Genomic DNA, 144,179 nt, shown 5'->3' with positions numbered 1-144,179 from the left:
ATTGCTGCTGGCTGCTCCATGTTGTCCCCTCACCTGGCATAGTCTCCCAAGTCCTCATTGAACAGTTGGGTTGTGAATGGAGCTGCTACAAAAATCGCAGCTTTTTATACAAGGCAGCAGCAAATTAATCTGTTATACCAATGACCCCCTCCTAGTCATGCACTTTGCAACACCACCAAAAACTACCAGTGGAGAAACCCCCTTGTGCGTATTGCAAGAACTGCAAATTACCACTGTCATGACAGGATTCACCAAACAAACCTGACCTGTGTCACAATAATTCAACAGCTTGGTAGCTATAACAGAAATGACAACACTCTGAGCCTGCCAGCTACTTGCACTGCTGCAATACTCCTCCATATATTCTCATTGATTTGCGTGTGAAATTGTAATGACACAGCACTAAACTCACCACAGGAAGACCCAGCCGTCTGTGTATCACTTAAAGCTGATCTACAATGGTATGTCACATGTACAGCACAAGTTCCCATTGTAAGATTGTCTGGCAGCCCAATTAATAAGAATCAAAGTCTGCATTTAACCTACAAACCTTACTTGTCAGATTTCTTTCTACACTGCCACATTGCTTATGACCACCTACATAACACTTTATTCATTCCTTTAAAATGCAAGTCACATCATGTCTTCTACAGTATGTCAGTCATGCACACTTGGCTGCTCTCTCTGCAAACATTTATGGCTCATTCTGTTGCCTTGTATCCCCTTAAACTGTAGACAATACATTTATCATCAATGGTCTCACTACTTAATAAAGTTTTAGTCTTCAGTTATTTATTTTAAAGTGTATTTGTGTTATTATTTGCTGTAAAAGTAACTTATTAGTGGATTTTCATTAATCTTAGTCTTTCTTCCTGTGGTACTGACCCAAGTGGTCTGTTATTCGTTAGTGTGTTTACGTCGTACGTCCGAGCGTCACACCTCAGTAGTGTGTTTACATCTTGTGCGTGCAGTTGCAGCTGTAGTGGGTATAAAGCTAAGTACTGACAAAGTTATTTCTGCACTATTAAATAGTGCATTGTGCTGTTCATGATAAATAACAATGTAATAAACTTTTGGGAACGTTTGTATGCTGTATTTTTTAGAGTTTTTGGTGCATTGAAGTCATTTAGTAAATATCATGCTTTAGTTTTCAGCTGATGTTTCTTATTGTTTCTAACGAAATATTTCAGTAAAATTTTCATTCAGTATTTTAACTTTATTGAGATTTCCAGTGGCCGCTTGAATTTTTGGTTTTAGCTAATAATTTTGTGAAGTTCTGTTGGTATTGGTATTAGCTGTGGTGTAGTAGTATTAATACAAAAAGTTGTTTTTTTTAGTAGACAGAGAATTTTGGGACTGCTATTGTTAGTTCTAATAATAGTTCTACTGATGTAACTGAACTTAGTTATCGTAGACGTATAGTTTTTTTCAGTAACTGTAAAATTTTACCATGAGTGAGAAGTGTGGGCTGTGCTGTAGGTTTGTAAGTAGTGGATTACGGCGTGGGATTAGTTCAAAATATATTCATTGGTGTGGGGGGGGGGGATGCAGTGGGGAAGACGGGAAGCCAGAGGAAGCCAGTGGGCATTCTACCGAGATCCTCTCCTGGGAATGCTGAATCTGTAGTAGAAATAAGTTGACAGGGGAGCAGGAGCATAAGACATGTGCCCTTCAGGTGCAGTTACAATGTACAAAGGAGGAACTAGATATGTTGAGGATGGTGAAGGGTGGTGGTAAATGGGAACTGGCAGTTGGCAAGAAGGCAGCTAGTAGGAGGAGGTATTCAGACAGTTATACTTTGTGTATATGCAATAGATTTGACCAACTATCAGAGCTGAGTGAAGTGGAGCCTCTTGTAGCTGTAGATGTAGGGAACATGCATCAGTCCTCAGCAGTTAGGAGGCCTAGGTTAGTTGCAAAGTCAAACAGAAAGAAGAAGGTTCTGCTGCTAGGTAGCTCACATGATAGAGGTGTGGGCGAGCAGTTGCAGGAAGTGTTGGAGACTGAGTACCAGGTCACCAGCATTGTGAAGCCTAGTGCAGGGTTGGCTCAGGTGACTGACAGCATATGGGGAGTTATGTAGGAATTTAACAAAGGAAGATCAGGTAGTGATAGTGGGTGGAGCAGGGAACAGTCTTGATAGGGACGGGGAACATGATGTAGGTGGTGACCTGGTAAAGATAGCTACTCAAACTAGTGGCTTTAATGTGCATTTCATGCAATTGTTTCAGCCTCATCTTAATGTGGCTGTTAGGCACATTAACATAGGGCTGGAGAAGGTGCTGATGGCAGAGGGCATGGGTCACATTTCAGTGGTGCCAGTTGGGTCTATCAGCAGATCATGTTTCAATAGGCATGGCCTTCACCTCAATAGGTATGGGAAGGGGAGACTGGCAGAGCTTATAGGTGACAGTGTAGTGGGTGGTGGTGGGATCACTCATGGAAAAATTCCTGTAGTAGTTGGTGTTAGAGGTGCACCTTTGACCATTCAAAGGTTTCGTTTACCAGGATACAGATTAGCTGGCTGTTTTTCAAGGAGTTCCTTGCAGGGTCGCAGAGTGGCTACGTACATTAAAAAAAAAAAAAAAAAAAAACAGTATTCAGTTTGAGTTCGTAGACCTATCATGGCACTGTACTGAGCAGATATTTGAATGTTGTGTAGGGGCAGTTGAATTTAGTGAAAATAACTTCTAATTGTTGTTGTTTATAGGTCCCCTAACTCTGACTTTAGAGCATTTCTGCTCAAGCTAGAGGGGGGATCTTGATTCACTTTGTAGGAAGTACCAGAAATTAGTTATAGGTGGTGACTTCAATATAAATTTTGTGTATTATAGTGCTAGAAAAAGGATGTTGGTAGATCTCCAAAATTTAAATGATTTGATGCAGTTTGTGTAAAAGGGTGATTGGCCCCTCAGATCATAGTGCACAAATTTTAACACTAAAAGGCTTTTGTACTCAAGCAAATGTCACATATAATTACAAACTATGTAGGTAATGCAATCCAACAGTAATAGAGAGTTTTTTAAACCCTACCTAGGAACAAGAGTGGCAGGATGTTTATAGTTCCAATAACATAGATGATAAATATAATGCTTTCCTTAACACATTTCTCATGCTCTTTGAGAGTTGCTTTCCATTAGAGTGTTCTAAATGGGATACTAGCAGTATTAGGCAGCCTGATTGACTGACTAGTGGGATAAGAATATCATGTAAAACAAAGCGTGAATTATATCAAAGTGTTAGAAGTAGTCTCAATCAACCTGCAGTAGCCCACTATAAACAGTATTGTAAGGTGCTTAAAAGTGTTATTAGGAAGGCAAAGAGTGTGTGATATGCAAATAGAGTAGCTAATTCACAGGATAAAATTAAAACCATATGGTTAGGTGTGAACGAAGTGTCTGTTCTGCAGCAAAAGGTCGACGATATAACGTAAGCTTGCAGTAAAAATCTTTCTGTTACTGATAAATCAGATATGTGTACAGCATTTGACAATCATTTTCTGAGTATTGATGGTGAATTAAATAAAAATTTGGTTTCTCCAAGGAATCATATAACTTTCTTGGCAAATACCTATCCGAGACTGATGTCTGAAATACTCCTCTGTGATACAGACAAGGGGGAGATTGAGTCAATAATTAAATCACTGAAGACTAAGGACTCTCATGGTTATGATTTAGTGTCTAGTAGAATATTAAAGTACTGTGCTGCATATGTTAGCCCCGTATTTAGCCATATTTGTAATTTTTCCTTTAGGAATGGTCAGTTTACTGAACGATTAAAGAACTCAGTAGTAAACCTCTTTATAAAAAGGGAGAAAGGGATAATGCACACAGTTTTAGACCTCTTTCTTGCCATCAGTGTTTGCTAAATTAATTGAAAAGGCTGTATATGTAAGAACAATTCATCATTTTATATCACACGATTTGCTATCAGATGTACAGTTTGGCTTTAGAAGTCGCTTAACAACAGAAAATGCTGTATTTTCTTTTCTCTGTGAGGTACTGGATGGGTTAAACAAAAGGTTTCGAACGCTAGGCATATGTTTTGATTTAACTACGGCATTTGATGGTGTCAGTCACAAGATATTGCTCTAGAAGTTGGACCATTATGGAATACGGGGAGTAGCTCACAGTTGGTTCACCTCCTGCTTTCGCAACATACAGCTAAAGGTCATTATTCACAAAGTTGAAAATGGCTGTGATGTGGAGTCTGAAAGGGGTATGGTCAAGTGAGGGGGCGGGGGGGGGGGGGGGGGGGGGGGTGCCCCAGGGATCAGTGTTGGGGCCACTCCTGTTCCTTATTTTCATAAATGATATGCCCTCTAGCAGTATGGGTAACTAAAATATTTCTGCTTGCTAATGACATTAGCTTGGTAGTAAAGGATGTTGTGTGCAACATTGGCTGGGTTTCAAGTAGTTCAGTTTGTGACCTAAGCTCATGGCTTCTAGAAAATAAACTAATGCTAAATCACAGTAAGACACAGTTTTTGCAGCTTCTGACACACAATTCAACAAAACGTGACGTTTTAATTTCACAGAATGACCATATGATTAGTGAAACTGAAGAGTTCAAATTTCTAGGTGTTCAGATAGATAGTAAACTGTCGTGGAAAGCCCACATTCAGGATTTTGTTCAAAGACTTAATGCTGCCATTTCTATTATTCGAACGGTATCTGAACTGAGTGATCGTTTGACACAGAAATTAGTCTACTTTACTTATTTTCATTCCCTTATGTCGTATGGTATTATATTCTGGGGTAAATCTTCCCGTTCTAAAGGGATATTTTTGGCTCAGAAACGCGCAGTTGGGACAATAAGTGGTGTAAGTTCACAAACCTCTTGTCGACCCCTGTTTACGAGTCTGGGTATTTTGACATTGGTCTCTAAATATATATATTCCTTACTGCCATTTCTTGTTAACAATATTAGCTTATTCCCAAGAATAAGCATCTTTCAGTCAGTTATTACTCGGCAGTAATCGAATCTGCATTAGGATCGGACTTCCTGTTGCATCTAATTTCAATAAGGTAGCACTCGAATTCAAAAATCTTAGCAGTAATCGACGAGCTTTCAAATCGAAACTGAAGAGTTTCCCCATGGGTCACTCCTTCTATTCCGTCGAGAAGATCCTTGAAAAAGTAAGTTGATTCTTGTTCTGTTGTTGATTGCGTTTACTTAAACTTGTGGATTTGGGTTCATAAACATTTTATTTTTATCTGTTATACTTTTATGTTGTAATTTCATGTACTGACATGTTCCATGACCTTGGAGATTTGCTCCTCAATGTGGTCGTACGGAACTCGACATGTAAATAAAAATAAATAAATAAATACAGTACTCCATATTCATTCATTTTCATGCTCTAGGCATCCAGTCTACCAGAATCTATAGTACCAATGCTTTGGACTGATGGGCGACTGCTGCAGTGCAACGCTCAACATCATGATCACTTGTCATTACGCTTCCCTGTGCTGCATAAACTATTTTGCTGAAATCCACTCTTCTTGCGTGGCTATTCATTGGTTCAGTAGCTGGATCAGGTTCAGTTTCAATGCCTTGTTCAGGAAGGTTAGCTTCTGCACTGAGAGTACCTCTGGTGATTCATCTGTTCAGTACAAATGTGGCTGTGTCATGTTCAACTGGATAACTCGCATAATCATGGCTGTCAGATGGAAGGTTAGCCACATTGTGTCATGCTGTCCCATTAATCAACAACCCACTACTCCTCAGCTACATCCACCTTGTTTCTATGAGCCTTTCATGCTCACAGCAGTTCACCACTACTGCCATGTTATTGTACATGAAATAAATCCAGTTAAGTCCACTTGCTCGATATAAAGTTTAGGTTTCTCTGTGTCCCTTATATAATACTGTCATCGTATTCAGCCCGTGAATAGTTCCACTGTGCTTGTGCACACGCCAATTTGAGTCACCCAGGCTGGACGTACTGTAATCATCTCCCTCTGGCAATGCTGCAGCGTTTTTTTCTGTCACCATCACATGTCTTTCCCCTTCTTCAGAGATCAACAACATACTCACTGTTCTCACTTGTACAAACTTCTCTATGGCTCCCAATTTTAGTGCGTAGACGTGAATAGTGTAACATTTGACTTGTGTTCATGGGAACCAAACAAGTATGTACAACTGCGGCTGGTCAGCCCTCACTTCTACTAGTGCAGTATGGTAGCAAAAAGGTAAACTCTGCCAACTGGGTCTGCTGTTAATGTCAGTTCCACCAGCAGTTCTCACTGCACTTCCTGCAACCCAAAAAAATATTGCTCTGCTGATAATAGGACAGGACTCAGTTGCCCCTGCCATGCATGATAAATAGCTTCAAGAAAGCTCGCCAATATCAATTGTGTGTCCCATACACTGTCTGTTAATGATTTTCCCAGCTTTGCCACAGTTACTCTTCCATCCAACACATCCACCTGCACTTGCATGATTGCGAGATCCTGATTACTGTACGCTCTTCAAGCTTGCTAACACCATGGTATGCCAATACACCACTGACTCGCTATTCTATGAAAATTTCATCACCACCTTTACAACGCTGTCCAATTCTCTGATGCCACTCACCTGCTGTTCCAAACACAGTCTTTAAAATTCTTCCCCCAGCATCTAGACAACCCCTCTTCCGTCAGTCTATCAAATGCAACACTATCCCCACTGATTGCTGCATCTGTTCTTGTAACGGTTCATACAATTTATGCAACTTCCCACATTTCCCAAAGACTTCGCCAAGCACAAGTCTGCTCTTGGCTCCTCGCCGAAGCCCACTAAACACGTCCTCCAGCCTTCTCACTTTATTCTGGAATTGCCATGCATAAAACAATAACTCAGAATCCTTTGTTGGCTGGTAATCACCACATCCTCTCGTTTGACAAAAAGATCTTCACTCTCCAGGTGCTGATTTTGCAGTGCCCTCTTCACTCCAGTCAAATAGGTTGAACACTGCCATGACTAGCACATTTCCCATTCTTGGCCTTGGTGCACAGCAACAAGAGAACAGAGACTTTCATTGTCCTACCTCCCCATCAGAAGGCTGCTGCCACTGGTCAACACTCACATACAAAGAAAGTTAAAACAGCCCTTACTCCAACACAAAAAATTATTCATTTCACTGTACGAGGCACATTCAGAAACTATATATATATATATTTGAAAAAAGTTAATACATTGTACATTTTTGATAGACTTGTTGACTATTTTTTCACATAATCATCATCCTATTGAATGCATGTCGCGAGCTGTGGCACAAGCCTCTTTATGCCCCCTCGAGGAACTCTCCTGCTGGCTCCTTTCCCCAGTTCAGAACGTTTTTCTGCGCCTGCTTATTGGTTGAAAACTTAATTCCACTTGTGTTCGCCTTCAGAGAGGTAAAGAGATGATAATCTGAAGGCGCCAAGTAAGGGAAATATGGGGAGCAGTTCAAATCGTTCCAACCAAATGAGTCCAAGAACATCTTGGTGGCTAACACTGTATAAGGACAGGCATTGTCATGCAACAAGCACACTCCTATCACCGGCATTACCTTCCTTTCGTTTTTAATGCTCCTTTTCAGTATTTTTAGTGTCTCTCAATATCTTTGTGCACTGATTGTCACCCCATGAGACAGAAATTCAAGCAAAATGATGACTTTTTGGTCCCAAAACACCTTCAAGTCATTAAAGAAACTTTTGGGTGCTGTTGACCCGATTTTTCCTAGTTCTGCTCCATCAGCTGTTTTGGGACCCATCTTGCACACAGTTTGTTCTGTCTCAGCTAAACTCCCTACACCATTTAAGCACATTCGTTCTCTTCATAAAACCTGCGCCATAAACCGTTTTGATATGAGAAAAAATTTCAGTGGGTGTTATTACTTCTGTTAGTAGGAAGCAGGTCACAGCATGTGGCTTGCACATGGTGAGATAACTTACCAACATCTTTCATGCGACTAGACACTACAACATGAGTTCACAACTACACACTCACTCTGGTCGGGGATCCCCTCCTGCCACTTACAAGGGGAGGCCACGACGTTTGGAACGCGGATTTACTTCAAACTTCGTACACTCGTAGTACTCCATTAGGAAAACAAAATGTGTAAGCAGTAGCGCGTACTTCTCAAGCGTTATTGACATAACCGTAAGATAATTTCGGTCATCAAATATATACCTGTGCGTGGCCGTTTTTACCAGGAAGCGGCGGCAGCCGAGTGGTTAACGTTGAAGTCCCGTAATCGCTGCATCGATAGATTGAGTCCCGTTCACCAGTTTTTTTAACAGTCATTTTCTTTACTATTTATATTTGTTGTTGTTGTTGTTGTCTTCAGTCCTGAGACTGGTTTGATGCAGCTCTTCATGCTAGTCTGTTCTGTGCAAGCTTCTTCATCTCCCAGTACCTACTGCAACCTACATCCTTCTGAATCTGTTTAGTGTATTCATCTCTTGGTCTCCCTCTACGATTTTCTGCAACCTACATCCTTCTCAATCTACTTAGTGTATTCATCTCTTGGTCTCCCTCTACGATTTTTACCCTCCACGCTGCCCTCCAATGCTAAATTTGTGATCCCTTAATGCTTAAGGACATGTCCTACCAACCGATCCCTTCTTCTAGTCAAGTTGTGCCACAAACTTCTCCCCAATCCTATTCAATACCTCCTCATTAGTTACGTTACAATTCATATAATGGGAAAAATACGTGTAATAGGATGAACTTTTATTAAATTTACAATGTTATGTGGCAGTCTGCAAATTTTTACTATCACAAATAATATAATATTCATAACTATCGACTAGTAAAGGACCAAACGCATAAAGTCATACTGAAAATGTATGCTTGTCCGTGATTTGAGAAATCCCTTATACCTTGAAGGAACCCGAAACTACTTGTTACCTCCAAGTTTTGACCGGCACAGACGGCTTTCGAAAGATGTACAATTAATCGTCGCTTTCGACATTACGAGTACAATGTCAGGATGGTATTTTTCGTAAAAACATGGAAAACATGTAGTTACATGGCACCAGCTGCATTGAATAAATTCTGTTTCCGCATACGCAAGGTCCTTTGAGGTTTCCCGTGGGAAAACAAACCTCGTTAACATTTTCAAAAACCTCTCTTTCAGCCGATAATTTGGAAGCAAATCATGCATAACGTAGCATTTCCTCAAATAACGGCGCTGATAATTGATCATGCAGTATGGAGTGTATTTTAATAGCGTCTTCACGAGAAGCAATTTCTCGTTCTTTTTCGATTAAATACGAACAGTTTTGAAGACACGGACAAGCATACATTTTCAGTATCACTTTATGCGTTTGGTCGTTTACTAGTCTATAGTTATGAATATTATATTATTGTGATAATAAAAATTTGTAGACTGTCAAATAAGATTCTAAATTTAATAAAAGTTCATCTGATTGACATATTTTCCCCATTATATCAATTGTAATATACATAGTAAATAAAATGACTATATTAGAAGTAAAAAAAGTGACGAACGGAACTCGATCCAGCGTCCCAACGATTACGGGGCTTGAACGCTACCCCTTCTTCCTTTTTTTTCTTACACAATGCAACAGTTCTACAGGGTACCATTTAAACATATACAAATGACTGATAGTTAAACAAAAATATTAGAATAACATTAAATACAAAAAAACATATTCTGTCTTCTTCCTTTGTTTTTTTTTCTCAATAATCTTTATTGTACAAACTAACAGTACATATATACACACAATGCAACAGTTCTTCAAGGTACCATTTAAACATACCCAAATGATTGTTAGATAAACAAAAATATTGGGAAAATATTAAATACAAAAAAATATAATATATTCTTTTTTTTCTATGCATGAGAACGTGGACAAGGGTGTTGCATCACGTGATGGGTAGGCATGGTACACCCCAGCTTTGAGTGGGGTCAAGGAAGACGCTGCGGAGGTAACTGGCAACAGTTTGTCGGTAAGATGGTACTGGGGTGAGGCTGCAATGCGCGGTCACAACTTTGTACCAGAAGTCAAGGACTGTATGCGGACCACTCTGAAAGAAGTATTCTAAAGCCTGTCCTCGAAACCAGATGAGTGTATGGTGCTTAGCAAGAGGGTAGTGTTACCGTCGTTGGCGGGCCACGGAGGTAAAAGCCCACGATTCGTTGGATGCAGAGCCATACGTTTCGTTTGAGGGGACACGTAAGACGGTGCTCGTCGGCGTCTTCGAGCTGACAGTCAGGGCAGAGTGAGGATGTGGCCAGTGCTATGCGATAAAGTCGACTATTAGTCGGGAATTTTCCATAGTCTTAAACGTATCAGAGTGCAGACACAGACGACGGTAAAAAGGGGGCATGCACACACACCCCAAACCTTTCGCCAGTTAATGTCAGGGTGCTGTAGTACCATGGGGTCGCGAAGGTTGGACAGCATAATAATCTTTTGAACGGGGAGGACGGATGACTGGAAGATCGGCCCGAACGTAGCTGAGTTCTATGAAACAATTGGCGACGTGGTACAATAATGGAGAAACAGGTGCCACGTTGAGCGTTGGATTGAGAGAAGCTGGTAGGGGGATATCTAAGAGACTGCGTATTAAGGTCGGGACCGGCCCTTGCCAGTGCCACAACATAGTATGGAGAAAGAGTGCAGAAGATTGTGCCCGCACGTTGACGAGGCCGAGGCCACCTTTTGTAGGAGGCAGTGTTAGAGTATTGTAGTGGACTTTGAAAAGTGCCCCTGCTGACACGAAATATCCAAAGGCTGATTGGATGGGGCGACCAAGGTGTAACGGCATTGGGAGGGTCTGGGCTACGTGTACCAGTTTAGGGCGACATACATGTTGACATAGGACACACGTTGGAGTTGGTTTAAGTTACGGAGCACTTGACAGCGGACATAGTGCCGAATCGACTGCAAAAGCCGCCGGTAAGCGAGAGCCACTGTGCGGTGTGTGGAGCTCGTAAATTCGATACCCAAGTAACGAAGGGAGGCACTGACTGGGAGTGGGGTCGGCACCATAGCCGGGAGGCCGCGCCCAATGTGCATCATAGTCGATTCACGGACATTAAGAATGCTACCAGAAAGACTTCCATACTAGTGGATCCATTTGATGGCGTCATTGAGTTCCGTGGAGGAGCAGGTGGGAAAGAGGAGGTCGTCCGCATAAGCCTTGCAGTGAAAGGTGCAGTCACGTAAAGTGAGACCCTGCAGTCTAGAGGTAAGACCAGTGATGAGGGGCTCAAGTGCAACGACATATAGTAAAGTAGACATAGGGCACCCATGACGCACAGAGCGGCGTATAGGAATCGGTCCTACAAGCCTCCCATTGACTTGTACTATCGAGACCGCGGGAAGTAGCAGCCGGCGAATGGCATCGACAAAAAGTAATGGGAACCCCATACGTGTCGTCACCATGAGGAGGAATGGGTGTCGAACGCGATCAAAGGCACTCGTGAAGTCGATGGATACCAGTGCTGCGCGAAGGCGACGAACTGTCGCCAGCGCGATGAGGTCACGGCATTCTCATAGGGCTGTTTGTAAGGTGGCCTCACAACCACGTGCAGTCTGCTCCGGTGAAAGGACGGTGCGTATGCGCACTGCTAAGAGGCGTACATACATTTTATGGTCTGCATTCATCAATGTAAGGGCGTGTTTTGCAGAGGCATGAGACCCTCCCTTCGGCTTAGGCACAGGTAGAAGAATGCCAGTGATGAATTCAGGTGGAATTGGAAAGGACGGAATAAAGAGTTCCTGAATCATTTCCGTCCAGCGAGGAGGCATTAACGTGGTGAATGCCCGGTAAAACTCCACGGGGAGGCCATCTGGTTCTGGTGATTTGTTCTTGGCTCCCTTGCAGATCGCATCTACCACTTCTTCTGCGGCTATTGCATACATCATGGACGTTGACTGCTGCGGCGACGTCGACGTCGACGACGATGGTCAGATGCGGCATGGATTGTGGATGGTACTTCGTAGTGGAGGAGATCCTGTCGTCGGGAACGCACCACGACACCATGCAGTCGTGAACGTTGGAGAGAGAGGAGACGAGCTTTAGTACGCTGTCGTTCCCGATGGGTTTCAGGTGATGGAGGGAGCGCATCGAGCTCACGAAGGACGGTGTAGTGAGAATTTGTGATGTCTCGATGCCATGCTGCTGCTTCCTTGCCAAATTGCATGAAGACCTTTCTGATCGCAGGTTTGGCACATTTGAGCCACCATTGGAACGTGGATGTGTATTGTTGGAGGCGTCTTTCGCAAGACGCCCATGTAGTGGCAATACATTGTCGGCAGTGTGGATCATTAAGGAGGGAAGTATTAAGCTTCCAGTAACCTCTTCTGAGCCATACTGACTGAGGTGGCAAAACCAGGGAGTAAATGACGGCGCAATGGTCCGAAAATGCAAGGGGCCATCGTTCAGCTTGGGGACTTCGTTGCCAAGGTGGGCAGAGACATTAAACCGGTCCAGTCTGCTCGCAGAATTTACTGTATATTGGGTAAAACTGGGGGTATTTCCATGAATTTCCTCTCAAACGTCCCCTAGATGAAAATCTTCTATTAAGGTGAGCAGCGCCGGGCATGGCGAATAACCAGGCATTTGGTCCTTCGGATGGAGGACGCAGTTGAAATCGCCTCCCATTATAAAGCGATCATAGCGCCCAGAAAACAGGGGCACCACGTCACGTCCGAAAAAAGTGGACCGGTGCTGACGATTCGTGGAGCCAGACGGAGCGTAGATATTGATGACGCGCGTGTCGAAGATGGTAACAGCCATGCCCCTTCCACAGGGAAGGATTGTCGTGTCCTTGGGTGGGATTCCTTCACGTATGTAGAAAGCCACTCCACGCCCTGATTGATCACATGTGGACGTGTATGAGTCGTAGCCGCAAACCGGTGGTAGTGTGGCAACGCGTACTTCCTGAAGAAGGGCGACGTTGACGTCAGAGGCCAGAAGCATGTCACATAGAAGCTGCAGCTTGTGTGCAGTGCCGATCATGTTGATGTTCAGTGTGGCGAACCGGTACGTTTGCTTCAGTGGTGGCGGACGCGCTTCTACCATCACCAAGGGAAGTATGAGGAGGGCACCGAGAGGAAGTTCCGTCCCATCTGCTGCAGAGTCTCGCTTTTGATGTTAACAGGCAGCCTCGACCAGCGAGGGCAACTCATCCGGAGAAAGGGGCGTATCTTCCTCAACGTCGTCGGCCCATGCTCCTGCGCCGTGGGTCTGTCCAATGTCCATGGGAATTGCATCGTGGTGAGAGAGATCTAGAGCAATCGGCGAGGAGTCAGGCGTCTCAACCTGCGCGCCGATCGTTACATTGTGCGTGGCGACCTCCGTCGTGGTCCCGTCCTGCGAAACGTCTTGTTCACCGTGAAAGCTGTCCGCCGACCTCTGCGTGGAAATGTCGGCTGGTTAGGTGTCGTCTTCGTCGTCGCTGGTGGCGACACTTTGAGAGCCCGTGGGTGAACGGCAGCGGCGTTTGCGCCTACGTGGCGAGCGTTGTTTGCGCACTTGTTCCTCAGTGTCGGACGACGGCAAGGAGGAGCGTCGACCTGGTTCGAAGGCGTCGGTCGGTACAATGAAATTTTCAAATAGGTGTTGTGAAGAAGTACTGGTCTCCTCAGCGTCCGGTGCGGGAGCCTGTTCGGCGGCAAGGTTGTCAGATGGGACGACTGCACCGTCCGTAGGCGACTGGGACGGTGGGACGTGAAGATCGGAAGGACCGGGTGACGAACTGGACGGAACTGCAGACGTGGCAAGAGCCGCTGCGTAAGTGACCGGTAGGGTGCTCATCGTGGGTGTGACGGACACTTCCGACAATGGGAGCTGCGCGACACGTCTCGTTGAATGCATCCAGACCGTAGATGACCTTCTTTCCCGTAACCGGAACAGGTTCGAGGTTGGCCGTCGTACATTATAATGGTACGGCAGCCTCCGATACATAGATAGGAAGGCACGTGATTCTGCAACTCGATGCGGACCTGTCTAACACCGTTTAAAACGGGATAGGTTTGAAATTTTACCCATCGTTCGGCAACATGTTCCAGAACGTTGCCATAGCGACGGGGCGCCTCGATGACGACGTTTGCAAGTAATTCGAACGGCAGTTCGGAGATCCTTATCGTTCGTGTGCCGAGTCCTGCGTGATCGACGGTAACGGGTCCGACGTTGCCGTCGGAAGACAGAAGCGCAGTCCACGTTTTGCCTCTTGAAGCACCTTGTCGCACGCCGCATCTTTGATCATTTTGACGTAGACGGTACTGCTAACTGTGGACAAGTGGATACCAATTAGATCCGTTATTGGTATTTTAACTTCATCGCGGATAAATCGTCTACCTCCAGGGCTTTGGGTCGTGCGAAGTCGGAACAAAAGTTGGAACGTAATATCTTCTTCCGATATTTGTGCGCCATGGTGGTCTAGAAGGAAAACAGCACTTAGAGCGGCCGAAGTAAACACAAACACACGGTGAGCGCCTCGCCCGCAGCGCTCTGGCGTGTGACCGCCTCGCAGCACTGCCGCCCACTCGGCTACCGCCGCTTCATGGTAAAAACGGCCACGCACAGGTATCTATTTGACAATCGAAATTATCTTGCGATTTTCTCAATAACGCTTGAGAAGTACGCGCTACTGCTTACACATTTTGTTGTCCTAATGGAGTACTACGAGTGTACGAAGTTTGAAGTAAATCCGCGTTCCAAAAGTCGTGATCTCCCCTTGTTAGTGCTGCCAATCCAAAAAATAAATAAGTAAGTAAATAAATAAAAAAAAAGCAAAGCCCATTGTGAAGAACCTCCTGGACATGTCTTGTATTACACCCTGGCACATTGCACATTATACCGACTTGACAGAAAATCCTAGGAAGTTCTGGTCTTACGTTAAATCAGTAAGTGGCTCAAAACAGCATATCCAGACACTCCGAGATTATGATGGCTTTGAAACAGAGGATGACATGCGTAAAGCTGAAATACTAAACACCTTTTTCTAAAGCTGTTTCACAGAGGAAGACCGCACTGCAGTTCCTTCTCTAAATCCTCGCAAAACGAAAAAAATGGCTGACATCGAAATTAGTGTCCAAGGAATAGAAAATCAACTGGAATCACTCAAAAGAGGAAAGTCCACTGGACTTGACGGGATACTAATTCGATTCTACACGGAGTACGCGAAAGAACTTGCCTCCTTTCTAGCACCCGTGTACCGCAAGTCTCTAGAGGAACGGAAGGTTCCAAATGATTGGGAAAGAGCACAGGTAGTCCCAGTCTTCAAGAAGGGTCGTCGAGCAGATGCCCAAAACTATAGACCTCTATATCTCTGACGTCGACCTGTTGTAGAATATAAGAACATGTTTTTTGCTCGAGTATCACGTCGTTTTTGGAAACCCAGAATAGACTCTGTAGGAATCAACATGGATTCCGGAAACAGCGATCGTGTGAGACCCAACTCGCTTTATTTGTTCATGAGACCAAGAAAATATTAGATACAGGCTCCCAGGTAGATGCTATTTTCCTTGACTTCCGGAAGGCGTTCGATACAGTTCCGCACTGTCGCCTGATAAACAAAGTAAGAGCCTACGGAATATCAGACCAGCTGTGTGGCTGGATTGAAGAGTTGTTAGCAAACAGAACACAGCATGTTGTTATCAATGGAGAGACGTCTACAGACGTTAAAGTAACCTCTGGCGTGCTACAGGAGACCTTTGCTTTTCACAATATATATAAATGACCTAGCTGATAGTGTCGGAAGTTCCATGCGGCTTTTCGCGGATGATGCTGTAGTATACAGAGAAGTTGGAGCATTAGAAAATTGTAGCGAAATGCAGGAAGGTCTGCAGCGGCTAGGCACTTGGTGTAGGGAGTGGCAACTGACCCTTAACATAGACAAATGTAATGTATTGCGAATACATACAAAGAAGGATCCTTTACTGTATGATTACATGATAGCGGAACAAACACTGGTAGCAGTTACTTCTGTAAAATATCTGGGAGTATGCGTGCGGAACGATTTGAAGTGGAATGATCATATGAAATTAATTGTTGGTAAGGCGGGTACCAGATTGAGATTCATTGGGAGAGTCCTTAGAAAATGTAGTCCATCAACAAAGGAGGTGGCTTACAAAACACTCGTTCGTCCTATACATGAATATTGCTCATCAGTGTGGGATCAGTACCAGATCGGGTTGACAGAGGAGATAGAGAAGATCCAAAGAAGAGAGGCGCGTTTCGTCACAGGGTTGTTTGGTAACCGTAATAGCGTTACGGAGATGTTTATAAAACTCAAGTGACAGACTCTGCAAGAGAGGGGCTCTGCATCGCGGTGTAGCTTGCTCTCCAGGTTTCGAGAGGGTGCGTTTCTGAATGAGGTATCAAATATATTGCTTCCCCCTACTTATACCTCCCGAGAAGATCACAAATGTAAAATTAGAGAGATTCAAGCATGCACAGAGGCTTTCCGGCAGTCGTTCTTCCCGCGAACCATACGCGACTGGAACAGGAAAGGGAGGTAATGACAGTGGCACGTAAAGTGCCCTCAGCCACACACCGTTGGGTAGCTTGCGGAGTATAAATGTAGATGTAGATGTAGATGTACCCCAGATAATCATCAATAAACACAATAAAAATAGCTCTGTCACTTCCTCGACCGCAGCGCGAATGGCACCTACTGAACAGGTCCATCAGTACTCACATGCCATCTTCTCTACTTCTATGTCTTTGCACTTTTCTGATGCTCCTTTTTAACTACCCCAGAGATTGACTCTGGAGCACCACAGGCATCTAACATGCACTGCTGTTGACCTTGTTGGCAATTGCAGCCTAATGTTAACTGGTGTCACAGTTTCAACCACTTGTTAAGGTCTTCAGTACCTCATGATGAATTTGTTTATTTTACCCCTCTGTGTGTAAGGGCTAGGTAGCATTAATCACTGGCCTACTCTATAACATTGGAATCTCCCTGTGCGTTTCACAGCTTCCTCCTGTCTCTCCACTCTGTCTGTGCTCACCTCCTGCAATCATTTTCATACTACTCTCACCATTCTTGCTCTAATCATATCAAATTTCGATGGTATTTTCCTGATGTACCATACTTACTATGGAGGCAATCGTCTATTAATGTGGGCCTTTGAACTGCACGCAGCCACTACCAAATGAAAGATATGGGTTCCAGTCATTTGGCGTTAGTTCACATTGTAGATTAACATCCTTCAGTTCATATGATGTGCTTGCTCTATTCTACCATTTGATTGTGGGTGAAGTCGACTAGTTATCAGTTTCTTCATACATAACAAGGAACACAATTCCTTTATCAAGTCTGATGTAAAATTTGTCCCTTGATTTCTAATCACCATCTTCAGCACCTCAAACTTAAGTATCCAGTTGCTGACCATTGTCTGTGCTACTGTGACTGCTTGTTGGTTTGGCAGGGTTTGGCATAACAATCATCTCCACATACTGTTAGCTCCACGGAGTTAGCTCATGGCGGCTGCAGTGTAACACGTGTTAAGTTCGGCTCGCGAAATTTAGTCGAATTCGAAGGCGTTTCTCGCAGGTGGTGTTGTCTAGTACAAGTGGAAATCGTGTAAACAACAGTGCTCTGTGTACTAGTGCTATTTTTTTTTCTGTGCTCCGCCAATATCTGCGAGAAAATGGTAAACAGAAGAATCAACAGCAGCGCGTCCAGCAGCGGGGAAGCAGCAGGTGCGGCGGGCCTGCTCCTGGCGGAAGGTGCGGCCGCGGCTCCCGGTATAGCGGAGCTGGTTCGCTCTGAGGTAAACGCTGCGCTTCGCGATAAATACAATCTCGATCTGATAGCAGGCACCATATCAGATACTGTAACGGCAGCAGTATTGGCCAAAATGCGTGAAACTGTTGAGGCCAATACTGCCGAAATTACAGCACTAAAAAAGTCTGTGTCTGAATACGAGAAAAAGGCACGAGAGTTGGAAGTGAAACTATCTGCCGCCACAGACGAGCTAGAACAGTACCAAAGGCGAAATAGTCTACGACTGTTTGGAGTAGCAGAAACTAAAGAAGAAGACACGGACAACCTGCTTATACAGGTTGCGCGTGAAAAATTAGGCGTCGAAGTGACCAAGGCAGACATTGACAGGAGCCACCGGGTGGGACGAAAACTACCAGGTGCTACCAAACCTCGTCCAATAATAATTAAATTTGTGTCGTACCGAAAAAGGGCTGAGATCTTTACCCAGAAGAAGAAGTTAGCAAGGACAGGGATTACAATAAGGGAAGATCTGACACACGAGCGGCTAAAGATTTTAAACAGTGCCATATCCCATTTCGGTCTTCAGAATGTGTGGACTCTGGATGGCAGAGTAATCATTAAGACTGCAGCTGGAAAGAAGACAGTCACAAACATGACAGAACTAAATAGTATTAAGTGAACCTACTCGAGCCAAAAGTCAAACTTAACACCATTTGCAAATCTTAACAGTCCTATACTCAGATATAGTCTTGTAATTGTATTAACTTTTTAATTATTTGTACCTTCAACTAATTGTTCTTGTAACTGTATTAACTTTTTAATTATTTGTACCTTCAACTAATTGTTTTTGTAACTGTATTAACTTTTTACTATTTTTTTGTGTCTTTAGCTGTAGCCATTGCTTAGTTTTAGTTACTGCTAATACTTTTTCATTTTCTCAGTTTATTCTCTTCCATTCTGTAATAGTTCTATTGCAATTATTAGTCTCTCCTTTAGTTCATTAGTCAACCATCTCTTCGGTTTAAATTGTTCATAACAAAAATCACTATCAGTATCACTTTAGCAAATTTCAATTTAATTCTAGCTTCCTACGATACTCTATTAAATATTAAGCTTACTTCTCTCTGCTGGCAGCATCGGCCTCTTAAATCACTCCTCTTTCCCTTATTTCCACCCTAAGCTGTTTCAAATACTCTAATTACATTTTTCCTCTTACGACATAGGATACTCAGTGACACACAGCTGTCACCATTTTGGTCATATTCTCCCTGCACCGAATACCACTAATCCATTTTCTATACTCCCGCAACCTCAGGAAATCTCTTGCAGTCGCTTTTCTTTCGGCTCTCGCGGAGTCACAAACAGGGCGCGCAAAATCTCGGACACCCCTGTAATATGTCACTTGGCGGAAACACCGGTCAGTGCCCCTCGCGGCAGGTAGTGCCTAACAAAGGGACAAACCAGTCTGCCAACCTACTCCAGGCTGCTCAGCGGAACGCGTCCGAGGTTTTAGCAGCTCACTGCAACATTCAGTCTTTACCTGCGCATTACGAAGAACTTAGCCTCCTCTTCCACCAACTAAACTACCACGTAATCCTCTTATCCGAAACGTGGTTGAAACCACACATATCCTCTGCATCTATTCATCTCCCAGGGTACACATTTCTTAGGGCAGACAGATCAAAAAAGCGAGGTGGCGGGGTCGGCGCATATATACGAACAGATCTCAAAGCGAAAGTCTTATGTACGTCAAATCCTGCTGAAGAAAAAGAGGCTGAATTCATGTTCATTGAAATAAATATACAAAGTCGGAAATTCTTGACTGGCGTCGTGTACAAGCCGCCAAAAATAAGCTCAATGAGTTCCTTCCAGTCGGAATTACATTCACTTCAGTGTCAATACGAACATGTCATCGTAATGGGTGACTTGAACATAGACCTGCTAAGAGACACTCCCTCCGCAATAAACCTAAGAAGATTGTTTAGTTGCAATAGCATGAACATTCTTCCATTGCAACCTACACACCATACGGCGCACAGTCATACTCTTATAGACGTGATAGCAACGAAACAGACTGACAAAGTAAGAGATGTTGGTCAGTCATCGGCCCCTGGCCTCTCAGCACATGATGTAATATTCCTGGCCTACTCTGTGCAGCCCCCAAGGATCAAATCGCGTTACATAACTTGTAGGAACATGAAACGTATTGACCTTGACGCTCTAACAGCCGATTGCTCAGAAATCTCATGGCATCAAATAATCAGAGAACCTACAATCGACGGCAAAATTAATGAACTTGGTGATAAACTCACTGCCCTCTATGACAAACATGCACCTGTGCGCACAGTCCGTGTAAGAAAATCTCCTGCTCCATGGCTGACAGCTGAATTACGTCAAATGATGACTAATAGGGATGCTGCCCACAGGCGTTTCAAGGCAGATCCGAAACCCGAACGTTTTGAAGAATATAGAAAGCTACGGAACAGAGTGAAACAATGCATTCGCAATGCCAAAATCAGGCACGCTCGCTCCCTTGTATGCAGCGATCTGACACCCACGACTCTATGGAAGAATCTCCGTAGCTTGGGGGTCGGAAAGGCAAAATCGGAAACTACTTTTCATGTGTCAGCTAACGAATTAAATGAATTCTTCTCTGCACCTCTGAATACCAGCACGGCTGATAATTACCGTCCACAAGAATCTCCAAACAGGATAACTAACAACGATACCTTCCATCTAAAACATGTAACAACAAATACGGCAAGAAAAGCAATAATGAGAATCTCTTCTGATGCAATAGGCAACGACAGTATCGGTATGCCATGATTAAGAATGTTGCCGATATCTTAGTACCTGTCTTAACTGACATATTTAATTTTTCCCTCGTGAACGGAATATACCCCACTGCATGGAAAAGAAGCATAATTCGACCCATCCCTAAGGTCGAAAACCCGCAACTGCCTAGTGATTACCGACCAATTAGCATACTGCCTGCTGTTTCCAAAGCACTGGAATATATTGTTCATGACCAAATCACTGAACACTTGCATGAATTCAGTCTATATGACAAATTTCAATCTGGTTTCCGTAAACATCACAGCACAAACACTGCTCTAATTAAAGTAACTGATGACCTGAAATATGCCATCGACAATCGAAAGGCAACAATATTGACGCTACTGGACTTCAGCAAAGCTTTTGACACTGTTAACTTTGACATATTACTCAGAAAAATGCAACAGCTTAATTTCTCTGATAGTGCAATGAGATGGTTTGAAAGCTACTTAAAAGACAGACAGCAATGTGTTGTCTGCGCAAATGAAAAATCTTCCTGGAAACATGTTTCTTCGGGAGTGCCACAAGGATCAGTCTTAGCACCACTTTTGTTTTCTTTATATGTCAACGATATTTCGTCGGTTTTGTCCTCCTGTAAACATCATTTCTATGCCGACGACCTCCAGCTCTACCTAAGCGTCAGACCTGAAGACGTAAACACTGCAATCGCTCTGATGAATGATGATCTGTCTTCAGTAGTGACATGGGCGAAAAATCTGGGGCTTAAATTAAATGCAAAAAAGACGCAAGTAATCTTAATAGCCCATCAGAAATTAATAAGTTCAGATTTCCGCCAACGGCTACCTCCTATTCTGCTCGAAGGTACTCCAATACCATATCAGAAAACAGTGAAGAACTTGGGTGTAACTTTGGACGAGCATCTCAACTGGGCGGAGAATACAGTCGCAGTGTGCCGAAAGACGTCTGCTTGTCTCTATGCTCTCAAAAAGTTTCGGAACATATTCCCACAGGACTTGAAACGCCAGCTCGTGCAAGCACTCGTTCTACCGAACCTCCACTATTGTGATGTGATTCAACAAGGCATGAGTAGTGAAAACAAAAGACGGCTAGAGCTAACCATGAATGCCTGTGTGCGTTACACCTGCAACATTCGCCGATATGATCATGTTAGTGCTTCATACTCCGAGCTAGGGTGGCTGCGGCCAGACAAACTGCGTGACTACCACACTCTATGTCTACTTCACCGACTCCTCATCGCGCAAGCACCCCAGTACCTAGCTTCAGAGATTAAAAACCTGTCATGCCATCATAATCGAAACACGAGGTCACTCTTATCTGGTATCCTAACTGTGCCCACTCACAAAACAAAAACTTTTGCAAACTCCTTCTCAGTTGCCGCTGTCCGCCTCTGGAACAAACTGCCTCTTACCTTGAGGAAAATTCAATCTCCTGTGGCTTTTAAGAAGAAGTTGAAGCATTTCCTACTATCATCCGCATAAAATTCTCCACAAAATTAATGTGCAAGGCCAATCCTCTCATCTGTCAAATAGCAAAGCTAGCGTCTCGTATCTTGCTGCTGAGATGCCTTCCTCTTCATCTATCTCTATTAGCCACGCAGTCTCCTTTTCCTTTATATTTTCCTTAATTATGTTTCATCATGTCTCTCTATTCTTCTCCTCCCTTCACCATGAGTCTCCCTCATACTCCCTGGTGCCAGCACTCCTATCTTAAATCTTTCTCTTCAATAATGCATTTTTCGAGGTGTACCTTTCTAATTGTTTATCTCACTTTTTGTATTAGATGTAGTTTAACATGCCTACTGAAACATATGACTGTAAAATAAGTAGAATGCCTGGTTAGATGTAAGAGAGGGCCTGATGGCCCTAATCTTGCCAGGTTAAATAAATAAATAAATAAATAAATAAATAAATACTGATAAAAATGATATATTATTGCCAACACAAAACATTCCCCTGCTGGACTCAGGTCAAATGGTGTAACCCATCCACCCTAGTTATTTCGTATGGCTGTGATGCTTCTGTCAGTCTCTGTAAAGGTATTCATTTATGACCCAAGTCGAAGGGCACCGAATTTCCAAAATATCTGTGGGTGCATATCAATGGTGGAATATAGTACATGTCTTCTGGGGATTCTCGATATTTTTTAAAAAGATTACCTTTCTTTTACAATCTTTTATGAACGCTTGCCTGTGTCATGAAGATCTGTTTTGCTGTAAATTAAAACATGCTGGTACTATAAGTATACATTGAGACTGCCCTATCTCAGTCAGTAACACAACTGTCTTAAAAGCAAGAGAAATGAGATCGAACTAGGGTTCAAATTTACTTTGACAGAACCACAGACCCACATGCGAAACATACGCGATAAGGACCTGCCTTCAAAAATAAAAATCCTGATTTCCTAACACAAAATGTATAACCTATAACAAACTAACGTAATTTTCATTACAGCAGATAGAAATAGAAATTTAATGGACCAGGTTGTAAAATACCATATAATGTAAACAGAGAGATCATTCGTTTACTGTGAGGGTCGTTCCAATATAATGTGCCTCCTAACGTCGTTCAGGGAAACTACAGGAGATAAATAAATCACAACAGCACAGCTAAATTTCAGCCACAGACTGTCATTTTTCCACATAGTCACCACCATTCGTTATGCCCTATTGCCAATGATGAACCGCAAAATACTAACGCGAATTATTTACAGACGAATGGGAAAACTGGTAGAAGCCGACCTCGGGGAAGATCCGTTTGGATTCCGTAGAAATACTGGAACACGTGAGGCAATACTGACTTATCTTATAAGAAGCTAGATTAAGGAAAGGCAAACCTACGTTTCTAGCATTTGTAGACTTAGAGAAAGCTTTTGACAATGTTGACTGGAATACTCTCCTTCAAATTCTGAAGGTGGCATGGGTAAAATACAGGGAGCGAAAGGCTATTTACAATTTGTACAGAAACCAGATGGCAGTTATAAGAGTCGAGGGACACGAAAGGGAAGCAGTGGTTGGGAAGGGAGTGAGACACGGCTTTAGCCTCTCCCCTGTGTTACTCAATCTGTATATTGAGCAAGCAGTGAAGGAAACAAAAGGAAAATACGGAGTAGGTATTAAAATACATGGAGAAGAAATAAAAACGTTGAGGTTCGCCAATGACATTGTAATTTTGTCAGAGACAGCAAAAGACTTGGAAGAGCAGTTGAACGGAATGGATAGTGTATTGAAAGGAGGATATAAGATGAAAATCAACAAAAGCAAAACGAGGATAATGGATTGTAGTCGAATTAAGTCGGGTGATGCTGAGGGAATTAAATTAGGAAATGAGACACTTAAAGTAGTAAAGGAGTTTTGCTGTTTGGGGAGCAAAATAACTGATGATGGTCGAAGTAGAGAGGATATAAAATGTAGACTGGCAATGGCAAGGAAAGCGTTTCTCAAGAAGAGAAATTTGTTAACATCGAGTATAGATTTAAGTGTCAGGAAGTCGTTTCTCAAAGTATTTGTGTAGAGTTTAGCCATGTATGGAAGTGAAACATGGACGATAAATAGTTTGGACAAGAAGAGAATAGAAGCTTTTGAAATGTGGTGCTACAGAAGAATGCTGAAGATTAGATGGGTAGATCACATAACTAATGAGGAGGTATTGAATAGGATTGGGGAGAAGAAAAATTTGTGGCACAACTTGATTAGAAGATGGGATCTGTTGGTAGGACATGTTATGATGCATCAAGAGATCACCAATTTAGTATTGGAGGGCAGCGTGGAGGGTAAAAATCGTAGAGGGAGACCAAGAGATGAATACACTAAGCAGATTCAGAAGGATGTAGGTTGCAGTAGTTACTGGGAGATGAAGAAGCTTGCACAGGATAGAGTAGCATGGAGAGCTGTATCAAACCAGTCTCAAGACTGAAGACCACAACAACAACAACAAGTAGTTCTAAGTTCTAGGGGACTGATGACCTCAGAAGTTAAGTCCCATAGTGTTCAGAGCCATTTGAAGCAATGATGAACCGGAGCCTGCATGCCGCGCTTGTAAAAATCGGAACCAGCTGAGGCTAACTACTTCCTTACAGCTTTGACAACAGCATCTGAGTCTTGAAAATGTGCCGTGTAGTCCATCTTCCAGAGTCCCAAAGAGATGGAAAAGGTGCTAAATCGGGGCTGTACGATGGACGTCGTAAGACAATCCAGCCGAATTTTGCAATAAAAACTGTGGTTGCAAAACTGGTGTGGGGCTTGTATTATCATGTTTCAGGTGAAAGCTGATCTTCTTCTTTACCCTTACCTTGGAAATTCAGGCTTTCCGCTTAGCCAGTGTTGTCTTGTATAGTGCTGAACTGATCGTTTCTCCAGGTGCCTGGACGCCAAAAAGAACCACACCCTTGCTATCCCAGAACACTCTTCACATCATTTTGCCTGTAGATGGCTGTCTTGAATTTCTTCTTTGATGGAGAATTCGCATTTCACCCTTCTGTGGTCTGTCTTTTGGATTCCGGCTCATAGCTGGGACACCACGTGTTATCTCAGGTAACGATGCTATTCAGAAAATTGTCACCTTCAGCTTCATATTGGCCTAGCAGGTCCCAACAAATTTATATTTGAACAGTTTTTTGTTCTTCTGTGAGCATTCGCGGGACCCACGTCGCACAGACTTGGCGATAACCAAGATGTTCCAACATTGTTTCCAAGGCATTGCAGCCGATATTCAGCTTTGCACACAATTCCCCGCTCGTTATACGCCGATCAGCACGGATGAGTTGATCAAGACGCTCTTCGTTGAGAGGGATGACAGCTGTGCAAAGTTGACCGAACAGTGGCTTCTCATGCACATCCTTTTCACCACCTTGAAATTTGCATACTAATTACACCGAGCGAGGTGCCGCAGTGGTTAGCATACTGGACTCGCATTTGGGAGGACGTCGGTTCCAATCCGTCTCCAGCAATCCTGATTTAGGTTTTCCGTGATTTCCGTAAAATAGTTTCAGGCAAATGCCGGGAGGGTTCCTTTGAAAGCTCATGGCCCATTTCCTTCCCAATCCTTCCCTAATCCGAGCTTGTGCTCCTTCTCTAATGACCTCATTGTCGACGGGACGTTAAACACTAATCTCCTCCTCCTCCCCCATACTTATCTTCTCACATTGGTCACTCATATTGTGTCGTATCGATACACATTTAGTAAGTGTCAATGAATTTCAAGCGGCGCAATTTCTTCAGCAGTAAGGAATTCAATCACACATCAGTGTTTTATACGCTCGTCCATGTCAGAGTCCATTTAGGAACACTCCTTTGGTGACTCTAACTGCCACAGAGCAACGGAACCACCTTCAAATGAAAGAGGGAGCTTCACGCATTAGCACCACACCAATGACATCTGGCGCGGACATACAAAGTCACCACAAAAAAATAGGAGGCATTACTTTCGGTTGTTACGGTAATATAATTTATCAAATTTTAGTATATCAAACAGTCTTGGGAATTTTTACATTAACAAGTTACATTGTTTGCCATAAATACAAAAATGTTCCCGAGCCATGCTTACTACTACTTCTCTCTGCGGTAATAACCGTGCTCCAAAGGGTTTACAGTTTGTCTTGACAAATGTATTTCTATTAATTTCGATTATTATTTCATAACTGAATCCATAAATAAACATAGTAAACAGTGCTAGATTGCGTAATTAATAATAGAAATTTTAAGTGCGCCAAATAATTCATAATTTCAAATGTTTCTAAGAAAATAATTTTAACTGTACATTCGAGAGCTATTATTTATCGATACTTATCCATTGTGACATCGGAAAGAAAGTAGTTTCGTTTCATAAATTTTAGCTCTAAATATAGCATATTGTGTATAAAATAATATGAATGTTTTCAGAAAAACAGCTGAGATAATATTGTCCTGCCCAAAATTCGAAAAATAGTGCTGGTATCGACAACTAGGCCTACTGTTGAGGAAAAGTAATGCTAGAGGAGGATGTCCCATTACAACCTGCCTGACGGTTTCTTGACATGTCTTGCTGATGTATTACAGGAACTGGCTGAAGACACGTTCTTGAGTTCCATATTTTTTGGCTGAATATGCTTTTTCACTTTTTTCAGTGTTAGTAATATCCACCTGTGATGACGACAAACGTATGACGAATTTATCTATAGCGACTAGGAAACTGTTAGAATTCGAAAGTATGTAGGAGGACAAGTCTATTTCGCACCGGCTCTCAAATCGCACCACCACGTTTTTAGATTTACTGGTCATGCATATGCACAAAGGTGCCGACGCCATGTGGTCTGAAGGGGCCCGAGCCCCCTCAAAAATTTGTTTGGGGGGGGGGGGAGGGGCCTCCACACCCCAATAATTTAAGAAAATTATTAGTTATATCATGCTTTGTAAAATCACAAAATTATGTTGGAATTTTTTATTTTCCTTATTTGACGATAGTTACCTTTCAAAATACATTCAGTAATGAGTTAAAACAAATAATTATTGCAGTAGTAAGCAGGTTAACTGAAAACGAGTGGTGTGAATCATGTTAGTGTGCTGCGGGCACACTTAGAATTTGTCTCCGTCCGCGAACCTTCGGGTAAAGTCTGGTGCCGGCGGGCCAGCGCTGTGGCCACGGCGGCGACATCAAAAGGACTGGAACAGAAGCGCCTGGACCCCTCTGCCTTGCGTCTCCTTGACGCTTCAAGACATTATGACGCCGCAGCTATATAAAGCCCAACCTGCTGTCGCAGTCATTCAGTGTGCATAGTTTCGTTCAGTGCATGCTGCAGACGTGTTTAGTGTTCCGACTTTAGTGTGTGGTGGGCTATTTTATATGACTATATTTCATTCGTTTACTTTAGTCTCCTAGTGTATTGTTAATTAAGTTTGCTATTGACAAATTTGTTTCCGAAAAGGCGCGCTTGGAAGTTCATGATACTGCAAGTCAACCCCCAACAATTGTTGTGTAGTCAATTTCTTCGTCGTCTTCAGGCGAGAGCCGTTCACAGCCGAAACCTGGACAATCCGGTAAGGGAAGATCATTTCAGAAGTCTTGGTTGATCAAATATACATGACTAGGATATGAATGCATCTACTGAAATAGTTTTTTGCCAAACCTGCACAGAGGCAAGCGCTAAAAATCTATTACAATTTTCATAAAAAAAAGAAGATGCATCATTTCCGTAGGGTGTTGTAACTGGAAAAAGGCTTTGGAAAAATTCAGTCTTCATGAAAATACGTTTACGCATAAAGAAGGTGTTCTGAAACTAAATTCTATCACTAACCGAAGTGTGGCCTCCCCATTGAATGATCAGTTAGATAGTGATATGAAGAAAGGCTGTTTAGCTCTTGAAACAATTTTTACTACCGTGCAATTTCTATGCCGAGAAGGACTAGCAATTAGAGGGTACGAAGATTTAAACTCAAATTTTTTTCAATTGTTGGAACTCTCAAAGAATGACATACCTGAGTTTAAAGATTGGTTAGGGCGTTCGGGGTATAAGTTTTCGTCCCATGATATTCAAAAGAAGATCATTGATCTACTAGGAAAGTCTGTGTTGAGAAAGATATTGGCTTCAGTCAAGAAGACTCAACATTTTTCTATTATGGTTGGCGAAACAAGTGATTCTTCGATTCACGAACAAGTGTCAATTTGTATTCGTACTGTCGATGATTTCTTAATCATCAACGAAGACTTTATTGGCTTATATGAGACCACCAACACTGAATCAGAAACTGTGTTTAGTATTATAAAAGACGTCTTTGCTCGTGTTCATTTGTCAAGAGGACAGTGCTACGATGGTGCCTCGAATATGAGAGGTATGTTCAAAGGACTAAAAAAGTTAGTTTTGGATGTACAACCAAAAGCACGTTATGTGCACTGCTCTGCTCACAGTTTAGACTTGGAAGTTGTAGACAGTCTCCGCCATCTTACGTCTATGATGGATATTATGGCTTTAGCCAAGGATTTAATGAACATCGTAATGGGAATCCAACAAAAAGATGGGACTTTTCAAAAACATTCGCTGTGAGAGCGTCAACGACCACGCTGGTGTGCGACCCCTTTGCCCGACTCGAAGGACTATGTGAGCTTCTAGTATCTTGAGGATATTGAAAAACTTTGAAGAACTTTTAGAGTTTTTTGAAACATTTTCTGCTGAGGACAAAACAGAGGCAGGTTACAAATGTGCAAGCTACCTTGAGTCAATGTTACAATTCAATACTTATTTCTTTCTACGTCTTTATTGCCATGAAATGAATCCAGTAGAGGATGTCAATGAAAAAATTCAATGCCCTCATCTAAGTGTTGCTGATCTGGAAAAAATATATGAAGTCTTGATTTGTATATTGAATAGAAGGCGTGATAGTTTTGAGCACGTTTGGGAATTGTGTTTAAAAGAAAAATCTTCACAAGCTGATGATCCTTCACTTCCTCGGAATCGAAGTATACCAAAGAAGTATGAAAACAGTGAATCCAGTTCACCGAACACTTTCAAAACCCCAAAGGAATACTACAAAGCTATTTACATTGAAGTTTGTGAAACGGTGCAATCTTGCATTACTGAGCGGTTTGCTTCAACTTGACTCACACAGGTCATTACAGTGCTTGCTTTTAGTAAACAGAGGTGAAACAAATTTGGAAAAATCAACTAAGTTTTTCAAAAGTGACCTAGACATTGGGAGATTATTCGTCAATTAACTTTCTGTGTAAGTAATGAATGTAAAAGATAAATAAACGAATGAGAAAATAATGTGAAATATTCTTGAACCTCCTTTCAACCTGTAAGGTTGCAAGGACATTCACGAATATTTCACATCATTTTGTCATTCGTTTATTTTTTTAACTTCACAGTAAATTAATTGACGAAAAACATCAATATTGTTTCAACATAAATTGGAATAAAGATTCTTAGATAATTCAGTGATGAGGGGGGGGGGGGGAAGAGAAAAGGAACAACCGGGTTTCGAACTCGGGGCGCAAAATTCTGAAGTCGCGACGGTAGCCGCTGAGCCAGCGTTTCAATTGAATCCTTACACGCTAAAAGGTATGTACGATATAGCAACAGTGCTTGAAAACTTTGACCGTCGTTTTCTCAGAAGCTGTCGAGTGTATGCAGTTAAGCCGAGACACGTGTTCGCTAATTTTATCCCCTCTTTTACTTAGCGAAGTTTCAGCAATATCAGGGTATGACACTTGGCGGGTCCCCTCATAAGTGGGGTGCGTTGTGATTCAGTAGACAGAATGCGGCCATTTTCCTCGGCTACTCATTGACATGTTTGGAAACTTTTGCTCTTGTAGTGGAAGTTTGCATGATGAGGGTTGGTTTTCCTGATAACCATCTACTAACGGACCAGGAAATGGTTTAACTGAGCACTATGGGGCTTAACATCTGAGGTCATCAGTGCCCTAGAACTTAGAACTACTTAAACCTAACTAACGTAAGGACATCGCACATATCCATGCCCGAGGCAGGATTCGAACCTGCGACAGCAGCGGTTGCGCGATTCCAGACTGAAGCGCCAAGAACCGCTCGGCCACATCGGCCGGCTAATGGACATTGCTCCTAATTTACATTACTGTGTAGTAGACCAAGTGCAACGACTTGAACCGTGAATGTTTGTTTATTTGGATAGTCCGCTTCTTAGTTCCCATATTTCGCTATAATATTTTGCTTTGTTTCAAAACGGCAAGTTTAGCTGACGACTGCAACTTGGTGTCAGTAACAATTTAATACTTTGAAACAGTTACGTGTGGTGTACGAGGAGTGTACTCTGTTGAATGAGGAATACATTAAACATGAAAGCTGCGTCCAGTAACAATAATTAACTTTCACTTACATGACAAAACACAAGTCGGAATACTGTCAGTTCATCTCAGTACCCAGTAAAACCTAAACTGGAACGATCGCAACCATAATTTTCTACTTCTACATCTACATCCATACTCCGCAAGCCACCTGACGGTGTGTGGCGGAGTGTACCCTGAGTACCTCTATCGGTTCTCCCTTCTATTCCAGTCTCGTATTGTTCGTGGAAAGAAGGATTGTCGGTATGCTTCTGTGTGGGCTCTAATCTCTCTGATTTTATCCTCATGGTCTCTTCGCGAGATGTACCTAGGAGGGAGCAATATACTGCATGACTCTTCGGCGAAGGTATGTTCTCGAAACTTTAACAAAAGCCCGTACCAAGCTACTGAGCGTCGGTCCTGCAGAGTCTTAAATGATCGTGTAACGAAGCGCGCTGTTCTCCGTTGGATCTTGTCTATCTCTTCTATCAACCCTATCTGGTACGGATCCCACACTGCTGAGCAGTATTCAAGCAGTGGGCGAACAAGCGTACTGTAACCTACTTCCTTTGTTTTCGGATTGCATTTCCTTAGGATTCTTCCAATGAATCTCAGTCTGGCATCTGCTTTACCGACGATCAACTTTATATGATCATTCCATTTTAAATCACTCCTAATGCGTACTCCCAGATGATTTATGGAATTTACTGCTTCCACTTGCTGACCTGCCATTTTGTAGCTAAATGATAAGGAATGTCCAGTCCATATGCTCTTACTTTGTTCATTAAACGACTGTGGGGAACTGTATCGAACGCCTTGCGGAAGTCAAGAAACACGGCATCTACCTGCGAACCCGTGTCTATGGCCCTCTGAGTCTCGTGGACGAATAGCGCGAGCTAGGTTTCACACGACTGTCTTTTTCGAAACCCATGCTGATTCTTACAGAGTAGATTTCCAGTCTCCTGAAAAGTCATTATACTCGAACATAATACGTGTTCCAAAATTCTACAATTGATCGACGTTAGAGATATAGGTCTATAGTTCTGCACATCTGTTCGACGTCCCTTCTTGAAAACGGGGATGACCTGTCCTATTTTCCAATCCTTTGGAACGCTACGCTCTTCTAGAGACCTACGGTACACCGCTGCAAGAAGGGGGGCAAGTTCCTTCGCGTACTCTGTGTAAAATTGAACAGGTATCCCATCAGGTCCAGCGACCTTTCCTCTTTTGAGCGATTTTAATTGTTTCTCTATCCCTCTGTCGTCTATTTCGATATCTACCATTTTGTCATCTGTGCGACAATCTAGAGAGGGAACTACAGTGCGGTCTTCCTCTGTGAAACAGCTTTGGAAAAAGACATTTAGTATTTCGGTCTTTAGTCTGTCATCCTCTGTTTCAGTACCATTTTGGTCACAGAGTGTCTGGACATTTTGTTTTGATCCACCTACCACTTTGACATAAGACCAAGATTTCTTAGGATTTTCTGACAAGTCAATACATAGAACTTTACTTTCGAATTCATTGAACGCCTCTCGCATAGCCCTCCTCACACTACATTTCGCTTCGCGTAATTTTTGTTTGTTTGCGAGGCTTTTGTGGGGAAGGCAAACGAAAGACTGCACTTTATTGGCAGTACACTAAGAATACGCAACAGGTCTACTGAAAAACTGCCTACACTAAGTTTGTCCGTCCACTGCTATAGTATTCCTGCGCGGTATGTGATCCTTGAGAGACGTGATTGACGGTGCACGCCAAAAACGTCCAAGGAACGGTAGCACTATTTGTAATGTCACGAAATAGGTGAGAGAGGATCCCAGATTTGATATGCAGGTTGGGGTGACATTCATGAAAACAAAAGCGCTTTTCGTTGCCGCGAGATCTTTTCACGAAATTTCAATCACCAACATCTGTTCTGAATACCAAAACATTATTTCCTCGGGAACTTACACAGGAAGAAATGACCATAGTAATAATGTAACTCAGGGCTCGTAAGGAAAGATTTAAGTGGTTCTTTTTCCTGCACGCTGTTGAAGAGTGGGATGGTAGAGAAACAGTCCTAAGGTGGTTCAATGAACCCTCTGCCTGGCACGTAAGCCAGGATTGCAAAGAAATCCTGTAGATGTAGTCATGTAGATGTAACAACGAAATTATGTTGTAATTGCGACATGTGAGTTACATTTGACTTGAACATCGAAGTTGTTTGCTGTTTGTTTATGATTTGTTCATTATTTTCAGCCATAGACAAACACCTAGGTGCGTTAAATTGACTCTGAAATAAAGTGTAGTGCATGGACCAATAACAATAAATTCTTAACTATTGTTATGGTACTGCAATTACTGCCAGCGTCTTCAGAAGTGGATATCGCATACGACGTTGCTAGGATGTTTATAAGTGGATATCGCAAACGACTTCGAACAAAATTTGAATATAGCGTCGTAAAAGTTCCGTGATCAAACGCTCTGAGTTGCTGGCGAATACAGTTTATCCTCATTAGACAGTATATACTATCATTACATGTAAGGCGAAAAGGGTTTCGCCGGGTGCGGTGGCCGAGCAGTTCTAGGCGCTTCAGTCACGAACCGCGTTGCTGCTTCAGTCGCAGGTTGGATTCCAACATCCAACCTCGGTCATGGATGTATGTGATGTCCTTAGGTTAGGTAGGTTTAAGTAGTTCTAGGTCTAGGGGACTGATGACCTAAGCAGCTTGGTCGCATAGTTCTTAGAGCCATTTTATGACCTTTCGGGGAAATTTTCTTTACATAAACGGCCGTATCTTTAGATTGAGTGGACATAGGAGCTTACTTTTTTACACAACCAAGGGACCGTTTACCGCAGGAAGTGCGATATATTTCCTCCTATTATGTCCACCCGCACTCGAGGTAAACGGGTCTTAAGAGTTGGGTTTGGGTAGGCAGATAGACGGTCAAGAAATTGATACTAGTAGGGTTCCATTTTTACCAATTTAGGTGACAAAATCCTAACAACGAAAATAGCTACGACAGTTACTGAAGATGAGGGCCGCATAAATAATTCCCCCTACTCTTTATTCGAAATGTTATAGTTGCAGTCGATACATTAGAAAATTAATCATAGTTACGCTTGCGATCCAAATCACGTTCACAGGAATGCAAATAATATCCATTTGCCTATACACGTGGTAATTCAGATCCCAGTATTAATGCCACCGCGTTTTAGAAGTGCGAGCATTCCCATTTCTAGCTAGCTTAAGAAACACTTCGGCTAATCAACGTTTTCTGGCTGTGGGGAATCTAATGGAGAATTCGAAACATTGTAGAATACGTTTGGCAGCTATGTCATCGTTTATTTCCTGGGGTGGTGCAGGGATTATCCTACTAAATTTACTCTATGATAACAGTATTTTGTTATTTCGATAAACATCCCGAATGATTGCCACATAAGCTGTGACATAAAGGTAGAAAATTCATGTTGTTGAGTCCAGAAAGCTCTGTGCAACAGAAAGTGCAGGTCAGTTTGCCGTTTTCATTGAGAAATTGCCGGCTTATTCATGTCTGGGGTAATAATAGAGGGCTGTTTGCCTGGGTTGTCTGCTAGCGTAGTGAAAGGTGTTTGCTACTACAAGGGAGGTCTGGGTTGTTTTCGGTTCTAATCTCGATGGAGGCAGATAGACTATCAGTAAAGCAATTTTAAGAAATTCTCGCGCCCCCAATACGTTTTATTGCTACCTTTATTATGTACCGGCGCCCTGTGGATTTCAATATGAAACTCTTGTAGAATTTCACACTTGTTACTACCTACTTTTTCCGCCTCTGTCAATAATTGAATTGACTTAAGTGTGGCACTGTATGATTTTCAACTGAATTTCGTTATGAGTCTTGACGCATTGCTAAATTTGCACACTTTCATGGTAGGTCAGCAACTGTCATCCAGTATGACTGGTCTGAACGTTGACACAGACTGTTCCGCAGCTGAATGCGCATAATATTTTGCTAATTCGAAACGATGTGTGGTAGTTTGTCTTACTAAAACAGTTATCTTATCTCGATAAGCTGAAACTCATTTTTGTTAGTACAGTTCATACTAATTAGCGTCTCTTCTTTCATATATATCTTATATTTACGTGTTGTGTTTAACACACTAATCAGCATTAATATAGTCTTACACTTGACTGAAAACAATCTGACAAAGTTCGGATAGTTTTTCAACTTCACGCCTGTGCATAGTATGTTGGTAGCACTTCGTCGCCTTGCCTGTTATACTGTGTAGCAGACTTTAAAGCTGTGTGGATCACCATAACGAAAAGGCGAGGGGTCTCGCTCGTTTTGACCATGACTGCACAAGCCTGCGTCCGTTAGTACATGTAAGGCCAATGAAACAACACTAAGGAAAACACTCATCACGTCCTTCTCTCCTCAACGTCTGGAGGAGAGAGAAAGAAGGTATAATTGTAATCCTCCCCACCGGAAGCCGAGGAATCCTCGTTTATCTCTTTACGACGTGCCCCTGCACGCGCTGGTTGAAAACGCTGTTTCACACCACTCCGTGTAAACACACACTCTTGATTTGATATGGAAGGGTTGGGGGCACGTCAAGCTCCGATTTGATAGAGAAGCCAATGCCATTGCACTCATTGGAACTTGGGAGGCACAACAAAGAACGACCAACAGCAACATCAGATACAGAAGAGACAGGAAATGCAGTGCCGGATTCGGATGGCTCATCTTGATCATCAGGAAGAGAACCCGTAGAATCCTGTTGCTCCGCCGTCTCAGCGTGGAGGAGGAGTATTATTTCACTGGAACACTGTAAAGACTGGCCAGCAGGCAACGTCTGTTCGGAAACATCTGAACTCACGGGAACCGTCACGTCTACGGCTAAAGTGGGGGATGCAGATTCAACACACATTTCAACATCAACAGAAGCAGCTACATCATCTCTTGTAATACTGGAATCACAATTAACGTCAGTACACAACTCATTGCTACCAGAAGGTGCACCCTCTGTCAAAGCCGTATTAGAAGAACAAAACTGGAGTGGGGCGTCCTCTGAAATCTGTACCGTCCTCAGTCCGCCAGCGTTTGACTTGCGCTGCAGGAGCTGTCGTCCCCTCATGGACAGAAGCCGCACTGGGAGGCGCCGGTAACGGTGGTAATTAGCGAGGAGTAGGGGGTATGTTGCCCCTACATCTCTTGAAGCTGGAGACTGACTGACAGCCGACTGCGATGACTATGTCTGCTAACGTTAAAGAAAGACGTTTTTGATAAGACGACGTCAGAACAGTAGTACGGCACGGACAATCAGATTTGAGATGACCGCTTTCGTTACAGAGAAAACATGTTCCTTCCTGCCCTGTATATGTAACATGGATTCGGCAACCACAAACAGTTAAGTGGGAAGGAATATCCTTTTTAACGCACATGTCCACAGTCCGGATACCATTATGACACTGGAAGCGATGTTGTGCTGACCTGCGTTCCCATCGGATATGCCGTATTACTCCAAACGGAAGCAACGCTGTTTTAAGAAATGAATCGTCCACTTCACGAGCAAGGTTATAAATTCGAACCGGAGTATACTCGAGTGCCACATTTTCAAGGAGGAGTTGACTAACGGAACCATCTCGATGTGTAAACAACACTTTAGAACCAAGCCGAGAGAGAAGACGTTCTACTTGAAGGGGACCATAAAACTTCACAAAGAATGCATACAAATCAGAATCAAAGTAAGCAGTATCCACCTGATCAGGTGTAACACGGCTAACAGGAGTCAACCAATCGTGAGTTTATAAAGAGCCAGGTTGAACACGAAGTGTACTCTTGTCACAATGCCGGCCGCGGTGGCCGAGCGGTTCTAGGCGACACAGTCTGGAACCGCGCGACCGCTGCGACCGCCGGTTCGAACCCTGCCTCGGACATGGATGTGTGTGACGTCCATAGGTTAGTTAGGTTTAAGTAGTTCTAAGTCTAGGAGTCTGATGACCTCAGATGTTAAGTCCCATAGTGTTTAGAGCCATTTGAACCAAAGCCATCTTGTCAAAACTGAAATGAGCAGTAACTCGACAGACACCATGGCGCGGGCAGAAAACACTGCCGCCAAGACGAAAACGACAACAAAATCCACTACGCAACTACGATGTGACTCTGGCCGATACACCAACAAGACAGAGTAGCTTCGACACAAGCGGCGCTGCGGCACATGCGGAAGTTAACTACGACCTGCCCGTTTGACGCGCAAGGCAACAAAACATCGTAACTACAACTCACATGCTGTCAGCACCTTATTTTGTGTAATTCCATTCGGGAGTGACGCAGGTTGACTTCGTTGCTGAATGATGCGCGCATTGGAAGGTTTCCTCTATCAAACTTCACAAAATTCCTTTGCATTGTTACTTAAAAGTTTTAAATGCATTTCGATAATATTCCATTTGTGGAAAAGAATATGCGAAGTCACTAGTAATTTCAGCAAACACTGATGTAATCTATGTAAGCAGAGCTACTGTCTTGATATTTAATGATCTTTAAATTCTTAATTGCATAAAAACAACAGGCATTTTGAAAGAATATTGGCCAAAAACTCTTTTTTTGTTGATGTTATAATCATTCACAGTAACAACCAACGCTAACCATATTTCTAACAAAGGAAAATAGTCTATTATGAATTCACTTTCAACTGGATGTGTCCTGTGGCGATTCTTTAGTGACACAATCACTAAATCCAAAACTATAACCGCTCAATATGTTTAAAATAACAAATTATAGGTGTAAATAAACCACAGATATCCGAACGACAGGGCCATACCTAAATCCAAAACGTTCGGTACAGTTTTCGAAAAATCGGTGGGAGGACCATTTGGTAACAGGTCTCAGAAGCTTACTGAATAGGAAATGCGGATAAAGAACCGAAAATGACGTCACTACCGAGACTAACCTACTGCACAAATCGGTAAGCACGATGAAGAATAGGGGCCCCCTGCAAAGTGCTTGTGTGGTGTCGACAGCGTCGGCATTGCGCGCGTTGGAACAGTTGGCTGATATGCCGCATTTGACGATAGTTCGAAAGCGTCTCTTACGAACATTGAGTGTTTGTGCACTGCATTATTTTTGACTGTTTAAGAGTTGTGTGTTTGCAGAGCCTTTTAAATGCATTACATTGACAATTTTATACAAAGTGGACGTGTCTGTTGCATTATTTTGTTAACAGGTCTGTAGGATCTACTATGCGTTATTTCAGTAATTTACGAGTTATTTTCGTGTCTGTACGTCAGTATACTGCTTTATTTCGATAATTTACGAGTAGTTCGCAGGTCTGTAGGCTGCGTATTGTGACCCGACGCATGTCAGAGTGAGTGTTTTGTATCAGTGTAATAAATGAACTATGTGAACTCCATCCCAAAATAAATTGTTCCAAAATAAAGTACACTCCATCCTCTTTCCAGCAGCCCAGAAAAGGCTGAGTCCTTTTCCCGCTGTTTTTTCCCCAGGCCGTCATCTTGGATTATGTCACAGGTGGGACGACAGTACCCGCTGGTGGCAGTACTGTGTACTAGGTCTGTTGAACTCTGGACCTCATAGTGAACACACTGGATGGAGCTAATGCTTGAAACTGTTGAAATAAGGACTGCCTGAAAAATAAGGACTTACGTTCATCTTATCCAGCAGCCCAGCACAGGCTCAGTCCTTTTACCGCCAATTCCAAGGAAGAGGTGGCGGTCGGACGACTTAGGTTAGTGGAGGTATCCCAACTGACCTTTTTTCCCACTAAAATTTGAACATCACACCATGACGTCATTTCGACTTTGCCATATCTATCGCCATTATCTTGGATCCGCCATCTTGAATACATCTAGGAACGATGCAGAATGGGGTGATGCACAGGTTGTCCCATTGCTCATGTACACCTGATTAGTGTTAACTTTAACGAACATATTTTTATTTTAGTTCTCCTAATGCAACTGCACTTAAAAATAGGTTTTTGTGCTTGCTGGGAGCACTTACCTGCGTTTACAGACAAGCGACTACACAAAAAGGTGGCACCCATCGGCCCATTTACTGCAGCCAAATGTCCATCGCCTGGAGTGGTGTCACAGAGACTACCATTGTAGTAGTGACCTAATGGACCATGTCTTCAACTTCTGCTCGACGGGTACATCGACATCACAGTGAATTAAAATAAAATGTAATGCCGAAAAATTATCAGTCTTTGAAAGTCCCTTGTGTACGATAGTATTAGTACCAAACTAAGGATACATCGTGTAACAACAACCAAGCTGCTCCATTCTCAGCTAAAAATTAGTTATATAGCGTTGTTAGTGAAGACCAAAAGAGAGCTTCATTGTCTGCTCAAAATGATTTGGGAAAGTAGGATTGCTGGAAGCAAAGAACTCCCATACAGCTTGGGCTATGGTAATTTCAATGTAATAGCTTTAATCTCATCATTGTGACTTTATATAATAAGAAATTTCTTGGTTCATATGTTTGTTCCTTTATGTTTCGCTGAAAAGAAGATTTGAAATCAATATTTTCTTTTATCATTTTCAATATACAGTACGATATTTCTAATGGCACTTCATCTTAACCGAATAAGAGATCAAAATGAAGGAATTAAAAATTTTCTTGCAGTTTTTTTTATTCATTTATATAAAGCGAATATTCGTTGATCATGTTTGTACAAATGGTGCTCTCTCAGTGATGACCCACATAATCCTTTGATTTGCAATCTTCTAATTAACCTAATTTTTGGACTTATTTTGTTGCAAATTATCTTGTGTTTGTGTCTTTTTATATTCAATTATTTTTCAAATTTATGAGCTCATAGTCGATCAATAGTATGTTCTAGAGTTACAACGGGAATTTGTTGTACCGTATCTAATAATGTTTATTTATCATTCAGTACTTTGTTAATTAAGAATTGTCCTCATTTGTATATTGTGGTATTTCTTTTAGTCACGATCCGTCCTTTCCTTTGATACCTTATTGTGAAGCTTAAACTTATTCTCAGGTAATCTTGGTGTCCATTATGTACACCACTGGCCATTAAAATCGCTACTCCACGAAAATGACGTGCTACAGAAGCAAAATTTAACCGACAGGAAGAAGATGCTGTGACATGCAAATGATTAGCTTTTCAGAGCATTCACACAAGGTGGGCGCCGGTGGCGACACCTACAATGTGCTGACATGAGGAACGTTTCCAACCGATTTCTCAGACACAAACAGCAGCTGACCGGCGTTGCCTGGTGAAACGTTGTTGTGATGCCTCGTGTAAGGAGGAGAAATGCGTAACATCACGTTTCCGAATTGTAGCCTATCGCGATTGTGGTTTGTCGTATCGCGACATTGCTGCTCGCGTTAGTCGAGATCCAATGACTGTTAGCAGAATATGGAATCGGTGGGTTCAGGAGGGTAATACGAAACGCCGCGCTGGATCCCAATGGCATAGTATCAGTAGCAGTCGAGATGACAGGCATCTTATCCGCATGGCAGCCACGTCTCGATCCCTGAGTCAACCGATGGGGACGTTTGCAAGAAAACAACCATCTGCACGAACAGTTTGAAGACGTTTGCGGTAGCATGGACTATCAGCTCGGAGACTATGGCTGCGGTTACCCTGGCCGCTGCACCACAGACAGGAGCGGTGCCGGCCAGAGTGGCCATGCGGTTGTAGGCGCTACAGTCTGGAACCGAGCGACCGCTACGGTCGCAGGTTCGAATCCTGCCTGGATTCATGGATGTCTGTGATGTCCTTAGGTTAGTTAGGTTTAATCACTTCTGATGACCTCAGAAGTTAAGTCGCATAGTGCTCAGAGTCATTTTGAACAGGAGCGCCTGCGATGGTGTACTCAACGACAAACCTGGGTGCACGAATGGCAAAACGTCATTTTTTCGGATGAATCCAGGTTCTGTTGACAGCATCTCGATGTTCGCATCCGTGTTTGGCGACATAGCAGTGTACGCACATTGGAAGCTTGTATTCGTCATCACCATACTGGCGTATCACCCGCGGGATGGTACGGGATGCCATTGGTTACACGTCTCGGTCACCTCTTGTTCGCGTTGACGGCACTTTGAACAGTGGAACGTTACATTTCAGATGTGTTACGACCCGTGGCTCTACCCTTCATTCGATCCCTGCGAAACCCGGCATTTGACCAGGATAATGCACGACCGCATGTTGCAGGTCCTGTACGGGTCTTTCTGGATACAGAAAATGTTCGACTGCTGCCCTGGCCAGCACATTCTCTAGATCTCTCACCAACTGAAAACGTCTGGTCAATGGTGGACGACAAACTGGCTCGTCACAATACGCCGGTCGCTACTCTTGATGAACTGTGGTATCGTGTTGAGGCTGCATGGGCAGATGTACCTCCACACGCCTCCAAGCTCTGTTTGATTCAATGCCCAGGCGTATCAAGGCCGTTATTACTGCCAGAGGTGGTTGTTCTGGGTACTGATTTCTCAGGATCTATGCATCCAAATTGCATGAAAATGTAATCACATGTCAGATCTAGTACAATACATTTGTCCAATGAATACCCGTTTATCATCTGCATTTCTTTTTGGTGTAGCAATTTTAATGGCCAGTAGTGTGAAGCTTCCTGGCAGATTAAAACTGTGTGCCGCGCCGAGACTCGAACTCGTGACCTTTGCCTAAGCGGGCAAGTCCTCTACCAACTGAGCTACCCAAGCACGACTCACGCCCCGTCCTCACAGCTTTACTTCTGCCAGTACCTCGTCCTCGTCCTCGTCTCCTACCTTCCAAACTTTACAGAAGCTCTCCTGCAAACCTTGGCCAGTGGTGTATTTAACATTCTCTACTGATGTCTATATAGAATTCCTATTCTTGCTTCACATACTGATTGTCTTCGCTACTGTTTTATATTTATGTATGTTACTTTTTTGTGAGAGCTTATTGTAGACAAAACACTTCACTATGGTTTGCATTATAATTTGTATTTTTGTTTACAACTTCTTTGATAATCTCAGGACTCATCACTGTTGTTTTCGAGCGTTAAGCTTAAGCCATTATATCATAATTTATTTTATGCCAATGTCGTTGTTTCGTGATAAAATCTATCATAGGAAATTCTATAAACACTGCAGTTTTACAGATTTCCAACCAAATTCAGTATCTGGAGAAAACACATCAGGATAAATCTCTGCTATGTCACCACTGCATTACTACATTGTGTGACGTCATAGCAAAAGTTTTGGTGCTTCGTACCAACGATGCTACGTCTAAAACAATTAGCACACTGCTACAAAATACATATCTAGACAGCACGATGTCGTTTCTAAATCTGACTGCTGTGAGTTAGTAGATGATTTTTGCAGAATGTTTGCTTGCCCGCACATTTAGGTGAACATTATGAGTTCATTACCGTGCTGGTGGGAAGACCTAGCATAAATACTACAGACTGATATACAGAATGAATCACCTAAAGGGTGCATCGCAATTATTTCGGTAATGGTAAGTACCCGTGATGTGCGCTTTTCACAGAATGAATTGGTACTCAGGCAGGCAGACTGTAATGTTACTTAGAAAGTGTATTTTCTGTACAAACATATGCGTCCGCACATAGAGCAATGCCTATTGCATTAAAGAAATAAAAGTAGGATAAATTAGCATGTCGGTGTTGTTTGTTGCATGATTCTAGTGCGAGTCGTTTACGATTATCGCATTTGAAAAGTTTTCACAGCTAAACTTGTACAGTGCCTTTGGTAGCACACACTAAAGAACAACACAGGTGAATACACTAATTTTGCTGATTTTGACCAGTAACGAGACAACTGACCACCACACGTTGTGCTCAAAATGACCACCAGCAGCGACAATATGCATTTTCAGTCTGATATGGAAAGACTGCCACACAGATGCTAGCATTTCAGCGGAGATGACAGAGGAAGGTATGCTGTAATATTTTGTGCATTATGAGCTGTACAATAATCATGTTGGCACCATAGGTTCCTCCTAGTCTGCAGACGGAAATCTAACATCTGTGGAAGACGGATTGTTAGGAGGCTGCAATATTTTCGTGCATTCAATGTTCTGTTTATGAAAAGCAGGCCTGTGAGTTGATGATTCACTTTCCCACACCACACGTTGATACTCGGTGGGTGCTGACATTCCACTTGACGAATCTCACAGGGATTGCTAACAGACGAGTGGGGGCATGTTTCAGCCGTTTCCCTGGCGATGGTTGGTAAATGTGGCTTTGTCACTAAACAAGATACATTATACATCTTGAGTATCCTGCTTTAATCCCCATGTATAGACGTTGCCACGATTCTCATAATCGTTTCCATACAGCTCTTGATGGAGAGACATGTGATAGGGTGGAACCTACGCCGATGGTGAATGTGTAGGACACTTGCATGACTTATGCGACTTCCTCATGCGATTGCGTGCGAGCTAAAGTGCGAGTCAACTGCAACAGAAGCACGAACATTGATTTCCCTCTTTTCTGTGGTCACTTTTTTCCTACTGTTACACTGTCTACGCGTTACACTATCACTTTCACGTAACTGGTTGAGGAGGTTCATAAATAATTGCTAAGTTGGTTAACGTCTGTTGGCATATCTTGCTACATACACCACATAAGAAGATTTGCAAGATATGGTCAGAAAATCATGTGATTGGTAGTTTTGTTATCATGAATTTTACGCAGTGTTTTGGTAATACACTGAAGCGCTTAAGAAACTCGATTAGGCATGCATATTCAAATACACAGATATGTAAGCAGGCAGACTACTCCGCTGCGGTCGGCAACACCTATATAACACAACAAGTGTCTGGCGCAGTTGTTAGGTCGGTTACTGCTGCTACAATAGCAGGTTATCAAGATTTAAGTGAGTTTGAACGTGGTGTTATAGTCGGCGCTCGTACGACACAGCATCTCCAAGGGAGCGATGCAGTAGGGATTGTCCCGTACGACCATTTCACGAGTGTACCGTGGATACCAGGAATCAGGGTAAAACATCAAATTTCCGACATCGCTGCGGCAGGAAAAAGATCCTGCAAGAACGGGACAAATGACGACTGAAAAAGAATCGTTCAACGTGACAGAAGTGCAACCCTTCCGAAAATTGCTGCAGGTATCAATGCTGGACCATCATTAAGTGTCAGCGTGAGAAAAATTCAACGAAACATAATCGAAATGGGCTTTCGGACCCGAAGGCCCACTCGTGTACCCTTGATGACTGCATGACACAAAGCTTTACTCCTCGCCTGGGCCAGTCAACACCGACGTTGGACTGTTGATGACTGGAAACGTGTTGCCTGGTCGGACGAGTCTCGTTTCAAATTGTATAGAGGGGATGAACGCGTACGTGTATGGAGACAGCCTCATGAGTACATGTACCCTGCATGTCAGTGGGGGACTGTTCAAGCTGGTGGATTCTCTGTAATACTGTGGGGCGCGTGCAGTTGGAGCGATATGGGACCCCTGACACGTCTAGATGCGATTCTGACAGGTGTCACGTACGTAAGCATGCTATCTGATCGGCTGAACAAATTCATGTCGATTATGAATTCTGATGGACTTGGGCAAGTTCAGCAGAACAACGTGACACCCCACAAGTCCAGAATTTCTACAAAGTGACGTCAGGAACACTCTTCTGAGTTTAAACACACTGGCTGGCCACCAAACTCCCAACGTGCTGTTCAGAAGAGATCTCCATCCTCTCTTAATCTTACAGATTTATATACAGCCCTGAAGGATTCATGGTGCCAGTTTCCTCGAGCACTACTTCAGACATTAGGAGAGTCAGTGCCACGTCGTGTTGCGGCACTTCTCCGTGCTCGCGGGGCCCCTACTCGATATAAGGTAGGTGTAAAAGTTTCTTTGGTTCTTCAGTGTAGTTTTAATTATTTTACTTGGAAAACGATTACGTGAACTACCAAACAGTGATGCTGAAAGTTCTACAGTACAATGTCTATTGCTGGATGACTGTCTGTTCGTCATTAGCAAATCAAAATGGGAAAAAACTTCCCGAAGCCTTTTTTTGGGTACCATCAACAACATAGAAAATTCGCGTGACAGTACATCTGAGAACGCCAACAAAAGTTATACATGTCTAGAGGACCGGGTTCTCATGCTGGCAAAGATACAGAACAAATAATGCGATGTGTGTTGAGCAGACTTAGACCATTATCTATTAGAGTTTTTGTACGCGTAGGCCGAAGATCGTTCTACAATTTTGTCTACCGGGATGTAACACTAGTTTATATGTTGATGATCATGTGATCATGATGTCTTTTTGATTATGAATCCTAAAAATAACTGTTATCTCATTCATCTGAGTATTGCAGGCTATCAAATAAAATGATGTAGTTGTGTGGTGGGGCTAAACTACGTACTCACAGACTCAGAACTGAAATATTAAAAGTTTGCCCTGGTTTCGATGTCTAGGGGCTGAGATACGTAGTTGACACATTACAAGCCAAATACTGCTGAGTCTAACAGTATACCATATGAATATACGCATGAATCGAATAGTCGAAAGTTTCTATCACTCGGCAACTGCGATTTTTGAACGTAAGATAGACATTTATAACTGAAAGCTTGCAGTTAAATAAATTCTGCAGGTACTGTTTTAACAGCTTTAAATGACGAGTGCGATAGCAGGAATACCTTTGAGAATGCCCTTTATTACTGTAAAATACATATTGGTGTCAACGGTCCAGCAATTAAATAAAATATAAGTTGAATAACAGGAACAATAGATTCCTACTTCACGTAATTAGTTATGAACACCATCATAGCACGTGAGATACTCACTTCTAAAGGCATTCTACGTCTTCACTGCAGAAGCCACAGAAATCTCACAAGTGCGCAAGTCGTCACTACGAAATGTTTCTATCTCCCATGACCATGCGCAAACTACTCAACTCTCCAAGTCTTTCCCGCGACTGTGCGCCCGTAGTATCCTCTCCCGCACTGCCCAGAACTCCCGTGTCCTCTCTCAAAACGATGCTCCTCCCCCACTTCCATACAGTCTCTCCACATGTCCTTTCTGGAATGATCACTGTGGTTGGCTAGAGCGCTCCTACCCTGTCTCCAAGCCAACGCACACTCACAAACATAATCAAACACTTCCGAAGTAATGGATTTACATTTAAATAACTTGAAATTAAATAAATATTCCTATAGCCTGACTATAAATATGTATTTGAACATGTATTTTCGCCAACAAATCGAGGGTAGATTGAAGTCTCCACCAACTATAACTGTATGAATGGGGTACTTATTTGTAATGAGATTGAAATTTTCTTTGATCCGTTCAGCTATTATATCATCTGAGTCAGGGGGTCAGTAGAAAGAGCCAATTGTTATTTTGGTATGGCTGTTGAGTATAACCTCTACCCGTAGTAATTTGCAAGAATTATCTACACTCCTGGAAATGGAAAAAAGAACACATTGACACCGGTGTGTCAGACCCGCCATACTTGCTCCGGACACTGCGAGAGGGCTGTACAAGCAATGATCACACGCACGGCACAGCGGACACACCAGGAACCGCGGTGTTGGCCGTCGAATGGCGCTAGCTGAGCAGCATTTGTGCACCGCCGCCGTCAGTGTCAGCCAATTTGCCGTGGCATACGGAGCTCCATCGCAGTCTTGGTAGCATGCCGCAAGCCGCATGCCGCGACAGCGTGGACGTGAACCGTATGTGCAGTTGACGGACTTTGAGCGAGGGCGTAGAGTGGGCATGCGGGAGGCCGGGTGGACGTACCGCCGAATTGCTCAACACGTGGGGCGTGAGGTCTCCACAGTACACGCCAAGACCGTAGGATCCTACACAGTGCCGTAGGGGACCGCACCGCCACTTCCCAGCAAATTAGGGACACTGTTGCTCCTGGGGTATCGGCGAGGACCATTCGCAACCGTCTCCATGAAGCTGGGCTACGGTCCCGCACACCGTTAGGCCGTCTTCCGCTCACGCCCCAACATCGTGCAGCCCGCCTCCAGTACCGTCGCGAAGTTCGTGAATGGAGGGACGAATGGAGACGTGTCGTCTTCAGCGATGAGAGTCGCTTCTGCCTTGGTGCCAATGATGGTCGTATGCGTGTTCGGCGCCGTGCAGGTGAGCGCCACAATCAGGACTGCATACGACCGAGGCACCCAGGGCCAACACCCGGCATCATGGTGTGGGGAGCGATCTCCTACACTGGCCGTACACCTCTGGTGATCGTCGAGGGGACACTGAATAGTGCACGGTACATCCAAACCGTCATCGAACCCATCGTTCTACCATTCCTAGACCGGGAAGGGAACTTGCTGTTCCAACAGGACAATGCACGTCCGCATGTATCCCGTGCCACCCAAGGTGCTCTAGAAGGTGTAAGTCAACTACCCTGGCCAGCAAGATCTCCGGATCTGTCCCCAATTGAGCATGTTTGGGACTGGATGAAGCGTCGTCTCACGCGGTTTGCACGTCCAGCACGAACACTGGTCCAACTGAGGCGCCAGGTGGAAATGGCATGGCAAGCCGTTCCACAGGACTACATCCAGCATCTCTACGATCGTCTCCATGGGAGAATAGCAGCCTGCATTGCTGCGAAAGGTGGATATACACTGTACTAGTGCCGACATTGTGCATGCTCTGTTGCCTGTGTCTATGTGCCTGTGGTTCTGTCAGTGTGATCATGTGATGTATCTGACCCCAGGAATGTGTCAATAAAGTTTCCCCTTCCTGGGACAATGAATTCACGGTGTTCTTATTTCAATTTCCAGGAGTGTATTTCAACTTCACTACAAGATTAACTACTACAAACGAACACAAACATACCACCACCTACTTTATTTAATCTATCCTTTCTAAATACGGTTTGTGCCTCTGTAAAAATTTCTGAGAAGTTATCTCCGGCTTTAGCCAGCTTTCTGTTCCTATAACGATTTCTACCTAAGTGCTTTCTATCAACACTTGGAGCTCAGGTACTTTTCCAACACAGCTACGACAGTTTACAACTATAATACTGACTTTTTTTGGTCGATTCTTGTCATTTCTTTTGCCCTATAACCTTTGAGACTGGAGCCCTTTTTGATTTTTCCCGAGACTGTCTAACCTAAAAAATCGCCTAGTCCACGCCACGCATCCCCTGCTACCAGTGTAGCCGCTAGCTGTGTGTAGTGGACACCTGACCTATTTATCGGAACCCCAAACCACACCACCCTATGGCGCAAGTCAAGGAATCTACAGCCTACATGGTCGCAGAACCGTCTGAGCTTCTGATTCAGACCCTCCACTCGGCTCTGCACCAAAGGTCCGCAGTCGCTCCTGTCGTCGATGCTGCAGATGGTGTGCTCTGCCTTCATCTCGCTAGCAAGACTGGCAGTCTTCACGAACTCAGATAGCCGCCGGAAGCCAGAGGGAATCTCTTCCGATCCATAGCGACAGACGTCATTAGTGCCGGCATGAGACACCACCTGCATTTGGCTGCACCCTACCCTTCATGGCATCCGGAAGGACCCTCTCCACATTTTGGATGACTCCCCCCGGTACGCACACGGAGTGCACATTGGCTTTCTTCCCGTCCTTAGCTGCCATATCCCTAAGGGGCTAAATCCCTAGGGGTCTCAAAGTATGGTAGAAAACCTAAAGAGATTCTGGTCCTATGTAAAGCACACCAGTGAAAAAAAAACAAACAGCCAATACCGTCACTGCGCGATAGCGATGGAAATGTTACCGATGATGGTGCCACTAAAATGGAGTTACTAAATACTTTTTCCGTAATTCCTTCACGAAAGAAGATGAAGTAAATATTCCAGAATTCGAAACCAGAATAGCTGTTAGCGTTAGTGACATAAAAGTAGATATCTTATGTGTTGCGAAACAACTCAAATCACTTAAGAAAGGCAAGTCTTCCCGTCCAGATGGTATACCAATCAGGTTCCTTTTAGAGTAAGCAGACACAATAGCGCCTTTCTTAGCAATCATTAACAACGGCTCACTTGACGAAAGGTCTGTTCCTTAAGAATGGAAAGTAGCACAGTTCACACAAATATTCAAGAAAGGAAATAGGAGTAACCCACTGAATTACAGACCCATATCACTGACCGCTATTTGCACTAAGATTTTGGAGCATATACTGTACTCGAACATTATGAATAACCTTGAAAAAATGACTTATTGATACATAACCAACACGGATTCAGAAAATAAGCAGCTAGCTTTTTATTCCCATGAAGTAATGAGTGCTGTCGACAAGGGATCACAGATCGATTCCATATTCGTGGATTTCCGGAAGGCTTTTGATTCCGTTCCTCACAAGCGACTATTAATAAAAAAAATGGAGTATCGTCTCAGTTGTGTGACTGGATTCGTGATTTTCTCTCAGAGAGGTCACAGTTCGTAGAGGTAGACGGTAAATCATCGAGTAGAGCAGATGTGATATCTGGCGTTCCGCAATGTAGTGCCATAGGCCCTCTGCTGTTCCTGATTTACATAAATGATATAGGTGATAATCTGAGCAGCCCCCTTAGATTTTTTGCAGATGATGCTGTAATTGACCGTCTAGTAAAATCATCAGACGACCAGTTCCAATTACAAAAAAAATCTAGAGAGAATTTCCGTATGGTGTGAAAAGTGGCAATTGGCACTAAACAAAGAAAAGTGCGAGGTCACACACATGGGTACTAAAAGAAATCCGATTAATTTTGAGTATACGATAAATCGCACAAATCTAAGCTCTGCCAATTCGACTAAATATCTAGGAATTACAATTACGAGCAACTTAAATTGGAAAGACCGCATAGATAATATTGTGAGGAAGGCAAAACGAAGACTGTGCTTTGTTGGCAGAACACTTAGAAGATGCGAAGAACCTACTAAAGAGACAGCCGACACTACACTTGTCCGACCTCTGCAGGAATATTGCTGCGCGGTGTGGGATCCTTACCAGGTAGGATTGACGGAGGACATCGCAAAAGTGCAAAGAAGGGCAGCCCGTTTCGTGCTATCGCGCAGTAGGGGTGAGAGTGTCACTGATATGATAAGCGAGTTGGGGTGGCAGTCACTGAAACAAAGGCAGTTTTCTTTGCGGCAAGATCTATTTACAAAATTGCAGTCACCAACTTTCTCTTCCGAATACAAAAATATTTTGTTGACTGCCACCTACGTAGGGAGAAATGATCATCATAATAAAATAAGAGAAATCAGAGCTCGAACGGAAAGATTTAGGTGTTCCTTTTTCCCACGCGCCATTCGAGAGTGCAATGGTAGAGAAGTAGTACGAAAATTGTTCGATGAACCCTCTGCCCGGCACATAAGTTTGAATTGCAGAGTAACCATGTAGATGTAGATGTAGAAATTACAAAGAACAGAATTAAATGATTAAAAGGCCAGGCCAATAATGTTTACAAAATTTTTGTAATGGCGTCGGAGCAGCATGAATTTAGAAATAAACTTAAACTAACACAAGTTATGAACGAAACGGCATATTAAATAATTGCCTGCATTTCAGTTATGCATAAACAATATTTTGGACAAGAAAAATTTTTTTAAATGCACTTTCACTTACGTGCGATTTTGTAAGCACTTCTTCTGCTACTCACTCAGTGCTAAGGCGCCTCCTTGCACTAATTTCTGTGTCGCACTACACACGCTCACTTGGGTTTCAGCACGAAGTATTGATCAACTCACAACAGTCTTTTGACCAAGTGCCTCGCGGAAATCGTGTTTGCCTCTGAATTCCGAGCTTCCGCCTTTATCGTGACAAATCTGTATACAACTAAACCCAAAAGTAGAAACCCGAAAACAAACCATTTCCCAAATCCAACCAGGATCCTCGCTAAAGATTCCCTCCAGCGGAAAACAATACTTTAGGAACAAAGTCACAAGGCAAACGACTGAATCACACTATGGTCAAATGCCCGCAAGTTCTATTTAATTGACTTTAATCAATCCTTCCTACGTCCACGCACCAAACCTTGCGTGCACATACAGTTACAATTTTAGTACCCTTTAAATTGACCACTAAATTCTTTGCCACACTCTTATACAAAGCATAAATAAATACATATTTTACTTAAATCCACGAGGTCACTGACCTTCAACACCCTCAGTGCCAAAACTTCCCCCTCTTGCACACGTACAGTGCCACAATAAACTAACAAATTACTAATGAATCCCCAAGTAAAACATATAAAATTATCCCTCCAAAATACTACCACCAACTACAAATTAGAACAACTTTTCATTTCTCCCCTTTCGCTACATACAGCCTCAACTCCATGACGTTTCTTAGACTCAAAGATTTTCCTGAGACAGGGTATTTTAAACGGTATGCATTTGGGTGACGGCACTCTGCCACAACAAATGGTCCACAATATAACTCGAATAATTTCTAAATCTCCCCGTCCACTTCACTGGAACGCTTTTTAGGGCATACAAGCACTTTGTCCCCCACTTTGTACTTCATCGGTTTGTATCGCCCATCGTGTCGCCTTTTCCTTTCAGCGGCTAACTTTTTCATGTGGGTCTTTACCGCCCACTCTCTTTCAGCAGCCGATTCAGCTTTTCGTGGCGGGAATTCTACCGTTTCTAGGAGTAGGAACTTTGGTTTCACGCCTGTCATGACTTCCAAAAGGTGCGCACCTCGTTACGCTGTTGAGTACGTCCTCAAACGCGCTCACGTACTCCACCCACTCGGAATGACTATTGCTGGCATACGTCCTACATACTCGTCCTACTTCCCTCATATATCTCGCTGAGTGATAGACGGATATATGGATATGTTGCACACTCTGGTCGTTCACGTACGTGTTCCAGTCGTTCGAAGTAAACTGCAATACGTTGTCAGACAACAACCCTTCTGGTTTTGCAAGATTCTTGAAGAAGTCCTTCTCCAGTGTGGCGATCAGAATTTTAGTAGTCGCTTTCCGTATCACATACAGTTAAATGAACTTAGAGAACACGTCCACCACAACAAAGATATTCTTCATGCCGCCACGTCCAGTGAGTAGTGGGCAAAAATTGTCCACAGCCAGTAACTCGCCCACTTTAGTAGGTATAATGATCTGCATTTCCCCCCTGTTGCGTGGTCGTGCAGTATTTGATTTGACCTGTTGGCAACGGTCGCACGTCGCCAGCTGCGCGCGGACCCGTCTGACCAGGTTATTTACGTGGGCGTATTCCTCGATGATTTCGGTATGATCCCCCCAGGGTAGCCGAGAGTGCTAACGAGCTGTTTCCTGTACTCGGGTAGGCGCACCCGCCCCGGATCGAATCCGCCCGACGGATTAACGACGAGGGCCGGTGTGCCGGCCAACCTGGATGTGGTTTTTAGGCGGTTTGCCACATCCTGCTCGGTGAATACCGGGCTGGTTCCCATGTCCAGCCTCAGTTACACACGTCGCAGACATTTGAAACACGTCCGCACTATTTCACGATTTACACTAGACGCAGACAGTTGGGGTACATAGATTACGTCCTGGGGATACGGGGTGGCGGCAGGAACGGCATCTGGCCATCCCTAACACTAACATTGCCAAATCTGTTGTAACCACGCCGACACTGCGATCACTGTGGGACTATGGTGTAAGCGAAAGAAAGAAAGAAAGAAAGAAAGAAAGAAAGATTCCTCGATGATTTCGGTGCACTTTTCGGCCCCGTAATGTCCGTGACTTAAATGGACGTAGTCTATTAACTGTTCCACATACCTATTGGGAAATCACAGTCTCCACTTGTCCGTATCTTCATCTTCCCACCGGAATAACACTCCCTTGTGTATCTTCAAATATTCTGGTATTTTGTCGTATCCCATTCTGTCGAAATTCACCTTAATGTGTTTCAGCTCTGCGTCGTCGTTTTGTGCTCGCCACATATCTTTGCACACCGTACGAATTCCTTTCTCCCCCGCTATCCCATTCATATACAGTAGCTTAAATTCGTTCGGATCCTCCCTTCCATCGTCTTTCGACCCCACTAGTAAGCTAGACAGAGAATGGGCAACACAATTTTCTGTACGCTTGATGTAGCGGATTTCGTATTCGAATTGCTGCTTGATCATTGCCCAGGGCATTAAGCGGTCATTCAGTATCCTGCAGTCCTGCAGATAACTCACGGCCTTGTGGTCCGACAACACCGTCACTTTTCTGCTCTCTACATACATGCGAAATTTCTTAAATCCGTGCACGAACGCGAGCATCTCCTTCTCCGATATGCTGTATCCCCGGTCGTGCTTATTTAGCATGCGGCTGGAGAATGCCACACTACGGTGTTCAATGTTTCCATTGACTAGCTTTTCCTGAAATAGCTCACAACCTATTCCATAGTCCGAACTGTCCGACGCTAAACAAAAAGAGAGATTCATATCTGGATAATACAATATCTTACTATTGCAGAATTTATCTTTTATACCCTGGAATTCCGTTTCACATTCCTCGGTCCACCTCCAAGCGGCATTTTTCTTCAACAATTTGCCTAAATTCGGGCCGGCCGCGGTGGTCTCGCGGTTCTAGGCGCGCAGTCCGGAACCGCGCGACTGCTACGGTCGCAGGTTCGAATCCTGCCTCGGGCATGGATGTGTGTGATGTCCTTAGGTTAGTTAGGTTTAAGTAGTTCTTAGTTCTAGGGGACTAATGACCACAGCAGTTGAGTCCCATAGTGCTCAGAGCCATTTGAACCTAAATTCGGAATATTCATTTCTCCCTCCCCCAAGAATTTTCTGTAGAAACCGCACAAGCACAAGTATTACTTCAGTTGTTTCCTACTTTTGGGTCTATTAATCCGGAAATGGACTTTAATTTTTCGCAACTAGGTGAAATTCCTTCCGAAGTAAAGGTATGCCCCAGGAATTGAATATCTGCTCGAACACACTCACATTTTGCGAGCTATAAAGTCATTCCACCTCGTCTCTGAGCCATGATGAGTGCTTCCTCCAAAACTCGACAATGCTCATTCCACGTTTCTGTAGTGATCAATATATCATCTACGTATATCACGAGTTCGTTCATTAGACTCTCCTCCAGGACATGGCTCAACGCTCTTACAAAAACTGCCACAGAAATAGTAAGTCCGAATGGTACTACACCAAACCGGTAGCTTCGCCCTTCAAAAAGGAAAGAAGTGTATCGTCTGTTTTCCTCTGCCAAAATCACGAGGTCAGGTCGACACTGGACAGTAAATTGATATTATTAAAACTCTGCAGCAGTTCCCCCATATTGTCAGGCTGGTCTAATTCCCTTACAATTACTTTATTTATTTTCTCGCATCTAATACAGTTCTGACCGAGTCATCACGTTTTTTAACAATAGCGATAGGACTGCAGCAATCGCACCTACATTGTTCGACTATTCCCCAATCGAACATTTATTTTAATCGAACTCTGACGGTATCTCGATCAGCTCTAGGTAATACGTACGGTTTGCACTTAAAAAATTGGTTCGTGAGGTTTCACTTCTGTAGTATACTCGAAGTCGGGAACTTTACCAGGTCGATCCGAGAATACGTCCTCGTAGCGGTACAACAATCCCCACTCAACTCTTTCTTTTCCCCTTCAGATATACCATTGACTGCATCAATCACTTCCTGAGTTCTGTTATGCATATTGACTTCCTTACTCCGACCCTCAGTAACTATGGCATGAACAATCTGATTTTCACCTGTTAAGTCTTTTAAATTTTACCTGCCTTTTTACACTCTGAAATTCAAATTCTACGCATTTCCCTACACGCTTAAGCGAAGTATAACTGGCTGTACATTTACCATTTCCTTTCGTTCTAAATATTTCTCGCTCAATAAATCATTTTCTACGTCTCGTCCCTTCTCTTCCAATTCTAGCATACACACATCCTTTTCTATCCACCCCTCAATCTCATGTTCATCCCAAAATAATTCATTAAATATTTCCTTCGCCAACAAATTCATTCCTTCCCTTTTCTAAACCTCTAGCAATTTTAAACTTCTCTCGTTTCCACATATGCGGCAGAAACGACCGTAACGTTCTACCGTACTACCGCCAATCAGCCACACTAAAATCACACTCCTCCTTCATATACCAATTCGTACGAACTTCATTACACAAACTATCCCCATCCACACTATTTTCTTCAACCCTCTCTAAATTTTCTGTTAGTTCTTCTGCACCTTTCTCCGATTCACTACCCACAACATGTACAATTTTGCTGCTTTTCCCCTCCAAAATATCGACACGTTCAGCCTCAACAAAATAGCATATCAATTCACTGTTAAACACTTTACCTTTCTGAAATAATACATCGATACATAAACCATCATCACCATAAATATTCATCTCAACAACCTTATCTGCTGATACACCATTTAAATCACTACATAAATTCACATTAGAAACCTTACTTTCCTCCATCGACAAATTAACTTTATGTGAATCGTACACAACTTTATCCTCCGCCGCTACACAACACAAATTGCTGCTACCTTGTCGTACAATTTTGGAACTTCCAGACTCGCTACATTCTGTTGTGATCGGACAAAAATGAGCACACAGAGCCATTTCTACACACTTTTGATCCAGATTAACCCCCGATTCTACGAGGATGAGTCAAATGAAAACCTTAAATTTGTAATAACAAATCGAATTTTCGCGCCGTTATCCTGTAAGTTGGTAAGCGTGCTAAAAAAAAAAGGCGAGCAGAATGGCCTGTAGGTGGCAACATAGTGCAGATGCACACATACCGTCGCATTATCAGTATAAAGATGGCCGCCCCACTTGAGAATTGCACCAGGGAAGAACAGCGTTCTGTTATTCGGTTTTTGCATAGTAAAGGTGTGAAACCATTGAAATTCATCGACGAATGAAGGTTCAGTACGGTGATGCATGTTTGTCACAGCAGCAAGTCTACAAATGGAGTAGGAAGTTCACAAATGGTGTGACTTCAGTGGAAGATGCTCCTCGTCCATGTCAGACACAACGAGTTGTGACTCCACAGACCATTGCAGCAGTTGAAGCCATAGTGAAGGAAAACCGCTGAGTAACACTGAATGACATTCCTCAGCACCAAACCCTAAGAAGTTTCGAACCTAACCGTCAGCAGGGAAGATTATGCTGACTCTCTTTTGGGACAGAAAAGGCGTCATTTTGGAGAGATCTCCTAAAAAATCAACTTCGGCCTGCAATCAAATAAAAGCGACGTGGATTGCTGTCAGCAAGTGTCCTTTTGCAACATGTCAATGCAAGGCCCCACACTGCCCGTACAACAGTTGCAACAATCACAGACCTACATTTGAGTGTCTTCCTCATCCACCATACTCACTAGACCTTGGCCCAAGTGATTTCCATATGTCTGGACCACTCAAAGACGCAATGGCAGGAAGGAAGTTCCGTTCTGATGAAGAGGTACACCACGCTGTGCATGAGTGGTTGCGCGGACTACCAAAAGAATTTTTTCTAAAGGAATTTATGCACTTTGTAAGCGCTGGAGGACTTGCACTGAGCATGGTGGAGATTATGTTGAAAAGTGATGCAGCTTTGTACCACTTCTGCACAATAAATAATATTTATAAAAATATTTAATGTTTTCAACTGACTCACCCTCGTACCTTACATACATTCTCACAGTCACACTCTAACAAACGTTTTAGACCCACAAATTCATCAATAAGTTTCGTTTCCCCTTCTTTCGTGAGTAGAAACGCGTAAATTCCTTCCTCTTCCTTTAAACGAAAATCATCTACGTCTGCCGATACATTTTTAAATTCAACTGCTGGCGGGACCAATGCTAAGCCTCCCTTAGTAACATTGACGGTTTCCGCCGGAACACAGTCACCCTCACTTGCAGCTGGGGAGACCAAAGCGACGCCGCCTTCACAAACATCGACGCTTCTCGCCGACTCACAAATACTTGCTACTACATCACCTTCCTTACTGCAATTGCTACTGTTTACTAATACGTCTTCAGAACTCTCCACATAATTTGCTTTCACAAAATTCCTCTCCTCTTTAACTTCTTTTAGAACCACTGAATCTTTCCTTTCAACACTATTCACACACTCATTCATTACATATTCAGAACTTACATCATTTCCCGAAATTTATTCCCGTTATTTGTACTTAAATCTCTCACAAATCTATGCTTCCGTCGTTAGGCTTTTATTGAAAGAGGCACCTTTATTGCCTTCCTCTTTAACATACCCCATATTACATATTTGTTGTCTTTCTCCAAACGTATCAACATTTCTACCATTACCACTATCTCCAGTCCTTTTCATCGCCTGTTCAGATCGCCATCCCCGGACCTGAGAAGTGGCGAACGTCAGTTTCCCGACCGGTTGTTACCCAATTGCACTTCGCGTGAATTTCCCCGTCAAATCTACACTCTTTACTTGGGTCTTGTTCACGGAAGTTATCATTTCGGTTCGTTCTCCGATCATTCTGCTCATTCCAGCTACTATCTCCCTGAGATTTCCCTTGCTTTCTCTCATGATTATTTGGATTCCCATTTTGATAACTACCACCCGGTTTCCTCTGATGTTTTAACTTCAACCAATTCTAGAAATTCGTCCACGGAATCACATGGACTATGAACAAGATCCCAGTGCAAAGTTTCGGGTAATCGCCATTTTAACGTGGTGATTTCCACTGAATCCACAATAGATGTTTCACATGCATAAACTTGCCAAGTTCGTGCTTGAAAAAATCTCTCATCATCCCATTACTGTACCTGTAACTCGGCCCGTTTAAAAATTCATTTTGATCCTTGTCTGTTTTGCTTCGCTCCAAAATTTATTCAAAAAAACATTTTTCGAACTCTTCGTACGATTCGCACCAACTACATTTAATATTTGCCCAATACTGCGGGTCTCCCTCCAAATGCCGTTTTACATATTTTATTTTGGCTTCGTCCGACATGCCGTGAACAAAAGCATCCCTACACACGGCCAAGAATATCTTCCGTTATCTGTGTAAATTTCACAGATCTGCTGTTTGCCCAAGGGATATTTATACCTGGCATGGCCTGTTGGGAGGCTAAGAAATTTAAATCGTTATTTATCTGTTGTATTTGTTTTTTAAATTCATTTTCACTAGTGATACTCGACTCTATTTTAATCTTTAATTTTGCCCACTTCTTTCTCCCCCCCTCCGCCCCCCCCCCCTCACCTACACGATTGGCAGTGTCACTAATTGCAAAATTTATACCGCTTTTATGAGCATCTTGCGCTTTTATACAGTCGGTTACCGTGCCCCCAAGTTCCATCTATATCTTATTCATTTTTTCACCAATACCTTTTTCCACTGATTCGATTATAGATTTTACTATTACGACTTCGTCTGTAATTTTCCTCATATCCACTCAGACACATTTTAATTCATCATCAGTTGCTTTTTGAAGGTTACCCGTAATTTTTTCAACTTCCTCTTTCATAGCGGAAATTATTTCAGTTCGCATTGTCGCCATATCAGTCTGAACTGTATCGATATTATTTGCTGTTGTATTCACATTATTTCCCAATCCCTGGATCATTTGCATTAGCTGAGACATCATATCTCCCCCACACTCATTCCCCTTGCTTGAATTCCTACTAGTTACACTTTCGCGCTCTGATTTTTTACTAACCGGCTCTCTTCCGTTTTCAGAATTACACATACTAGGTGACTGTTTTATATTCGCGAGATCTATAAGTGGAGCTTCAACCTTAGGGTTAAAGACTGTCTCACTATTTGTACAGGCACTTATCTGATATGAGATGGTTCCCTCTACCGTAGTGATTCCGTCGGTTGTAATGGAAGACGACACTGAAGACTGCCCTGGTGTACTCCAAGACACTGCCGTAGTATTGCTGTCGATCTGTGTCCGCCACTGGAGAAGTCGCCTGCTGTAGTTGTAGCTGCTGCCGGTTACAGCGTGTTTCAACTGTCTCCGATACCGCTGTCCGTTAAATGCGCTAACCGCTACTGTTCTCTGCACTCTACTGATTTAGACTCTGAGCCCCCTCGCAAATTCCCTTTAACGTGATAGATTAGGACCTCTACAAATAACATGTGTTAGTTGTGAAAATAGCTGCGCAATTTCACTGTTTCCAGATACCTATTTGCGGAAAAAACCGATCTCAAACTGTGATTTGTGAGAGGTTCACTACACAGAAATATCTACTGGTTTCGCAAAGGTTTTCACATTTCGCATAGTACGCTGAATAACAGAGAGCAAAGGTATTACCACTTTGCAGGACACAAATCTCAGACGAGAAACTTCCAATTGCTTTTGCGGACTTTCAAACAAAATTAATTGGTGGTGTGGTGGCACTCAACTACGTACCCACAGACTCAGAGTTGAAATATTAAAAGTTTTGGCTGATTTTGTTCTCTAGGGGCTGGGATACGTAGTTGCCGCATTACAAGCCAAATACTGCTGAGTCTAACAATATGTCATATGGATATACACACGAATCGAATGATCGAAGGATCCTATCACTCAGCAATTGCGAATTTTGAACGTAACATAGACATTTATAAATGAAAGATTTCAATTAAATAAATTCTGCAGGTACTATTTTAACGACTTTAAATGACGAGTACGATATCAGAAGTACCTTTAAGAATGCCTTTTTTTACTGTGAAACACTTATTGGAGTCGAAGACCTAGCAATTAAATAAAGTATTAGTTGAATAACAGGAACAATAGATTCCTACTTCACGTAATTAGTTATGAACAACAACATAGCTCATGAGATATTCACTTCTAAACGCATACTACGTCTTCACTGCAGAAGCCACAGAAATCTCACAAGTGCGCAAGTCGTCACTACGAAATGTTTCTATCTCCCATGACCATGCGCAAACTACTCAACTCTCCAAGTCTTTCCCGCGACTGTGCGCCCGTAGTATCCTCTCCCGCACTGCCCAGAACTCCCCTGTCCTCTCTCAAAACGATGCTCCTCCCCCACTTCCATACAGTCTCTCCACATGTCCTTTCTGGAATGATCACTGTGGTTGGCTAGAGCGCTCCTACCCTGTCTCCAAGCCAACGCACACTCACAAACATAATCAAACACTTTCGAAGTACTGGATTTACATTTAAATAACTTGAAATTAAATAAATATTTCTATGGCTGGACCATAAACATGCTCTAACACACATTATTAAATATATAAACTAATAAAATGAACATATATCAAAGGAATAGAAGCGTAAGTAGGGCAGTAGCCTAATGTCTCTGTGCTTTCTAAAACACAGTAAATATTTGACCAATGTCTTCATGAATAGTATATATCGGATATAAACAAAGACATAGACTAATAAATATATTGATAAGAATGCTGCTACCGTTTCTTTTTCGTGTAAATGTGGAGCACTTATGGCCTGACGCAATCGATAGTAGTCGGCCACTTTGACCTCCAATAGTTCATGCACTATTCAAGTTACATGCCTGTAATTTATACCAATTTAGGTTTATACTAATAGCTTTCCAAAGACACGTCGATCGACAAAATCGGATGGGCCGTTTAGATTTTGGAAATTCGTTGCTGGGTGTTACTTGTATAATTTATCGTCAGATACTAAACTTTAATAAAGATATTGAAAATCTGATTACACCATCAGAATCGTCGTGCAAATAGTGGTAATGCACATGTTTCTTTTTGAGGTATCATGATTCATCTGGCTACTATTAATTTCTGTACGAACTGTGAAATGTCTACCATTATAGTTTCACAAAGTCCGCCATCTTTGGCACTCCACGGCATACAAATCTCATCCATCGACACAAAGTCCATTCCGCGACACAGCGTTAAGATGGAATTCCCAGTCACATGGTCGGCCTGGACCACGCGCTGGGGTACCCCTCTTGGGCCGGCTAACGTACTCACCACGCGGTCGCAGACGAGACCCGGCTTTGCGTGCGGCCCGTACGGCCACGCCAACTCCGACCTTACAATATTTTCAGGGCGACACAACTCGCTCGTTACCTCATAGTATGCACATAATCTAGAAGACTAGTTTTAATGGATTATTCGGTAATGGCAGGAGGCTATACTAGTACCTCGATATTCTATTTGAAAAAAAAAAGACAGTCAGGACCATTAATGGCTTATAAAACAGTGCCTATAGCTTTAACGCGAAAATAATTACACAAAACACCAGTACTGGTAGCTGTTTTGTACACGATCAAATGGTGGAATTCTGAATTACTCTGCCGGATGATTGAAATCAATTCGGCTGTCATATTACTTACTACTTAGAACCTAGGCTGGGAAACAAACTTTAGTATACACTAGCAGCTATGGCAGGCAGAAACTGAGCCTTCGTAGTTGTGTAGCGATTCCACCACGCTGCATTAATATCATTATGGTGTTGTAAATACGAAGCTATTCAGAAACTAAGGTCAGATCAGTCGCGAAATGCAAAAGACAATGAAAATCAAAAATGTTTTATTTGCAACGGTTTTCTACGCCTTCCAGATACATTTATACATAGTTGCCATTCCTATATAGACGCCGGAAGCTGTGACCGAGCTGTTCTAGGCGCTTCAGTCCAAAACCGCGCTGCTGCTACGGTGGCAGGTTCGAATCCTGCCTCAGGCGTGGGTGAGTGTGATGTCCTTATGATCTCAGATGTTAAGTCCCATAGTATTAGAGCCATTTGAACCTACACAGACATCTGTCGTAGCAGTGTACCCACTTTCCAATACCCTCGTCATAGAAGATACCCGCCTATGCCCTCCGCCACTTTTCTATGCTACTTTGCAGTTCGTTAGCTGTGCCAAAATGATGTCTTCATAGCCAGCGGTTTATGTGAGCGGAGATGAACAGCAGAGGGAACCAAGTGCAGGCTGCATCGTGGGTGATCAAATACTTCCCGCGGAAAACGTTGCAGAGACCCCCACATTGTCCCTGCAGTGTGCGGCCGAGAATTTTCATGAAGAAGGAACTGCATGCCATTGTAACCTACGTGAGGTTGCACGAAATGAGGCGCAACCTCGCAGGGCGCACGCATAGTTGGTGGGGGATGCTGTTCCTTTAGGCATCTTCACGTGCTCGCTACATGCTCAGAACTGAAAAGAGTGACGTGACACGATCGACAGCCATACTGAGATACTATCCACCACATCTCTGCAAAGCTTCATCGGATTTTCACTGTCCTTTCCTTTTCACGACTTGTTGTACCTTACTTTCCGAACAGATCTCATAAATACCTACGATTACTCATGGATTTTATAATTATTTGTCAGCTGTTAGCAACATTTATCCTCAAAGTCGTTCCACAGATTTCCGCAGGTGGTCGTGTATGCGCCGCCGAGTTACGACTGGTTTACTGTGGTGGGATGTCGCCTCACTGAATGCCAGATTTATGTACAGGGCACCAGGCCGGAGACAATAACGCATATATTGTGCAAAATGTTTTGCTCGTTGCTGTGGAGGGGATTAATGTGTTCACCCCCCTCTGTCTCTCTCTCTCTCTCTCTCTTTAGTTGCGTATTTTGCAGTACTGTGCTAAATCTTACACACACAGTATCCTAGGTTGCAAGCCTCATAATTTTACCATAAAGTCATTATTGCTACCAACATGACAATGAACTTGTTTCACCGCACCTCATCACTGTAAGGATGGCTTTGCAAGAGTTTGTGTGTCTATCTGTGGTATTTCTACTATGTTCCCGCCACGCTAATCTTACCAGGAAGATGGACCCACACATTTCACCCAGACGAGCGGATAGATTAACATTTTGCAAAAATCATCTAACAACTCGCAAGAATCAAATTTAGAAGCAATGTAATGCACTCTAGATGCGCATTTTGTCGTACTCTGCTAATCTTTTTTCTCATCATATCGTTGGTTGGAAGCATCAGAGTTTTTGCTATGATGACACACAATCTAGTAATATAGTGGTGAGTTAACAGGGGTTTATGTATTGTGGTGTAGTATATCCTATAATTACTGTAACTTTGGTGAGAAATCTGTAAAACGGCTACGCATATAAAATTCTCTAAGACGTTATTATTTCCACTGTATTCATTTGTAACTCACACACTACTATGACGTCACACACATACATCATACATATACACACACACAAACACACACACGCACGCGCACACACACACACACACACACACACACACACACACACACACACACACACAATAGTAATGTGATTGTCTGAGAGCCTCATGACGTCGAAGTGACTTTGGCAGCAGTGGGACTGTACTCACGTAATTGGATAAAATATCTAAAATTTGGGGAAAACACGAAAAATGTGCAAAAATATGTAAAATGTCGACGTGAAGTCGGAAGCACAGAGACAGAGATAGTGTTATTGAATAAAACACATAACATTTTGAAAAATATTTAAATTGTGTAAAATACGAAAAATTGTGGAAGCTATGAAAAAATACGTAAAATTCTGTAAAATATGCAAGAATGAGAGTACATGCATATCTTCCTGCGTGTGGTCTATGCTGGTGCCTCGAATGACATAATATTAAATTGTTATTTACCAATAGGCCTTGGGTGATATCGGTTAACGTAGTCTGTTCTTAACAAAGAGACACAGCCTGATCCTTGCCCAAGGCTGTCCAGCTCTAGAGTATACCCCACCCACTCAAGTGTCCCAGTTACAATAGATGAAGATGGGGAAGGGGTGCTTGAATCTCATTAGTTCTGGGAGTAGGAGAATGAAGGAGGAGAGGGGGAGGAGGGGCCTGGGATGGGATTCCCTTAGATCAAATCCCAGTGATTTTCTTGGGAGGAGTGAAGTGGTGAGAGACCTTGAATATTAGTAGCCCAAGTGTGTAATGTGACACTAGATAAGAAACAGGTTATACTCGTAAATGGATCATGGTCCGTACCAGCACTTGCAACCTACTTACGTAACCCATATTTCTGTAAGTAAGGTGGCTGTGACGTTGGTACAACTTGAAAGGTGCTACACTTTATGCTATAAAATGTTTGTGTTCAATGTTCCATATTTGACTGTTCTAATTACAAGTATGGGGTAACATCCTCACAGCACAGTGACCGACTATATGCTGTCTTATCAATAGTATTCAGGAACGCTCATATAATATGGAACTGAGCACCTGATGTCACGAAATGTGGTTCGACGAGTAGAAAATATCTCTTGAAGTAATTTATTGTCTGTATAGAAGCTGTAACAGTAGTATGGGTCGGTCAGGAGAGCTGAGTGACTTCGAACATGGACAAGCCATTGTACATCAGACGAGCAACATATCAGGGGCATTTAAGCACTTCTAAAGCTGCCCAAGTCGCCTATTGGCGATGTTATTGTGAAGTGGAAATGTGGAGGAACAACCACAACTAAATCAAGACCTGCCTTGGGAGCAGCATCTCGTGAGTCACAAATGGCTCAAATGGCCCTGAGCACTATGGGACTTAACATCTGAGGTCATCAGTCCCCTAGAACTTAGAACTACTTAAACCTAACTAACCTAAGGACATCACACACATCCATGCCCGAGGCAGGATCCGAACTTGCGACCGTAGCAGTCGCGTGGTTCCGGACTCAAGCGCTTTGCACCGCTCGGCTATAGCGGCCGGCCGTGAGCCATACATTTCTGTAGCCGACGCTAGGCCACGTTTTAGGGAATGTAAATAGGTGACTGGACGGTGGATAACTGGAAAAGAGTGATTTAGAGTGATGTAGGTCGTAATACCCTATGACAATCGAATGGCTGGATTTGAGTTTGCTGGATGATGTTACCTGCTATCATGTGTTACGCCGCCAGTGAAGTACAGAAGGCATACTGATACTGTATGGGACTGTTTTTCGTGGTTGGCGTGTGTTGCCTTTACAGCGCTTAATAATACTCAAAATGTACAAGGAGATGCACAAATCTTACAGCAATGTGTTCTGTGTAAAGTACAGGAATAGTTTGAAGAGAATGGTTGAATCAGCATGACAATGCTTCCTGTCGTAAAGCAGCATCTATGAGGCAATGCTTTGTGGATATTAGCAATTCTGAAACGGAAGGGCCTGCCTTGAGTTCCGACTTGAACCTAATGGAATACATTTGAGACAATCTGAAACATCGACTTCGCTCCAGATCCCAGAACCCGACTTCACTACCTTCTCTTGTTTGTACTCTTGAGGAAGAATGAGGCGCAATTCCCCCACAGACATACAGACACCTCATTGAAAGTATCCCAAGCAGAGTTGAAGTTGACATAAACGTGAAGGATTGACACATGCCGTATTAATCTCCACTAATGAGTGTCCAGATTCTTCGGAAGTAGTGTTATTAAAACACATTCACTATTTACATGAAATGTATTTGCAGTTACGAATACTAACAACAGTCAACTGTATAATGGAATGATGATAATGAAAATTTGTGCCGGGCTAATTCCGGATTTCCCCCTTTGTGTGAGCCGTCGCCGTAACCACTTTGGATATCTGTGCATACTCACAGCCAGACCCATACTTCTATATGCCGTCGTTCCTGAGTCACAGCCTGTACTCGTATACACATTATGTGATTCCCGTACGGGGGAGGGGGGGATTTTAAATGAAAGTCGCTACCCGATATTAGCGGATAAATACAATATTGCAGTGCCTATGTTGTTAAGAAAAACGATGCAGCTTTCCTTTGGACATGCGTGCATGCCCAATTTCGAATCGCTTTTCATGCTATTTTCCGTTGCAGTATTAAAGCAAGTGTGACTGGTCAGATAACTTTCATCTATCATGTTGTACTCAGTTGCGTTTGTTAATTAATATAATGAATACGAGTCAAAGGTTTGTCTATGATAGAGAGTAGTTTTTAAATTCAGTGCATCTTAGGATGTACTTGCGCTAGTAATAGAAATTTAAACAGAGCAGACACTTTACACTCTGTGTGTGGTACAGTACCACTAACATGGCCCTTCTTAGTTGGCGTTTGCGGGTGCGGATTTATTTTATTATAGTCTCTTCAGTGTGATTTTGTATTTAAAAGACGACTTCCCTTTGACGGTAACTGTGCATTCCATTACAAAGCTCAACACAGTATCCGACGAAGAACACACTGTTGACCATCTCCATTGGGGAACAAGTGGAGTGAGCTGCCAATGGAACTCTATAATTTCTCAAACGAAGCAGGACTTCAGCGCCAGATCAAAGATCTTGTAAAAAGAACTAGATTATCCAAGGACACTGCAGTTGCGGGATATTTTGAACCTTCAGCTGAACGCCATTGTGGTGGTAAGTGTATGGTTAATAGGAGCGTACTATGGTTTGTAAGGATGCAGATCGAATATTATATAATTATTGGGTATACACACAACAATCGTTAAACAAAAATTCCCAGAAAGTTACATTATGTATCTAGTGAAGGCCATAATTTCATTTTATATGAAGCTTAGAATACATAGTGTAGCACCTAATTACAATTTTAACTTTAATACAGAAATGTTAAGTCAGCACGTTAATAAATCTGATCTGTTGCTTAGTAAATAATAAAGAGATTTAAAATTAAAATAGTTTTTTATAAATCTCGTCTCAAAGTGAGGAGAAAATGTTAAATGTTATTACATATGTCTTACCAAACATCTTGCAGAATTTTGCTGGACTTTTTTTTTTACCAGTTTCTGATTGCAAAGTGCTAAAAACTTGGCTAGTGGATAAGTGTGATATAACCATGCAGTTAATAACTGAAAATATTGTTTTGCCAGCTATAGATTGATACCCTCCATAGAGAGGTAGGTATTCTTGTTGTTCAGGAATAATGGAAAGTAAAAATTTCTTTATACGCTATATGTATAGCCTTCAGAGGGAAGTCGGTATTCCTTATGTTCATGGATAACAGAAAGTGTACATCGGTTTATATGCTATAAGTCAAATCTGTAATATGGATTTTCAGTCGTAGAACTTAGGTTTTCAGCAGGAATATATCACTGACACTACATTTTTTAAATATCAGTAGCTTTTATTTCTGACAGTGACATAACACAAAACATCTCATTTTATAGTGGTATAAAACAGCTCAGTAACTAATGAAAACATCACACTGTTGGATATAAATTACATAAGTGTATAAATTAAAAAATTCATATTGTTGTTTGTGCACAGGATTCGTCCACGTACAGTACATGCAATGAAACAATAATAATACTGTGTACAAGATGCTGGCAAAATCGTGTGATGCAAAATACATTTCAATTAATGAATTTTTATCACTAAACAATGAAATGTTACAATTCATGCTGATACTGATCTGATAAACTGCATTTAGTTGGGAACAATTTCTTGTAGGATATGAAGTACATGAGTAAACAGTGACTGGTTGTTATATCCACATTTATACATTCAAACTTTGTGTGTACATTTACCATCCCAATGACCATTAAGCTTGCCTGGTTTTCACACGTAATGTGGAATTGTGATGCCTTTCTCCAGATCTAGGTGGGGACCATCCTCCACCTCCACCTCCCCAAGCACCTCCTACTCCCCATCCTGCACCCCAACCTCCTCCTCCACCTCCACCTCCACCTCCACCTCCTCCTCCACCTCCACCTCCACCTCCACCTCCACCTCCACCTCCACCTCCACCTCCACCTCCACCACCACCTCCACCTCCTCCTCCACCTCCACTTCCATGTACCGAACCACCTCCACCTCCACCTCCACCTCCAACTCCACCTCCACCTCCACCACCTCCATCTCCCCCTCCACCTCCCCCTCCACCACCGTCTCCACCTCCACCGCCACCCCCACCTCCATTTGCACCTCCACCTCCACCTCCACCTCCACTATCTCCACCACCTACACCTCCACCTGCAAATGGATTTTCACTACCACCCACAATGGCACCTCCACCTCCACCTGCAACTCCCCCTGCACCTCCAACCCCACCTCCTACTCCACCTCCATCTCCACCTACACCTCCAACTCCACCACTACCTCCAACCAGTCCTCCACCTCCGCCTCCACCTCCACCTCCACCTCCACCTCCACCTCCAGCTCCAAATCCACCTCCAACTATACCTCCACCTCCCCAACCACCTCCTCCTGCAACTCCCCCTCCACCTCCACCTCCACCACCACCTCCACCTCCACCTCCACCACCACCTCCACCTCCCCCTCCACCTCCCCCTCCACCTCCACCTCCAGATCCCCAACCAACTACACCTCCACCTCCAACTCCACCTCCAACTCCACCTCCACCTCCACCTCCACCTCCACCTCCACCTCCACCTCCACCTCCACCTCCACCTCCACCTCCACCTCCACCTCCACCTCCACTTCCACTTCCGCCTCCACCTCCAACACCTCCAACTCCACCTCCAACTCCACCACCAATTCCACCTCCACCTCCAATTTCTCCACCAATTCCACTTCCACCTCCAACCCCACCTCCACCTCCAACTCCACCACCACTTCCTCCTCCAACTCCACCACTGCCTCCAACCACACCTCCACCTCCACCTACTATTCCACCTCCAACTACAACTCCACCACCAACTCCACCTACAACTATAATTCCACCTCCACCTCCACCTACAACTCCTCCTCCACCTACAACTCCTCCTCCACCTCCAATTCCACCTCCAACTCCACCAATTCCACCTCCAACTCCACCACCACCTGCACCTCCACTTCCACCTCCAACTCCACCACCATCTCCACCTGGACCTCCACCTCCAACTCCACCTCCACCTCCATCTCCTCCTGGAACCTCACATTCACATGTATCTTCTCCTGGACCACCTTCTTCAGGCGGATATTTCTTGTCCAGTTGAACTAGCACACCTGTAAAAATATAAAAATTAACGGTAAGTTGGTCTACTTATTGCTAAGGGGGAAGGGTAGATTATCAGGATTACAATCCTGCTCATTAGCTGAAAGTCTTTATAATATTTACCAGCTTTGTTTCAAAAAGTATTGAAATGGTAAAATGAATAAATATTTCGTTAATTTTGCAAAGGATATTTGTAAAATAAATTGGTTAAGTCACCAATTGCATTCTTCTACAACATAGCAACTGAAGGTACAGTTTACAGCAAAAACGAAGCACTTGTTTTCACTAGACTAAACTGAATAGAATAAGCAAAAGGTAGTAATGAAGTGTGTTACAAAAGATGTGGAATGGACAATATGGAGAAATGGTTGTATACGAGTGAAGAAAATTTGGGAGAAGGTAAGATTTGGCACTGAGAGTAAAAGGAGTATCCTTTTATACCTTGAAGGAAGGGTAGAGCTTTGGGTGAATTTTGTGGTAAGACAGAAGAGGGTATCAGAAATGTAGGAGTATAAGCACAGTGTATGTAGGTTGATAATCAGGGGTTATTCTTGTTAATACACTACTGGCCATTAAAATTGCTACACCACGAAGATGATGTGCTACAGACGCGAAATATAACCGACAGGAAGAAAATGCTGTGATATGTAAGTGATTAGCTTTTCAGAGCATTCACACAAGGTTGGCGCCGGTGGCGACACTCACAACGTGCTGATATGTAGAAAGTTTCCAACCGATTTCTCATACACAAACAGCAGTTGGCCGGCGTTGCCTGGTGAAACGTTGTTGTGATGCCTCGTGTAAGGAGGAGAAATGCGTACCATCGCGTTTCCGACTTTGATAAAGGTCGGATTGTAGCCTATCGTGATTGCGGTTTATCGTATGGCGACATTGCTGCTCCCGTTGGTCGAGGTCCAATGACTGTTAGCAGAATATGGAATCGGTGGGTTCAGGAGGGTAATACGGAACGCCGTGCTGGATCCCAACGGCCTCGTATCACTAGCAGTCGAGATGACAGGCTTTTTATCCCCATGGCTGTAACGGATCATGCAACCACGTCGCGATCCCTGAGTCAACAGATGCGGACGTTTGCAAGAGAACAACCATCTGCACCAACAGTTTGACGACGTTTGCAGCAGCATGGACTATCAGCTCGGAGACCATGGCTGCGCTTACCCTTGACGCTGCACCACAGATAGAAGCGCCTGCTATGGTGTACGCCACGACGAACTTGGGTGCACGAATGGCAAAACGTCATTTTTTCGGATGAATCCTGGTTCTGTTTACAGCATCACAATGGTCGCATCACTTGTGAACGCACATTGGAAGCGTGTATTTGTCATCGCCATACTGGCGTATGACCAAGCATGATGGTATGGGGTGCCATTGGTTACACGTCTCAGTCACATTTTGTTCGCATTTACGGCACTTTGAACAGTGGGACCTTACATTTCAGATGAGCTACGACCCGTAGCTCGACCCTTCATTCGATCCCTGCTAAACCCTACATTTCAGCAGGATAATGCACGACCGCATGTTGCAGGTCCTTTGCGGGCTTTTCTGGATACAGAAAATGTTCGACTGCTGCCCTGGCCAGCACATTCTCGAGATCTCTCACCAATTGAGAACGTCTGGTCAATAGTGGCCGAGCAACTGGCTCATCACAATACGCCAGTCGCTAGTCTTGATGAAGTGTGGTATCGTGTTGAAGTTGCATTGGCAGCTGTACCTGTACACGCCATCCAAGCTCTGTTTGACTCAACGCCCAGGTGTATCAAGGCCGTCATTATGGCCAGAGATGGTTGTTCCGGGTACTGATTTCTCACGATCTATGCACCAAAATTGCGTGAAAATGTAATCATATGTCAGTTCCAGTATAATATATTTGTGCAATGAATAACCGTTTCTCATCTGCATTTCTTCTTGGTGTAGCAATTTTAATGGCCAGTAGTGTATCTAGTTGGTGGTAAGTGTTGGAAATTCAAAGAGGTTTAGTGTTTGAAAACAGAGTCGATATGTTCTTGCAGGATTCGAGTGGAATAGAGTAAACTTATTTGGAAGGTGATGAGAAGTGTATGGTCTGTGAATATTTGGAAGGAGTTGTGCTATTTCGGTGGGGCAGATTTCCACTCGTAAATGGCATAAGGGAACATAGGTTTTGCAGATATGGAGTAACAGCAGTACTAGTAGTATTATTTATCTATGGCTGACTTCTAGAAGGGTACTGCACATGTCATGGTATAAAATTTATGAACAACAAATCTAACTTAGTTCACACATATAGACAGCTGCATGCTAGCAGAGTTGATTGACAAGAATGGCGTTATAGGAGGGTCCATCGTACCATTTGCCTGAAGTAATTTCGGGAAACCATAGCAAACCTAAATCAGTATAACCAGTTGGGCATTGGGACCTCAATCTTGCTGAACACCAGGGCTGTCTGTTCATTCAGTTTATCCCTAGTACAGTGCGACCATAATGTATTTTCAGTAATAACGCAGCTGCATTATTGCAGATGACATATCTAGCAGATGACATATCTAGTGAGAGACTCTTACTCCTTAAAGTAGATGAGGACAGGATGTGAAAAATCATATCCAGTCATCCTCTGAAAGTCGTAACAGGAAGCATCGACTACAGAATCAATACATTAGTATGATACAGACTGCACAAAACACAGAAATACCCCTCACAATCAATAAATAAAAACAACAATCAGAAGTCCCTTGGCTACACAAGCTCGCAGATGTAAGAAAGCAAATCAGACGAACTACAAAATAATACTAACGAGCAGAGAATGTCAGAGAAAGTCAAGCAAGACAACAAATATACAAACAGACGAGAAACAGATACAGAACAGCCATTTTTTAAAAGAAACAACAAAGGAACAACTTTACACAAACACAATTACATGAAAACATATTGGGATTGTCTTACAATATTTAAAAGGAAAAAATCAAACCTAACTGATCTTGTCAACACTGAGACAAGATGATGCCATGCGAAATTTGTTTACTGAACACACTCGTTACGGTCAAGGAATGAGTTCTGTTTGATGGACAGCATTCGTACAAGTAACTAATGGGAGGTAGCTTGTAGCAACATGAATTTCGGGTAAACAAGTCAACTGACAATCCAGTAAACAAAGCCGTTCGCTCAGTGGGAAACACAGACCGGAAAAATGTTATATTCTAAATGACAGACACAACAGGCACCTTTGACAACCTCTGTTAACCTGTAATATTTGTCACTGTGTCTAGGGTATGCTTATGCTGCATCCTCATTGCTGACACATCACCGCTCCCTGTTGCCACATCGCACCACGCTGGTAGCCAGTGGCATTGTTGCATTTATGGTGCAGCCTCGCTGCTCGCTGTCCACCAGGAGAAATTACCGAGCAGCTGTCCACACACTCAGCTGGGTGCTAAGAGCGTCAAACGTGGTAATGCTGGAACCAATCATGGCTCAAACTTCAGGACATATGGCGATAGTCGTAGCTCGAAACACAAGCCAGATTGATATCATCGCCTCCTGTGGATTGTAGTGAGCAGTGATGGTGCAGGTTAAATGGACCGGTAAAGTGCAGTGGGTGTGATTTATCATTGCCGGACCATACGGGGCAGCAGCGAGGTGGCAGCTTAATCACACCCTTAGGGAGCTGGGGTTGCTGGCTACCTTTTACTACAGCCTACAGGACATAGAAAGAGGGTTGCTGAGTGACGAACAGGCAGTCAGAAAGTGGTCAAAAGATCCCCTAAGGAACACTCACAAGACTCGCTCTGTGGGTCATCCTTTGAGATCTGGCAATATAACCTTGCGATACACTTTGTGGAATGCCTTCACAGCGCCGAAGGAATCGTGGCATATGTCGACGATCTGCTGGCTATAATCTCTCAGCAAACTCCAGAGCACAATCTGAGGAAAAAGCCTGTGATATACCGCAACAGATGAACAACTGGTGTACACAAAATAAGCTAATGACTTCTGCAAATGAAACACTTTATATCCTGCTTAATGGAAGACTCATTAGAAAGACATTAATGAAACGATTAAACAGAAACAACAGTCGACAAGGTAAGTAGGTATTAAAATTGACGAAGGAGTCTCTTTCAAGCTGTTGATGCTACTGCTGCCAATTACAGGTTTAAGGAGACTAAAGGCCTAGAGTCATCAGTCTCCAATTCACTCTCTAAGGACGTTACAACAAAAACTGGCAAGAGTATTTACTACAGATTATACTTGCACTATCACAAATGAGAATATACCACTGGGTTCATTATATGCTTTGCGGCAAGCACATGAACACATAAATTCCACCTGGCAAGAAACATAACTGCTGCGAGGCACAGGTAGAATGGTTTGCTACTATAGGTATCAGGAGGTTTCAGAACTACATCTCTGGAAGGTCTTTGTGTAGTCGTAAAGAGCCGCACCTAGACTAAACACAACCATGACACTAAATGAGAGCAGTAATGATAGAGATAATGGTAGAGAAAATGAAACATCATACAGCGATACAGAAAAAGAAGATGGAGCAGACACACACTAACTCAAGGTCACATATAAAACAAACGTAGCTACAAAACTACATTAAGAATTAAAATATTATTACAGATAGAAATACACACAGGCTCAGCTACTAAGAATCTTGTGAATAAAGCAAATGCTGCCCAGAAATATATAACTAAATGTCCTTAGGTTAGTTAGGCTTAAGTAGTTCTAAGTTCTATGGGACTGATGACCTCAGATGTTAAAAGTCCCATAGTGCTCAGAGCCATTTGAACCATTTTGGAAAAGTTTCGTGGATTTTTAATGTGAAAGTCATTCAAAATCTGATGGTTCTTCAGTGAAGAATGGGGTTGTTACTGAGAGGGACAACGGAGCACATACAAATATACTAGGTACCAGGCTGAAATGAAAGACATAATTATGACTAAAATCAAAACTATTTGTAGATGAACGAGGTACCAGCCATGCTCATAAATGATAGATGGACTCAGAGTAATGTCTACTGTATTCTGAATAGGTAGCACGGGTCAGAGACGATGACTTAATGTAAGCTGAGTGAGCGACATCAGATATCACGCAGGTGTCGCACGGATGCATAACAAAGACTGTAATTCAGTAAAAATTCTACAGGACGCTTCAGTATGGTAGTGGCTGTCAAATGGCTGACTATGATGTGGATTATAAAGATGGTGCACCCTCTCCGCTATACTTTGCTGCAAAAGTCTGCTCTGGCAATGAACATGCTCAGTAGCTAGAAACTCACCTTTGATACCGTTGCAGGGTGGACGGCGACACACAGCCGATACACCATCGTGTGAGCAGTAGCACCGCTGACATCCGATCCTGAATGAAGTGCCTGGAATACACGACTGATTAGCTGCTATGTCGTCAAGTCCCTTCGGTACTGTTCTGGGTCCGCATTCTTCATCTAGAAACATATACCAGGAAAAAAATGAATAGCAAGGTGCATTAGGTATTATTGAAGTTATTTTAATGTGTCTTTGCAACTACAAAAACTATCTATTTTTGTTAGCAAACGCGTTTCGTTTTACTGAAATAAAAGTCATCAGCTGTCTGTAATGAAAGATATTTACAATTTGGCTTGCTTCCTAAATCGAAAAACGCATTCTACGACAAAGAGAGACAGACCACGAAGGGACTATCCGAATGGGACGGAAATCGGTAGATGTGATGTACATGTACAAACAAATGATTACAATTTCAGAAAAATTGGATTGTGAGCGTTGCTGGATGTCCTCCTAAGGCATATCGCGCGAAATTCTGTCCAACTGGCGGATTAGATCGTCAAAATCTCGAGCTCGTTGGAGAGTCCTGCCCATAACACTTCAGACGTTTCCAGCTACAGCAAAATACAGCTGCCATTTTGTTTGAGTCGTTAGAACCAGAGAATGACAGTCTGTTGAGTTTCAGTGAAATTGCGACAAGCTGATAGATGATGGGCTGTCTGCCTGTCTGCTAACTGTATGCTGACTTCAACACCGATACGTAACCAACCTGATGCATACTACAGCACTGGTCATCATGGATGAGAAGACTGGTGTGCAGCCAGCCCCCCTCCTCTACATATCATTGCAGATGATCTGCAAGCTGTCATATCCACACTAACCGCGCCTGGCGCATTCTCACAGCGCCGTGGTTGACTTGTGAACATCTGCAGCTGTCTTTGTCGATCCATGGTGGATGAACAGAGCCTAGTCTTCTCGACAACCAACATACTAGACCACAGTCGGCAGCCTCAGCACACGATGGGTTGTCTTCGAGAGCGCTGAGGTGAAAGCCACACCGTGTCGCATACCCCCACGATCGCCAGCACAGTACGCGGCCGTGGCGCAGTGACCTGCCGAGTGACGCCACGTCTCGCGACGAGGCGTCAGCACTTCTTTACGATAAGCACGTATACCCGGTCTCTGACCACCACCCTGAACACACTTTCCACACTGACGGAAACAAAGATCGCAACACCAAGAAGGAGTTGTACGACGTCAGCGAGGGTTGGTAGATGTCTTTATACGTCAGAAATATGTCTATTCAAACTTCGCGCCAGTCGCATAAGAGTGGCGCTGGTAACGCCACGTAAGGATGCAAATCAGGTTTGCTTTAAATACAAGCTGTAACGGTCGTGATGACTTGATGGTAGTCAAGAATGCCTTTAAGGTGACAAAGACGCCACTATCAACATTCACTCAGAACGTATAATGTGGGTACTAGAAGCTTTATGTTCCTTCTGCGATACTGAAGTAAGACTTGACAGGAAAGACTCCACTGTACATGTTTCTGGTTTTCGTGGTCCCTACAATGTATAACTGCAAGAAAACCGGACTCTGGACGGCCACATGGGACTACCGACAGGGAAGATCATCGTGCTCGGCGTGTGGGGCGGCGCACCGTACTTCATCTGCAGCAGCAATTTGAGCAGCAGTTAAAAATCGGATGCTTCAACGACATCTCCGAGACAGACTCCCTGTAGTGTGCATTCCACGACATTACACCACCGCCATTTGCGACTTCAGTGGTGTTAAGTGAGAGCTCATTTGAAGGCAGGGTGGAAGTCTGTTGTGTTTTCCGATGAAGTCTGGTTCTGCCTCGGTGACAGTGGTGGTCGTATGTTGGTTAAAAGGAGGTCAGTTGACAGTGTTAGACAGCCTCCGCCTACACCTTGAGCAACAGTCTGGGGCGCGAATTCGCATGACAGCAGAAGCACTCTTCCACGTACCCTGACGGCAAATTGATACGTCATTCTGGTGATTCCGGGAGGCGTTTTCCAACAGGATAACGCTCGTCCTCATTTCGCTGTTGTAACCTAACATGCTCTAAAGAGTGTAGACATGTTGCCTCCGGCTGTCCGATCACGAGAGCCGTCTCCAATCGAGCACCTATAGAATATCATCGGACGACAACTCCAACCTCATCCACGAACAGCATTAACCGTTCCTGTATTGACCGACGAAGTGCAACAGGTACGAACTCCATCCCACAAACTGACATCCGGCAACTGTGCAACACATAGAGTGCACGTTTGCATGCTTGCATTCAACATTTTGGCTGTTACAACGGTTATTAATGTACCAGCAGTTCATATTTGCCATGGCTTCTCTCGCGCTTACATTAACCTGCGATCTTGCTATGTTAACCACTTCATTGTGTTACCTAGACGAATGTATTCCCGAAATTTCATTTCTCTGCATTCATTAATTTTTTGATGTTGCGATTTTTTCCGACATTTTATTGTGTAAATTCAGTACGATAAATAAGTGTCATTCCTTTAGTTTACTCGTTTTGAGCCGTAAGGGTCGACCTGTAATTATAAATTAGAGAAGATAAACTTATTTTGCCAGAATAATTACGTAATGATAAAGTTTATTCCCAATAATTGGTTCCCTTACTGCTTTTTTAAGTAATGTGTAATAACTTGTCTATCGAGATCTGAAGATTGTAACAATGATTACCAGAACAGGTTGTCGCGAATAAAGTTTATTATTAGCGATCTCAGCAAAGAAGTACATCTTCTAAAATTCAAATTTCATTGCAAATACCACTGTGCCAGTGATACTCTGGGCGTAAACTGGACCACTCATCCACACTCTGAGCCCAGCCTCCTTCTCACAACGCAACCAAAGCTCCCGGGGCCACAGCGAAATGGTGACTGTATATTTATTCGATTTTTTTTGGAAATTTCAGTTAGGCTACAAGTATGTCTGCATGCAATATGCTAGAGTGAACTTATCTAGTGTACTCACAGAGTTTTCCAGATGTTCATTTCGTCGATTTATAGAACTAGATCGAAAGAATGCACAGGAGCTTCTAGACTTGTAGCGAACTGGTTACGTTTTTGTGGAAGTGGTCAAATGATGTTCCGAGAACTTTGGAAGGAAGACGTCGTTCTGTCTGTGGAACTTTGAGGGTGTAGCTCAAAGACCCATTTCTGACCGTATGTAAAGGCAGTTGTAGAAAGAAGCAATGGTAGGTAGAGAATAATAGCGTCTCTCGATAGCAACGAAGTAGAGAATGCAAAGACAGGCTATGGCACGTTATTCTGAGGTACCTCTCAGTTGCAGCTGTTCTTAAAGAGAGAGAGAGTTTGTGTGTGGTTATATAAGCTACATAGCTGCTGAATTTCGGTTCGGAACCATACCTAATGTGTGCTGTATAATGCAAATACGTTTCATGAAAAAATGGAAGAATTATGTATACATTTTCATATATTATGTTCTGTAACTGTGCAGTATTTTGTAGTGTTTGACAGTTGCAACAGGCATTAATCCGTCAATTCTTTTTTGTTGATTTCTAGGAATTTGAAGTGAAAAATGCTTTCACATCAGAAAATATGGATTACTGTCAGAAACGCCAGAAAAGCCTCTAGATTTCTTTGGACAGATGCTTACTAGTTTTAAATCATAACTTCAAATTATAATAGGAGACCTCTGTACGCAAAATAAAAAGTGCAAACTGCTCTATGAAACAACCCTGGTATTCTTGTGTACATGAATAGACAGTTTGCAAAGTCTGGATCTGTATAATGAGCAGATGAATTAATTCGGGGGAATGATTATTTATTTAGGTAGCTCCTCAAGTTCTGATCTCACACAGTTACGATCATCCAGCAACTTAGGTTTACATTCGCCCTGCTGGGGGGTTACGTCATTTGTGTCTTATCTGTGAATCAGAGGTTTTGACCCACGTAGCACACATTTTATTTCAAATTTAAATGAAAATTTATCAGTATCCTGCGTAAAATTTATATTAAAACAAAAGTGTTCTATAATGTTTCTCTCTTAAATCTGTTCACCGAGACTTCTAGGTTACACGTACCTCCAACTGCTTTTGAAATTTTTCTTTCTGAATGTATCATATGTATAGTAAGGGGTGTATCAAGTCTCACCAAAACTGATCCTAAATTGAATTTTTCAGACTTCTTTTTTCATATTCCGAATTTCACGTAGTTGGTTACCTGGGACTAGCGTATTTGTAAACATATATCAAAAAAGGTTTTGCATCAACTCCGTTCCGAGAGTATCGGAACCTGTGCAGAAAATTGGAATAGAGATCAACATAAACAACATTTCCGCCCTTTTTATTGTTCATGAAAACCACACATTGCATGTTTTACCACCATACAGTGAGACCTTCAGCGGTGGTAGTCCAGACTGCTGCACACACCGGTACCTCTAATACCCAGTAGCACATCCATTTGCATTGTTGCGTGCCTGTATTTGTCGTGGCATACTATCCACAAGTTCATCAAGGCACCGCGCCACGGCTATTGCCCCGTGCTAATCCATACATCAAATGGGCATCTGCCAACTCCCATTTGTAAACATTGGACTGACTGCAAAACCACGTTCGTGATGAACACTAACCTGTTGATACTACGTACCGATGTGCTTGATGCTAGTACTGTAGAGCAATGAGTCGCATGTAAACCCAAGCACCGAAGTCAACATTACCTTCCTTCAATTGGGCCAACTGGCGGTGAATCGAGGAAGTACAGTACATACTGACGAAACTAAAATGAGATCTAACATGGAAATTAAGCGTTTCCGGACACATGTCCACATAACATCTTTTCTTTATTTGTGTGTGTGGAATGTTTCCTGAAAGTTTGGCCGTACCTTTTTGTAACACCCTGTATCACAGTATGTAATAAAGTATGGTACATCCTGTTACTTCTTTTCATAGAGCCTGAACTAATTTAAAAAAAATAACTAAACATTGATCTTGTCAAAAGCCGAGAAGCGATTCCTCTTCGTGTTGTTACACTCTGGGGCACCCTGGGATGCTCTCGGTGTTGCTAAATGTCGTGTCCGCGCCCGGCTGCCGTCGCGCCTAGAGCTCCTGAGCGCGACGGCGGGATAAGCGCACTCCGCACGGCTCTAAATTTACTTAAGTCCGTGACCTTGGGTGACGTGTCAGCTATATGTATAGCGTGTTTCCGGTAGCTGTCGCACAGTCGGCAGCATGCCTCGTCACAGGATACATCGTATCTTCGGATGGAGGCCTACTATTTACAAGTGTATTTTGGACGTAGAGGCTGAATGTAATACGACTGTGTTTCGAGGAGGTCGTTTTGATTTTTCATTTTCTGTTACTGACAATCCTATTGGACAGTGCTTGATGACTCTTGCAATAATACATATAATAATAATCTTGATGCAACTACGAAGTCTACTGCAATGTCTTTGGAGGAGGTACCTCCTCGTGATGTTTTGGGTTATCGGGCGTTCATGATCACTATGTCTCAAGTTCGTGGTGTTGGAGAAACATCAACAATTTATTTTTTTTATCAATGTGAGAGTGCCTCACAACAGGTTCGAAGTGCCTTTCGACAGAAGTTGGAACTGAAAAAAACCACACGAAATTTTTCTTAGCGTCACATGAAGCGTACGACGAGAATTCTTTGCCTTGTCTGGATCGACCTCCGCATAACAAAAAGCAAAACCATATTACGCCAGAAGAATGGCTCCTGAGGAATGTTCAGAAACAAACGAAGCATGTGGATAGTCAAGTCTACAGTCAAATATCTGTACAAAATCAATTATAGAATTAGATATGTAGAAAACTATAGCCGTAAAAAGAGGTACACAGTTAGAGAAAATTAAACCAACTAGAACTTTATGCCACGTATTAACAATAGTTCCTGTTACCACATGCCACAAAGAACTTACTGAAATAAGATTGCGGAGTAGTTTTCAGAAATAAAAGTTTAGAGGTCAATGAAGAGACTTAATTTAAAGTTTAGTTTAAGGAAAGGTGAGAGAGCAGTGATACGTACATTTGAATCCGTGGCATAGCTTCTGGGTACACGTCCACCTTCCGTGAGCACTGCAGATACAAGTGTTGCATTCTACTTTGGTCACTCTTCCAGGTTCACACGCTGTAAAAGGAAAACGCCATAAGGATATGTATTAATAATCATCAGTTTCAGCTGTACTTGTGTTGGGAAACTGAGACTTAGTCTATGTATAATGAAACTCATCTGCTATTAGATTTTCATACAAACAAGAAATGTAGAGGAGAAGTACTTTGCTTTCCATTCAGTGTGTATACGCCAACCCTTCGCTTTCGCTTAAAATAAAGCACTGGAAAACTCTTGTCTGGTTAATAGTAAGATAATTAGAAAATAAAATCTATTTTTTGGGGCCTTGTATCGCAAAACTTTGATTTTAATTGCACGACTTATGATTCTGGTTGCTGTTTCAAAGGTTTTATTCATGTCTTTTGGTGAAGAGGAGACCAGGGGTAGTTGTTACGATTTTTTCAGTAATTTTTGTACTAGAAGGGTTCAGAGAAATATTAATACGAAATGAGATACCTTGTAACATAGCATCATCATATTTTTCTCTTACGCTCAGCTATCAGGAATATCATGACTTGACATTATCTCCGATTATACACACCGTAATAATTTACAACATAGCGGGCATGTTGTGACAAAGGGTGGGGTTATTTGTTTACACATAGTGTAGCCTCTTAAGCACTGATACAAAATGCTCTAGTTTTGTTTTATTTATTGTTGTTTTTCTCTTGCATGTACTTTGTTGTCAGTGTTATAGAAAAATTTGTTTTGTTTTTAAAGATTACTGGTAATCTGACCTTACTTCTTTCGCTGATTCACTCTATGTTTCTTTTGATGTTGTGCCACTGTTTGTCTTGTTTTTCTCATTTCTCATGTTGCCTTCAAAGGGAAATACATAATGAAAACTGTATATTACACTAGACATGTTACTACATTATAACAACAGATCATCATCATCATCAGCAACCAGTTCGATCACTTGGTGATGTGGCCTCTTTGAGTCAGTGTGTAACGTAGGATCCTTGCAGATTCTTCCATTTTGCCGATCTTGAGCTTCCCGTTGCCAGTTCAACCCGGCTGTCTTCTTTAAATCTCTGTCCCATCTGTCTCTCCCTTGGTCTTTTTTGGTAAACTGGGCTCCAGTCTAGTACTTGTTTTGACCACATGCAATGTTTTCTTCGAGCGACATGACTACCCCACACCCATTGCAAGATATCCACCCTTTCCATTATGTCACTGACCTTCGTTATCTGTCCAAAGTCAGCTGCTTTCTTTCTGCCTTTATTTGTGTAGCCCCATATGGATCTTTACATTCCTGTTTGGGCTACTATTAGTTTTCTGTCAATGAACTCATTTAATATCCATGTCTCACATCACTTGTTATTACTGGCAGTATACATTGGTCAAAGACTGTTTCTGTTCCAGCGTAACGACAAGCGCCGGCACGAAGATCAAGAACGCAAGAGCATCGACAGCTGTGACACGATGTCAGCCAATAGTACGATGACTGGGAGGACACCACGACTAGAGCGGCATCTACACGAAGATAATAGAAGCCACACGTCGCCGAGCCGCGGCCGGACTAGAAGGCGAGCACTAGAAGAGCGGCACTAGAAGACAAGCACTGATATTAACGGTAGCAGTGATCTATGAACTTGTGTGATTAGCTTGCATGGACATTGTATCTATTGAAGGACATTGATTATTTGCATGTCGCCAATTGCTTGCGATCCATCATGTAGAAACTAAAGCTAAGTATTGTCAATTCAAGTACTGTAATAAAATCCATTAAAATAATTTGCTTGTATGTTGTCTAGCTATCCTAGAACAGCTTTCTAGACACCCTGTATTACACGTGTGGGTAGGATCCCACAGTTTCCTTTAGCTCCGCCACATTTTTGACTTCAAAACTGAGGATTATCTCCCATAAGCTCGCCAGCCTATCTCAATACGTCGGAATGTTTCTGGTTTTAGGTCTCCTTTCATAGTTGGCAGTTGACCCAAATAGGCATATTTTGAGACCCTGTTAAGTTGCTTACTTTCAACAGATACGCTTCGCTTCGGTGTACGTTCATTTATCATGATCTTGGTTTTATCATAGTTCATTTTTAGACCAAGTTGAGAGCAGACTGACGCAAGTTCACTAACAGTATTTGAAGTTCGTTTATACTATTTGCAAATAGTACAATATCGTCATCGAAGTTCAGGTTGTTTAATCTCTCTCCCTGAATTTGGATTCCCTTTGTTTTCAAAATTAATTTACACGTCGCTTTTTCGAGGGCTCCTGGGAAAAGATTTGGAAATGTAGGCTCGCCATGTTTTATACTTTTTTCTATGGGAAATTCATTGGTTTCTTCAACTACATTTACAAACGCTGTGTAAGTTTTGCATTGTTGTATAAAACTTCTGTATACGCCTATTCTATTCCTGTCTCTATTAGAGCCTCAAACTCCTCCGGATGGTTGATTGAATCGAATGCCTTTCCGAAACCTACGAAGGCGAGGTAAAGAGGTAGATGCTACTCATTTGCTCTGCTAATTGTTTCGCGTAGAGTGAGGATACCATCAGCTGTACTAAACCGTGCGCGGAATCCAGTTTGCCCAGCTGGCCCAATCCATTGAGCAATCTATGTAACATAACAACTACCGTCTATGAAATTGTAACTAATTGTCCTGTACATCGCCATTTCATAATAGGTTACAGATATGCATCAGTTTTCAGCTTTAGAAATATTTTCAAATTTATATTGCTCACCTGAAGTTAAGATACCACAATACACAGCACTTGCGTTAATACACAAAAGGGTTAGGGGGGGGGGGGGAGGTGTAAGACGGACATTAACAAAAGCAAAACACAGGTAATGGAATATAGCACAATGAAATCAGACGATGCTGAGATAGTTACATAAGAAATGAGACACTAAAAGTAGTGGATTAGTAATGTTATTTGGGCAGTAAAATACCTGATGATGGCCGAAGAAGAGAGGATATAACATGTAGACTAGCAATGGCAAGAAAAGTGCTTCTAAAGAAGAGAAATTTGTTAACATCAAATATAGATGTAAGTTGTGGGAAGTGTTTTATGAAGTATCTGTCTGGAGTATAGCCTTGTAAGAAAGTGAAACTGGATGTAAATATTTCAGAAAAGTCGAGAGTAGAAGCTTTTGAAACGTGGTGCTACAGAAGAATGCTGAAGGCTGGATGGGTAGATCACGCAACTAACGAAGAGGTACTGAACAGAATTGGGGAGAAAAGAAATCTGTGGCACAACTTGATAAAATAAAAGGATTTCTTAATAGCACACATTCTGAGATATCAAGGGATCACCAATTTGATACTGGAGGAAAGTGTGGATAGGGTGGGCGCTTACAGAAGATATCGCCGTCGCTCTAAACAGTCTACAAGACCATCGAGAACATCGAATTTGCTTCAACAGCTGGAGACAAGAAGAATCGTATTCCAGTGAAGTCTGTCGCTGCACAAGCTCTGCTGGATGGTCCTGCTGTTTTCGTCAGTTGTAGACTTAATTTTAGTTTAGATATAAACGAAGAAATGAATACAGTAAGCAGGTTCAAAAGGATGTAGGTCGCAGTAGTTATTCGGACATGAAGAGGCTTGTACAGCTTACAGTAGCTACCTCAAACCAGTCTTTGCACTGAAGACCACAACAACAGCACCAGTGGCTAATTCAAAATTCGAACTAGCTACCCAGGGTAACAACTAGCCCCCCTAATATGAAACAGAGAATCATAAACAAGAAAAAAGTAAGGAATAACTAGAAAAATTCGAGTTCTTACAATATACAAAAAAAGGTAAGTGATGATTTGAGACATTGACGGAGAATTCAGGCTTAGCACACCGATTAAGTAAGCATGTCCTCATTATACAATAGTGACAATATTTGCTGTAATTCATCAAGAACCCTTAGTCAAATGAGAAGGAAAATGTTAACGTAGAGATCACGAGACAGCAGTATCTTGACTATACTTCATTCAGTATAAGATTAAACCTGATGTAAACAAATACTAACGTGATGATTGTTCAGCAGCCGTGGCACACGTACACTGGTGTTGTTACGCTCTTGAAAATAGGTTCTACTTCTGTATTAGATTTCTTTTACTATGTTACAGTAAATTTAAGTAGAAGAAATTCTAATGTGTTAACAGCCATCAATGCTTTCCTTAATCATACTTTATCTACGTTGTTTTTATTTAAAATATCGAGTACAGTCGCAGTCTCTGTGCTCTCATTATCGAGCTCTTAATATGTAGTGCGAAAATGGCTGACGCTGCTTCCTGCTCCATATTGAAATACGCATGTGGAACACCGTTAAAAAGAGGCGGGAAGCAGGTTATTCTAAAAGTTTTTCACAAGTTTACAGAAAAAATCATCTTTGAAGTTTTCCGAGGAAACTTATTTACTGAAATTAAGCGGTTTTTATGAATGGGATGGAGAGCTGAATCTGCTAGCGTGTTGGGTCACAGGGCTGGCTGTTCTCTTTAAGATAAAAACAGAGTGAAGTATTCAATGACGAACTTGAAGGGGTGTCATGTGACGTCCGCCCAGGGCAAATACCGAGAACAATGACGAACCAGATGGAAAAATAATCTGTAGAATCTGTAGTGAGGTAGAATTGTAAACTGGTAGTCCATAGATCATAGTTAAAAACTCCATTTGGTTCATATTTTCTTTTTTTTTTGTTCAATCTGAATTGCACATAACTTTGAAATAGAAAATTAAAAAATGTTGCCACCGTTGTTGGAGCGAAGTTAGGGGATTTGTCTCGAGAAATAACAACACATTGGAATTGCCAGACGTAATGGAAGTAATACACGGAGCTTTGTCACACGCCAGTGCCGAACGCTGGCGGGATACAGAACGGTATGTCATAAAAGAAGAGGCGAAAATGTGGCGCTTCGATGGATTCGTGGATTCTGTTGTTAAACAACTTGTTATCAACGTAGCAGATAGCAGTTTCATTTCTGAAATGTGTTTCTCGGACTCGGATATCGGAGGAGTTCAGAGATTACAAGACAACAGACTATAAGTATTTCATTCAGAGGCGTCGTTATTTGACTAAATGGCAACTACAACAACTCAAATCACTGCAGGTTACTTGGACCAGCTAGCCAGCTAGCTGGCCAGTGCTGTGCAAGTTAAATGCGGGGTAAATCTGTTGTTCTGTATTAGTTTTTTACTTTTCTCCTACCAACCGTATTCACGGCACATTTTCAGACAATGTTCACATAAAGCACCATAACAGTTCTTCCTCCTCAAGGTGAAGGTACCTGTCTTCCGGAGCCGCTGCATAACGAGGGCAAAAAGCTTGTGCGATGGCGTGCTACGTTGCGGAAAACTTTCGTGGTAGAGCCCACTAGCAGCTCAGCAGTTACATCGAGCTTCGCCTACACAAGGAACATGTTCGTGTATTCCGAAACTGTGTACCGAAAACGTGTACCGAACTAAGACAGACGTTAAGTAAACAGAAAAAAAAATTTCGTGTGACTAGAGCCTCGCGCTGGGTAGACAGTTCGCCGGGTGCGTCTTTCGATTTGACGCCACTTCGGCGACTTGCGCGTCGATGAGGATGAAATGATGATGATTAGGATAACACATCACCCAGCCGGGAATCGAACCCCAGCCCTTTCTTTTAGTTTTCTTTCTAACAGCAGGCATTCTCTTGTTTTTGTGTATAGAGCTGTTTGTGGCATATTGATGTATGTTTTTGCTGATATATACTAATCTTTGAAAAGTATTTTCGCAGGGGACAATCAAGTTCCCTAGATCTCCAAATAACTCCAGGTAGTGAGCCCATTTGTTCCTTATCATTATTATTCTAAGATATCTCTTTTCTAATTTGAATTTTTTCTAATATTTGTCTCCCTGTGGCCCCAGAAAATTATGCCATTATCTATTGACCGTGTGAACAGAGGCATAATAAGTTACTTGGAGGCAATTATTTTTACACACTGATCCTGGCACCCTTAAAACATATAATGCATATGAAATTAGTTTTGCTATCCTTGTCGTATGTCCTCTTCACTTCAGCTGTTTTTCTGTATTCACCCCTAAAATTTTAGTGTTTATCACACAGTTTACTGAGTCGCCATTTAAGTTTAATTTAACATTGTTATTATTTTTATTTTATATAAATTTATTATTTTCGTTTGTATAGAAACTTACACTGCCTGAATTCTTTATGTTACTTTATTTCCCCCTGACCATTGGTGTACATCTTTTAGAATGTTATCAGTTTTACACAGCAGTAACGTTAGCCTTTTATTGCTGACTGAAAGGATAGAAACACGCTGATGCTGGTACAGAAAACCCTAAGCAAGGTACAAAATTGTGGACAGCGGACTGTATGAGAAGACACAGATATAGAAATGACTTGATTGCTTAATATTAAGTGCAGGTTTAGCACGAAATCATCGCATGCTAGCCTGCTGTAGCAGGTGCATGCTTAGACTTACCATCATCTAGTACATTCCGGCAGTTTTTCTTGGTACAGTACGCACGCCTGCCGCACTGCCCACAAATACACTTGTTGCAATCAATCATAAAGCTCGTTCCTGGCACACAATCAGCCCGACCGCCACCTAGAAAAAAATGGGTATTAAATCCACAGTACAGTATCACAGAAGGCAAGGTGCTTTATGTAGGTTAGATGGAATGTATAATCGTTTTCGGACTGTATATGTCTCCACGTGCGTTTACTGAATGTCATGTTCCCGGTGTGTCACGACTTTACCTGATGTATATGACACTGTCCTAACGCTGCTGACAAGTTCGGCATGAAGCACCGTTCGAAATAAACTGAAACAGTAAATTTAGCGGGACTACTACGGCAATTTAAAGGTTTCTGTTATACCGGAGCCAAGGAAGCCCCTGAGGTCCGGCAATCCATATTACACCACAGAGGACGAGGTTGTCTATGCCCAAGCAGTACCAAAAGCACCATGTATTTACATACAAGATAATGGAAACAGACATTCCGAGCACTACTTGCTGCAGGGGGAGCTTGAGCCACGGCTTACAGGAAGTATCACTATGCCAAAACCTGATTGGCTGGAGACAGCTATTTAGGGGCTATAACCAGTCCCAAAGTTCAGTTCACTGCTGATGCCGACCTCATATACTTCGGTCACTGAAGATTACGTCTTCGTGTCTGAATTGGACTCTTACTAATGTACATGTGTTACCACGAACCTTTGTGGAAATTCAGAAGTGAACTTTTGTTTACCTCACTTATGAGACTTTTACTGACATCGTTATTGCTACCTTTCGTTTTTTGTTCAGTCATCAACCTTATGAACTTACATCAATAGAAGTTGTGTTTGTGAAATATTACGAATTGTGAGTCACAACACAAGTGGCGACTATTTGGTGCCTGCGTGTGTCTTCCACATGGTGGAAGTTGTACTTCAGCAGCTCGTCCAAAGTGTGCACGACTTATTAGAAGGTTTTCAACAGTTTTGCAAGAAATCTCAGGATACACAGGAACGTGTATTTACGGAACTGTTGCAAAACCGCCCGGTTCCACCACTCCCGCCCTTTTCCCGCTTTCAACGAGGATGCTGAAGCCTGGGAAACATACAAGAAGCGGCTCCAGCAGCATTTTCACATCCACCAGGTTGTCCAGGAGGCTGTTCGTCGTTCCTACTCTTTGTCCTGGAACCAGTCCAAAGTGCATGTTCACTTCACGACACTTCAACCTCGACCTCCGGGGGGGTGGGGGTGGGGGGGACTGATGACCATAGATGTTAAATCCCATAGTGCTCAGAGCCATTTGAACCATTTTTTTTCGACCTCCGGATTCTTTGACTTTCTCTGAGATTTGTGGGGTTCTCACAGCTTACTACCGATGACAGTACCACGTGTTGGCTGCCTGTGTCGAACTGTACTAGTGTCACAAGAAGGCTGGATAATCCTATCGCCAATGGGCAGCGGAACTACAAGGTCTCAGCCGGAAATGTCACTTCAACACATGAGTCTCCAAAGCATCCTAAGCGGGCGAGATGGTCTGCGACCACCTTATCCAGGCCGCCCCTGATGCGGCTTTCTGGCACGACGCCCTCAGTGTCGACGATCCTGCTCTGGACCAGATCATTGATCTATTATTCAAGTATAAACTCTCTATGGTGGCCGACAAGCGTTTGGAATCCTGGGTGGAAGTGGCGGCCCTCTGCAACCACGATGCCTTGGAGCCCATCGCATCGCTGGCGGATGTCAAATACGTTGCCGCCGTCCGTTCCGATGACTGGAGCCGACCGTCCCGTTCTGCACAGCGTCGACAGGGTAGCCGCCCTGTCCAGGAATTTGCGCCCTTGGACGGCTCTGCAGGTCCAGAGCAGACCGCCAGTACACGGAGGCCCCTGCACCCTCGCCAGCGCCACCAGCCCCTCTGGCTGCCGTCCTAACTGGGATGCTTTAAGGACCATGTACAGGAAGACAGCCCTGACAGGTGGGCGTATTGTGCTATGTTTACCCAAACGACCATGTCAGTTCCATCTGACGATCTCGGCAGCCCCCTCCTCATCTGGCCAAGTACCATCGAGGGCCTATACCCATGGATGTCAATAAGGTGCACTCTTCAGGATCTTCCAAGCTGATGATCGATGTTCAGGTCAATGGTTGCCTGCTGCAGATGCAGGGGGATACCGGAGCAGCAGTCTCACTGATCAACTATTCCTCTTATGCAATGATTGGGGTGCCCCCCCCCCCCCCCCCCCCTGGCGCCCCGCCTTGGCGCCTCCTTACTTATAATATACAAGCGATCGCCCTCTTGGGTCAGTTCACGGCTTCCTTCATGCATAAATCGGTTCGCTGGGAAGTTACCTTCCTTGTGGTCAACAATGCGGGCACAGGGGATCTCTTCTGGTTGGATGCATTCTGGGCCTTTGGCTTTGCCATTGATGACAATGTTCATCTGGCGTCTTCCCAGGTTCCATTCCCGGCAGTCGATACATTGTGCACGGAATTCCAGAACCTCTTCTCGCTGGGCATCGGCTGTGCTCAAGATTTTCATACATCACTCCAGCTGAAAGTGTCTGCCCGCCCAAAGTACTTCTGAGCCCAGCAAGTTCCCCACGCCCTCCAGCAGCCACTTCAACAAGAAATGGACAGTCTCACCACAGAGGGAGTCATCACTCCAGTCCATTACAGTTCATGGCCGACACCCTTGGTTGTCCTCGAGAGACCAGATGGGTGTCTTAGAGTGTGTGGCGACTTCAAGGCTATGCTTAACCCTCAGCTACAGGTTGAAGACTATCCCCTCCTGCATCCTGAGGACCTGTTATCTAAGCTTGCAGGGGGACAATTTTTTTCGAAGACTTGGTATAAAGATTCGTTTTCTCCCGAGAGTGGAACGGTAGAGAAATAGTCTGAAGGTGGTCTGCAAGGTGTTTGAGTGTGAACTGCAGAGTAATCGTGTAGATGCATAAAAAGAGCACAAAAAGTCTAGCGTGTGTACCACACACATAGAATGCTCACCTCCACTGTTGAGCAATATGCAGCGCATCCTGTCCTGTTGCCTCAGAAGTGTCCTGGTGCTTCGTTTTCTTCGTAAACCTAAGAAACAGAAATAAAATAATGTTAATATCGAGTACTGCATAAAAATGGTCATTAAGATACATAAATGTGCTTTTAGTGAAACAACTCGTCCATCTTGCATTTAGCTTGGACGATGATGTGCTCAAGGTAGCGTAACATTTTCATCAGTTTCGATTACTGGCTATATCAATATCTTATCTGTCATCCTATGATACCCACCACGCCGACAAATTTCAATAAATTTTGCAGGTGGTTTAAGACCAAAAGACGGTGGCGATTGCGGAAACTAGCAATCTAGAAAAATGTTCAAACATTCGGGATTTTTATTGCCTAAGTCCTTCGATTAATAGAAACCCTTCTGTATGCAGACAATCCACCCGATGAGACCGTTGTTCTCACCGGTTTTTGAAATTATGTATAATTAACAAATCATTAAAATTCAAACTCGGAAACTAACGGCCATGCATTGGGCTTACATAAACTTCTCCACAGACATGTAAGTGTACAACTCCTTTGGGTTAAAAGACTCTCCAGTACCACACAGAATGAGCTTGTAGACCATTTGGCAAAGCAGACGGCGACAGAGGGTAATTGAAGAAAACTTCAGAAGCAAAGATCACTTAAGAGGTATTTCAATGTATTGTCGATTTCGAGGGAGCTATGAGACAGATTTTCTCAACTGCAGTAAGTTACGTCACAATGAGTTTGTCTTCATCTTGGAGAACCAGATCTTGTAGGAATGGGAAGAAATGTAGAGTCTTCCCAGTTGACAAAGGGACAACACAATAACAGAGTCTCAAATAATTAAAACATCCCACTTGTCTCACGCAAGATTATCTCTAACGCCATACAAACTGGACACGAATGTTACCCGCGACATTCGTACAGGGCCAAAAGATTCGCGTGTCTGTTCTGCCAAATTCACCCATATGAACTTGCGCAAGTTAATCATGTCAAATGCGAATGATTGAGATCCAAAGACAGTAAAACATGTTATGCACATGTACAGATGTCGGTAGTACCATGTATAGAAGGTATAAAAAGACAGTGTATTGCGAGTAGTTGTCATTTGTACTTTGGTGACTCATGTGGAAAGGTTTCCGATGTGATTCTGGCTGAACGTCAGGAATTAACAGACTTTGAATGCTGAGTGGTATTTGGAGCTAGACGCATGAGATATTCCATTTTGGAAATCGTCCGGTATCTACAGTGCCAAGAGTGTGCCGATAATATCAAACTGCAGGCATTACCTTTCTCCACCGACAACACAGAGGCCGACAGCCTCCACTTAACCGACGGCCTTCACTTAACGACCGAGAACAGTGGCGTTCACGTATTGTTGTCAGTGCTAACGGCGGGCAAAAGGAGGCTCGACACGTTATTACCAGGTACCCCATGAGTTTTGTTCTCTCAGTGTATACGGCATTAATTGAAGCAGGAGTATGTATGTATGTACTGAACTGGGGACCCAGAAACGACGGAGAGACTTCGTCCCCGCCGTAGCCCCTAGTGGTACACAACCCCACAACAGGCTACAGCAGTCCACTCACCCCACCAAAAAAATAGTTCAAATGGCTCTGAGCACTATGGGACTTAACATCTGAGGTCATCAGTCCGCTAGAACTTACAACCACTCAAACCTAACTAACCTAATGACATCACACACATCCATGCCGAGGCAGGATTCGAACCTGCGACCGTAGCGGTCGCGCGGTTCCAGACTGAAGCACCTAGAACCGCTCGGCCATACCGGCCGGAATTTTGTCTCTGATTTCCTATCTGTGAGTGGCCTTGATGGCCTCCAGCAGCCTTAAGCTTAACAATATGCAAGTCATTGCGTTGTCATTACTTTATGAATATGTGACACAATGTTTGTAGTGGGATCAGCTAGCAGGTTGGGACAGGAACCCAGAGTCCACATTATATGTTTGTCTTGGGTGTCAACTGTGATTTGGATTTGGAAGAGGATTCTGCAGTGTCTCCTGATTCCATTAGCTACATCCGACTGCAGATAGTTCCTCAAGTCGCCACCTCGTTTCAGGAGCCACGTTTGTTCGCTTGAAAGTTTATGTGAATTATCAAAATTAATTAGTGTCATTTTGTGTCTCTAGTGGGAACAGCTGGTCAGTAAGGAAACCAAGAAAGCAACAGCTACGTTTGTAGAGGGTCTCACCCGTGATTTGGAGTGGGCTCTGGTGATGTCTATTAAGTGCACTGTAGCAGCTGGCTGCAAATCGTGGCTCATGCCTGCACCTGTACTTAGAGGTCATTGTCGTTTGCTGTTGCCTTAGGCGGCAGACTCAATTAATAAAGACAATTGACCTCACCTGCCTAGTGAAAATACATTTCGCACTGTGGAACACCCATCTCCGAAGCGACCTCTGTCCTCTGCTGTGGAACCCAGTGGAAGTCTTACACCAGAGGATCAGGCCATCTTGCGGCTACCTAGAATACAGTTTGTCTTACCTCTGCTGTCTGTTGGAGTATTGTAACCACTTCCTCTTTAAGGGGGTAATAAAGTACCTTTACGCAAAAAATGCAATTTTCTTAATTTGTCCCAAAACATTCTTCGTTCTTTTAGCTTTACATAGTGAAGATTTCAACACAAAATCTTTGGTGGTTGCCGATTTATAGGAGAGTATACATTACGATGAGTGTTTGACTTTCAAATTTTCCATGCCCACCCACTTCATCCATTAGTTTCTGTTGGTTTTCTGACTGTCAGCTTTACCTTGAGAATTACACTGAAGCGCCAAAAGAAACTGGTATAGGCATGGATATTCATATCCAGAGATATGTAAACAGGCAGAATATGACGCTGCTGTCGGAAACGCCTATATAAGACAACAAGTTTCTGGCACAGTTGATAGATCGGTTACTGCTGCTACAATGGCAGGTTTTCAAGATTTAAGTGAGTTTGAACGTGGTGTTATAGTCGGCGCACGAGCGATGGGACACAGCATCTCCGAGGTAGCGGTGAAGTGGGGATTTTCCCGTACGACCATTTCAAGAGTGTACCGTGAATATCAGGAATTCGGTAAAACATCAAATCACCGACATCGCTGCAGCTGGAAAACGATCCTGAGAGAATAGGAGCAACGACGATTGAAGACAATCGTGCAGCGTAACAGGAGTACTGCTCCTCCGCAAATTGCTGCATGTTTCAATGCTGGGTCATCAACAAGTGCCAACGTGTGAACCATTCAACGAAATATCATCGATGTGGGCTTTCGGAGCCGAAGGCCCACTCATATACCAATGATGACTGCACAACATAAAGATTTCCGCCTCGCCTGGGCCAGTCAACACCGACATTGGACTGTTAATGACTGGAAACATGTTGTCTGGTCGGACGAGTCTTGTTTCAAATTGTATCGAGCCGATGGAGGTGTACTGTTATGGAGACAATCTCACGAATCCATGGACACTGCATGGGACTGTTCAAACTGATGGAGGCTCTGTAATGGTGTGGGGAGTGTGTAGTTTGAGTGATAAGGGACCCTCGATACGTCTAGATATCTCTGACAGGTGACACGTACGTAAACGCCCCGTCGGATCACCTTCATCCATTCATGTCGACTGTGCATTCCGCCGGCCTGGGGCAATTGCAGCAGGACAACGCGACACCCCACACGTCCAGAATTGCTACAGCGTGGCTCGGGGAACACTCTTCTGAGTTTAAACACTTCCACTGGTCCCCAGACTCCCCAAACGTTAACATTATTGAGCATATATGGGATGCCTTGCAACATGCCGTTCTGATGAGATATCCACCCTCTAGTACTCTTACGGATTTATGGACAGTCCTGCTGGATTCATGGTGTTAATTCTCTCCAGAACTACCTCAGATATTAGTCGAGTCCATGTCACGTCGTGTTGCGGCACTTCTGGGTGCTCGGGGGCCCCCTACACGATTTACGCAAGTGTACCAGCTTCTTTGGCTCTTTAGTGCATATCTCATTCTTGTATGTCACAGAACGGTTCTGTAATTGCGATCTCATATTTTTAGGTACAGATAAACTCTTCAGTTGATTGCTTTAGGGAAGTTTGTTGCTTCAACTGTGTTGTGTTTTTGAGTATGGAGTCTAGTGTCTGTAGCTTTATTAGTGCAATTCATAAGGTGTTTTTTTATTTATAAATGGGAATCCTCAAAGCATATTATAAAACAAGGAAAGCATGTTTTCAAACAAAGAGTCTTACTAATTTAAAGACGAATATTAATAATCATAACCACAGACCAAATTATACGGTCAAAGAAGTGAAACCCTATTTCAGTGTTACAGAATCTGCTGCATATAGTGGAAATATGGTTTTTAAAGTAGATTTTAGTTTTAAGGAAATAAAAGGACGTGTCTTCTGATTCACTGAAAATGCTAATGAATCATTCAATTCCAAAATTTGGAAGATATATCCAAGATATGTCTGGAATAACAATAGCGAAAAAGCGATTTCTGATGCTGAGATTTAAATCAGTGGTGGAGCGGATGACAGATTAAAAGTTACTAAAAGACTTGAAATACCTGTGGTGAAAATTATGATACTCTGTCTAAAGAATGAGAGCATGTGCTGAAAAAACTCTTTAAAAAGAGAATGAAAAAGGGTGTAATGACTGAATGACTTACCAAGGAGGCAAGGAAGACTGGAAAGTAGTTGACACTACAAAACGAAGCAAGGAAGGAAGAAGAGCAAGGAATTTACAACTCATCTGGGAAGTTTTTCTTCACAGAAGCTATCCTAAGGAATGATGATCACATTCCATGTTGTCCACTCATGTAATGGCAGCAGTTGGGAAAATGCGCTGAGCTAGGCAGGGATTACAGTGCTAGTGTTTGTCCTGCCGCCTAAGGGTAGCAAATGTGATTTTTAGTCAAATGGTACTACGTGAATGATGGTAGAAAAGTGTAAATCGATATAGAACACCCCTGGTGTTTGAGAACTACAGATCTCTGCCTCTCACTCGCACACTGAAGTTTTTTTTTTTTTTTTCAAAATGGTACCTACCATTACTGCTATTCTCTGAGCGAAGCGGGTGTCGTGCGGCTGAGGGAGCCACATGTAGTGCAGTACTCTCATGCTTATCCCGGTCCGCTGTCAGTCGCAAGCACTGCGTTCTGTCCTCGGGTGAGCCGTACCCTTCCTGGACGCATGCACACTTCACTGGCAGATCCTTCATTTCTTCTGGGGAGCAGGCAGCATCTGCAACCGATCACCAGGATCCTTGAGACATGTGATACTCACCATACAAAACACACCAGTTTTTACTGGGGGCTAAGTCATATATACCATTTGAGCGATTTGGTTTTCAATAGACACATTTAACAGCTAATGGAGATTGAGCCTTAAGCGCGAGTCCTTGATAACATACCTAAGTACACTGACGGAAACAAGTCGTAACTCAAAAAATAATTAATGTAGAGTGATACATCTGGTGCGAGGTATCGATACTTCGTGCAGTTGTTGCCAAAGATCACATGGAACGTTAGAAGGTCGGGGATCGGTGAGCATGACAATGAGCCCCTCCAAGTGGTATGGGATGGAACCGTGGCCAGTCGCCTGCGGATGACGGAGGCACCGGCAGAGCGAGGCAGGTCCGGGTAGACAGCATGGCCAGGAGAGAGCTCACGGCAGCAGGATGTGAAGTGAGCCCAAGTGTCTGCTGGCCCGCAAGAGCACGATGGGTGATGCCGCACGCGGCGGTGAGTTGGGGATCACGGAACTTGTCAACGACCGCGCCGGAAGGAATTGTGGTGAGAACCGATGTATTACGCGGCGAGCTTATCCCGGTGATAAAGTCCTGTTTCCGATCAGTATTAAGTGAGAGTGCACAATAACTGACAGTTCGGTTCTTGTAGCTATATCCAGATGAGCAAATGATGTTTGGCGGGTGTTTTTGTTCTCGCACTACCAGGTGTCCCAACGCGCCACATTCTGGTTGAGCCGGCCACTGTTCGTGTTTAGCGCTTCTGCAAAAAAGGGCAGCTGGTTTTGTATTATCGCGTAATAGGGAAGAGAGTGTGGCAGATATGATACGCGAGTTGGGATGGAAGTCATTAAAGCAAAGACGTTTTTCGTCACGGCGACATTTATTTACGAAATTTCAGTCACCAACTTTCTCTTCCGATTGCAAAAATATTTTGTTGTGCTCAACCTACATAGATAGGAATGATCATCAAAATGAAATAAGAGAAATCAGAGCTCGAACAGAAAAGGTTTAGGTTTTCGTTTTTCCCGCGCGCTTTTCGGGAGTGGAATGGTAGGGAGATAGTATGATTATGGTTCGATGACCCCTCCGCCAAGCACTTAAATGTGAATTGCAGAGTAATCATGTAGATGTAGATGTAGATGTAGATGTAGATGCCTCTGCCGAGCACTACCAAGTGATAAACTTATTTTCCATTTTTAAATCATTGTTCACTGATCCCTTCTACACTGAAATTTGTTTATCATACCGAACATCTATCGTTGATTTTTGTATTAATTGTTTTTAGTCACTAATCATTAAAATGACCAGTGCCGCTTTATATTTTCTATACCGATTTTTTTTTAAATTTGAAAGCCTTATGCCCGGCATCTATTTCCTGATTTTTCTGCCTTAATTGTTTTTAGTATTTTTGCCGTAGTGAAAGTTGTTTAATATTCGAAAGGTCTATTGTCCGACATCTATATTTAAATTTTTATAATGTCTTGCACGGACTAGTGTCCGTTTACCTCCCTGTATCCAAACTATTGTGATCCGGCCGGGGTGGCCGAGCGGTTCTAGGCGCTACAGTCTGAAGCCGCGCGACCGCTACGGTCGCAGGTTCGAATCCTGCTTCGGGCATGAATGTGTGTGATGTCCTTAGGGTAGTTAGGTTTAAGTAGTTCTAAGTTCTAGGGGACTGATGGCCTCAGAAGTTCAGTCCCATAGTGATCACAGCCATTTTTGAACCAAACTATTCTGACATTTTGAAGGGTTAATTGTCGACTTTTATTGATTACATTTCTCGTCGTGGATTTCAATGTGAGGTCGTAACTTGCCTTAAGTAATCTTACTGTTATCGCCTGTGTCAGATAAGTAAATGAATTCCAAGAGCCTTTGGGCACTAATGGGCAGCCTTTTAAAGAGTTTAAGTGGCAAGAGTTGTTTACTACGTGATACAGTCATGTCTGAAAGGGCCTTACTCCAAATTTTGAGAAAGTGAGTTAAGGACCTTACCAGATTCTATACACATAGGTCTTGATTCCACATGTAGTAAATGCGTTTTTGTGACTTTGTTAGAGCAACGTCATTTTCGAAATGGCTTTATTCCTGGAATAATGCGCTTTCAATGGTGATCATATTCGCATGGTATCTATTGAATACCTAATGCTTGGTTGGTTGTTTGGTTGATTTGGGGGACTAAACAGGGAGATCATTGGTCCCATCAGATTAGGAAAGGATGGGAAGAATGTAGGTCGCGCCCTTTCAAAGGAACTATCCCGGCATTTACCTGAAGTGATTTAGGGAAATAACGGGAAACCTAAATCAGGATGGCCGGACGCGGGTTTGAATCGTCGGCCTACCGAATGCGAGTCCAGCTACTGCGCCACTTTGCTTGGAAAGGAATATCTAATGCACTGTGCGTTACGTTTCGCTTTTCGTAGTTCAACAGCTGTTATTTCTGAAAGTCAGCTCCCAACCATTTTTTTTATGCAAGTTGGTCAGGTGTTGTGACTTCTGAATACAAGGGAGAGTTATAGAAGCATATATTCGATCTCTTATTTCCGGAAGTGTCTGTTGTTTTTAATTTTGAAAAGGCTTATACTGGACCAGTGGCTATTAATAGGAACAAAATGCAAACCATTCAACGTTTACTTTATTACATTCTGCATAGATACAGGTATTTCTATGATGATTTGATGAAATGGCCTGTATGTAACAATGCTGCTGCTGCTGATGATGATGGTCAATGAAACCACTATGTATGTACTTTCTTTAGAGTTACAGTTCTGAAGAAACCTACGAGTAAAAAAAGAACAAGTTAAAACACTATTAAAAACGTAACTTGACCGTATGTATAAATTACTTCCTCAAGAAAAGGACCTTATTCCAAGATTCTGCACCTATTTTTTTTTCAAAGAACTTGCAAAACTTAGCAGCTGCAATAATGTAAAACTTGTATTTCATTCTGTTCTTTAAACATTAGAAAGCCCATCCTGTTACATTCCATATTTTCATCTGCAGAATGTTTTTCTTCGTTCCTGAAAATTTACAATTTTTCAGTAAGGTCCTTTAAAAACGACTGTATCAGTTGTTGAAACTGAAGACACGCGCGGAGAAACGGGCTAACCTTCAAATGTAAAAACTTAGAGATAACTGTTGCCATCTTTTGCTGGGTACGAGAACTATCGAAACAGACACTGATCTCACCCCTAAATGTCAGCTGTACATTGCTCAAGCACACATGTACACTTTTGTTGTTTAATAAATGTATTTAAATATTAAAAATTAGTTCAACGCCCAATCGCTTACCACACCAGGATCTTTATATCCTAAATATCATTCTCCAAAAAGGCGCAAGTATGTGTAGCACAGAGTATCAAAATCCCAGTAATACATTGTCTAAGTAACATATTTAAGTGATTAACATTGCACGATCACAGGTTAATGTAAGCACGAGAAAAGCCAGTGAGTATGTGAAATGATGGTACATTAATAACTGTTGTAAGCGCCACAATGCTGAATGCAAGCATGCAAATGTACTTGTATTGTGTTGTACAGGTGCCACATGTCAGTTTGTGGGCTGGAGTTCCATGTCTGTTAGACCTGGTCGGTCAATACAGGGACGGTTAATGCTCTAGTGGATGACATTGGAAGTTGTCGTCTGATGATGGCCCATGTGTGCTCGACTGGAGACAGATCTGTCTATCGAGCAGGCCAAGGGAACGTGTCGACACTCTGTGAAGTATGTCGGGTTATAACAGCGGTATGTGGGCGAGAGTTTTCCTGTTGAAAAACATCCCTTGGAATGCTGTCCATGAATGGCAGCACAACAGGTCGAGCCACCAGACTGATGTAAGAATTTGCAGTCAGGGTGCGTGCTGTAACCACTTTCATACGAAATCGCACCCTAGACCACAGCTCCAGATGTTGGTCCAGTGTGTTTAGCACAGACAGGATGCTTGCAGGCCCTCAAGTAGCCTCCTTGTAACCAACACAGGGTCATCACTGGCACCGAGACAGAACCCGATAGTTCAGAAAACAAAGCACATTTCCACCCTGGCCCCTAATCAGCTCTCTCTTCACTCCACTGAAGCACCAAATGGCGGTGGTTTGGCGCCAGTAGAAGGCACGCTACAGGGCGTCTGCCCGGAATTGTGCTTGAAGTAATCGATTTGTCACAGCTCACTCTGCGGTGCCAACTGGTTCCTGCAGATGCTGTACGATGCGCAAGAGTCATTCAAAGGCGAACTTTGAATAGACGTCATCTTTCAGGTGTAGAAACACGCCCACCTACATTAGTTTATGTCGGACAACTCCATTTTGATGTTACGATTTTTTTTAAACCCCTGACTGGCCACAGTTACATTAATGATACATGTGACAGGACAATTTATTCACTGATTTTTTTTTTCTGTACAGCAATGAACGTATTTAATATTGTTATCCTTATTTAAGGATTGTTGAACTTTTGTTCTTTCATTCACGTTTTACTAGTTGTGTGAAGCAGTTGTGGGAATAACTGTCAATTGAATTAAATAAATTTTCCTATAGCCTGACTCTAATCACACCATGAGTTTAGAGTAAGTATAACAATTAAGGGAACCCGGAATCTAAAAAGATGAAATTTTGGATTTTCAGTTTATTGTGAAATAAAATACTACAGATCTTCCTCTTTAAAATGACATATTAATCTTACCTGTAGCTCAAATCCAAGTATTGAAAATATTATTTTCAATAATGTGTTGTAGATGGCATGTCGCGACATTGAATTTATTGGAGAAGTTTAGTGAGGATAATATGAACGAAATAATTAACATTTCATTGCTCTCAAAGGTGATTGAGAGTTCAGTACTGTGTAAGGAATGTTGCAAATTGAGTATGTCAGTAAATGTCAAGCGACACATAGGACTTGCAGCAGAAATCTGTCTCCATTGTACTAGTTGTCATTATAGTGTTGCAGTTTGGAACTCAGAATATGTCGAAATAGGCCAAGGTGAAACTGATAGTGAGAAAAGCAAATACTACGGTGTAAATATTAGATGTGTTTACGCTCTGAGGTCAATCGGTAAGGGATACTCTGCTGGTCAAATGTTTTGTGGTGTAATGAATCTACCACCACCACCAACGAAATTCTCAAAATATAACTTGGTTGTTGGATCCTGTGTTGAAGATATTGCCCTAGAATCCATGAAAGAAGCAGTGGAGGAGGCTGTGGCGGTGAATGAAGAAATTCCAGATGTTCAGAATCCTCGGGACCTGACTGTCGCATTAGATGGTACGTGGCAGAAGCGCGGGCACACTTTACAAAATGGGGTAATAATGGCAACAAGTGCTGGTACTACAAAAGTTGTAGATGTTGTAATTAAATCCAAGCACTGTAGGTGTCCTAAAAGAGTGAAGGGTGAGCATGCAGAAACCTGTCGAAGGAATTACAGTGGGTCTAGTGGGGCCATGGAAGTTTCCGGTGTGAAAGACATTTTCAGTCGCTCCTTTCTGTGGTACAAGGTCAGATACCTACAGTTCCTGGGTGATGGTGATTCGAAGTCTTTTACTGCTGTATCTGAGCTGAAACCGTATGGAAATGATGTTACCATTACTAAAAAGGAGTGCATAGGTCACATTCAGAAACATGTGGGAACAAGGCTGCGTCGACTGAAGACCACAATGAAAGGTCAAGTACTCAGTGATGGACAATCTTTGGGTGGAGCTAAAAGATTGACAGACGAGGTAATAAACAGATTGCAGAGAGACTATGGACTGGCAATAAGACAAAATACTCACAGTGTTGATGCAATGGAAAAGGCTGTAATGGCACTTTACTATCACACCTTATCGACTGACGAGGAACCACTACATGGACTAGGCCCACAGGCACCCAATTCCTGGTGCAAGTACAACAAATATCAGGGATCTGAACGTTTATACAAGCATCATCACAGTCTACCAGAAACTGTCATGAAGGCTATAAAACCAATTTTCAGAGATCTTTCTGCAACTGAACTCTTGAAGAAATGTCTCCATGGACGTACACAAAATCAAAATGAGAGTGTGAATAATGTAATTTGGACCAGAATCCCAAAAAATGTGTTTGTGGAAATTCATACTCTTCATTTTGGAGTATATGATGACATTGCTACGTACAACAAAGGTAACATTATAAAGTGCAATGTGCTGCAAAAGTTGGATGTGATGCCCGGAAAGTACATGGTGAGTGCAATGATGTCGATAGACAATGAGAGGAAACGGGATGCTGAAAGGAAAGAAAAGGAGTGTGAGAGGCAAGCCAGACAAAGAATGAAAGGTGTGAAAAGAAGGCTAGATGGGGAGATGTCTAGTGACAGTGAAAACCCCTCTTATGGTGCTGGACTCCACTAAAATGTTAGTGAAACTTTCAAACTCGTTTTCCACAAGTTCACTTTTTTGCCATATAAGGAACATTTTCTGCTAAACTATTAGAGATAACGACTTAAAATTTTCAAGGAATGTAAACAGTGCCAATATACACCTTGTATCATAGCCTTTTTGTGACACATAATTGATAACAGGCTTTATTTCAAAGAGACTATGCCAAAAAATATGTCAATTCTTTTCAGTAACAAAATAATTAATATCTTCCCAAAAAACACCAATAAATTAAAATCTATATGTTACATGGTATTAAATATATGTAATATTATACTGTAACAGTTTCATCATTCTGGTGTTAATAGTTCATAAGAAAATGTTCCTTACATTTAACATTGGAGGTATGGGACATTCCAGGTCCCCTTAAAATATTGTATCTATCAGGTTAAAAAAACTTGAACTAGTTTCCTAATAAATTAACACTCACATAACATTTACATAAATTTACAGAACACTATTTGTATCGTAGGGACACATGCTGGATGTTCAGCGTTACATAAAAGTAATGCTACGCACTAATGACAACTCTTTAACATTATTCTATCATGCCGATTTCTGTTGTAATTTTCTATTATTATTATTGTTATTATTATTATTATTATTATTGTTGTTGTTGTTGTTGTAACATACGAACACTTCTTTTTTCTTTTAGACGTTTGACTGAGATTCTACAGTCAGGGTCTACCTCCAGAAATGAAATTATTTCCATTTCACTTCTATTTAGACTACTTGTAAGTATCAATTTGTCAATTTTTGTTAGAGAAAAAGGTTTTAGGGACACTGAGAAAATCCCACAGAATAGCCTCTTCCAAAGAAGAAAACAGAGAAAGATAAAAGAATTACTATTCAATCTGCCATGCAAAAGGAAAATTATCTGTTTATGTGTAAATAAAACTACAACGACGTTTGTTTCAGCAGCATCAGATACAACGGCTGTGAACATAATAACTAATGTTAAAAGATATACACATCGACTGATGAAACACACTGAAGTTCCTCTACCCCTCATCCTTACAAAATACAATAAGCGCATTGCTGGTACTGATAGAATGGACCAAAATGTGAATCTGTACACGATAAATATCTGCAACAGGCTGTATTCAGTTGGATATTGAATGTCACTGTACAGTGTTCTTGGATATCCTACCGCACAAATGGAAATACAACCTCTCATGTAAAGTTCCGTAGAGAAATTGTGCAGGCGTACTTGAGAAGCTATGCGAAGCCACAGAGAGAGTCTGGACGAACCCCACACTTCAGTACTGTAGCAGACGATCTCTGATGTGACGCAATGAACCTCCTGATTATGAAAATACAGAAACTCAAGAAAAGCGATATGTTGGAAAAAGCTGCAAGCGATCACTACGTACCAAGTGCAAGAAATGAAATGTGGGTCTGTGTGTTGAACGTTTTGCTTCTTATCGCACCAAGTAACTTTTTATTTCTGATTTGTAATTTTTACTCATGTGTAATTGTGTAATTTGTTTCTTTCATTACAAAAATGTGAAGCCTCTTTGCTCTCAGTAGCGTTCAGCGTTACATTTTATATTAGAATTCCATAGGTAAAATTACTTTCTCTCTTTAAATGTTTTTTTTTTCAATGTAATGAACGAGGTTACAGTGAAAAATGTAGAAAAATTATCAAAAAATCGTTTGGGGACCACTGGGTTTAATTATTTATTTAATCTGGTCAAATTGAAGTCTTCAGACCCTTTCTTCCATAGGGAACGAACTCAACACAAACAAAGGTTTAATTAAGTTCTGATAAACATTATAATAAGAGTCACTAAGGAGTAGAAAAGACTGGAAAAAAAGTGTTTGAGTCACTCTGGAACAACAGATGCTGATAAAATTTGTAGTCATTGTCAAAACCAGAACTAAATGAATAACTATGTTAACAAGCACGGTAATAAGAGATGTAAAACGATTGTCTGAAGGCAGTTATGCAGATATCTAAACTAATTTGCAAAAGCACTAGTGACAAAAGCAATACTAGTTATACTATTAAGTACTGGGGGAATCAGAACTCCTGTGATAAACTTGCAGATGTTGCCCAGGGATACCTTCTGAGTATTTTGGTACAAGGGATCCATCTCCTATATGTGTATATTAACGTATTGCTGCCTTACAGATTTAATGTCTCTTATTGGATGTCTTAGCACCTAGTGCTAAAATTTAGCTGCTTCCTTCTTAACGCTTATGTAGCAGTTATTTACTGGTTATTAAATAATCTTTTGTTTGCTACACATATGAGAAGCGTTCTGTTAGTCATGGACCAGTAACTGGACTTTCTGTCGTATGTTTTGGCTTCTCTCATGGCTGTTGAATTCTTACTCAAGAGTGGCAGTGTTGACTGAAGTGTGAACATTGTATTTACTATACGTACTGGCTTTTTTTCTGAACTGTCGAGACAAAAATAAATTGCTTGGCTTAGCCTGTGTGTCAATGAGGTCGGCATATTGTTGCACTGTGATTATATGTATCTGCTCTTTGTTTTAAAATTTGTACTTTTTATAATTTTTGTGTCTCAGCCAGACTATTGAGCGGCGTGCCAGTCTCCGGTGGTGTCAGAGACAATATTGCTTATGTTCCTGGGCTCTGGAGTCGATATGATGCTTTAGTACCTGATTATGAGAAACGTGTTATGCTTTATTAATTTGTTTTAGTGTTTATTGTTTAATTCTGGGTATTTTAAGTACTTTCTACTCTGGTGAAACTTGATTGCTTGTGTTGCTGTTTGAAAGCCGATATGAGATTATAAATTTTACTTGTGATGCGACTCTCCCGTTTAATGTTTCACACTCGATTTAAAGCTAATCTCTGTTCAGTTAAAAATTTAAAGTTGAACTGATCAATGTAAGACAAGGAATTTGTTTCTTGGCGTTGCAATATTCACTGTTCAGTCTGAAAGTTAACTGGCTACTCCTGTACTCTTGAAGAAAATTACTGCGTTGCTCTTGTCTTTGTTTGTTTTAAAAGCTGACTTTTGTTATTAATAAATGCTGATGAATCTTGTAGTCCATAACGAATGATGTTCAATCCCCTACAGGGATATGATCAGCTAGCTCCTATGACAAACGCTGTAAGGGTGGCGTTGGGCATCACAGTGTGGCATACCACTGGAGTTTTCATAGCGTACGTTCATAAAGAGTCAATCAAGATCCAAAATGTTGCTTCCTCCAAGGTATACCTCGTGAAAAGAGCCTGAAGATAAAATTGGAGAGATTAGAAGATAAACATGGAGGCCTAGCAGCAATCTTTCTACCCGATGCCCATTTGCCAGTGGAACAGGAAAGGCAAGATTTGACAGTGGTGCACAAAGTACCCTTAACCACACACCGTAAGGTAGTTGGTAGAGTATAAATATATAAGGGTAATTTAAAAAGGAAACGAGCTAGAGACTGTAAAATGAAAACTGCTGAACGGATGATAATGCTACTGCCTATGGAACAACGTGTGGTCCTTTCAAGAGCGCTGAAGTCCCAATTTCGTGGCAGATGGACGACGGTATATAACCGGGCCCACGTGAACTATGGGACCGGGAACGAACTTGTGACGTAACACTAGACCCCATACCCAAAACACTTCGCGAAAGCTTGGATCCGCGCAGGGCCCACTGGAAATCAATATATCAATGAAAAGGTGTCCACTAAATGTCTTAACTGTGTTGTGTGTATAGACAGCTTGCATGCATTTAACCACCTCCTTCCTTAGGCAATGCCATTAAAATTATGATCTCCTCAGTATTTTTCATTTCACAGCCTTCAGCTCGTTTCTCTGTGATTTGCATATAAACACTAAAAATATAAAGTAAAACAAAAAACTATGCACCATGAAGGAATTATCCGAATGTAACTGTCGTCAGTAGATTTGTTGGACGTGTACGTACAAACAGATGATTACTAATTCAGGAAATTTGGATTATTTATTCAAGAGCAAGAGCTTCACAAACTGAACAAGACAATAAAGCGTTGGTCCACTTCTGACCCTTATACAAGCAGTGATTCGATTTGGAATTAATTGACAGAGTTGTTGGATGTCATTCTGAAACATGTAGTGTCAAATTCTGTCCAACTGGTGCGTCAAATCGTTAAAATCCCGAGATGGTTGGACAACGTACGACTAAAAGAAGTATATTGAGGCTGACGCCTTCATAGAGTACTTACGCTTGACTCCTCCTCCTCTCAGGCATGCCGCGCGGTCTAACTCAGTGCCGAAACCTCTCTCGACACATCTGCATTTGGTGATCGGGTCTCTTAGTTCTGCATCAGAGCACCCATCTTCTCGAGAGGTTGCAAAATGCACACCTGCGTCTCGTCGGAGTCGACCTGCAATGTTTCGGAGAGTAATTTCAGTGTGGAGAACGATGTTCTGAACGTGTCCGGAGACATGCGGACACAGAGAGTTGCGGAACCCACCCCCCTCCCTCCCCTTCCCGCTCAAAATTAGCGTGAACGACGCACTGGTCCAAAAACAAAATTCCTGTGCTGACTTGGCTCCCGAAGCAATGGCAAAACATGATGGTGTATAACATGAAAAAGGCAAAGTGTTCAAATAACTGTCCTTATTTTCCGCTCTATATACAAGCATAAAGCGTTGGTTGACCTCAGAATATGCTTGATGTTTGACTTTTATTGTTCCGACCCTGTCAGCCTGAATGCGGAACTGCTGATTCCCAAAATAATGATCGCCTGTCTTCTGCATGACTGTATGTCACATTTACATTATTGAAATTAAAACATTCTTGAAAATCCCTGGGACTGATATCTATCCAGTATTAATTTCGATACCAGGCAAAAAATGGTCGAAATTGTCGATTGCCATAAAGGATGAACTGTCTGTATACATAATTAAGTTTATACAGAATCTTCAGTGCGCGAGTCCTAATCGCAGGTGGCAAATTTTTTTCATATTTGCATATTACTCTACAATAGCACTGAGCTTCACTTCACACGAAATAATAATCACAAAAATGAACCGAACATTTCCTTACCTTTCTTAATTAACTAAAAACATTATTGTGCAACATATTCAGCTGCCTTGTAGGTTTTCATGACAAATGTACGGCTGGTGTTTGCTGATATAAAACACTAAACATCACACAAATGACCTTCTTGTCACCAGAAATTTTAGTTACTCCTAACTTCTGTGAGCTGTAATTTCCTCACTAATTATCATGTTTTCTTTTCCCGTTGTCTCTTGTGGGCTGTGGTTACGTGGAATAGACTGGGTTCTCTGGTCCTGCTGAACTGATCAATGACCGTAAATGTTACGTTCGGCTACCTGGAGACCATTTGCAGCCATTCATGAACTTCACGTTCCCAGAAAACGGCGGAATTTTTTTGGCTGTCAAATACACCATGTCACCAGGCCACAATTGTTCGTGATTTATTTGAAGAACATTCTGGACAGTTCGAGAAAATGATTTGGCAACCCACACCGCTCGACATAAATCCCATCACACATTTATTCGAATAAACGGAGGTCAGTAAGTGGGCAAAATTGAGAGAGCCTAAAGAAGCAGCGAAGCTCAATATTTCTGCGTGGGACTTCCAACGAGTTATTAATTTCATGCTACTTCGAGTTGCAGTACTAAGTCGGGTAAAAAGAGGCAGGACACGATATTTGCAGGTATCCAATCACTTTTATCACCTCAGCATATGATGAATGCAAGTAACAAATAAGTAAGCAAGAGTGACTAAATTAACTAATCTTTTGTTACAGATGTCTGTGGAAATACCTATATTCAAAGGAACCGTGACAAATGTTAGTCGCTACTGAAAATTATCCCCATTCTGCTTATAAGGTAACTAGTACTCTAGCAACTTTAACTGTCTTACCTGTGCATAGTATGCTCGAAAAAACGGCCGCCAGCAAGACGGCGGCCACAGCGACAGGTGTCTTCATGTCGACTGTAGCCGAGGAGGGAATGACGGCTGGCTTTTATAACCTCACCGGCAGGCTCCGAGTGCACTCCCACTATCAGACTGTGTCATACCGGAGCCATAACGAACCTCCCAGTGCCGGTTATAGTCTCTAACTTTCGGTCATAATCCACTGAAATAAAGTGAGGAAAGACTCGTCATTCCGTAGGCACCTACTACGTCCGTTAGTGCCATCAAGTCTTCCAAGTCCTGCATCTCTTCCTAGAAAGAGCGTACAACTACCACCGTCATGTGTTTGAAATAGCTCTTGCCGAGAACCCGACAAAACTCTGGTCCTACGTAAAATTGCTAAGTGTATCTAAGGCTTGTGTTCAGCCATTCGTTAACAAGTTTGGTGTGGCAGTCGAAGATAGCAAAAGTAAAGGCGAAGTGTTAAAATTCGTATGTAAGAAATCGTTCACATAGCAGAATCATACAGACATACCGTCATGTGACCATCGCACAGACTCCCGGATGCAAGACATAGTAATAAGCGTCGCTGGTGTAGAGAAACAACTGAAACAATTGAAAGGGAATAAGTCGCCAGGTTCTGAAGGAGTTATATTTCGGTTTTACGAAGGATACGCTACGGCGTTGGCCCTCACTTAGCTTGCATTTATCACGAATCTCTCGCCCAGTCCAAAGTCCCTAGCTACTGGAAAAACGCACAAGTGACTCCTGTATATAAGAAGGGTAAAAGAACGGATCCGCAAAATTACATACAAATTTCTTAAACATCGGTCCGCTGCAGAATACTAGAACATATTTTCAATCCAAATATAATAAATTTCATTGGGAGGGCAGTCCACAAATCAGCATGGTTGTAGAAAGCATCGTTTGTGGGTAACTCAGCTTGCCCTTTTCTCACATGAGATTATAAGAACCTTGGATAGAGGGTAACAGGTGGGTCCATATTCCTAGATTTCCGTTAAACATTTGACACGGTGCTACACTGCCGGCTGTTAACGAAGATACAAGCATATGGTATAGGTTCCCAAATATGTGAGTGGCTCGAAGACTTCTTAAGCAACAGAATCCGGTGTGTTGTCCTCGACTGCGAGTGTTCATCACAATGGTAACGTCAGGAGTGCCTAAGGGAATGTGATATGACCGTTGTCGTTTTCTAAATACATACGTGATCTCGTAGACAGGGTGAGCAGCAGTCTGCTGCTGTTTGCTGATGATGATGTGGTGTGTGAGAAGGTGTCGTCGTTGATTGACTGTATACCCGGGCCGCTGAAACATGTCACTTCAAGGTCACTCCCCAAGCACCGTTGAGTTGGTAGTATAACTAACAAACAAGTGATGAACGGGAGGCTCCGCGTCTACAGCACCGAACAAAAGCCGGTTCTTACGTAGACGCTACCACGTTGCCGGCTTCCGTGTAAACATTGTTTGTTAGAGCGCGAACGCTTGCTGTTGTGTTGTGTTACCGCCTCGACTACAGTTCTTGTTTGTTAAACAATGTCTCCAAAACGATGTCGTTCACCAATCGACAATCCGTTGCGCCGTGGAGTACCATTAAATAGTCAGGCTACGGAGGAGTGAGTTTTACGAGCAAGAAAAAGAATTTGTTTCTGTTCATAGGCATGCATCGATTCCTGCCGATGAAGTTTTAGAGCGTACCTCGAAAACTCTAGGACTCAGTGAAAGAACAGTTATAAGGAAAGGGGTGCTACTTCAAGACTTACAAGACAGTGAAATAAACAGTGTGGAAGAAAGCCCCTATGGAAGAAACAGTGTGTTTTCAAGTACTCCGGGCAAGAAAAATAAGCAGCCTCGTCCTATTACAGATATTGGCTCTTTCCAATCACTATAAAATGAAAGAATACCCCACAATAGCGAATTTGGTAACTTCTTTAAAAGAAAGTGAACTTTTCTCGGGGGGGGGGGGGGGGGGGGAACGTCACTTAAGATGATGTTAAAAAGTATGGGCTTCCGTTTTAAAAAGTTAGATGGACGAAAACAGTTACTAGAAAAAGCTCATGTCGTTGCAGCTCGTACCATTTTCTTGCACAAAATTGCAGGAAAGGGTATACACTCAGTCACATGCTTAGACGAAACCTGGGTCAACGCAGGAGAATCAGTTGAGAAATGCTGGACAGATGATACTCCGAATAGCAGCGGTCATCAGCCAACAGGAAGAGAATCACGATTCATTGTGGGCCATGCATGATCTTCAAACGGCTTCGTGCCTGAAGGACTTCTAGTTTTTCGATCGAGAAAAACCGGTGACTATCATGAGGATATGGACCACACACGGTTTCTACATTGGTTTAAAAACTTGTTGCTCCAGTTTAGTGTTCCGACCGTTTTTGTGATGGACAATGCACCGTACGATTCCGTGATTTTAGATAAAGCTCCCACTACTAGTGACCGTAAAGAAACTAAGGTGCAGTGGTTGCAGGCGAGAGACATTGCTGCGGACATGAGCATACCAAAATTGCTGTTATACTCTCTCGTGAAACAAAATAAGCCTGTGACGCCTAAATACGTCGTAGATGAAAGTGCAAGCGAACAGGGTCACTTGATAATTAAGCTACCGCCTTATCATTGTCATTTTAATCTAACTGAATTGGTTTGGAGTGAAGTCAAGGCGTACATTAGAAGTAACAACAAGACTTTTACTATAACGGAAGTGGAAAGACTGCTACATGAAAGTTTTGCTACAGTAGACGCTACCTCATGGAGGAAAAAAGTAGACCATGTAGCTAAACTGATAAGAGAAGCACAGACTATTGATGGCATTATAAATGAAAACGAACAGTTACTGATTTCTCTTAATGATGATGAGGATGACGAAGACAACAGTTCTGGCGCCGATTCCGACGACAGTGAAGGAGAACTGGATGGAATTGCGCCAATGACATCGTAAATTGGTGAGTGTAAATGTATATAGAATTAATTCTTTTTCTCTCTGTAATCGGGTAGGCTATGTATGTTTTGCTTTATTTCTTTCTATGAGTTTTACATGCAGCTATTACTGTAACAATTTGGACGACTTTTCATAGATATTGTCATTAACGTAAGGTGTTTTTATTTCCCAGTTTAATATACTATCAAATGCTTGGTCTCCGTCGTCGTTCTCTCCATTGTTAAAAAATGTACTTTGTTGCACGTACGTATAAAAGATAAATGTAGCTTACATATACAAAACGTACTTCGGAGATGTGGGCGTGTCCGGTGGCAACTATAGCAACCTTGCAATCGCAGTGTAGCCAACCACACGCAAGCTGTCAAGTGACATGTGTCACTGGCCCGGGTATAGGAGGATACAAGATGACTTAGATAAAATTTCTAGTTGGTGTAATGAATGGTAGCTAGCTACAAACGTAGAAAAATGTAAGTTAATTTAGATGAATAGGGAAAACAAATCCATAATGTTCGAGCATAGGATTATTAATTTGCTGCTTGATACAGTCAAGTCGATTAAATATTTAGGCATAACGTTGCATAGCAACGTGAAATGGAATGAGTATGTAAGGATTAGCGCAGGGCAGGAGAATGGTCCATATCGGTTTATTGGGAAAATTTTAGGAAAACGTGGTTCATCTTTAAGGAGACCGCATGTAGGACGCTACTGCGACCCATTGCTGAGTACTGTTCGAGTGTTTGGGATACGTACCAGTTCGGATCAAAGGAAGACATCGAAGCTACTCAAAGTCTCGCTGCTAAATTTGTTACTGGTACATTCAAAAATGGTTCAAATGGCTCTGAGCACTATGGGACTTAACATCTGAGGTCATCAGTCCCATAGAACTTAGAACTACTTAAACCTAACTAACCCAAGGACATCACACACATCCATGACCGAGGGAGGGTTCGAACCGGCGACCGTAGCAGTCGCGACCGGTAGATTCGAACAACATGCAAGTATCAGGGAAATGCTTCAGGAACTCAAACATGAATCACTGGAGGGAAAGTGACGTTCTTTTCAAGGAGCACTATCGAAAAAAAAAATTATAGAGAACCGGTATTTGAGGCTGATTATAGAAGGATTCTGCTGCAGCCAAACTACTGTCGTACCTACAAATATCCGAACGACCTGAATTGTGTTTCGCCTGAATTACATGTAACCCACATAACGTAACTATTGTGCAGGTCCCCTAATCTTTTTCCTGTACAGTCTTCTGACTATACAAGATGGATACCGCAAGAGAACACTATAGAATACTGTGCTTTAAGGTAATTGGTCAAGATGTGAATATACACAACAATATAACAAATACTAGGAAACACGTCATTAGAAAGTCCTTAACGCTAGTAAACACAGGTTTATTACAGGAAGTGCTACTTCAAAATCAGTACCACACTCAATAGAATTTGGGTTAACCAACACCGTCACATAAATCATTCAAGAAAACTTTAGGCAAAATTAAATATTTTTATTTACAAGTGATTCTGAGACCATATCTGGAATCCTAAAGTTCTATGACAACTCGAAGTATTTATGCTCTTTAAAATAATTAGCTATATCCGGCAGACGTTGTTCCTGACACGAGTGGTTGGTGATAAACTGGATGTTGAACTAACCAGTTAAAAGCAGCGCAATTAACAGCAGCGAGCGCTACATGGAAACCTCAAAATTAACATAGTATCACCAGTAACTTTTCTGAACACTTGATTTAGCAATTATTTGTGAGCAATTTTAACGATTGGACGAACGTTTCTGTTTCGGATCTGGACTCAAACCAGGCACCTATAGTTATTGTAATTGACTAAAACTTTCGTGCCTAACCGACACTCAATCACAACATCGTTCGTCATTGGTGACGAGGCACAAAGAGTTTTGAAATATCGACGTTTTCACCAATATCAGTTAGCAGATCTGAACCTTTATCTGCCTGTTAACTAACTTCGAAAAATGTTTGATATAATTTCAGGGAACAAATTTTGCAGGTGTCTAAAACAAAGTGCCATGAGGTAAAATTATGTGACATGATTTAGAACCCTGGGTGTAAGATTGCTAAGTTACTAAAGTCATCTGTTAGATATCGATATTTTTCATCATCAGTGCAATGTTTTAATTTGAAATTAGGATACACATACATACTCTGTGTGATCAAAAGTATCTGGACACCACCAAAATATACGTATTTCATGCTGCCACTTACTGTCAGGTACTCCATATCAGCGACCTCAGTAGTCGTTAGACATCATGAGAGAGCACAAAGGGTCACTCCGCGGAACTCACGGACTTCGAACATGGTCAGGCGATTGGGTGTCACTTGTTTCATACGTCTATACGTGCGATTTCCACACTCCTAAACATCCCTTGGTACACTATTGTAGGGGGACTAAGTTCGTTCTGCACCACCCTGCATTGTTGCCAGATGTATCCAAGATGGGGGCAATGACTTCATCCAACATGGTGGCATGTAGACATGGCAAGAGTGCATGACGTCATCCAAGACGGCGGCCGTGACTTCATTCAAGATGACGGATTTTGACGGAAAGATAGATCAATTGAGCTACCTCCACTAACCCAACCCCAGCGCCCCCCCCCCCCCACCCAACCCCCCGCCACCCCCAGAAAATGGCGGGAAGTTTAATTTCTATCAGGACAATGCAACACACCTCTACTGACCAAAGAAAATGGTGGGAAAAATGTCACTTGGGTTACCTCCACTAACCTAAGTCATCCAACTGACACCTCTTCCTAGGGACTGGTGGGAAAAGGACTCAGCTTGTGCTGGGCGGCTGGAGAGAGGAAGGAGTGTACTTTACTTATTTTGGAACAATTTATTTAGGGATGGAGTTTGAAAGATATTATATTTATAACATGCTCTGACATGCTTGGGGTCATATCACCCAGCCTACAGACCTGGAAACTACTTCTAAATTACCAAAATAAACCATGTATAACGCTCTGCAGACACAGATGCTAATTGTAAACTGTCAAAATAACACATTGCACAGCCTACAGGCCGGCAAAACACTCAAAAGACATTTATGTACAGAGAGCCAAACAACTCGTAAATTGTCAAAATAATAATCCATCTAAAAGACTTTGAAAACATGCTAGCTAATCGTCAGCTGTCAAAATCATGCACCATTCTCTACTTAACCAATTTGAGGCATTACTGCCATCCAGTGTGTTCGCCAACTGGCCTAGTACACAGTAACACCAACACAGGGCGATGTCGTCTACTCCATGACATAATCCATTATGACTGTCATGACGTCAGCTGTGGACAAAAGTACTGTTATTCAAGATGGCGGGTTTTGGCGGAAAATAGAGCATTCACAAGGAGGTCTGGGCCTAGTATGCAGTACTGCCACCAGATAGCACTGTCGGCCATTCTGCGACGTAATCCAAGATGGTGGGGGAAAAAGGCAGGAAACAGTGTGGTCACCATGAGGTCTGGACCTAGTCCAGAGCACTGAAAACACATGGACTGACATGATTGGTGTCACAGTCCACAGACCTGAAAAGTACTCCTAAATAATGCTCTGCAGACACGCCTAAATAATGCAGTACACTGATGTAGTCGTAAACTGTCCAAATAACACATAGCACAACCTACAGACCTGCTCGCAAAATAATGCAAAAGACATGCAAACAATCAGCAGAGTGCGCAAAGTGACGTACAGGTGCATGTTCCAGTCCCTCAACCATGAGGCAGTGGCATCCCTTTCATACTTGACACCTGAGAAATTCCTCTCGAAATACGAGATCACCTAGGCACTGTTGCAGACGTAACCGGAAGGGATCAGAGATGCAAGCCAGTGCAAGCCAAACCTCTCACACTGCTGCTGCTTACAGTGAGCAGGTGAAAGCTGGGTATTTTTCAGGTATACAGTTAGATTTCTACAAGTGTTATGATGATGTCACAGAACTCCAAATACGCTCACGCCGATCCCATATGTGAGACACCTCTGGGTGGCATGTGTGTTTACCATTGCCGACAAATTATCTATGGATACTGACGTCGGAGAATGGCACAGCGGGCATTTTTCCTAACGATCCTAAATGAACATGCAAGCTGCATTGAACCACGTACACATAAGCAGTGTGGCTGACGTATCATTGTGCAAAATGTTCGTCCTGCTATCAATATATGTCTCAGAAAAAATAACGTTCTCACCGCTAAAAGCCTTTGCACGCTCGCAAAAACACCATTAATCATAAAAGCATTCTTGTTGTTTGGAAAGAGAGCACTTTCTAAGCACAGATGGGGGGGGGGGGGGAGGGTAAATCATAACAAATATACAAACAGATATAGAAACACTGCCTTACAGAAGAGAAAGAAATGGCCGGAATTTTTGGTATCCTACCGCTAAAAGTCCTAATGCCACAGTGGTGGATGAGTGATGGCATCCTCGTCAGAGATGGATGGTCTGCTTCAACTTGTCTTTGAACACTTGCTTTCTTAGAACTTTCTGTACATACATTGCCTCCATCTTGTTTGAATCAGTCTGTAGATGCTCCTATGTCCCAACACAAAGGATGTCTTATAATGAATAGAGCATTATGCTTGTAGTTTGTACAGATCACGATAGTGCACCGACAATTAAACCCTGCAAAGTGGCCTACAGACCGTGAAATATGGGAAGACTCTACTCAATTACACTGCTCTTCCACTGAGGGTAGGAGCTTGAATATTGGAGCATGAAACAGATCTCCAACCAGGCAATATATCACTGTGTACTGTGTTGATGTAGAAAACATACAATTCGTATCCTGCACCACACATAATCAGCAATTTTACTTCATTTGTACATTTACCGCTAAGACAGACAGCACTGCATACACGCCTCACAGCTCTAGATATTTCCCTGTGAGGTCGGAGGTCATTGGCCCCCACTGTTCAACAAATTCAGGCTCGCTCCCCCTCGTCACAAATGCGTTACTGTTTCTGATTCGGATCTCCTTGCTTGCTTGCTTTTCTACACCCATCTCCAGATTCTGGGATTACAAGAACACGTGTATTTTCCATGGTTTGTCGTAATATTATACCATTTTCACGGTACTTCTCGATATCAAGCACACAGCAGTATCCTACTTATCACTCGTGCAACATGATTCTGAAGACATAGACTGGAAATTATTTCTCTACAAACCCAAAACTTTAGTTAGGTGGGATGAGCTGTAAACCACTGACTAACTAAAAACTTGTCATGCCTGCGAAGACATTTACACGGAAACTAGAAAAAATAGAAAAAACTGATATTTCCACTCGCCAATAATGATGTCACTGATATAGCAGACTCCAATTCATCCCTATAATTTACGAGGTCAACTAAGGTGTTTCTCACGTCTGGAGAACCGGCAAATGTGTCTACCACATGCTAGATGCACACACCACAATCGATCTTTTCTCAACTAAATAAAGGAGTGAAATGTGAAGAAGCAGTAACCTAACAATTTACATGGGAGGGAATAACGGTCCAGGGCAAACATACCTCCATATTCTATCTTCTCAAATTTTCGCGCGATCACGAAAGCTATCCAACAAATACTAAGTATTAGTTCGCTATTCGTTCGTCTAGAGGGCAATACGGTTAAGTCATCTACATTCCTACACTCCGACAGACCTCTCCATTTGGACAGCTCCTACAGTTAACAGGAAATATGAATCATCTCCTCACAGGTCACCGGCGCTGGACGCCAAGCACACACAGGTAGAATCATCATATCGATCGCATATGTATTTCACCCCTGTACTTACAACCACATGTTACAATTGTGGTCTCAGTTGAATGACATTCGACAATGAGTGAAGTACCGGAAATACACCCTGCTGACGGCTGTGGCTCTGGAAATAGAAATATAAGTAGCCTTCTTATGTCGCAGTACTCCACGTCAAATGCACACCTTCCTTTGTACATATCTGAACACAAACACATACCTTTTAAGCCTGATGCTCAAGGCGAACCTACCACTCAACCCCTACTACTAAATATGATACTTCGTCAAGAACTGATCGCTAGCGGTACGAAATAATACTGACAGAAAATCAACGATGGATGGATGGGTGGACATGTCTCATAAGTTTTTCTTGCGAGTGCTAACACCGTGTCTTAGAAAGAGAGACATAATCATCTTACAAACAGCTTTATGTTAAAAAAAAGACACAACCACATTACCATCACAAGCAGTCTTGATTCTACAGGTGCACACAAGTATCCATGTTAAAAGCTATACCGGCGTTATAAATCCACATATGGCACTACCTACAAATAATGTGGTTTTTCCAGACAAATACCAAAACACTGGATGCAGACAGTGATCGCTGGAGTGTATAGTGTCACGTAGAAGAAGGTGTAATTATATGGAGACGAACACTAACTCCCTTAACGAAAGTTTATTCAGCACTTGCACATACAAGAGCGTGGAGGGAACTGCCCCTAGACCAGTACACATACAGTATATATACAGTGACAGAAGTATCATAACCACCACACCATGGTGACTGTGCTACTCACCTTCTTTTGCGACATTGAACCCTCCTTAAGAGAACAGCGTCTCGGTGTTACGTGCTCCTAGTCCGGGAACAAGTCATCGGTCCTGCATTCTCCGACTCCCAATGACTGATGTTCGCCCTGGCGGTGATCTTCTTAGAACTTCCTTTGCCGCTACACTCTTTGTCACCTTTCCGCTTGTTGCCTGTCGCTGGAGCTTAGAATATACGCTGGGTTGCAGGATCCTCGTAGGGCTTAATTCGAAGGACGTGGACCGTATCTCTGATCTTTCATCGTCCTGTGTCGGGGTCGAAATCTTCAACTTCATAAGTAACATTAGGCAATTGCTTTACAACCGACCGAGCGAGATGGCGCAGTGGCTAGACACTGCACTCGCATTCGGGAGGGCGACGGTTCAATCCCGCGTCCAACCATCCTGATTTAGGTTTTCCGTGATTTCCCTGAATCGCTCTAGGCAAATGCCGGGATGGTTCCTTTGAAAGGGCACGGCCGACTTCCTTCCCCGTCCTTCCGTAACACGTTGAGACCGATGACCTCGCCGTCTGGTCTCCTTCCCCAAAGAACCAACCAACCTTACAACCGTGTAAGTTACAAAGTAGCGCCTGAGTAGCTTCTCAAAGAGTCCAACCTTCCTAACAGCAGTGAAGATTAAGACGAGGTTACCAGGCCGGTAGACAACAGGGTGGCGGCTCGCGTCATACCTTCGGAGTTCGTTTTCTTGAGCCTGCAGCGTGCGGAGTCGAGTTAACTGCCGTGCTTCCTCAGCTCTGGTTAACACCTCGCTGATGTAGTCGTCGTCCACGTCGTATTCGCCTCACGCCCATGCACCAGGAAAAATGGCGTAAATCCTGTGGTGTCTTGTTTGGAGGTGTTGAAGGCAAGTGTCACGAAAGGTAGCACCTCATCCCAGTTGCTCTGCTCAACAGTGACGAACATTGATAGCATGTAGGCCAAGGTCTTATTAAGGCGTTCAGTAAGCCTGTTAGTTTGCGGATGGTAGGCAGTCGCCATGGGGTGAGTAATGTTGCACCGACGGTTTATATCTGTCACAAGATGCGATTGAAAAACTTTCCCTCGATCCGTAATTAGCGACCTTGGGGCACCCTGTTTTAATATAATGTGTTTCACGATGAATTTGGCTACCTCGAATGCTTCGGCTGTTTTCACGAATTTTGTAATGGTATACCATGCCAGATAGTAAGTGCAAACAATAATCCATCTATTGCCACTAGCAGACGTTGTAAATCGCCCGAGGAAGTCAATCCCAACACGGTGGGAAGGCGTTTCGGCTGGTGGAATTGTTATGAGTCGGCCAGGTGGTTTCTGAGGAACTGCCTTTCTCCTCTGGCACTCTCCGCAGTGTGACACATAGTTACGGGCACACCTAAATAAACCTGGCCAGAAAAATCTCTTGCCGATCATATCATATGTCTTAATAAATCCTAAATGTCCGACCTCCGATGTGTCATGGAATTTATGTGGAACATCTAAGCGCATATGTTTAGGAATCACTGGTAGCCACCTCTTTCCAAACGGATCAAAGTTTTTCTTGCAAAGTAATCCATTAACCACTTTAAAGTGTTCTTTCACAGCCTCTCACCGATTTAAGGCAAGCATAATTTGAGATATCTTGGCGTCCTTCCTCTGCTCAGTAGAGAGATCCTGGAGTGCAGCGAGACAGTCACTATCTTTGTTGTGGTTGGCAGGAGAGCCAACACCGTGTTACCAGAGGAGGCCGAAAGGCACGCGGTTTAGCTCACGCAGGCTGGCGTGAGGTCTGGAATAGGACAAGGAAATTAGAATTTAGAAACAACGGACGTAGCTGGTGGAATACTTAACTTTAATCCATTATGATGAACGTCGCTCTTGACGGTACATAGTTCACAATATCAATAGTAACTGATAATGGCGCCTTGCTACGTCGTAGCAAATGACGTAGCTGAAGGCTATGCTAAACTATCTTCTCGGCAAATGAGAACGTAAGTAGGCAGTGAACCATCGCTAGCAAAGTCGGCTGTACAACTGGGGCGAGTGCTATGAAGTCTCTCTATACCTGCCGTGTGGCGGCGCTCGGTCTACAATCATTGATAGTGGCGACACGCGAGTGCGACGTATACTACCGGACAGCGGCCGATTTGAAGGCTACCACCTAGCAAGTGTGGTGTCTGGCGGTTACACCACAATCTTCATCAAAGTCTTGATGGTCCTGCACAGGGTTTCTTGAGAGATAGTCGGCATCTTGGCGTTTTCTTCCACTTTTGTACACCATGGTAATGTCATATTCTTGAAGACGTAGTGCCCACCTGGCGAGTTATCCTGTTGGATCCTTAATACCAGTCAACCAACAAAGTGAATGATGGTCTGCAAAAACTGTGAATGGCCTTCGATAGAGATACTGTCGAAATTTGCACGTGGCCCAGAGTACAGCAAGACATTCTCTTTCTGTAGGTGAGTAGTTTCTCTCGGATTTTGTAAGTGTCCTAGAAGCATGAACCATGAACCATTAACCATGGACCTTGCCGTTGGTGGGGAGGCTTGCGTGCCTCAGCGATACAGATAGCCGTACCGAAGGTACAACCACAACGTAGGGGTATCTGTTGAGAGGCCAGACAAACGTGTGGTTCCTGAAGAGGGGCAGCAGCCTTTTCAGTAGTTGCAAGGGCAACAGTCTGGATGATTGACTGATCTGGCCTTGTAACACTAACCAAAACGGCCTTGCTGTGCTGGTACTGCGAACGGCTGAAAGCAAGGGGAAACTACGACCGTAACTTTTCCCGAGGGCATGCAGCTTTACTGTATGATTAAATGATGATGGCGTCCTCTTGGGTAAAATATTCCGGAGGTAAAATAGTCCCCCATTCGGATCTCCGGGCGGGGACTACTCAGGAGGATGTCGTTATCAGGATAAAAGAAAACTGGCGTTCTACGGATCGGAGCGTGGAATGTCAGGTCCCTTAATCGGGCAGGTAGGTTAGAAAATTTAAAAAGGGAAATGGATCAGTTAAAGTTAGATATAGTGGGAATTAGTGAAGATCGGTGGCAGGAGGAACAAGACTTCTGGTCAGGTGACTACAGGGTTATAAACACAAAGTCAAATGGGGGTAATGCAGGAGTAGGTTTAATAATGAATAGGAAAATAGGAATGCGGGTAAGCTACTACAAACAGCATTGTGAACGCATTATTGTGGCCAAGATAGATACGAAGCCCACACTTACCACAGTAGTACAAGTTTATATGCCAACTAGCTCTGCAGATGACGAAGAAACATATGATGAAATAAAAGAAATTATTGAGACAGTGAAGGGAGGTGAAAATTTAATAGTCATTGGTGACTGGAATTCGAGTGTAGGAAAAGGGAGAGAAGGAAACCTAGTAGGTGGATATGGATTGGGGATAAGAAATGAAAGAGGAAGCCGCCTGGTAGAATTTTGCACAGAGCACAACTTAATCATAGGTTCAAGAATCATAAAAGAAGGCTGTACCCATGGAAGAAGCCTGGAGATACTAAAAGGTATCAGATAGATTATATAATGGTAAGACAGAAATTTAGGAACCAGGTTTCAAACTGTAAGACATTTCCAGGGGCAGACGTGGACTCTGACCACAATCTATTGGTTATGACCTGTAGATTAAAACTGAAGAAACTGCAAAAAGGTGGGAATTTAAAGAGATGGGACCTGGATAACCTGAAAGAACCAGAGGTTGTACAGAGTTTCAGGGAGAGCATAAGGGAACATTTAACAGGAATGGGGGAAGGAAATACAGTAGAAGAAGAATGGGTAGCTTTGAGGGATGAAGTACTAAAGGCAGCAGAGGATCAAGTAGGTAAAAAGGCGAGGTCTAGTAGAAATCCTTGGGCAACAGAAGAAATATTGAATTTAATTGATGAAAGGAGAAAATATATAAATGCATTAAATGAAGCAGGCAAAACGGAATACAAACGTCTCAAAAATGAGATCGACAGGAAGTGCAAAATGGATAAGCAGTTATTGCTAGAGGACAAATGTAAGGATATATAGGCTTATCTCACTAGGGGTAAGATAGGTACTGCCTACAGGAAAATTAAAGAGACCTTTGGAGATAAGAGAACCCCTTGTATGAATATCAAGAGCTCAGATGGAAATCCAGTTCTAAGCAAAGAAGGGAAAGCAGAAAGATGGAAGGAGTATATACAGGGTCTATACAAGGGCGATGTACTTGAGGACAATATTATGGAAATGGAAGAGGATGTAGATGAAGATGAAATGGGAGATACGATACTGCGTGAAGAGTTTGACAGAGCACTGAAAGACCTGAGTCGAAACAAGGCCCCCGGAGTAGACAACATTCCATTAGAACTACTTACTGCCTTGGGAGAGCCAGTCCTGACAAAACTCTACCATCTGGTGAGCAAGATGTATGAAACAGGCGAAATACTCCCAGACGTCAAGAAGAATATAATAATTCAAATCCCAAATAAAGCAGGTGTTGACAGATATGAAAATTACCGAACAATCAGTTTAATAAGCCATAGCTGCAAAATACTAACACGAATTCTTCACAGACGAATGGAAAAACTAGTAGAAGCCGACCTCGGGGAAGATCAGTTTGGATTCCGTAGAAATACTGGAACACGTGAGGCAATACTGAGTTTACGACTTATCTTAGAAGAACGATTAAGGAAAGGCAAACCTACGTTCCTAGCATTTGTAGACTTAGAGAAAGCTTTTGACAATGTTGACTGGAATACTCTCTTTCAAATTGTAAAGGTGGCAGGGGTAAAATGCAGGGAGCGAAAGGCTATTTACAATTTGTACAGAAACCAGATGGCAGTCATAAGAGTCGAGGCGCATGAAAAGGAAGCAGTGGTTGGAAGGGAGTGAGACAGGGTTGTAGCCTATCCCCGATGTTATTCGATCTGTATATTGAGCAAGCAGTAAAGGAAACAAAAGAAAAATTCGGAGTAGGTATTAAAATCCATGGAGAAGAAATAAAAACTTTGAGGTTCGCCGATGACATTGTAATTCTGTCAGAGACAGCAAAGGACTTGGAAGAGCAGTTGAACGGAATGGACAGTGTCTTGAGAGGAGTATATAAGATGAACATCAACAAAAGCAAAACGAGGATAATGGAATGTAGTCGAATTAAGTCGGGTGATGCTGAGGGAATTAGATTAGGAAACGAGATTCTTAAAGTAGTAAAGGAGTTTTGCTATTTGGGGAGCAAAATAACTGATGATGGTCGAAGTAGAGAGGATATAAAATGTAGACTGGCAATGGCAAGGAAAGCGTTTCTGAAGAAGAGGAATTTGTTAACATCGAGTATAGATTTAAGTGTCAGGAAGTCATTTCTGAAAGTATTTTATGGAGTGTAGCCATGTATGGAAGTGAAACATGGATGATAAATAGTGTGGACAAGAAGAGAATAGAAGCTTTCGAAATGTGGTGCTACAGAAGAGTGCTGAAGATTAGATGGGTAGATCACATAACTAATGAGGAAGTATTGAATAGGATTGGGGGGAAGAGAAGTTTGTGGCACAACTTGACCAGAAGAAGGGATCGGTTGGTAGGACACGTTCTGAGGCATCAAGGGATCACCAATTTAGTATTGGAGGGCAGCGTGGAGGGTAAAAATTGTAGAGGGAGACCAAGAGATGAATACACTAAGCAGATTCAGAAGGATGTGGGTTGCAGTAGGTACTGGGAGATGAAGAACCTTGCACAGGATAGAGTAGCATGGAGAGCTGCATCAAACCAGTCTCAGGACTGAAGACAACAACAACAACAAGTAGAAGCATAGGCTATAACCTTCTGTTTTCCATCCGTAATTTGCATCAGAACAGCACCGATCACATACCCACTGGCATCTGTATATAGTTCTGTAGGTGCTCTCTCATCATACAGACCAAGTACAGGGTCAGTCGTCAGAGCTTTTTTAAGCACATCGAAAGAATCTTGTTGAGCACCACCCCAGATAAATTTAGCATCGACTTTTAACAACTCTTGGAGCGGCCTGGCTTTGATTCAAAAGTCTTTGCTAAAATGACGGTATTAAGAATATAACCCAAGGAAGCTTCTCACATCTCTAATACTTTTAGGAAAAGGAAATTCCGTTATAAATCTCACCTTTTCTGGGTATGGCTGCACACCTTCGTTTGACACAAGGTGTCCAAGTATTTTGATTCCTTTCGCTCCAAAGAGACACTTTCTTCGATTAAGTTTCAGTCTGCCTTGTTGGAAACACTTAAGAACGGCCCTAGGTCTTTTAACATGTTCATTAAATGTCTCTGAGAACACTATAATGTCATCTAAATTACAAGGAAACATCGTCCACTTAAGGTGACTTAGAAGATTATCCATCATCCGTTCAAAAGTTGCTAATGCATTAACACAAACCAAACGGCATAACTCATACAGACCCTCATTGGTGATGAATGAAGTTTTCTCACGATCAGCCTCTTCTACTTCGATTTACCAGTATCCTGAGTACATGTACATGGTTGAGAAAACCTTTACCCCTTCAGACAATCTAGTGTTTCATCAATACGTGTAAGGGAGTAAACGCCCTTTTTAATTATCTTATTAATCTTTCTGTTATCAACACCAAGGCGCCAACTGCCATCCTTCTACCTGATGAGAACCACTGGTGAAGACCATGGGCTCTGCGAAGGGTGAATGGTGTCATTCTTCATCATTTTCTCTACCTCGTCGCGAATTATTCAATGTTCCGTCCTCTGGCTTATTGGTTGATGGTCCCCAGTGCTAATCCGGTGTTTCACCGTCGATTTGTCTAATTTGCTCTTCATCTGTGGATTGAAGCATTTAGAGAACTCTTGAAGATTGGCAAGAATCTTCTATTGTTCCTTAGTGAGATCTGGTGATAGTTGAGCTAGAAGGATTTATATCATAGTGGTAGCGCCAGTTTCGCCCACGGACTCAGCATGAGAGGTTTCTGTGACTCTCAGCTGTTCGGCAATTAACGGGTCAGCGTTTGCTACACACATGCGTCTTGGAAGGATCTGCTGTTCTCGTCGACAGTTAAGTATCCACAATTCACCGAATCCGTTCTTAAACGAGACGACAGAGGCTAGGATGACCAAGTTATTCTTCAGTGGTATGCTTCTCTTACATTCCACTACAAGATCCATAGGTTGATGCATGACATGACACATGACAGTTACCTTTCTAGCGCTGACTGCAGGAATGATCACTTCATACAGCACACATACTCTCCACACACTCGGATGTGCGTCTTCCTGTCCACAGTATCTCATCTCGTCTAGCGTAATCTTCGAGCGACCATAATCTATAATTGATTCAGAAGCTTTCAAAAAGTCGCATCCCCTGAATGACGTCATGCCTACACTCATGTAATATGATGAATTCTAAGGGCTGTGTATGGCGACTTATACCCACACGAATGGTACATCTTCCTGTAGGTTTTACATATTTCCTATTAGCCACCTTCAGCAGAGGTGTTTTCTCACGACCAATACGATTTTCTGCAACTTTCGACGGTACTTCTCCGAAATGACTGAATATGATGCTCCAGAGTCCGCAAGAGCTTGAGGTGGTCGGCCATCCATGAGGATATCGACGTAGTTTCCTATCATTTTTGTAGTGATCGGCGGCAGAGAATTTTTCTCTTTGGCGGTCTCATCTCCATGGAAGGTCGCACTCTTATGTTTTCCAGGTTGCGGCTGCTAGGTGATCGGCTGGAGCTTCTAAACGGCGATGGAGACCTTGATCGGAGTGTTGGGGAGCGTCCTCTCCAGCGGCTAGCTTGCGGCGATGGCGACCTACGTCGTCCAGCACCCACATCTTCTTGTTCATCTCCGTCGTCCCGGAGTTGGCGTCGGCTGAGATCGGTCTACTGTATTCTGGTGCTATCGTCATCAAATATCCGCCGCCTTTCTCGACAATAGCGCACCACATGTCCCGGTCGTCCACAGTGGAATCATATTGGTTGGTTATCCTTCGTCCTCCCTTATGACCTCTTGAAGCGTCTCGGTTTTATTCCCGCCGTGCAATCCAAGTGCCTTCTGAACTTCCTATCACACTATCTGACGAAGAACATTTGTGAAATTAGTTCCTTCCTCCATCACAGACATCGATACAACGTTTGAAAGCCGTTCAAACTTCTTGCGTGTAATTATTTTTTGATGCATTGTCTCGATGTATTGGCACCATTTTATGAAGTCGTCTGCTCCTGAACCTCCTTCAGGAGTAGGGCTTGATACACGTCCTCAGCAACAGTCTTCATGAGATGTGCAACCTTATCTTCCTCCTTCATTCTAGGAGCCACTGCTTTACCCAGCTCCAATACGCCTTGAATGTAGGATGCCGTAGTTTCTCCTGGACACTGTGCCCTGCACTTTAATTTATCTTCAGCCTTGCACTTCTGTCGTTGTGGGTCGCCAAAATACTTGCGCAATTCCTCCTGGAATACTTCCCATCTTGTGAACATCTCCTCGTTGTTCTCATACTATTGCTTGTCAGTGCCCTCAAAGTAGAAAAATACATTAGCCAAACACACTGTGTCACCCCATTTGTTAAATTTGGCTATACGCTCATATACCTTCAGCCACTTGTTTGGATCTTGGCCATCGTCACCAGAAAACCCAGAAGGATGTCTCATGTGGTGACACACAGTTGTTGTCATCGTAACGTCCTCTTCTTCCTCTGTCTACATCTACATCTACATCTACATGATTACTCTGCAATTCACATTTAAGTGCTTGGCAGAGGGTTCATCGAACCACAGTCATACTATCTCTACCATTCCACGTCCGAACAGCGCGCGGGAAAAACGAACACCCAAACCTTTCTGTTCGAGCTCTGGTTTCTCTTATTTTATTTTGATGATCATTCCTACCTATGTAGGTTGGGCTCAACAAAATATTTTCGCATTCGGAAGAGAAAGTTGGTGACTGAAATTTCGTAAATAAATGTCGCCGCGACGAAAAACGTCTTTGCTTTAATGACTTCCATCCCAACTCGCGTATCATATCTGCCACACTCTCTTCCCTATTACGCGATAATACAAAACGAGCTGCCCTTTTTTGCACCCTTTCCATGTCCTCCGTCAATCCCACCTGGTAAGGATCCCACACTGCGCAGCAATATTCTAACAGAGGACGAACGAGTGTAGAGTAAGCTGCCTCTTTAGTGGACTTGTTGCATCTTCTAAGTGTCCTGCTAATGAAACGCAACCTTTGGCTCGCCTTCCCCACAATAGTATCTATGTGGTCTTTGCAACTGAAGTTGTTCGTAATTTTAACACCCAGGTACTTAGTTGAATTGACAGCCTTGAGAATTGTACTATTTATCGAGTAATCGAATTCCAACGGATTTCTTTTGGAACTCATGTGGATCACTTCACACATTTCGTTATATAGCGTCAACTGCCACCTGCCACACCATACAGAAATCTTTTCTAAATCGCTTTGCAACTGATACTGGTCTTTGCCATTCAGAAGGATCATGTCGGTGTGGTATATGGTCCCCTTTTCGTACCACACTTACCCACCATATCTTAGATACCATAAAAGAGAAAGCGGGGTGGAATCATGTTTAGTAGTCACAATTTATAATTAAGACAGTTTATTGACATTAGGCCTTCTAAGGAATTTGACTTTTATAATTTGTGGACGAGCCACTAGATAAAGCTTTGAAAATAGGGTTAGAAACCCAACGTACTCGGTACTCAAACAGTCCCCTAAGAGAAAATTTAATGTGCCAGGCGTTTATAGAAACCTTAAGCATATCAATTATCAATTGCTTCACATAGCCACTTCCTCAAACTCCTTAAAACGAGCTATTACATTAAGATGGCCACACTTAACATTCTTTGCTAAAATGCCCTTACAAACTTACTATTTCAAACCGTAAAAGAAGCACTTGTTAAAAGGTCAATTACAAACTTAACGTTGCCGGGCACTAATATCCCTCGGTTTATTATCCCTTATTAAGAAAACAGAATTACTGACAAAATTCAGAAATTCAAACCCCCATACAGGATTTCTCTCAAAATGCATGTAACGAAAATAGTTACCAATAAAGGAAGACTTAATGAGACTAGTGCCAAGCTAAGCTCCAATAACATAAGTTGATAGACCTAGATACATAAAAAACTACAACAGAAACACTGATCTTTAAAAATGAATGTTCACTTGCTCAGACGTGTTAATAAAAGACTGCTAGAAAGAGCTGCGCAAGGAACTCAGCAGATGCTGTGCAGATTAAAGTTTAGACAGTTGCCAATTCATAATATTTAAAGAAACAGGCTCATGTACGAACAGGTTCCATACAATATATATTTGTATATCTACCAGCTTAACCCGCCTCTGCGGAAGGAAGATAAATACTAAACTTTGGAAGGCGGTATGTGAATAACTCCCGGTAACGGCCAGGCGCGCTGCCAAGATTACGTAAGTTGGTCGGCGGGTTGCGTCAGCCGCCTTTGTGGCGTGACATGCTGTTACCTCCTTGAGCCCCCCGGTTCTAGATGTACCCATGTCCGGTTCTCAGCTACGCTACAAATCAGTTTGCAAAAAACAGAATTTTATTTATGGAAATATACAGTACAATCACCAACAAATTTTATATATTCACATACACCTTTGCCTTTAACCCAAATGAAAACAGATTCGTTTACAGATATTTTCCTCCTATTACGAGTATATAATGACAAAGAAGATGGAGAAACATATGCTGATTTACCAAAATCCTTATTAGCCAATTCTTAATTTTAGTTTAACCCAAATGAAAACAGATTCGTTTACAGATATTTTCCTCCTATTAGGAGTATATAATGACAAAGAAGATGGAGAAACATATGCAGATTTACCAAAATCCTTATTGGCCAGTTCCGAAATATGGTAAGTGCGAAAGGCAATAATGTCTCTGTCAACAACACTTTCAAGTCCAGCAACACTTGGTACTCCAGTACCTCCTCGAACAATGGCAACAGTAAACCATCCGTTACCATGACCAAACGTATCGTTTATATCTAAACTAAAATTAAGTCTACAACCGATGAAAACAGCAGGACCATCCAGCAGAGCATGTGCAGCGACAGACTTAACTTGAAAGTTTTGTTGACAGAGACATTATTGCCTTTCGCACTTACCATATTTCGGAACTGGCCAATAAGGATTTTGGTAAATCTGCATATGTTTCTCCTTCTTCCTTGTCATTGTATACTCGTAATAGGAGGAAAATATCTGTTAACGAATCTGTATTCATTCGGGTTAAAGGCAAAGGTGTATGTGAATATGTAAAATTTGTTGGTGATTGTACTGTATATTTCCATTTTTTTTTTCTGCAAACTGATCTGTAGCGTAGCTTAGAACCGGACATGGGTACATCTAGAACCGGGGGGCTCAAGGAGGCAACAGCATGTCACGCCACAAAGGCGGCTGACGCAACCCGCCGACCAACTTACGTAATCTTGGCAGCGCGCCATGACCAAACGATACGTTTGGTCATGGTAACGGATGGTTTACTGTTGCCATTGTTTGAGGATGTACTGGAGTACCAAGTGTTGCTGGACTTGAAAGTTTTGTTGACAGAGACGTTATTGCCTTTCACACTTACCATATTTCTGAATCGGCTAATAAGGATTTTGGTAAATCAGCATATGTTTCTCCATCTTCTTTGTCATTATATACTCGTAATAGGAGGAAAATATCTGTAAACGAATCTGTTTTCATTTGGGTTAAAGTCTCCGATAGACTGCGATCTTTTGAATATGGCTCGAACTCGGGTTTCTCGCCACATAAACGGCGGCTCTGCCGTGGCCTGATGGGAGCCACTGTGCCGTCGATAATGTGGACTATCACAAGTTCCAATACCCAGCGTCTCCAGCAGAATAATGTCACGTAGAAGAAGGTGTCATTAGATGAATGACTAACACTAACTTCACTTAACGAAGGTTTATTCAGCACTTGCGCATACAAGAGCGCGGAGCGAACTGCCTCCAGCCAGAACCCATACGGTATATATACAGTTACAGAACATTCCAGTACAATTATTCTTGACATTTGTGGATACTTCTAGAATGTACTTGAACCGAATATAGAAATTGAAATTTTACACTTCTGGTGAGTTTCGAACTCACCACCCCCAATGCAACTGTCTAGTATCATAACCACTACACCACAGAGACTCTGCTACTCAGCTGATTTTGCGACAATATTATCACACCAGCACTGCATTTACACGTCGCCGACGGGCCCTCGTAATAACATTACCGAATTTTGAAAATGATTCGGCTAGGGAGCGTGGTATGAAACAAATATTTGCAAACCCTTCGCGCCGCTTCACTACATATTTCTCCAGTATTTGTAACGCATTTGGTCTGGATGACATATCATATATCTGGCATTCTCATATCTCGAAACGAGCCACCTTTCTCGAACTTATCTGCTACAGTAAAATTCCAATATCGTTTTAGATAAGCCCTATGTATCTTGCAACTACCCCTCAGACTCTGCGCTACCGTCCCCACAGCGTTGCGCATATGAATGTTCCAATTTAAGCTGGAACTGAGCAGAGAAAGCTACATTTACCACCTTCGGCAACCCGTGCAGAAACAGGCGAAGCTGAGTTACTGTGACATAAATGTGTTTGGACCATTCAACAGAACCGAAGTCTGCTCCTGCAACGCGAGGTAGTATAAAATACAATACGGGAACTGGGGGGACGACGTCGATTTTGATACTGCATTGTGGTGCTTCTCCAAACTACAAGCAGATACTACAGATCCACGTCCCTCAGGGTCCATTCACGCTATCACCCCAACGTTCTAGCATCGTTATTCTGTTCCATCCACCAGAAAAAAATTACGAACTGTAAAAGCTCCACTAACTTCATCCGATAGAGAACTCGTTAAGATTTTTACCGCATCTCTCTCCTCCCATATACAGGGTGTCACAAAAAGGTACGGCCAAACTTTCAGGAAACATTCCTCACACACAAATAAAGAAAAGATGTTATGTGGGCATGTGTCCGGAAACGCTTAATTTCCATGTTAGAGCTCATTTTATTTTCGTCAGTATGTACTGTACTTCCTCGATTCACTGCCAGTTGGCCCAATTGAAGGAAGGTAATGTTGACTTCGGTGCTTGTGTTGACATGCGACTCATTGCTCTACAGTACTAGCATCAAGCACATCAGTACGTAGCATCAACAGATTAGTGTTCATCACGAACGTGGTTTTGCAGTCAGTGCAATGTTTACAAATGCGGAGTTGGCAGATGCCCATCTGATGTATGGATTAGCACGTGGAAGTAGCCGTGGCGCGGTACGTTTGTATCGAGACAGATTTCCAGAACGAAGGTGTTCCGACAGGAAGACGTTCGAAGCAATTGATCGGTGTCTTGGGAGCACGGAACATTCCAGCCTATGACTCGCGACTGGGGAAGACCTAGAACGACGAGGACACCTGCAACGGACGAGGCAATTCTGCGTGCAGTTGACGATAACCCTAATGTCAGCGTCAGAGAAGTTGCTGCTGTACAAGGTAACGTTGACCACGTCACTGTATGGAGAGTGCTACGAGAGAACCAGTTGTTTCCGCACCATGTACAGCATGTGCAGGCACTATCAGCAGCTGATTGGCCTCCACGGGTACACTTCTGCGAATGGTTCATCCAACAATGTGTCAATCCTCATTTCAGTGCAAATGTTCTCTTTACGGATGAGGCTTCATTCCAATGTGATCAAACTGTAAATTTTCACAATCAACATGTGTGGGCTGATGAGAATCCGCACGCAATTGTGCAATCACGTCATCAACACAGATTTTCTGTGAGCGTTTGGGCAGGCATTGTTGGTGATGTCTTAATTGGGCCCCATGTTCTTCCACCTACGCTCAATGGAGCACGTTATCATGATTTCATACGGGATACTCTACCTGTGCTGCTAGAACATGTGCCTTTTCAAGTACGACACAACATGTGGGTCATGCATGATGGAGCTCCTGAACATTTCAGTCGAAGTGTTCGTACGCTTCTCAACAACAGATTCGGTGACCTATGGATTGGTAGAGGCTGACCAATTCCATGGCCTCCACCCTCTCCTGCCCTCAAACCCTCCTGACTTCCATTTATAGGTGTATTTGAAAGCTCTTGTCTACGCAATCGCGGTACCAAATGTAGAGACTCTTGGTGCTCGTATTGTGGACGGCTGTGATACAATTCGTCATTCTCCAGGGCTGCATCAGCGCATCAGGGATTCCATGCGACGGAGGGTGGATGCATGTACCTCGTGTGGTGTAAGGAGCTTAAACGTTGGACAATTGAACAGTGGAAAAACGTTGTGTGGAATGACCAATGACGGTATACAATGTGGCAATCTGATGGCAGCGTGTGGGTATAGAGAATGCCCGGTGAATGTCATCAACCATTGTGTGTAGTGCCAACAGTAAAATTCGGAGGTGGTGTTGTTATGGTGTGATCGTGTTTTTCATGGAGGGAGTTTGCACTCCTGGTTGGTTTGCGTGGCACTATCACAGTGCAGGGCTACATTAATGTCTTAAGCACCTTCGAGGTTCCCGCTGTTGAAGAGCAATTTGGGAATGGCGATTGCATCTTTCAACACAATTTGGTACCTGTTCCTAATCCCGGCCTGTGGCTTAGAGGTTACAAGACATTAACATCCCTGTAATGGATTGGTCCTGCACGGAGTCCTGACCTGCATCCTATAGAACATCTTTGGGGTGTTTTGGAACGCCGACTCTGTGTCAGGCCTCATCGACCGAAATCAATACCTCTCCGGACTGCAGCACCCCTGGAAGAGTGGGCTGCCATTCCGCAAGAAAACTTCCACCACCTGATTGAAAGTATGCATGCGAGAGTGGAAGCTGTCATCAAGGCTAAGGGTGGGGCAACACTATATTGAATTCCAGCATTACCTATGGAGGACGCCACAAACTTGTAAGTGATTTTCAGCCAGATGTCTGGATACTTTTGATCACATAGTGTACCTCACATAGTACGGTAGTTAAAAACGAAAATGACGAAAATTACTGACTTTAAGGAGGTTAATTTTTCTGCATGAGCTATGTGCATCATATAAGCGCACTGCTGGAATTTCACCACGAAGATGAATATTGAAACCACTGGAAGTATTAAAGTCAGCCGTCTTCTAATCTCTGAACTTCTTTCATATCGGAGTCCGAGGAATGCGGTACGTTTCAGTACTGGTAGCTGATAACGAGGCGATCAACAACAGAATCCCAAGCCATCAAAAACTCCACATTTCCTCCTCCTCCTCCTGTTTTACGACGTGCTGTTCTGCATTTTGCCATCGTTCACAATGACGTGTCACGAAGCCTCTTGCATTAGTTCCAGTAAGTTTGGCAGCTTAAAAATGTCTTGATATTTCTCGCGACAAATCTCTTAAATTGGTTCCAGATCAATTTCATTGGGTTCAGATAGCAGTGGTACGGTCACAACTGTAACAATTCAGCATGTGAACAGTGTGCGCGATCCGTGAAAATTGTTTTCCGTTTTTCTACGACGCTTATCATTCTAGCACGTGTGAGACCACATCTGTCCTATGAAACAGTGTGCATATTCAAACAAAGAGTATTTGATTTTTCGTGTTTCTCCAAAAAGGTTTAAATGTGTAATGTTTTCTTAACTTCAAAATCTGTAACAATCTTTTATAATATATCGATAATTAAGAATGTGTATTTGCAATGAAAACTAGAATTCTGCATGTGCTATGTAATTAGAAACCAGTAGACGTGCATTTTTCTTGGAAAAATGATTGTTACGTACGAGTTAATTACCACATGTTGACAAACTTCATATTTAAATGATTTAGGTATTCAATCAGAACAAAAAAGAGTCGGAAAACTCGACGGGTTTCTTTTATCATCTTATTAAACCACTTCCAGCAAATTGTATTCAACATTAACAGATTTACAATGAAATAAACACCCTTAGCTGCTTACAGGCATTGACATACGTCAACGGGGACAGATGAAAATGTGTGCCCCGACCGGGACTGCCGGCCGGAGTGGCCGAGCCGTTCTAGGCGCTACAGTCTGGAACCGCGCGACCGCTACGGACGCAGGTTCGAATCCTGCCTCGGGCATGGATGTGTGTGATGTCCTTAGGTTAGTTAGGTTTAAGTAGTTCGAAGTTCTAGGGGACTGATGACCTCAGGATTTAAGTCCCTTAGTGCTCAGAGCCATTTGAACCGACCGGGACTCGAACCCGGGATCTCCTGCTTACATGGAAGACGCTCTGTCTATCTGAGCCACCGAAGGCACAGAGGATAGCGCGACTGCAGGGATTTATTTCTGGCACGCCTCCCGCGAAACCCACGTTCTCAACGTATTGTCCCGCACTACATTCGATGTGCCCCCACCCATTATACACTCCTGGAAATTGAAATAAGAACACCGTGAATTCATTATCCCAGGAACGGGAAACTTTATTGACACATTCCTGGGGTCAGATACATCACATGATCACACTGACAGAACCACAGGCACATAGACACAGGCAACAGAGCATGCACAATGTCGGCACTAGTACAGTGTATATCCACCTTTCGCAGCAATGCAGGCTGCTATTCTCCTATGGAGACGATCGTAGAGATGCTGCATGTAGTCCTGTGGAACGGCTTGCCATGCCATTTCCACCTGGCGCCTCAGTTGGACCGGCGTTCGTGCTGGACGTGCAGACCGCGTGAGACGACGCTTCATCCAGTCCCAAACATGCTCAATGGGGGACAGATCCGGAGATGTTGCTGGCCAGGGTAGTTGACTTACACCTTCTAGAGCACGTTGGGTGGCACGGGATACATGCGGACGTGCATTGTCCTGTTGGAACAGCAAGTTCCCTTGCCGGTCTAGGAATGGTAGAACGATGGGTTCGATGACGGTTTGGATGTACCGTGCACTATTCAGTGTCCCCTCGACGATCACCAGAGGTGTACGACCAGTGCAGGAGATCGCTCCCCACACCATGATGCCGGGTGTTGGCCCTGTGTGCCTCGGTCGTATGCGGTCCTGATTGTGGCGCTCACCTGCACGGCGCCAAACACGCATACGACCATCATTGGCACCAAGGCAGAAGCGACTCTCATCGCTGAAGACGACACGTCTCCATTCGTCCCTCCATTCACGTCTGTCGCGACACCACTGGAGGCGGGCTGCACGATGTTGGGGCGTGAGCGGAAGATGGCCTAACGGTGTGCGGGACCGTAGCCCAGCTTCATGGAGACGGTTGCGAATGGTCCTCGCCGATACCCCAGGAGCAACAGTGTCCCTAATTTGCTGGGAAGTGGCGGTGCGTTCCCCTACGGCACTGCGTAGGATCCTACGGTCTTGGCGTGCATCCGTGCGTCGCTGCGGTCCGGTCCCAGGTCGACGGGCACGTGCACCTTCCGCCGACCACTGGCGACAACATCGATGTACTGTGGAGACCTCACGCCCCACGTGTTGAGCAATTCGGCGGTACGTCCACCTGGCCTCCCGCATGCCCACTATACGCCCTCGCTCAAAGTCCGTCAACTGCACATACGGTTCACGTCCACGCTGTCGCGCCATGCTACCAGTGTTAAAGACTGCGATGGAGCTCCGTATGCCACGGAAAACTGGCTGACACTGACGGCGGCGGTGCACAAATGCTGCGCAGCTAGTGCCATTCGACGGCCAACACCGCGGTTCCTGGTGTGTCCGCTGTGCCGTGCGTGTGATCATTGCTTGTACAGCCCTCGCAGTGTCCGGAGCAAGTATGGTGGGTCTGACACACCGATGTCAATGTGTTCTTTTTTCCATTTCCAGGAGTGTACTCATTACTCGCGGCGCGATGCCGATTCCTGTAAGAGTTCGCGCACTGTTTGTGCATTCGCACAGAAGAAGAAGATGGTCAAGTGGCTGGTGAGCCTTAACTGTATATATACAAAGATGGTATCTGTTCTTTCGGACATGTCCATGACCATGCAGCTCGCTAGAATGAAATTACAATGAAATAAACACCCTTAGCTACTTACAGGCGTTGACATATGTCAACGGGGACAGATGAGAATCTGTGCCCCGACCGGGACTCGAACCCAGGATCTCCTGCTTACATGGCAGACACTCTATCCATCTGAGCCACCTAGGACATGTCCGAAAGAACTGATACCATCTTAGTATATATTAACAGATTTTTTAATTTTATTTATATTTTAATTTTTTTTAAGGGAATAGAAGGAATGGTCTCAGGGGCAAAGTGAGTAGGGGTCATTGTACAACAACTGGCCACGATGTCCCCATTGCCAAGTAGGAATATATGGAAGGGGTAAATGGCCATAGGAGAATATTCATTTATTCATTGATAAAAAATAAATCCGCATTTTCCGTGGCTTGTCTCTAAACGAAAGAAAAATAAGCATAAGGCGGCGTTCACACTGCCGGCCGAGCCGAGCCGAGCTGAGCCTGGCCGGCCGCCGCCCGCTTTATCAGACACATGGTTTTGAACTGCGTCGTTCACACTGGCGGCCGGGCCACGCCGACACGGCGTGAGCCTCCTGGAGCCGAGCCGGCGACATCCCGAGTGTTTAATATTGCCGGCGCGAGCCGACCGCAGGCGCGAGCCTGTGGAGCAGCGCTACAGCTTCTGCAGTACACGCATCACTCGTCTCCCTTCTGCTTTCATCACAAGTGTGACTGCACACGTCTTTTATTTTAAGATGTTACCTCACATTTCACAATCAGTGAGGAAAAATTACGTTTATTATAATGATACGTGCGAAATTACTTTTATTTCATTTATTTAATCTACCGTATTTACATGCATTTACAACAATAGCTTGTCAGCGATCGCGGCATTGCCGCCACTGAATAGTTCATATTTACTTGTAAACGGAGGCAGATATGAGTGTCAGTGAGGGACAGAAATGTGTCCCTACCAGATGACAATGAATTGTAAAGTCATGCTGTGGCACGTTACTATAAGCTGTTGTCTGTGACATCTTTTTGCGACGTTCTTACTTTAATGAATGCAGAATAGCATATACATGACATTAACTTGTGTCCATCAATTTGATATCAGAAATTCGGCTAGTATGAAGTAACCAAGGAGTGTGTTTCAGATAGTACACTGAAATATAAACTTGTGTCCATCAATTTGGTATCAGAAATTCGGCTAGTATGAAGTAACCAAGGAGTGTGTTTCAGATAGTACACTGAAATATAAATTATTTTCCATTATAGTTTTATTTGCTTTATTTACAGTGAAATGAGATACACAAAAATACAGTAAATAGCTAAGTACTTTCAATTCCAAAATTTATTTTTGAAAGGTTTTTGAAATATTTTAAGTTGCATTTTTAACGAAATATTCAATAAAAGTGTTCCTGACAGTTTTCGAACGTAATGTGGAATTTCTGTTGAACGTGGCACCAGCTGTCTGCATATCAGCATTGTTACAAAACTTTTCACCTGCAACATTGCATCCTTCTCTGTCAATGACAATATTAGGAAGTAGACAAATGCACTTGACTATGTGATCAGCTAAGTCAATTGATGTTTCAATTTCCTTCCTCAGTAGTCTCCATTTATTGGTCATTATACCAAATGCACATTCAACAATTTTTCTTGCTCTGGAATGCATATCATTGTGTAGAATCTTCTCGTTGTCCAAATTTCTGCGAGGAAAAGGTGTCATCAAATTCTCTAATAAGGGGAAAGCTTCATCTCCCAAAATGACGTACGGTAGTTCCTGACACATTCCTTCAAGTCTTGTTGGTGGCGGTAATAACAGCTCCCCATTTGTAAGTGTCTTATATAATATACTTTCTTTAAACACGCCTTCATCAGACTGTTTACCGTAGGCACCAACATCTAACAGCTATAAATTTGTAATTTGCATCAGCAACTGCTTGGAGTACAATCGAATAATTCTGCTTGTAATTGTAAAACATGCTGCCAGAAAGTTTAGGACATTGGACATGTGCTTCCCGTCTATACATCCAACACAGTTTGGAAATCCCCATCTCGTATGCATTTCACTGGCAATTTCTTTAAATCGAGAAACAGTTGGCGTTGGTAAATGAATGGGAGCAAGTGACTCCCATATGGCCATACAAACGTCCTTCACCACCACTGATACGGTGGACACTCCTAATCGGAATGACGACGCTAGTGCATGAAAGGAGATGCCATTGGGCAGATATCTGAAAAAACATCGTAAGATGTGTTTCTCAAGTGTGGTGTTGGACGAAGTTTTTACAGTTTCGTTTGCACAGTAGATACTTACTTAGTCCATGTCATTTCACAGTTATACAACAATAAATAAATAAAGAGACATGGCCATACTATATCCTTTCAATTAAAATAATGAAATCGAAATGCAAAGACCTGAGAGACAGTTACAGAAAATAATTTGTATAACTTGGCAAAATGTCATGTGATCCAGGGAATTGTATATTAAAATGCAGTTCTACTCGGGCTTTGTTCTGTCACATGATTTTCCTAAGTTCCAAGAGCTATGCACGTTCTTTATCAGTGGAAATCGAACCACTGAGTCAAAGGGTATTATCTCAAAACTCTTAGCCTGTCAATCTGCCTATCTTACAAGGTAATGAAAAGAATTCTGTGAGGTCATTAGTGGCTCCACATGATGAACCATCACCACTGCCAAGCGCAGCATCATGAAGGAAAAAGAAGAAAAAAGTTGGAAAATTGTGAAGGAGTATTTCTGCGATTCTTCGTTCAAGGCACACCAAAATGACGAAGCTAATTAGTTCCTAATGATACTCAGGAGTCCCATAAACTCTCTTCCCCTCAGAGGTGAACGCTTGTGAAATTTAAAATACAAAAGCATGACTACAATTAATTGGAGGTAGTGAATGCTGCACAAAGTTCTACTGCAAACCAAAAAGTGTGTAGTAACGAATCTTACCTTATCGTTATACACAAGGTTTCTTCTGCTGTTATACTTCTGCGAAAATTTGTGTTTTGTTTCGAAATTTTGTCTTGAATGTTCTGCAGCACATACTGGCTGATGGGGCAGGAAATTGTCCCCCCACAATGCATCACCAAGTTTTGTCCTTACAATGTGCAAACATGTGTGAACTTTTTTATTTGGGATGTTCAGTAATTATTGTGGCAAAATAACCACTAAACTGCATTATCTTAATCATCACAGTCCCAGAAGTATCTGGTACAGTTCCTGGTGGTAAAGTAAATTTTCATCACTGAAATTTGATCATTAAGTGGGGGAGATAAAATTGTTTGGACCTTGATTTCCATGTGTTTACTTAAATCCCAAACAATTCTATTGTGTCTTCTGTAGAGAGAATGGAAAACAGCTACATTTGGAAGTAAACTAAATAAAAATGTTTCTGTAAAGCTGCTTATGAACATTTTTATTTAAAAATTGTAGCTTATTTGGGACAAACGTATTGCATAGATAATGACTTCTGATATCAAATTAAATGCTGTTTTCTTTTATGTAAATACCAGGCATTTCAACATGAATATAGGGATTTTAAGGATCTGTAGCATTCATTCCATTCGACTTACAGTTATAAATAATACATCAAATGGAACAGAAACTCAGAGAGTTTTTTTTACAAGTGTTCAATGCGAATACCGTTTGTCACATGGCACTCAATGAATTGATATGCGAGTTCTTCTGGAACCTTGATTAGTGTGCCTGGAGTAATTGTTCCAACAACTGCTTCAATCCTGTTTCTTAAGTTTGGTAGATCAGATAGCATCAGAGGCACGCACATATGATTCTTTATGAACCCCCAAATCCGAAAATACTTGGCATCACACTGGGTGAATATGGATGTAATGTGAAACAAGCTCTGTGATCTGACCATTTGTGGTCAATCCAGTGGTTGGGTACACAGTCGTTTAATCAATTGCATACTAAGTTATGCCAGTGAGGCAGCACACCATTTGTAATTCAGCTTCATCAAATTGATTAAACAGCAATAATTCTAGTGTATCAAAATTAGAAACAGCGGCTGCAGCTGCTTCCCTGAAAAGGGGAGGCCCAAAACTTTCTGTCAGGATATAGCACAAAAAATATTCAATTTAGGAGAGTCTCACTCCAGCCGTACCACCTCAAATGGATTTCCTGACTCCAAGATGCACACATTTTGTGTGGTAATATTCCCACTTAGATGGAATATCGATTCATCACTTAATCCAGAAAACCTTGATATGCGTACAGCAACATTTTCTTTGTGAACTTCACATGTAAACCACTGATGATGATAAAAAGAAGGCTGAAATTCTCACTCAACCTACCTTTCAAAAACTTGTTTACGTTAGAAGACTGCAGCACCATTCCCCCTTTAATTTATTGAACAAACACAAGGATGGCTGACACAGTGTTCAGTGTATCTGGGATTGTAAAATAGTTAAGATTCTTAGACGCCAGGAAGGCATCTGGCCCAGACAGTATCCCTATAAGATTATATGTTGACTATGCTACAAATATAGCACCATTATTATCCATCATCTATCAGACGTCATTGGAACAGCGGAAAGTTCCACAGGACTGGAAGAAGGACCAGGTCATAGCAATCTTTAAAAAAGGGGAGAAAGTCAGATGCACATAATTACCACCCATGTAATCAATTTGTTGTAGAATCATGGAACATATTTTGTGTTCAGACATAATGACCTTCCTAGACTCTGAGAATCTCATCTGCAGAAACCAGCACGGTTTTAGTAATGCGAGACACAGCTGGCCCTCTTTGTGCATGATATACAACAGGCTTTAAATACCAGCTCCCAGGCTGATGGCATATTTCTTAACTCTCAAAAGGCATTTGACTCAGTTCCACACCATCACTTGCTCCAAATACTGAGCAATTACGGTCCATCCGATGACATATGCAGTTGGATAGAAAGTTTTATAACAGACAGAGAGCAGTATGTTGTCCTGAATGGGATGACTTCAACAGAAGTAAGCTTAACTTCAGATGTGCCCCAGGGCAGTATAATAGGTCCGCTGAATTTTACGATTTACATAAACGATGTGGTTGTTGGTATTGACAGCAGCATTAGACTGTTTGCCACTGATGCTGTAGTCTACAGGAAAGTAGTATCACATGAAATTTGTGAACAAATCAGTGAGGATTTGCAGAAAATAAATGTGTGGTGTGATGACTAGCAGTTACCTCTCAATATTAGTAAGTGTAACATACTGCGTATAACAAAATGAAAATCCCCATTAATGTATGAGTACAAAATAAACGTCCATTCTTTGAAAGCAGTAACATCAGTCAGGTATCTGAGTGTGACTATTCGAAATCATCTTAAATTGAATGTCATATTACACAAGTAACGGGCAACGTGAACTGTAGATTGTTGTTTATTGGTAGATTCCTAAAGCGATGCAGTCCTTCAACAAAGGAAATTTGCTTACAATATGTTAGTTCATCCACTCTTGTAGTATTGTTTGTCTGTATGGGACCCTTACCAGTTGTGTCTGATTCAAGAGATTGAGAAGGTCCAAAGAAGAGCAGCATGATTTGTGACTGGTACATTTAGCTATTGTGAGAGCATTACAAATCTCATAGACAGTTTGAAGTAGGGCACACTTACAGATAGACGACATGCTAAATGGAAGGGGCTGCTAACTAAATTCTGAAATATGACCTTCGCCGAGGATGTAGAGCATATATTATTACCACCAACTTTCAAATCACACAATGATCACAATTCAAAGATAAGGGAAATTAGAGCTCGTACTGAGACATTCAGTCACTTGTTTTTCCTCCTCGCGATCCGTGAGTGGAACAGAGAGGGGAAACATGACTTTGCCGTGAATTGTACCCTTGCCACACACTGCTTGGTGGCTAGCAGGATATATATGTAGATGTGGATGTAGTCTGTAGGCTTTATACTTGTAACAACTACAAACCAGACTGTTTCAGTTGCTCTTTCATTTGATGTATTACTTTTAATTGTAAGCTGAATGTGACAAATGCTACAAAGCCTCAATACCCCAATATTCATTTTTAAACACTCAGTATTTAACTCTAAATTAAATCTGTAAATTTATTCAGTCCACATGATTAAGATATATCAGGTGAGTGATCCATCAAATAAGTAACTGGCTAACTAATGAACCAACTAACTAACTAACTAACTGTTTTTCATGATAATCTGCTAACAGGATAATGGTAGTAGGTGTTACTTGAGAGAAGTAGGTTAAGAAGCATAGGTAGCCTTCACATCCTTTCTTTAATTTTTATAAGCATTTTCAAAAGCACATTGAAAACATTATAGTGCACCCATTATATGCACTATACTTTTGCATACAAATCATATAATACACAGAAAGGGTACAGATACATGTAAATCAGTTTCACTTATGTCCTTATAATGAGTGCAATGTGGAATCCCTCTCATTGCCCCTAGGTCTTTTTAGGGTAAATTTTTCTGAATGACAGAACTACCAAATAACTGCAGACAAGGCTGCACCTATCAGTGGAGAAACAATAAATGCCAGTTTGAATAGCAAAAAGTATAACCTTCATAATGTATTAGGACTTTCCCATGAGAATATAAGAAGCTTTAAAAAAAATGATCAGCTCCTCATCTTACTGTGGGAAACTGAGAAATATATATGCTATGCATAACAACATCATTTAGAAGTTACAGACATTGAACAGGTGCAGTTAGATGGACTGGATAGTTATAGTAGACTACTATAACATGGAAAATATAAGGAAATGGGGAGTGGCTACATACAAAAAAGTGTAATAAAGTCTGATGCCATAGAGCAATGAGTAGAGCATTTAACAACCATTTTCATTAACAGACTTAGAAACACACATGATAGTGGCTATGACAGTGTACAGATGACCAACAACAAATGTTTTAAGCTTCATAAAGCATTTAGATAAGTTATTATTAAGAAAGACCTAGTAAAATTAATTTGGAAACAATTGAATGTAGAAATTTTAAGATTGGTTTTCTTTTAGATAGTTCTGATTGAAGGTACTCAGAAGTGCTGATGTGAAGCTTTTGTTTGATTCACACAGTAATGTTCCCAACAGGAGTAAAAGGTTCTAACACCTTACATGAATGCAGCTGGGTGATGTCTTGCACAACTGCTGATATTTTGACAGGAGAACACCTCATCATTTTCAAGGCAAAAATGCAGTAACAGAGTGTTGTGCAAGAAAACTAAAACATTCAGTAGGCAGGGCTATGCCAACCAAGGATCATAATATGGCATATGCAGAAAACAATACATACACTGTAAATAACTAGTGCCACCACACTAACGATGTTGATCATGTCAGATGCTGTCAGTGGCAAATATTCGTTAGCAACAGCTTTGAAAGTAGCATTAACTTTGTCCATCTGTTGCCTGACCAGGAAGAGGACAGGATTCCTAGCAGAATTTAAGCAAAAACATCCATCTCTACTTATATGACCACTTGCTGATTTAATATCAATTGCTTCCTTAATAATACCAAACCAGTAGCTGAAAGTGCACACCAGAATCTCTGTATTGTAACATTCCTTAGGGTAAATGGTGCCAAAGCAATATTCTGCAATAGCAGATTTGCTCAGCACTACCAGTCAGCACTAGGAAGCATTGTATAGCAGGCGCTAAACTAAACACACCTATGACAGGAGAAGACCAAGACACGGCCCCTAGGCAGTGTGCACATAGGTCACCACCCTCAACCAAGCTGTCTCAATTTCTCAATCTCAGTACCTCAGTGTGTCACATCAACACTCAGTTTGCATTGCACCTCAATACATCGCACTGTGCTCTAGTCTTCGACAGTAATAGTCGTCGCCTCGCACCTTACCTAGCTATGGGGGAACATTAGACTTTGTATATGGTTGTGATAAGGACACAGACAAGATTAAAGAATTAGTACATGTTATTTGATTGCTGTTAAGCACAGAGTTTCAGAATGGTCATAATTGAAGTTAAGTACTCCAATGGTTATTGTAATAAAGTGTATTTCAACCATGTGTGCATTTTGTGTTGTAGTGAGACCAAAGCAGCCAGCCACCTATCCTACCGTCCTCTCCTCATACAGCCAGGAACCACAAAACATTATTAGAGGGTATAGCCACAATAAGGAAAAATTAGGAGAGAAGCAAAACTTGCAATGAATGAAGACTACCAGAGAATACATCAATACTAAGGAATGAGGGCAGCCTCTGCAGTCTTTGTAACAGTGACATTGGAGCCCTCTTCAAAAACTGCTTTGATTGCTTATGACTAGTATAAAAGTGCCTAAACATGTACATACCAGACAAAGCCAGGAAAATAATGGATCAAGCTTTCAAATGGTTCACAGTAAACAGTTAAATCCTTCATCTGGCAAAAACTCATATCATGCAATTTCATGCAAAATAAAATTGCTTACACCTATTAGAGGTAGACATCAATGGACACACAGTAGATAAGTCTTCGTATGTGAAGGTCTTAGACAACCAAATGAATAATAAACAATGGTAGCACCAACATGTGTACAAGTGGGGCAAACAACTCAGTTCTGCCTGATCTGCACTTAGAAATCTCTTTCTTTGTGTTGATCTCTAGACAGGATTTGTAGCATACTTCACATACTTCCATTCAATACAATCTTGTCACATGATGTTCTTAGACATTGCAGCTAAGGCAAAAAGTATTTATTCTGTAGAAATGTACATTAAGAATTTTGTGTAAGATTGATGACTGTAATGGATAAAGAAATGTAGAGGAGACTATTATCCAGAAATGGATGTCAAATGGTTGATGATGTTTGTTGATGATGAAGATATATAAAATTGGATGTCTATGATTTGTTCCACATCCTCTAGGATAAGCTCTCTAAGGATGTGTGGAATAAACATTAAATATAAGAATTTTAATTCTTTTATAAAATATTTAATCTGTATCAATACTTTGATGTGATCCATATCAGAAAGAATCTCCTCATTTGGAGTTTATGAAATCTAATCCAATCTGAGATGTTTCTTAAGCTCACAGAGGGTTCTTGTTTCTGGGATGAGACTTTCCAGGAATTTCATTTCCTTTGTGATTAAATCTCACACATGATCATGTTTGTTTACAAATACACCATTTAAATAGAAAACTTAAAAAGTCACACATTCATTTCACTGCATTATCTACATTTAAGTATATTGAATGCATCTAATGATGTTTGAAACATTTGGTTCAGATTTTCTGGCATTAAGTTCATATAAAATTTATGTAAAGTTACATCTGTTTCAGAAATGGCTTGATGTTATTTATATTATTTTATGTTCATGACAAAATTTGGACCCTATGTTTCAGTTTTTATTGTCATTTTCAGATGTTTGTCACAATTCTCAGTCGTGCTCAAGGGATAACCTCAGCAGCATTATTAGCCAGACCTCGTAGCACACTACAGCTGCTTGTAGAAAATCAGGGAAGAATCAATTATGGGTCAGAAATGAAAGATTTTAAGGTATTTATTAGGACTTAACATTCAGTTTTTAGATGGAATTTAGTAGGAGAAAATGATATTTGAGAAACTAAAGTCTACTAAGTAAAAGTTTTTGATCATCTGTCTGTAATGGTATACATTGTTTGAGTCTGTGTGAATCTTTCCCTCACTTTTCACTGAAGTGTTAATTTCATTAGTGGGTTTGAATTCTTTTTAAAGCCTAATTGCAACTTCAAGAATGGTCACCATAGAAGGAGATGTGGTGAATCAGCACATGCCTGCAAAAACAACTAATGTAATTTTTGCTGGATATTTTCAGAGCTTAAAATCCAAATATGGCTAGTGTAAAACTATAGTAATGTCATTCTTTGAGAATGCCTGTAACAAAATACAGCATTAGTTCTGATTCATGAGAAATTTTTAAATGCACTCAAAAATTCAACTAACCAGCTTGCAGCAGTAAGTCTGTGATTCCATGTTTTGCACAATGCAATTGAGGATTCAGATGGAAGAAATCACTGAGTTTCAATAGCTACCAGAAATGTTATTCATTATTGACCAACAGTGGCACTGGAGATTTTTAATATATTTTATGTTTAAAAATTATACAGCCAAGATTATATTTATTTACTTGTTGCACTAATGAAATGTAAAATAGGCTGGAAACTTTTGAGTAAATTAAAACAGAAAGTCATTCTAGACAGTGTTCACTATATATTTTTATTTGAAAATGAAACTTCCATATTATTTTAGAATGAGCATCATAGTGAATAAGTTTTTTATTTGCAGTTAGTATATAAAAACCATCATACATTTACTGGAACCACATTATTGTGCTTAAATAATATTTAACCTACTGAATTGAGCAGTTTGAAATCAATAGCAAAGGTTCTATTTCTTATTGTAATGCAGTACTCAAGAAATTTTAGCATGCAGTAATCAATACCACATTAAGTCAGTGACATTTGTATTATAAATTACTGAAATGTGATGATGCCTAATTTGATGTGCATTCACTTGGAAGGTATAAAGGTTACAGTTTCGTGTGATGTTGACGTCATGGTAATTGGAG

The 144,179-nt window shown here is 42.5% G+C and overlaps 1 protein-coding gene across 1 annotated transcript; it reads right to left on the bottom strand.

Moving 5' to 3' along the window:
- Positions 1-66,502: 66,502 nt before the first annotated feature.
- Positions 66,503-104,553, bottom strand: LOC126298126 (loricrin-like). The gene is made up of 7 exons (XM_049989444.1): positions 104,525-104,553; positions 93,773-93,967; positions 88,712-88,789; positions 85,693-85,818; positions 79,197-79,298; positions 73,170-73,334; positions 66,503-67,908 (listed from the first exon to the last, which is right to left on the bottom strand). The coding sequence occupies exons 2-7, from the start codon at positions 93,942-93,944 to the stop codon at positions 66,503-66,505; spliced, it is 2,049 nt and encodes a 682-aa protein (XP_049845401.1). The 5' UTR covers positions 93,945-93,967; positions 104,525-104,553.
- Positions 104,554-144,179: the final 39,626 nt, after the last annotated feature.

The sequence above is a fragment of the Schistocerca gregaria genome, chromosome X (assembly GCF_023897955.1).
Source record: "Schistocerca gregaria isolate iqSchGreg1 chromosome X, iqSchGreg1.2, whole genome shotgun sequence".
Lineage (NCBI taxonomy): Eukaryota > Metazoa > Arthropoda > Insecta > Orthoptera > Acrididae > Schistocerca > Schistocerca gregaria.
The sequence above is the reverse complement of the archived record's forward strand: the minus strand, read 5'-3'. Positions and strand labels throughout refer to the sequence as shown.

Excerpts from the sequence above, each read along its gene's own strand:
- LOC126298126 (XM_049989444.1), bottom strand. The coding sequence starts at position 93,944 with ATGAAGGATCTGCCAGTGAAGTGTGCATGCGTCCAGGAAGGGTACGGC. Across the intron at positions 88,790-93,772 it reads CTCAGAGAATAGCAGTAATG|GTTTACGAAGAAAACGAAGC; the intron begins GTAGGTACCATT and ends TCTGTTTCTTAG. Across the intron at positions 73,335-79,196 it reads GCTATGCCACGGATTCAAAT|ATGAAGAATGCGGACCCAGA; the intron begins GTACGTATCACT and ends ATATGTTTCTAG.